The sequence below is a fragment of the Contarinia nasturtii genome, unplaced genomic scaffold, assembly GCF_009176525.2.
Source record: "Contarinia nasturtii isolate CC-2019 unplaced genomic scaffold, AAFC_CNas_1.1 Cnas_scaffold_1240, whole genome shotgun sequence".
Classification (NCBI taxonomy): Eukaryota; Metazoa; Arthropoda; class Insecta; order Diptera; family Cecidomyiidae; genus Contarinia; species Contarinia nasturtii.
The window spans coordinates 1,093,302-1,237,480 of record NW_022198581.1 but is presented as its reverse complement, the minus strand read 5'-3'; the positions used below and the strand labels follow the sequence as shown (position 1 = coordinate 1,237,480).

The 144,179-nt window shown below is 33.6% G+C and overlaps 5 protein-coding genes across 7 annotated transcripts in view; 1 reads left to right on the top strand and 4 right to left on the bottom strand.

The window, feature by feature from the left end:
- LOC116345151 (AAC-rich mRNA clone AAC11 protein-like) overlaps positions 1 to 841 on the bottom strand; it is a 1,488-nt gene extending 647 nt beyond the window's left edge. The window contains exons 1-2 of the mRNA XM_031774270.1: positions 667 to 841; positions 88 to 491 (exon numbers count right to left, since the gene is read on the bottom strand). Of these exons, the coding sequence (XP_031630130.1) occupies positions 88 to 491; positions 667 to 820 (558 nt within the window). The 5' untranslated portion in view covers positions 821 to 841. The remainder of the gene's footprint in view (positions 1 to 87; positions 492 to 666) is intronic.
- On the bottom strand, positions 821 to 17,313 carry LOC116345059 (protein bric-a-brac 1-like; the record flags this gene model as incomplete). Its single annotated transcript, XM_031774106.1, has 8 exons — positions 17,231 to 17,313; positions 15,370 to 17,100; positions 14,510 to 15,157; positions 13,909 to 14,147; positions 1,613 to 1,673; positions 1,194 to 1,529; positions 983 to 1,089; positions 821 to 880 (listed from the first exon to the last, which is right to left on the bottom strand). Coding segments are annotated over exons 2-8 (1,659 nt in total), but the record flags the coding sequence as incomplete, so codon positions are not given.
- A 42,056-nt stretch (positions 17,314 to 59,369) lies between these two features.
- Positions 59,370 to 61,281, bottom strand: LOC116345352 (farnesyl pyrophosphate synthase-like). Its single transcript, XM_031774631.1, has 7 exons — positions 61,061 to 61,281; positions 60,915 to 61,003; positions 60,760 to 60,830; positions 60,562 to 60,702; positions 60,122 to 60,489; positions 59,842 to 60,059; positions 59,370 to 59,751 (listed from the first exon to the last, which is right to left on the bottom strand). Exons 1-7 carry the CDS (start codon positions 61,207 to 61,209, stop codon positions 59,555 to 59,557), a joined length of 1,233 nt encoding a protein of 410 aa, XP_031630491.1. The 5' UTR covers positions 61,210 to 61,281; the 3' UTR covers positions 59,370 to 59,554.
- Positions 61,282 to 78,114: 16,833 nt separating this feature from the next.
- LOC116345237 (protein bric-a-brac 1-like) lies at positions 78,115 to 128,824 on the top strand. Of its 3 annotated transcripts, none has more exons than XM_031774445.1 (6): positions 78,115 to 79,812; positions 79,985 to 80,273; positions 80,420 to 80,561; positions 116,120 to 116,189; positions 125,493 to 125,914; positions 126,054 to 128,824. In XM_031774445.1, exons 1-6 carry the CDS (start codon positions 79,125 to 79,127, stop codon positions 126,246 to 126,248), a joined length of 1,806 nt encoding a protein of 601 aa, XP_031630305.1. In that variant the 5' UTR covers positions 78,115 to 79,124; the 3' UTR covers positions 126,249 to 128,824. The 3 variants fall into 3 exon arrangements, with proteins under 3 accessions (XP_031630305.1, XP_031630306.1, XP_031630307.1); XM_031774446.1 differs by having other exon boundaries at positions 78,116 to 79,812; positions 80,423 to 80,561; positions 126,054 to 128,823; XM_031774447.1 differs by having other exon boundaries at positions 78,117 to 79,812; positions 116,120 to 116,180; positions 126,054 to 128,823.
- An 8,479-nt stretch (positions 128,825 to 137,303) lies between these two features.
- Positions 137,304 to 139,572, bottom strand: LOC116345058. Its single transcript, XM_031774104.1, has 3 exons — positions 138,553 to 139,572; positions 137,562 to 138,456; positions 137,304 to 137,491 (listed from the first exon to the last, which is right to left on the bottom strand). The coding sequence occupies exons 1-3, from the start codon at positions 139,570 to 139,572 to the stop codon at positions 137,412 to 137,414; spliced, it is 1,995 nt and encodes a 664-aa protein (XP_031629964.1). The 3' UTR covers positions 137,304 to 137,411.
- Between the last annotated feature and the right edge of the window lie 4,607 nt (positions 139,573 to 144,179).

The following is a 144,179-nucleotide window of genomic DNA, read 5'->3' as shown; positions in this document are numbered from 1 at the left end:
AATTTCAGCTTCTTTTATTTTACAGTTTTACAGTACAAATTAAAAAAAAAATATATGAAACATATTTGATTTTCTTTGTTATCTTACCGATGTTTCCTTGGTGTTGTTGTTGTTATTATTATTATTGTTACTGCTTGAGCTCGTTTTATTCAAATGTTTGAGTTGTTGTTCAATAATATTTGAATTTCGTGATGTTTTTTCATTTCGGTTCATAGATTCGGTGTGACAATGTTTTGATGTTTCTGTATGCGGTGGCGTTCTCGAATCGTTGCTACGATTGCGAGTGCGATTTGATATGAGATCACCGTTGCCGCTCAAATTATGTTGTTGCATCAAATGTAAGCTCGACAAGCCGCTTATGCTATGGATATTTGGTATAGCTGGTGATGCTAATCGCGGCATTGGAAAATTCATTTCATGACTGTTCGGCTGACTAGATGTGGCGGGTGATCCCAATTTCGGTTGCTTTAAACAACCTACACCACCGCTATCTAATTGGATTTGAAAAATGTCACATTTTCATTCAAATGATTTTTAAAACATTGAACTCGAAATTTAATCGAAAGAAGAAATCGTTATGATTTATCATAAAAAAAGAAGAAAACAAGGTGAGGCCGCCAAAACAAAATATTTAAATATACCATTCGTCTACAGTGGTGGTAGTACCTGAACGAAGATTAAAGTTTGACAAATCGGATTCGGAATGGTGTTGATTAGCGACGGCAGCATTTAAGTGTTGTTGCCGAAGTCCCATAACAGCGGCCATTGCAACAGCCGCTTCAGAAGGAATTGAATCATTTGCACCGCTACTGGATGACATTAAACCATTTGGAGATGAATGAAAACCAGGAATCGCACCGTCATGAAACGGATAAACCGGCTACAAAACAACCACAATTGAAACACACACACACACATAAAACAATAAACTAAATGAAAACCAAAAATATATATGTGAAAGCAAACATTTGAAAATACTTACGGAATGTCGGCCATATGCGGCGGCTGCAGCAGCTGCGGCTGCCAAATGAATACTCGGATCATCCTTTAAATCTTTTGCATCACGAAACACAACGGCTTTAATGACACCTTTTAACAAAAAATATTAAAATGAAATAAATGCACAGTGACATTGGCTCGAATGGAGTAATCAAAATGTGTTAATTTTGAATTAACTAATGGCCATATTATACCTTTTATATGATCATCTGGCCAGATGCCAAGTAGAATGCGTTGCGGTCGTCCTCTTCCCTTTGGTCGTAGATCTAAGCCTGAGTCCATTGATGGACCAAGCATATTGTGAACACGATTTGCATACAGAACAAATGTCGGATATGGAATGTCATATTTTCGTGCCGCTTGCGACAATGACAAACCATCTTTTAAAACGCTAAAAATCGCCTCGGCCATCGTTTCGGGACGCCATGATTTCAGCGGGCCACGTTCACGAAATCGCAAATTATGCACAAGATTTTGATTAGTACTCCAACATTTTTGCCACATCGATTGCAATTGATATTGATAACTTTCTGCCGATAAAAAACACATTTCGACCGTTTTTGTTTTGTTGTTGTTACCGAATTTCGCATTCAATATTTTTCAATTAACTTACCAGCCAAAGTATTTGTTGATGGAACTCCCGGCCATGTCTGTGCTGTTTCCATGACTTTTGCCTAAAAAATGGCCATATAAAATATACAAGTGTGAAAAAAGTTGGATTGCTTATGTGCGATAAACGTATATATATTCTTTTTGTATTCGTAGAAAATATTTGACTGGATTAAATTTTGATCAAAGCAGATATTATGCGTGTTTAATTGATAATACAAAATCAGGCGTCGAAGGTTTTTTCATCGAAATGAAATGATAATTAAGAATTGTAACGAATAAATAAACATTAAAGAGCTATCCAACTGCGTGAAATATGAATAAAAATTTGACGAAAACAACAACCGACGAGGGTGAGTTGCTGTCAGCCGGTTAGTTATCCTTACGAAAAGGGTTAAACGTTCTATTTCTCACTGTGTCTTTCGATAAATATTCTATTAAATATAAAATAACATAAAAGAATATGAAAATTACTTTCTACACCAATGACAGCACTCCGTTCGGTTCATGTTCAAAATTCATAAGCCGTACCATATGATGAATGGAAGACGGCCGAATCGAAATTTATTTGTGACATAAATAAAATTAAATATTGAACAACAAAAGTAAACTCACACCAATGGCGAGGACGACAACGATGAGGACGGCAAACAGCTAACGACTCTAATGTCGAACTCGACACATCAGACAAACATATTAATTAAGTTAAAACCAAATATTTCCAAGCCCATAAATATTTTCTATTTGTATTGTGGATCTTCACACAAATGTGTTTTTTTTTGTTGCCAACATATACAATATAAAACCAGCCCATGTTTATGGCGCGGTTTGTATAATACAACAATGGGCATTTTTTGAAAATGACAAAAAATTTAATCAATTCATAATTTGACATTGTCGAAAGGAGAGATATATTCTAAAAATAGATTTTGCAATACGTCGTCATTAATTACAGGCAAGTCCTAGGACAAATCTGTACAAATCGTTTTAATATATTGACAAATTTGTGAATTTCTTAATCCATATGCATGCACGGTTTATACTTAAAAAACGATAATGAAGGAAATATGGCAAAAAATATGCGATAAACATTAGCCAGACAAACCACTGAACAACTGCTGACCATAAAATTCCCAAACAAAGCAGTGACTGAGCAAAAAAAACGATACTTGCAAAAAAAAATCGACGCTTACAAAAAAATCTATTCATAATAATATTATTAAATAAGAATATAAGATATGGCAATGGCAACACTACCGGCTTTCATGATAGGAATGGTCATTAAATTGTGTAATATTTATGAAAATGCCGAAAGATAGATAAATACGGTTGAGCTAACGATAGGGTGAGACGAAGCGATAAGAAGAAAGGGCAAGAAGAAATGAGACAAAAAATGCTAAACCATTAACCAGGTACAACAATATAGTAAGTGGAAAAAATCGACGTCGGAATATTACCGATGTTACAACACATCGAAGGCAGAAAAAAAAATCGGAACCGGTTTTATGGTCGTCATGTACTCATATTTATATGTATATATTATCATTGTTAGCTACCACTCATCTCTCATTAAAGTCTGGGCTCGCGTCTGTGTCTGTGAGGTGGCTGGTGGTGAGAGGTCAGAGGTGTACATTTGCCAATGTATATGAAGAATAACATTAATGTGATGGTGGCCGAAAGCAATATCGGAACGAAAAAAATCACCTCCATGCACTAAAACCGCCACCAAAACCATTTTCTTTTGTTTCAGGCAATTTATTTTAGCAGCGGTGCCTTTTTTTATGGATGCCTTTTGCTTCTCATCTATCGTACTTATTCTTCTCTTATTTTGTTTGTAATACACTTTTTTCTATATCAACTTTTACTCTTTTTTTATTCTTATCAGACTGACGTTAAATGACTTTTCTCTGACTGGTTGGTGTGTGGTGTGCCGTTGCTGCTGTTGCCTTTCATTTAATTTATTTCATTCATAACACATTTAATATTTTATTAATACGAACGAAACATTTAAATATGCGAGCGAGAAAAAAACACAGGACGAACAAAGCAAGAACGTTTATCGAAAAAAAAGTGAAAGGGTTGAAGCTTGGACATTGGCTTTTGTTGAACATTGTATATATCAATGTTTTTTTCCCTATGTTCTTTTAGGTTTTTTTTCACTCTTTCTCTGTGATGAACTCTTTTTTTTTTGTGTTTTTATTTATTACAATATTTTTGGTATGTGTGAGTGTCCAGTGTGTTTTACGTGTCCAGCATTTCTTCGACGCTACCTTGGTATCTCTTTCCCTCATTCTTTCCCTTTTTTAACTCTGTCTCTTTCTCGGTGTATATTTGCGTTTTTTCTTTGTTTTTTTTTTGTTGGGTGTCCTATTTGTTCATCGACGGTGCGTCTTCATTCATTTAGCGCGCATTTATTAAATACAATATAATAGATTTGGTTATGTGATGTTCGTACAAAATTTAAATATGAAATACACAATGAATGGTAAAATATAGACTTTTATAAATATTTTAACAGAAGGTTGTCGAATTTTTTTATTCTGTTATGTTCGTACATTCTGTTTGTTTCGGTTCGTGTCCTTTTTGGTTTCACTCTCACTTGTCGGTCGATGAGTTGCTGACTCTGCGAGAGAGGGGGATTCTGGTTCACGTTTTTTTTCTTCTCTAATTGTGCACATCCATTGCCGCTGTGTATTTGCGTTATGTACATTTTAAAAATTTCTTTGATAGACAGCAATGGCCAATAGAGTAATCGGATATTTGGTGGCGACGAGTGCTGAACGTAAACGTATAAAATATCATAATTAAATTCACAATACAAAGAGAGAGAGCGAGAAAAAAGGGAGAACAAAAAATCAAATTAAAACAAAAATCTATATAAAAAGTGACGCAGACCGTGTTTGAATGCACAGACGCTCACATACATATATCCACACACAACAATCAAAATATAACAGCAACAGAAACAATGAAATCATAATCGTTAAAAACATCGAAGAAGAAAATTGTTGGACGTCCAACGCGCAAATATTAGAAAAATGAAGACATCTAAACCATTTGATGATGATAATAACAACAATAATAATGAATATAATTCCTTTTGTCGGTGTGATATTCTATGTTGTAGTAACGAATTAGTATTAATATCAATTTTCCATTGTTCGTCGTCATTTCGGATTCGAGCATTTGTTTCTTTGGATGCGTTTCAGTGTTGTTGTAACTTTTTTTTTTATTTTTCATTTTCAGGGGGTGGATTTTAATTTTCTAAATTTATTTATTATATGTACAATTTACATCGAAAAGCGTGCTATAGTCGTTTTTCGTTATCGCCACCATTGCCTCTATAGACCAAAAAGCAAAGCGATGAAATACATAAGATTTATTTTAATAGATATATATACACTTTCAACGTTCTAAAAACAGTTATTATTCACATGCAACGAAAAATGAGCGCATATTCCATTCGGTTGAAAGGGCTTTCTTTCTCTCACTTTTTCTCTGTCTATCTCAAAATAAATTGTATATTATGTTTTCCTTGTCTGCACGGCAATTTCAAAAGGTCAAACTAAATTTTTGATTAAAAATTTATCGCATGTTCTTCTTCATATATTTTTTGTTCTCTCTCTTTATGTCTCTCTTTCCGTTGTATCAGGCGTGAATTGTTAAATAATCTGTTTGCTTTCTTTTCGGTTTTTAGTTGCTGTTGTTGATTCGTTGTATTCTTTTTGTATCATGAACGAATGTGAAGAGAATAAGAAAGCAAGTGAAAAATACATTTTAATCCAATGAGCACCACCTCCGTGAGCAATTATTTGAATTTAAAGCGCCAATAGGAGCATACAAATAATGAATATATTATTTGTGAAAGAAAAAAAAAACGAAGCAAGAACGAAAAGATATTTCATAGTGATTTGATTGTTCAATGTGTGCTGTCGATATACACACAGACTCAATGCTTGTTCGTTCTCTCCCTTTTCTTTCATTCACACACAATTTGTGAATTTCATAATGCATGTTTTTCATCATTTTTATTTATATTTTATTATTTATTTTACTAGCGAAGACCACTCGATTTATTGAGACATTTTCGATAATTTTCACATTGAAGTTATTACACAATTAGAATAATTTTGATAAATAGCTTTTGTTACATTAAAACCGTATGAAATGAAAGTAGCGTGTCGAAAATGATACTTGACTATAATTGGTTCATGTATTCAGCACTTATATTCATCAAAATATGAATATTTTAAGTAAAATGATTTCATCGGAAATAAACAATGTTCATTAAGAAAATGAAGAAGAAAACGTCTTCATTTTCGGAAAGGCTTAAACAATTTGAAGACATGTACCAATTAAAGTAAATACTATCGATTTATTCTCTTGGTCATTTTTCTCTTCTTCTTCTTGAATTTTGAATTTGATACGGTTTGATGCAATACTGCTAAATTAGAGACAATTTATTTGATCGGAAATTATGATGGAATGTCTCGTTTTGTCAGAAATGGCACAAATAAAAATGAATGACAAAAAATTAAAAAAATACATAAGATCTATTCGAGAAAAAAAATATAACGCAACATACATTGCATTCAATTTTCATTGAATACATGCATATCAATTATCAATTATGAGACATAAATGATTTGCTTGATTGTGTTAAAAAGTCAATCATCAACTACGATGAAAATCATAAGAAAACCGATTGTGCACTTAATACCAATGTGACTCATTCACAACAAGACAATTAGTACATATTGATTGATTCATTAGTCACAAAGCATAAATTTTAATTGGATTCAGATCAAGCAAATAACTTTATTGCTTCCAATCAAGAGAGAACGAGAGCACACAAATATTGTGAAATTCACTCATGCAGCCGGAACCCGAGATCAATTTCTATTACCTAATTGAAAATGTTGCCTGTTATGTATGTATTAGATGAAATTAAAGGCGATATCATGTGTGTGTATGTGTGTGTGCACTTGCATTAGCCAAAGAATAAAGATCAATGAAATTCATTGAATGAATAAATATCAAATCATTAAAAAAAGCACACAAAACAATATAAATATACCTATGAACTGCAAGACAGAAAAGCGAACGATGTAATATAAATAAATTATCAATCGTATTTCTCTCTCTCTCTCTTTCTCGCACTCTTCTTTCTGCTGAATTATTTCAAAATGTTAAATAAGTGCAATTTATTTGTGTGAATGAGACAGTTTGCTTTTAATTAGTGAATTATTGCAAAATTGCATTGAAATACATACAACAGGTAGTGTGTAGCCAATCCCATTTTCAATTTGATATATATGATTTGGCATTGTCATCATTTAAACTTAATGTGAGTCAATGTGTTTGATATCTAAAAGCAGAAAAAAAGCACGCAAGACTCCCTCCTCATGCCGTGTCATACACACACACACAAAGGAAAACTCTGACCATTTTCAACATTTTCGAAACACTCATGGACACATCGAAAAGTAGTTTTATTACGATTACTTTGTTATTTCAACTCTCTTTTTTTCATCGTTTACAGATCCATTTTAATTAAACACAATTTATGCACTTTATTTATTCATTAACATCGATTTTGTTACTCTCGATTCGAAGTGAGTTCAATCTATATGTATGAATATATTTATGCATTGTCACTTTTCTTCTTCAACTGGCCATACAAACAATTAATTGATTTATTCGAAAAGCTCATTTGAATCGACCAAAAAACATCGAGGAAAAATCGCTTAAAATGTGATAAAACCGCGAAATAAAAAAAAAACATTTGCATTTTCGCAGTGTATGATTGTATGATATTTTTGTTTTTCGTTCGTAATTGAAGTTCAATTGGTCTGTCTGTCTCAGTTGAAAATGATCTCAGACAATGAATTTCATTTAATGAACAAAAAAGAATACTTTTCTCTTTTTTTTTTAAATGAATTCAAATTTTGTTTGTCAAAATATGAGGAGACATTTACGATATTACAACCATACAAACTAATTTCAATTCAGTCCAAAACTAAAGACATAAATTAGAAATTAATAATAGAACTTATTGTCAATAATGAAAGATACGTTTGGGAAACAAAGAATTTCATTAAAGTCTACTGGCAAATTATTACAATTTTCTCTAAATGATATGTTCTAAATTATAAATTTTTTTACGAAATGAAATGAAACGGCATAAATTACACGAAATACATAAAAGAAACGAAATAATTTACTAGAAAAAAATAAACTTGTATTAATACACTTAACATGGTTTCCAACCCCTAGATTTGACCTCGATCAAAATTCGATTATTATAGATCTTATAAAGTTTTCTATATAAATGGATTTTAATTGAATATATGCAAATTCTAACTGACGAATATACGTTAATGGGAGAAAAGATAATAATAAAATTTACGGATAATATTGACATCATCTTTATTTCAATATTCGCATATTTAATGCGGTGGTCATCTATTAATTGCATCAATTATCCATTGATAAACGAATATATTCAACGAATACATGAAATGCTAAGAATAACTAGAACATTTTAATGTTTTGATAAAAGAATAATTGCATAAATTTCGTTCAATAACAGCAATATGCTTGCAAATTGGTGCGCCAACTTTTTAATTAAAGGCATGCAGTTGATGGAATTTTTTATTTATATTTCGTGTATAGATATTTATATATTTCATATATTGCCGTACATTTTCCGCCAATTCTCTGGACTGCTGGTGTTTTGTGTTATTGAAATGGAATAGGGTAAACAAATGCATACGTTTCAGCAATACAATATAAGAATAGATTTGTTTGGTGAATGACTTGGGGCATATTGGATCAGTGATTTAAAATCGGGGTAAATAAATTTTCGTGCACATCAACAATTTAATAAAGGATATTTTTAGAATTCGACTTTTCGAATTAGCCGATGAATACTTTTGTGGAGGCGGTCGTGGTCGATATTTTTGTCAGCTGTTGCAAGTTGAGTCAATTTTGCCTCGTTTTATTGCAACTTTTAATACCTTTTGATTTCTGTGCCTTCCTTAAGGTATTACACAACATCTAATATTCAAGAAAAGTTCAGAAAATGAAATCGCCTCTTCTGATCGCTTTTGCCTTTCCTCGTGCTTTGCTTTCTTCCATATATTTTTTTTAAATAAAGCTAAATTGTTTTATGCAAATCAAGTACGGAAGTACGCAAGCAAAATAAACGCTTATTTGCTCCTCCGATTTTCTCTTTTTTTCATATTCACATTTTTTTCTTCTTCAATCTTTTGATTTCTGGTGTGCAATTTACCATAATTTAGATATTGGTTTTTCCTAGGGGAAAATGACTCGTTGTAAGTTCATAAGTATCTGTAAGTTTCACAAGTTCGCGTAAGTTCTCTTGAGTTCTATATACATTTTTGTAAGTTCGTCCAAGTTTTACGTAAGTTTCTATAGATTACTAGTAAGTTTTTCAACGTCAATTGAAAATCGCAGAATGTTGTAAATGGTAATAAATGTTAGTCATGTCTGATTCAATAGAAAATAATTTGTATAAATAAGTCGAGCAGGTTTTCGGTGAAAAAATACCAAGAAATATAAATTCGTCTAATTAGACGTCATTTTTGAAAGAGTCTGTTTTGATAGTGAATAATCAGTATTAAGTATGAGTGTTGAGAGCGATGCTTCAATATCAAAATCAGGTCTTTTAAGGATGATGTCCAATTTACTAATTGGATTGGTAATTTTTATTTTAAAATACGTTCTATTTTTTTGTCCAAATTATTTGCAGCGTGAGATGTAATTAAGAAAAGTTGACCAGCGTTGTGTCATTTGACTACTACATGTGCGACTGTTTCGGCATGTTGACGCATATCGAACTTACAGCAGTGTGTTAATGTATATGGACAAAGCGTAAGTTCGTAAAAATTCTCATAAGTAGCGTGCGATTTCATAAGTTCGTCTAAGTTTTTGTAAGTTTTTCGTACAATTCTATAGGTTTCGTCGAACTTATAAGTAGTCATTTGCCCCTAGGGGTTTTCATTTAGTTCACGCGAGATTTCGATTGCTTTATTCGTTGGCACTTATGTCATATGTACATGTATGCATTCTGCATATTCTAATAATTTTTCTAACATAGTACCATCCAAAGAGAAGCTTGTAAACATGCTGCCATTTTCAATGAAAATGAAACCAAATGACGATGAAAATTATGCGAAAAACAACAATGACGACGACGACGACAACGCGCGACGACGGCAACCACCAAATAAAATAAAAACTCGAAAGGCAAACGAGGTGAATTTGTGCGCCCATAAAAGAATGGATAAAATATTCATAAGGGTGAAAATGCACAAAATATATTTTATTCGAATTAAAAATAAACTAATATTTGAGCGAAGCATGGATTCGGAGTACAATGTTGTTTCAATAGTCAGTCGTAAGTGCACACATATTCATACTCGCGGTTCGGGAGAAAAAAAAACTTCAAATATGAATGAAGTATGTGAATTTCCGCTATTTCAACTCGAAGAAGGCGATGAACAAATGTACGAAAAATAATTGAAAAAAATAGAAGAAGAAGCAAAAAAATAATACAGAACAATTGCTTGCAAAGAATGAGTGAAGAAGTGCCGGAAATTAAGAATGCATAGCCTCGTTTGTGTACAACTTTATATCACAGATTGTATGTGTGTATATGTTGTATGTCCCCGATTTTTCAAATGCTCGGCATTCGGAACGCGCGCTTTTCTTCATGCATTTTCTTTATTTTCATTTATTTTACGATAAATATTAATAGTGCTAAGAAAACCACACCTTCAAGCATGTGTGGAAGACATCAGTGGCTGCTTCAAATGGTGCTTGCTTTGTGTAAATCTTATTCATTCGGCGCTGACACGACCAACGCTCAAGTGTATTGCATATATGTGCACGAATAATGTTATTGTGCCAGCGAAGGTGATATAAATGCACTTTTGGCTTTTGGTAAATTCAATGTCTTATAGATGTGCATATTAAAACGTCACACAGAAAAGCCACACACTTTACTTTCATTACACGATATCTCGATTTATTCTTCTTCTTCGCCTCTATTCTTATTCTATTCTTATTCGTTATTTTTGATCTTTGTGGAAATTAGTTGTGATTGTAAATTTAAAAAAAAAACATACGACGGCATGGTATGGTTTGCTTGTACAATACAGCGTGGATTAAATAAATCGGGCCAACATCGTGATTTAAGAGAATAATTTTCGTTATATAATTCGCATATTTTCCACAACGGTGTAGTATGGTTAAAGTATGCGACCGTTAAAAGTACGCAACGTCTTATAAAAATTTATTGCTAATATTATTGGATATTATAAACCATACGTTTCATTGGAAAAAAATGAACATAAAGTTTTTACAAAAAAAAATTGTCTGCAATACTTTTTCAATATATTATATAATATAAATACAGCAAGGAACTTTCAAATACGGCAAGTTGTAAATATTGCTGAATATATAAATATAAGAAAATTTGTGAATGTGTGTCGAACGATAGACAAGGATAAAAGAACATCAACATTTCAATCTATAAAATTCTCACGTTTAAAATACGAATTCAAATAAAAAAAATAACACCTTATGCCATCGAAAAACTAGCTCACATTTGTTGCGAACTTACACAACAACAAAAAGTCCTTCTTTGCTTACATCACTTTCTTAATGAAACGACCGAAACGAGTTGAAAACAATTGAATGAAATATTGCAGTGGCAATCCAACATGAAAAACGAAAAGTAAATGAACAAAAGAAATATATATATTGCAGAAATGCACCGATATAGAATGGTACGTGTGAAATTTCCGAAATAGAAATTCTTGGCGGTGCAAATGGCAATGAAATCATAACATATACACAATACATTTACAGAATATGGTCTCTTTGCATAAGAGGGACAACGACTAACGACCACTATATATACTGCCAATATCGCATTTTCTAACTTTAATGCAAACATCAATAAAATAACATAAAATGTAAATGTAATTAATGTTATATTAACAAACAGTCGAAATGACCTTTGTTTTGTGTGTTCGGACAGGAAACGCACCTGAATTTATTACATGATGCATACCACATTTGAATTTTACTTTTCAAGTATATTTTCCTACTTTCACACACACACACACACACCATGCATTTTAATGTTGAATTTACACTTTAATGTTCTTTAAATTGTTTCGTGGGTTTTTTCCCTGTTTTAAATTAATGTTTCAATGCTATCAGTGCTTTGAAAACGAAGAAAATTTGAGAATTGGCTGGAACATTTTTGAGTCTCTTTTAATTAGTTAAAATTGAAGCTCAGCATTTTGGGTAGTGTTCCTGTGTTCTTGTTTTTTTGACGGTGTTAAAATTTATTAATGTATTTCGTACGTTAGAAAGAAGGGGTTCTCGTTCCAAGTAATGTTTTTCACAAACAATTTTTTTTCGAAAGACGCTTTATTTCAAAGAATATGCTCATTAAACAAACATTAACAAGAAACATTTCCACTCCTTGTACATGATGTGACCGAGTCTTTATCGTGGTTATTATTTCATAATTCATTTGGATTTTTTTTATGAGTTCCATGTGGTGATGACGCCTTCATTAAAATGAATTTATGTGGAAAAAAATTAAGCTATTGAACCGAATTTGAACAGTGATCGATTGAAAATGACCAAAAAGTTATGGTACACTTTTTTGGACTTTGGGATACACTTTTTTTACAATCAGAAGTGAGAAAAATATTGGAATATGTATTTTTTTTTTGAAAATTCAAACATGACCAGTCAACGCAGACATCATTCGTGATGAATATTGGATGACAAAAGAGAAAAAGTTCATGAAAAACATAATCAAAGGTGTATAAGTGTGCTTGTGTGAATATAAAAAAAAGGACGACACACGGGCAGGACATCTTGCATTTCCTCATCGGCCATGCATGTATCAAACAACGTGGATAGAGACAAAAACAAAGTTTTTTCTTCTTTAAAACATAATACATTTAAATCGGTGTATTTTTTCGTTACTTATTTGTATTTAAAACATGTCATCATCCTTCTTCATCATATAGCAATAGATTTTTCATGAATACTTAATCCCTTGTTTTTTGTTTTTTTTTCTTCCTTCTTTTGTTTTAAATATGTTTAACTCGAATCACGACATCGTGAGAAATGTTTGAAACCGATTTTGATTGGACAAAATGAAAACTCACAAATATTATAACTTTTTGTATATAAAATGTAATAATAGATGTCAAAAATGAATAAATAGAATACATACATATTCAATATATTGAATTATGGCGCATGAAAGTAAAGGCGAGCGCATACCACATTTGCTAGACAACAAATACATTGTACTTGTGTGTATGAGCAACCCCAATTAGATAATGGTATGGTAAAATAATTGACTTATTATATGTGTAACATGAATGAGTTCAATAGAGAGAGAAAAAAGAAATATGTATCCTCCAACTCTGCACTATATGAATTGGACGTGGGTGAATATGGTAGAACGCACTATGATATTTGCGTGTATTTTTATAAATTCGAAAATGCAGCTACACTAATTCTAGAGAAGAAAAAAAAAACACATAAAACTAATTCCATGATATGAAATCGTCGAAAATATAATAGTCGACGTTACGTTTTAATTCCAACCATTTTACTAAATGGCTATTGGTGTCTTTTCTATTCCTCGTCCGATTTACGCTTACACCAAGTCTAAAACTGTTTATTCAAATCACAATTTCGATCACCAATTGATGAATTTTATTTTAATGATATTAAAATTGAACTAATTTAAAATTTAAAAGATAGTTTCGATTGTTTTTATCGGAAAGACTAACATTGCCGTCGTCATTTTGGTTGTTGAAAAGTTTAAGTTTTTTTTTAAGCTGTAATTAGATCGATAGTTCACATAGCAATTTTCTTCATTAGTAAAATATCCTATGTAGGGGAAAAAAATCATTGTTTGGCTTTCTTATATTGAAGTACTGTTGTTAACAAACATTTAATTCTTGTTTTTTTTTCGTTTTCTCAATGTAAATCTCTTGATTCTGTCCAATGGAAAGAGAACTATAATTACGATTTTATCGGAATATTTAACTAAAATGAATTACTCTTCAAATAAATGCCGGTTAAGTGGTATTTTAACTGATTTTTCTTCTAAATCAATACTTTTGACGATTCATTTACCAGAGGGTTCTTTTCATTTCCAAATGATTTGAATTAATTGTTCAACGGCAATCTTTTTTATTTTAAATTGAACGAACAAGAGTTAAAACTTACCCGTTCTTCTTCGCGAATCATTTCAGCAATTCCGGGCTTGATTTCCATATCTTCGGTAGTTGTGAGCGATACTAATGGATCAACGGATGACTGTGAAGTTATTGGAAATAGTGTTGTACTGATGTTAGTTGCGTGACGTCCAGCAGAAGACGGTGATATATTGTTCCGGCCTTTTTGCGTTACCGATGTTGATTGGGCGGCATTTGTATTTATTGCAAATTCACTTGCCGTCGCTGTATCTGAAGTATGGTACCATTTCACGTATTAATTTTTTTCGAAGAAAGCATTCAATTATATTGCGAGAGTGTATCAAAGTTTTGCAAAAAAAAAAAAATGTTTCCCTTACAAACATGTAAATCTTAAACTCGAAAAAATAATAGTAATGTTTTTGAGCTGTGAAAAACTTTTTTCGGAAAAGTTTTTTTTTAATCATTTATTCTGATATATTAAAATTTAATATAAAATTTTAACTCCGAATATATATAAAATATTCGAAATTTTGAATGAGAAACATTTTCGGGTAATTTGATTTTTCGCCGCAATTTGCTTTTACGTTTGGAAAAAAATTATTTGTTTAATTTGTTTGTGTGTGTTTTTTTACCGATTCTTGGACTGTCTGTTGAATGTCGATCGAATGTAGGCGATGTCCGTTTTGTTCGTCGATGTTTTTCCAATGGCGGTGAAGTGTTGCTTCGATTTTCATCCCATTCAACCGATAGCCGTTTATGTGGTCGCGATTTTTTAATTGATGGCGTTTCAGCTCGACTATGTTCGGACGGTTGTTGTGGACTATCTGAACGGGATTTTTTCGATTCCGTATTGAATTCATGTTCGCCATTTACTTCAGTTAGGCCACGTATTTTTAACATTTCAGCGACACGTAATAATGGACCAATTTCGGCTTGGCTCACCTTGATTTCACCTTTGTACATAAATTCAACGATTGCTTTCAATTCAGTCCATTTGACATCGCGCATTATAATTATTGGATGTTGACACGGATTGTCAAAAAATAAGCTTTGAAAATACGGTGAACATGCCGATAGTACCATTTTATGGGCTTTTATGGATTGGCCATCACATGCCAGTGTTACATCAACAAATGATTCATTTTGTAGCAATTGATCGAATACATTTGTTAAATTTCGTCCATAATTATTCCAACGAAGACAAAATTGTTGGTGGGCCGAATTCACAGTGATTTTATCGCAAATATTATCAGCATCAATGTCAATGGTAGGTGTTGATACTAAAAAGTAGCAAAACATGCATTTTGTTTACATTCAGCCAAAGGTCAAAATGTGTAACAGTCAATGATCAATTGAGCCAGAATAGCAAAAAACAAAATAAACCAACACACAGTTTATGGTTATTTGGTTTTTTTTTTATTTGGCCAAATAGATCATGCACATTCATTAAACAAATTGTCTTTTATTTTGCTAAACACAATTGGATCCTTACGATTTGCAGAAAATGGTTCATCATCTTGATAGACATCGGTTGATTTAGCGGCAAGTGATTGAAAATCGGTTGGTGAATCGCAGACAAGCTCAGACGATTTGCGATGAATTGATGAGTCCGATGAGTTGTGCTTGATTTGTGGTGACTGATGTCGACTCGTTGATCGCAACGGCGGCGATGGTGAAGCGACCGGTGTCGTTTTTGACATAATTCTATTGTGTGTATTAAATCCGCTCCTATATTATTTTATCTGAATTGTTATTCTGTGGGTGGGAAAATGTGCTTCTTATTTGCGATCAAACTTGGCATCACCTGAAATTTCGTGATATTATTCACCGATACGTATATGCGTTCAATTTTTCGCTGATGTTTTTTTTTCTGTTTATCTTTTTATATTTTAGCTATCTCGACCAAGTGGTATGTTAAAGCGGATCATAAAATTTGCGAAGTAAAACGGTGTCATTCAATTTGAAGTTGATGGTTAATTTGGTTCGATGCAGAGAATGAATGGCAGCCTGAGTGGCTAAAAGAAAGTAAAATTTTTTATCTGGTCGTGTTATATTGGTGTTGGGTAACTTTTAACAAGAGCACAATGTGGTTCATGAATCCTGGCATGAAAAGTCAGTCGGCTTATATTTTTTTCTTGCACTCTCTCTCTTCCTTCCTCACACTCAGCTCTGTTTTAACAAGTGTGGAGTGGCTATTGTTGTTGTTATTCAAGCGATTGCATTCAATGGGCCCGAAATGCACTTGTTATGCGCGTATATTTGGGTGACGTTGGGTTATATCTAAAAACGGCTGAAATGCACCATCACACACAATGTATATGTCGAAAGTGAACGGGAACGCATCGAGCTTAAGCAGCGAATATATCAAATGGCATCGATTACAGAGAGAAATATCACCCTTTTTGAAATTTTATGTATTTTAGTAGGTGCATTAAGTTGCACACTGTGCACTTTTCTTCCTGTTAGCCCGTGTCGTATGTGTGAATATGTGTGTGCACATGTGTGTGTGCACAATCTATGCTCGGTTTGGTTGCTTGTTTGCTTTGTATGTTTTATCGCGTTTTCAGCATGCACAGGAATCTATCGCTCTCTTCAATCACTAATACAAGCAACAACACATCAACTGAAAACAGCTATAAATGTTTTTATCGCTTTTTCGTCGGTTTTTGCATTCTTGCCGCGGTCTTTTTTTTTTCTCTCGATTCTCTGCCTGTTGTTGATATTTTTTGTTTGTAATTTGGGCTTCGAGTATCCACTCGATAACCTGATGGAGTTCGTATTTTGCCTATTCTAAAATCAATAACGCACAATCATCCATAAAACACAAAACACCACAGGCATGTGATAAAGGATCGTTATATATACCAAAAAATATGTGTTTGTACGCACATTACAATGCACTTGCACACACTGTTGGTTTGTTGCCGAAATAATTTTTTTTAAATAACTCTATTCAAACTTGCTCGTACGTACAACTTTTCGTTTTTTTTTATCCACTTTTTTACTTTTACCACCATTGGCTATCACACGACAGGATGCGTGCTGCAGTTGCAGTTGCAGCGGTTGATTTGGCGATTGTCTATTGATATGAAAACTGACGGAATCTGCTTTTGTAATAGGTTTAAAAATGTGTCCTGTTCATTCAGATACTTAGTGTGCGTGTGTATTAAATAACAAACGAAGAAAGAACCGCTTCACGACACTCGAACGAATTTTTCTTAATCTTTTTTTTTTTGAAAGATAAGATTTGAAAAATAAAAAGAAAGTCCAAGTTAAGCCTCGAAAAAAAATATTTTTTTTTTAAATTGTTACCGAATAGAAAAGAAAACAAAAAACTGAACGACAAACCGAACCGATGTGTATATGATTGAAAACACAAAAACCGTTACGACGGACGATGAAAATAAATATTTCTACACTTTTACACAACACGACGTCTCGATTTAAACTGATATTAGATTTCTTTCCATTAGAGCTCTCAACCATTTAAAAAGCACACAAACACCGAATAATATATACACATATACATTTAAGTCTCTCACACTCTTCTTAGGCGCTCTCACCAAACAAAACGACTACGAGCAGCCAACAACAAATATCCATTTTAGAATAATTCCGAAACGATATAAAGCAGCAGCAGCAGCAACGGCAATACAACGACGGCAAAAGTAACAAAAACAACAACGTTCGTCGTGCATGAAGCCCCGAGAACCAGAGCATTGGTAGAGACAACGAATGAATGATTGAACGGAAAAAATGCACACCGTTTCTCTATTGTGAATAGAACAGAGCCGAATCGAACGGAGGAGCACATAGCATGTATATCAGAGATGGAAAGTGTGGATCAGTGTTTTTTTATCAATTTTGTTCATTTGCAATCACCGTTTTTTTACTCTCTCTCTCTCTCTCAATAGAATTTAATGTATTTTCTTAAATATTTTCGATTTTGAATGCTAAATGTATGTGGAATTTGAATTTTGTTTGATTTTCTCGGAATTGGCGCCCACCTCTGGTGCATACGATATGTGTTAGTGTGCAAAAACATGAGCAAGAGTAAAAAGCGATTGACGTTCAACGTATAAGCAAGCAATATCGTATCGCCAGCAGAAAATAGCAAAAACAAAAAGTATTACTTCTCTAGACTAATGTCTCTCCTCATTCTTTCGTTGTCTCTTTCGCTCGTTTTGCATTCGGCGAAAGTATACGGACTCATTGCTGACGGTTAAGCATCGAATAAGCCTCGGTCTATGTGCATACATATGTGTGTATACACGTCGTGGTCGCCACCACCGCTGTCGTCGTCGCTGTCGCCGCCACCATCATCGTCGTCGTTTTCGACGTCGTCATCGTCAACATCGTCCTCATCGTCGTAGTCATTCCTGTATGTTTCTATCACTTTTCCATCGTATGCTCGCTATCCCGTGCTACACAGGCACACTCAACTCGTTTGCCATTAAATATTCGCATTCCGTACAAAAATATCTCCAGCAAAACGACCATATGAGCGCCGAACCGTCCGACAAAGATCCACACTGCCATTGTATAGAAAATGTGGAAAAGCGAATTGACTAGAAAATGTGAATGTGAATGCAACAACAACAGCAGCATAAGCAGCAGCAATAGATGCAGAAGCATCATCATTGTGGCTAATAGCAGTAGCAGTAGTCGAGATGTATTGAATTGGGAAAATCATATTGAAAGGGTCCGGCCAAGTCGCATGAACTCAGCAAGTTTATGATTACTGTTATTATTGCCGCCACCTCATCATCCGTCTAAAGTTCTACTATTCAGCAGAAAAATCCCTATCCTATGCTCTCGATCTTCATTCGTATGAACTCGTGCAAGGCACAAATAAAACCAATCCAACGCACTTCACATGTGTTTTTCTCGCAAATGCACACACACACACACACCAACACATTCATCATTGTTCGTTGCATCTCACTCATTCAAAAGTATATAAACATAGAACATGCATAGGCCAACGTATACAGTATGCCAAAATGTGGTGTGCTTTTACTAATGGAGAAGCTCAACGGAAGAAAAGAAGGTTGAAAACAATCGCAAAAACGCATTGAGACGGTGTTAAATATCACATTAGCATTTGTTTGGTTGATACGGCTTTTGCAGTACACATTGATGCCATACACACAATCACACGCATCACACACAGCATGTATAACTTTTTCCATCATTGATGATAAAAAAAAAAATGAACTGGAAAAGTGCTCGCCTGCCCATCCACCTCCATTTCTCTTTCGCTCGTTCAGTTTTATATCATTTCGGGATATATATTTGAGTCTCGTTCTTTAACAATTCTGAATACACCGAATACCTAAGTACACACAGCACATCGTATGCACAAAATGATTATCCCGTTTATTTTCCAACATTTTCGTTTGAATTCATTTGCAGAGGTTGCAGCATTCGAAGGCTTTTTCGTATATGGTTCGTGGCACCTCAACTCAGTTAAGTTTGTGTTGCATTAACTATTCGGCCAGCACTCAGCTGCACACATTGCTTCTTCTTCTTTTTTCGGTTGGATATTTCGGCTTTGCTTACGCATAAACATTTCATGTATTCATTCTCACTCTTTCACTCTCCGAGCTCTCTCTCTCTCTCTCTCTCTGCATCTCTCCTATTTCAAATGCGTTCTTCAATTTTTCACTAGCAACAGTTCGATGCTGAACGTACTTATTTGATATGTCCCTTCGGGTTACTGTATTTTATAGGCTTTTTGGAAAATGTTTATTGATTTCCGACTTAATGTTTTCATCAACAGAAAAAAAAGTGAACGATGGCTTTTAGATTATCTTTCGAAGCATTTGAAATTCACTTGTGCAATCCTTTAGATTTATGTTTCGGCTTGCTCCTGCAACACATCCTGCATAAAATGTGATGGCAAATTGCAATTTCATGAGAGCTTCATCGAAGTCAACATTAGAAAGATGAGACTTGATGGTTTTATTTTTCTTCTTTCTCTTCTATATGATACATACCTGGTTGTTTGTTATCCGACCCAGTTTTATTGATGAACATCATTAGTTCATGAAGAAAACGGAGTCATTTTTCCACGTGTAAATCATACAATTTCTTTCACAATTCCGAATTCACGAATGCAAGTTGATAGGTAAGTTCTGTTGAATGAGAAATCAGATCTCTTTCTGTCATTAGCAGAAGTGGTGAGCAAAGTATCAAAGGCTTTAGATTGGAATGTTTCATGTGAAATATGAGAGGAAGGAGTCACACAGACACAGACACACACACACACACAGAGAGAGAGAGAGTGAACAAAAAAAATTGAGCATCGAATGCAATGTTAAACTGCAGCGTTATATGCATTTGAGATGCTGGTTACTATCTTCCTCATGCATTCATAATGTGATTTTGTATCCGGACTATTAATATGCGGTGGATCTCTTATTTCCATTAAGTTGAGAAAAAAATCATTCAGAAACATGTATCGTTTATAGTGAGTGAGCGCGCGAACGTATCAATATCCAAATATTTCAGATTTCGTTGTATTCGGCTCTTTTCATTTCTCATTGTTTAGTATGTTGTTGTTGTTGTTGTTGTTGATGTGGGAGGATGGTGGTGAGGGTGGTGGTTCTGCTACAGCTTTATTTGGCTATCCTTTCGTTATGATTTATTTTGTTTTTCTTGTGTTTTACATATCGTTTACCTCCTCTAATTTTAATGTCCATCGCAGGCGTGACATTGAATGAGCAAGTAAAAGAGCGAGAAAAATGTTGTACGGCTGTGCTATCAGTAAGAATTAACTTGAATGCATCAGACGCACGATGAACAAGAAAACACATCCGTTTTTCTATTGTTACCAATGTGTATCTGACTCTCCTAAACAGATATATGATTATACCGAGCGCATTGAACGGAGAGATATTCTTTAGCAGTGTATTTGGCTGTCTTTGTCTATGCACCGTAGAACGTTTGAAGGGGACCAATTTATGTTGGTCGATTTTTTTTCACGGGAACGAAATCTGTGTGTATTTTTGCTCATGTCGCGTTATCGTTTGCTTGCTTTTGACGTTTTGTTGTTTTTCCCATTTACATTGAGGGCTGCTGTTGTTGGTTTTCTCGGCCGTTAAAACTTTCGTTTTTTTTTTTTGCTCCATCTCTCTCTCTCTCTGATTTGAATCCCAACACACATGTACACATTCAGTACGAATAAAACGAGAAACGAAAAAAAAGATCATCGACACAACAAACGTGGCCAGCAGTGGCTGAAGTAAAATGTAAATACGATATAAACCGTTCCACCAACCTCAATTTATTCAACACGCTTGAGTTAAACCGTCATTGAAAGAAAGAGAGAGAGGGAGGTGGGAGTGAAACGAGAGAAAAATTAAAAAAGGGTACCAAAAAATTGTTTACGCGCTCACCATTCAAATGATTTATTATTAAGTTTTCATCTTTTCAAAATCGCGTTCGCGCCATTCATTTTGTCTTTGTACCAAACTCTTCCATACATGCCAAGTAATTAATAACAGAGAAACGAAAAAAAATGAATTATAAAGCAAAATGGAGAAATTACGTCGTTTTTTTTGTTCATTCCAACCAAAATACAGATATGGTATTAAATTAGAAACAGACACTCGCATTTACCATTCCACCCGACATGGGAATCAAATCAGTGGCGAATTTTATATTTAAATCAATTTTTTATGCATATATTTTTTTTTTAGAAAAGTGGATTTTCAGTGTATGGGTAATGGAACAAATTATTCGAATATGGCTAGAGTTACTTTTAAATGGATGCGCTTAAAACTTATGAGTAGTGCGTCGTCGTATTCGGTAAAGGTGTCTATTTTTTGCAGCACAAGTAAGCGTAATGAGAAAAAAGGTGATTGAAATCGTTTCCACCTCATCGCCGTCACATCACAACTGAAACACCATCACACCGAATGCAATAAATTTTGTGGTGTACTTTAATTTATAGAAAAGTCAGTTTGTAAAAAGATTTGTCATTTTAAGAAGTAGACTCTGTAGAGACGGTCATTAATCTCCCAACCTTTTCGATGCGAATTTCTATGATTTGTTCTTTCTCATTTTTTTGCTGCTATTGTTGTTTGAAACGAGACAGAGAGAACGAATACAACATACGTTTGGTACAATTGTGCGCAAATCAGGGAGAAGGAAAAAAAAGAATGTTGAACAAGAGAGAAAATATCAAAACATATAAATACGCTCACGAAAAAAAGAGCACGCTTAAATAGAATTGCGTCTGAATAATTCATGTGTTATGAGTCTGGTATTGTTGCTGCTGATGTTGTTGCCTGCGTATGGACGATGCAGTTAGGTGTGGATATCAAATTCACATTCACGCATCCATTGTAATATGCAAATAAAGTCGAAATGTACGCGGCCACACCAAAACCCACTTTGCATCGTCTTTTTTGCTTTAATTCAGGTGTTTTTCATACATGAAAAGCAGACAACGTTTGCTCTTTCTCTATCTCTTTCATTTTTGCTTCTTGTTTTTCTGACTTTGTTTTTTGCATCGTTTTCACGTTGCTCAGATTTTCATTTTCATTCGTGCTCACGCTCAGTCTGCCAAATTACACATATCTCTAAGCATATAAAATATTTAATTATTAATCATAAAATCGTCTGCAGCGTCGCATACACACACACGGATCATGTAGATTTTTGCGCGCGTTAGAACATCTCACATTTGGACGGGAGAATAAATATTGCTTCATATCAAGTCACGCTGTTCGGCTGTTGCTTATGTTTTTTCTTCTCTACATTCATGAATCACCTCACGCAAAGATACAGAAAAAGAAACTGCACTGCCGACCGAACTGAGTGACTGGACATACAGCAATATTTATTCACTGGTTGTGGCCATAAAATTTACAATATTTAAGACGTTTATATTCATATAAATAGAAATGAATTGTCGGACGCTGTGATACATTGTATAAATGCATTTCACCATCAACATGGTAACATTTCTTTTTCATTCACTGTCTGTCAAGTAAAAAATATCATACTCATTCACATTGTGGTGATTCGGTTCAATCGTTTTCGGTCACATTTTCTGCATTTCAAAAGAATACAAGAAAGTGAATCTTTTCTTTTTATACACGTTTTCGGGAAATTTCAAGGACGAATGAAACGTTGGGAGAGAAAAAAAAACGATCGTCGAAAAAAATGTTTTGAAAGGAAATCAATCGATTGCGGCAAATTAACAGGGAGTAACAGAAAAACGTCTGATGTGAATTCTGAAATGCGGGCTTTTTAGTTTTTACTTTGCTGTGGCATGTCTTATCATTTTATATACGAGTGAATTGATAATTTGCTGGTTTTTTTTCTCATTTGATTTTAGCTACTGTCGTTTTATAGCTTGTTTAGCATTTGCATCGTCGTCATTGGCGTCTTTCTCTCTTTTTCACTCACACTTCTAATATGTTATTTTGCTGTGTGTGTGTGTGTTGTTTTCAGTTTTCTTACATTTTAATAATAATTACTTGTTAACATCTATTTATATTTAATTTGTTTCATCCGGTCTAATCTGCGCGTATGGAAATATTATTCCATAAAAATATTTTTTTCTTAAGTAGTTGCATACCATACGTCTTTGCATATACATTTATCATATATATATATATATTCCGCCCGATTTCTATGTGGATACACTGAATATGGACCAATTAAATGCAAATTAGATTCATTTTCTTGTTCGTTTGTTGTTTCATTTACGAAACTCTCGTATGTGTGTGTGTTTTTTTGTGTTTTCGTAAGTTTTGGATTTGTTGTTGTTATTATTATGATGTACTTACTTTCTGTTGCATAAATTCATGCTGCTCCATTCTCTCATCAAATGAGAACGAACAATGTTATAAATGTGTGCATTGAATATATGGCCAGTACGAATAGTTTCGGTAATGTTTTTCACATACAAATTTATGATGTATTTCACATGTTTTTGGATACGTACTGTATCCGATACTCACAGTTCGAATAGTTACAATATGTCACGACGACAATGACGCTATTCGTTTCGTATGCAAAGATTATTATTATTATTTTTAAATGTAAGACAGACAAGTGTATCATTTCTTTAACATTTATTCAGATTTTGTACGTTATAAATTCCAAATGCGGAAGAGGAATTATGCAAATAGTAATGAGTCAGAGAGAAGAAAAGAATGATAATATTTCGAGTGAACGCTGTGATATCTTATGAAACGCTCATATCTCGATTTTATATAGCGGAATCGGGCCGCATGTTGAAGATCGCGATAAATGCGACATTAACACAGCCTTTGTATCTCTATCTCTCGTACGGTCGCACGTTTATGATGTGTTTGAAATCAGGGATTTTTTTCCTTCTTTCTCCTCTATTTCGTTTGCACTATGAAAAATTTACGGTGTGAATCGAATAATATTTGATTACGCACTTTGGCTTAAGCGCATCAATGTTATATAGTCTAGGTAATAGTTCAGTGTAATATCAGATGTTGAATTCTTTTGCCGAATGCCGAACATGCCTTTGTTTTGTCTTATTATTATTTCCACTTTTTTATTTACTTTTCCACGTTTTTTTTTTAAAGAAATATTAAAGTTATTTTTGTGTGTTTTATTGAGTGAGAAAGCGAACGCGCGTTTTGCTTGTTTTTCTTTTAATTGCACGCGCTTTTTTTATATGCGCTTAGTGTAGGTCTATATTATTTTTTTTATAGTCGTTTCCCTTTGAAGTTCTTTCATATTTACTAAATAATTTTAGTTGTTGTTATACGATCAAATGTAAACAAGAGCATGTGAGTGCCAACAAAAAACAGCGATAAACTGCGTATATACTGCATATGCTTAGCGATAGGAAATTTGAAAAAAAAAGAAGAAGTGTAATTAACATTTGTTAACAACAACGAACTATGTCTTCATCGCTTTGTTTTTATCACATATACGAAAAAAAATAACAAACTTTTCCTATTCATTCCCGATTGTGTTTCACGCCATTTCCATACTGATGCGATGTGTAGATTGTGTGTGTACTTTATTGGGATGTTCGATGGATGTATAGTTTCAATAAATTTTAAAAGAAACTCATCAAAACGGAAACAAATAACTTTAGAATGTAGGGCATGGGCTAGAGAGAAATTGCAAAGCAAAAACAAAAAAAAATAAATAAAACAAATCGTCTATCTTTGTCTCTAAACGCCACTCGGAATAAAAAAAATTCAAATAAACAAATGGAATTTTAAACGTTTCGAAAGCGAATAAAAAATACTGAAGTAGTAATCATAATCATAACATACATTTTTTCTAATGATCTAAAGTCGAAACAACAGCAAAAGAAAAAAAATACATTGTTACAATTGGGTAAATGCGCCTCCGACGTACTACGTCATCCATCGTTTGTCAGGCGCACACCGTGGCACATAGCACATGGATATTGTATCCACTTGGCACATTTATCAAACAATCGAATTTAATTTCAATAATTAAAAATACAAAAGAAAGCCTCATAAAGAAAAACAAATGTGTGTAGGAGAGAAAAGAACGAGAGCGACAATTGATAGAGCAAGACCAACACACTGAGAAGAAGTGAAGCAATGTAGTGAAACACATTGAACTTAATCAGAAATCAAATAGTAACTTAAAGCCGTCTCTCTTATGTAAAGTATTCTAAAGTGGTGCATGTGTGTACACCAAAAAGAAGTCGTATATTTGACTCAATACGTTTGAATACGGCGAAAAATGATTTTATAATTTGTATTTGCATATTTGAAATTATTCGGTGTGTGTTGCTTTTTTTTTGCCTTCCTTCTCCTCTTTTAGTTCATTTTACCATTATGCTGGTGATTTTTTTTTTTGCCTCTATTTCCTTCAGTTTCTGCGTGAAATGGGAAGCCAAACTATAGGTTGGATAAATCAAAGCAAAACAAACGAGAGCGACCCATAAAACAGTAACATATCAACTACAATGGGAATTTAAAGAATAACGATACACAACGGACAAGTATTCTTGATTCTTTATTGCAGTTTTCTTCGATTTTTTTCCCACTATTTCTAATGTAATTCCATCGAGCAAGTTTTTCATGCTTGTACGCTCGCTCACTCGCTCGCTCTTTCGCACTGTGAAATGTTCAAAGAATTTTCGATATGATTTTGTTTTTCGCATTTTTAATGTAATTCGAATGTGTTTCATTTTTTTTTTTTCCTTCGCTGTCTTGCGTTCTGCTTTTATTCGTTTTTGATATGTGTGTTTGTGTGTGTGTGGATGTGTTCTGCTTTCGACGATCGACAACGAGTCAACTTTATGCATATAAGTTCATGTATGAGAGTATGTTTTCGTTTACCATTTTTCCTAATGACTTCGATGGCATGAAGACCGAATTGAATTAATGCCACAAACCATTTTACCAGATAGAAAACATATATCTTAACACTTTGCATATTAAACATCGTGTATATCAAAATAGGAGAGTGTGTATGTGTGTGGTGGAATAATTTTAAGTAAGTGCCATGCATAAAATATTGTGTTATAAACGAGAGTTGTTTAAAAAAAAATTGCGATTTGAATATGTGCAATTTACAATTGCTTTCGATGTAGTATATGTTACTATAGTCGTTAGACACTTTTGTTATCGGTCGCGCACTGTTAGCAACACTGTATGTATGTATCTACCGTTATTGTTTCATTTCTCCATTGCATATTGAATTTTTGCATCAAACTCTTTTCAGTCAAGAGACAGAAAAAAACAATAAAAAAAATCTGCATAGAAGTATTACAATTTACATAAAAAAACAAATCACAAATCACGACTACACACACACATGTGAAAGGAATGTAAATGACAAAAATAACACAGAATAAAAAATATATGGAAAAATTGCAATACAACGAAAAACAACAAATTCATGTATTTTATATATAGAAAAAAAAATGTAAATTTTCGACACATCATACATTATAGAAACGCATATTTTGATGAGGAGCCCATTAACTGAGAGAAAGAGAGAGAGAGATTTGATTACAATATACATACAAAAACGATCAACTAATATGTACCGTATTTACAATCAATATTCTTTGCATTTGAATTTCAATTAACAAATCTATACCGGATTTTATGTCTACTTTTAATGATTTATACATCTCGCTCACTCTCTCCCATACGCTCTCTTTCGCTGAACTGAAAAATGAGAAAAAATCCCTTTTTCACCATAAATAAATAAATCAACAGAGAAAGAGATATGTAACATGAGCGAGAATATTCGCGAAATGGAAATTGACACAATAAACCGAAAACTAAAAAAATGACCACGAAAGAAAAAAGAACGACAGAGGGAAAAATAACTTTAAATAAAAACAAATGGAAAACATTGTGAATTCGTACTCTCGAGCACAACGCGATGACTTTGACATGTATGACATTTTTCATAGGTGTAAATCTGTTCTTGTCATTTCAAACGGCCAAAGTCAAACGTAACTGTTTTGTTCATCACGTTACAATAATGACATATCATGATTTGTTAAAATCAATGGACGCTATCCACCATTATTTTTTTTTCTCAACAGGTGAATGTTCGATCGCTTCGATCGTGCTATTATAAGCTTTTATTATTTGCTTTTTTTTCGTCTCACTTGTTCAATGCTGAATTCGAAATAGTTTGACATTTTTCACTGAACATCATCACTTTTCAAAATGTATATTACGAAATAAGAAAAAAAAATGGGAAAAATCTCAGGTTGAGTGCTGTGGCCATAAAAAAAAATTGCAATTTGTTATTAATTTGCTACTTGAAAGTGTGCTCTAGGAAGAGAAACAACTTCAAAGTTCTTGTACGTGAAATTTGTTCAACGACTTTATCAATTGTCAAAAGTAAACTCATTATTTTCGTCTATTCTATTTGTTTACTTCATTTATTTTGTTTTTTTTTTTTTCTCTCTCTCTCTCTAATTTTATGTTTTCTTTTTCGCCAATCAACAACTGCAACACTTGGCATAATTTTTGTTGATATCAAACAACTATGCAAAAAAAAACACACGCCCACAAATGAAAGAAAGACATTAAATAACGATAAGAATCGCAATTATCCCATTTGAGTGCGATCCATCGTTTGTGATGATGCATGCAAATGAATTTAAATACTTTGTTTGATAGAGCGCTGCAATGCCAACACTGAAAAAAGTTCCTTAGTAAAATGAGCGCATACAAACAGCAAAAAATGTTCAAACAGAGTTTAAAGAGACATAGCGAGAGAGAGAGAGAGAGAGAAAGAAATTAAATGCAAATTGGTACTAGATGTTTATAATGGACAATCGGAATATATTCAAAACGACTGAAATGGTATCAAATAAAAAACCGTGGAATTTATATGAAGAGGCGCTAATGGCCGAGAACCGCAGACAAAATGCAAGAAATATAATAATAATAATAAGAATAAAAAAGGTATAAATCGACTGTGCGGTGTGCGTACAGTTTTAATGCTAATTCGACGAGCTTCAATTTAAGTGTGGTTATTTTTGTGCATGCAGCATTGAATCGAAATCAAAAGAATTTTTATTAAAATACTATTTAAAATTTCAAAAGCAATTAACTCAAGTGAGCTTGATGATGAGAGTCAAGACGCAAAATATAAACAAGTTGTATCGTGCTACAATATACAAGTCGACATGGTAGAAAGCATCCCATGAGCATGTCCCAGTTGTTGGCTTATGCCTTCATATATTCAACAACTGAGACGTTTATTTTTGTCATTCATTTCGGCTCAATGAATATATACATACATAAAATTGCGTTAGAGTTATCCGTGGCGGATGGGATAGACTATTCGATAGGATATCATATTATTGCAATTAGAAAAAAATCGAAAATTCGAATGAAACTTTCAACATATTGGCACATTTTGTAAGCAATATAAGCCGAAGAATTTTCCACGTAAAACCACTTTACTTCGAGTATGTGAAGTGATGCACACACTTATATGTCTACAAACTCGTAGTGTGCTTTCACTCACCTACCACAATACTCATTGCATGCTATTCGGTTGTGAAAGGTGTTTTCCACTTCACAATGCAACCAATTTGTCGCTACTTTTAGCCAGAGTTTCGCTCTCGTTCTTTTTTATACATGTACGATTGTGTTTGTGTCGTGATAAATTTTTTGAATCATTTTTTATTTATTTATATTATATTCGAAATTCGTATTCGCTATCGCATTTTTCTCTACTTTTCTCTCTATCTCTCTTATGTTCACCACTGAATGCCCGCCTGTGCAAACATGTATGCAATGCATAAATAAATAAAAGTTGTTTTTACAAACAGAGAAATAACGAAAAATAACACAGCCAACGAATCGCATCAAATATTTAGAGATTTCCTTCTTGTTTCCACTCGCACTAGATCGTCTTTTTCCTCCTTTTTTTCTCTATCTCTGTACTTGTTGTCTCACCTTTTTGCAGTTCAGTCAACGTCATTCATTCGCTACATTAACAATTTGCTCTTTCCGCTCTGTATTGCGTTAACTCTTTTTTTTTTAATTTAAAAAAATACACACACACAAACACATAAAAATCGGTAGATTGATACATATGCGGCAATGACTGAGAGTGACCAAACTTACATGTGCATTGTAAAGCCTATCCAATTCACATGCACCACCTCGCGCACTTCATCCATATGTTTGGGCTAGAGAAGCCAAAGGGACAACGAATATAATAAATATAAAGTGTATCTTGTATAATTTAAAATGAGTCTCGAGGCAGTCAATGTTTTCGTTTTATTCCTCTTTTTGGTACATATACAGAAACATTGAACAAACGAGAGAACAGTAGCAATAGCAGCGACGACAATGACAACAACAATAACATTTAATATGGCTGCGACCGGTGTTGTTGTTTTTGTCGAATTTTCCCTGTTTTATGTCTGTGTATGCACTCAGTTTTCACAACTCTTTTTTTTTTCCTTCGCCACGAACACGATGCACATACGACAGAAGTAAAATACGGCGCTAAAAAAATCGTCGCCGTCGTATATGATTCCAAACACACAAATGTGCTGGAAGTGAAAGATCCATTCGCGAAAAAATGCAACGAACGAGCAAAAAAAAAAGAAATAAAATAAATAAAAAAAAATTACAAACAAACCAAACATATCGCGCGCGCGAGAGAAAGAGTAAAGCAAAAATGGGGTCCAAAGTGCGAGCTCCTATGCACACATATAGGGATGAAAACAACAACAACAACATGCTCGTATATCGCAACATACCATTCATGATGATGATTATGATGATGGCAAAAAAGACACCGAAACTGTCTACCATGTTCCAAGATGGGGAATATCTATGTGCAGCATTAAAACGAACTCGAAAAAATGCCAGAGGAAAATGACAAATGAAAAAAAAAATCGAATTTTTTTAGTCTTTTTGGAAATAAAACAAAAATTACTGGACGAAAAAAAAGAGTCGATGGCAAATCTCAAAATTGGGCCCATGCGAAAAGGAACGGCACACTACGTTGTCCCTTTCATTTTACAAGATCAAACAATTAGGATTCGGGGTTTTTTATGTGTGATCCAATGATTGTCGCAACATACTTATATGTTTATAGGCAAATTGAAAGAAACACAATCGACAAAAACACGATTCGTGTACGACATACACTGTATGCTCCGAAAGAAATCAGTCGTATGTACTCTGTGCACATTTACTGGCTGAATGAATGGATCCGGAAAATGTCATGTGATTTGTCAAATGAATAAAAATGCACACACATATATATACACGTCGGGGAAATGATATTGTACAATATCTAGCCGTTCAATTTTTTTCAGTCACCTATCTTCTACTTGCTGTTGTGATTTTATTTCTTCTCTTTTCATCCTTCAGCATTTTTTTCCCTGCTAATTCGACTGCCGTGTGTGTGTGCGCTGTCTCCGCGGCGTGTTCGCTTAGATTAAATGTAAAAAAAATCTTTAGTTTTGCAGAAATGCTATTTGTACTATTCTCATTGAAAACATACAAAACGCTAAACGATGATACAACACTTTAGCAAGGCACTCACAACAATTTACGCTATACTCACTCGTTTCCTTTCCCACAAAAACACACACATACATACTCCTTCTATATCTCATCCACATTTTTGCTCGACTGACGGCATCATCATTGCCGTGCTCTGTACGAATTTTATTTTCTTCTGATGTTCTAGTTCTGATTTTCTGTCTCGCTCGCATATCACAGAGAATTGCATTTGAATCCGTTTAATTTCTGAGTTTCGCTCATTTTCTTTATTTTTCTATTTTAACGTACAATTTATTTTATGAATGCGATTGTTGCTTGAGCCCAGGGGTTGTACATTACAAATATATTCATATTCAGATCGGTTTTTTTCTTTATTTGGCGAATTTTAATGATTTTTGTCATTCCGGATGCGAATGAAGTGATGTTCTATATTTAAAAAAAAAAAAGTAAATGTCGGCCATTAGGCTGATGTAGTTTCGCTTCTTGATCACAGAAAAAGAGTTTTTTTCTGTTCGTTCGAATGTGTGAAAAAGCTTGAAGCTGTCACACTGAGAACAATTTGAGAAGAAGTTCAACGCTACATGCATTCACATCAAAAAAAAATTCAGGAAATTACGACCCAGGATATTTGTACTTCGATACGATTTCCGTCATATAAATGTGACGTATATCTTTTTTAATATGATATTTTGTTTGATACCTTCCCAAGTAGCATTTGTTGGGTCAAATACATCCATGCCAGGCATATGTTCACAGTCGAATTTGGGGTCGTATTTGTGTGTAGTTTCAGTTAAATACAACGTCACAATGGAATGAGAAAAAAAGAAAAACATTCCAATTAGATTGATACGAAAAAATTGATTTGATTTATATATGCAATGAACTTCACTTACCTACGGCCAATTGGAACCGTACTATGACTAGGCCACATTACAAACATTGGTTTGAGTTTCGAAGCCTAGCGAACTAACAAATAATTGCTATAAACTAATTTCTAAATTAAGAGTTGATTGTATTGAATGCTGTTGAACGTTGAATCTGGGCTGCTACTATGGCTGATTTCCGTAGAATGGCAGAGGCACGTTGTTGATATTGCGCCGAGGTCTCACCAGATTTGGATGAATTGGCTTGTTAGTCAGCTTACAATGACCTGTAATCGATTGATAGAAACATTACATAGAACATACATGTATGCATTTGTGTCGAATTTCATTTATATCTTTTCAATATTCGCTTACCTTTGTACAAGATCAACTTCGCTGCTACGACATCACGATGCCAAACAACGGTGATCGGTACTGGTACCGGTGCTTGTGCAGCTTCCTCGATTCCAACGTTTACTGCATTTGGTTGCCATGTTTTTAAGAAGCACTGCTTCTTTGACACCAAACGGCGTGTATTCGGTGCATTTCGGAATGCTGCTACGATAGCATCGCCCATTTCTCGCATCAGACGCCACGTTCGTTCAATTTCTCGCCGCATTTGTAGTGCTCGTTTGCTCACATTTGTCACGATCATTGTTGGTAATCGAACGGCTGGATTTGGTATACAATCAACACACTTCTTGTACCGATCTTTCCGTGTTGCGATTGGAAAACGTCGGAAGCAGCGAGCACAATGCTGGGACGTCATATATTCATCGACCATTCGAATCACGCAGTTGCCTCGCTTGAAGAAGGCTGCAAGCAACTTCCGTGTACCTGGACACCGAACGTGTTTTTTTATTTTAATGGGTGAATTCGGTGCTGTTGATCCGCTCGCGCCCATATAAATAATAGCTGGCTGATTGAGAACCATTTTACAAGCGGTTTTGTCAATAGCACGAACCGACTCGATATGTTTGTCCAGTTGTAAGCGTGCATATTTTGCCGTTGAATATGTGTCGATGCCGTTGTTCATCATACGAAGTCGATGTTCTATGTATGAATGCCATGATGCACCACGTGGCGATGGAATTTCACCCAATGTTCGTGCCATTTGTTTGAGATCGCTTTGTTCTTCAAACGTGAACAATCGGGTCATTAGTTCAGCTTTTGCATTGCGACGATTTTGTTTCGCATCCCAGTGATAGCGTTTGCTCGAAATCCGCATGTTCACCTAACAAATAAATTGAGAACAAAAACAACATTGTTATACATCACAATATACACAAATTCAATCACTTTCATTCATTTACCTCTTCTTTTGTTTCCAAATCCCGACGCACTGAAGCATGCCAAGTGCGTTCGCCCGGGTCATTTCCGAATTCATATTTGAACTTTTTGGCTCGATACGCTGCGAGAAGTTGTTCGTCGCTTAACACTAGTGGCTCCACTTTTGGCTTATCGTAGATGACAGACACCGATACACCATCCGAATGAATCATGTTATGGAAGTCTTTCTTGAAGTTGACCCATTTTCCGATTGTGTTCAAGTCGAAGAACAAATTCCAACTTTTCATTTGAATTTCTTTCTTCTCCTCCTTGCTTTTCTCTTTGTCTGCACCGGTGAACTCATTTTTCGTTATGTTGATCATATTGTTCGATCCATTTTTGCCTTTTCTGACACCGCACTTTAATGGCACTAGTTTGGCACTGGCTAAAATGGCGTACAATGCTTGCACGTCAATACAAATGTGTCGGCGTTGAAAATAACATTTCGGGACAACGGTGAAGTTCGAAATTTTCGGTTTATCGTGACGATCGCTGTACGCGAGATGAAACATTCGGATATCACGTTGGATTTCTATCCACATGCGCATTGACTCAAACCAGTTGTCACCTTTGCAGAAATCTCGAATGTTGCAGTCATCTGGTGCTCCCATTGCACGTAACTCGTCCAACAATTCACCTAGTCGTAATTCTCGCTCAGCATCGCCGTTGGTGGTGTCTCTGCGAGCATAGGTGTAATTAACAGCGTTTTTAACGTCGACATCATCGTAGTTCGGCGCTGCATCGGCATGACCAAATAAATCGTTGAAATAGTTGTATCGGTTCGCGTAATCATTCAATTCAAACACTCTCATTTTGAAAAAAATTCTGAGTCGATTCTCACAATGAGTCTTCAGGTTCGTCTTGACATTGGTTTCATATTGTTCCCAAAGATAAGTGAATGAGCTTCCAAAACCATTACTTGTCGGCCATACGATGTTAGCTTCGTTCACCATACGATAAAATTCGGGTAGAATGTGCTGCCAATGGCCGACCACCGCCATAAAACAATCATGAATCACTTTTTTTCCACTTGTGGCGAAGAAATTAATACCATCAATACCATCATCTACCGCTTCATTCACCTATTCATCAAACGAACGAACGAACAATCAAAACAATTCATGAATGAACAAATTTTTCCAATTCCGAAATTCGCGAAAAAAAATCACGAAAAAATGACAAAAGTTGAACATTAGTCACATTGAAAATGCAAAAGAATTTTCAAATAATATGAAAATTTTATAAAATGCCATCTGTCAACAATGTAAACTGACTTACCTTCATTAAAAGAAGCAACGATGCCAAACATGCGATTTTCGTGGCCTTTATTGATAGTAGCGAAATTATTGCGGCAATTTGCTCATAATACATTGGTCGAACAATTGTCCGAAGTGCACATTTAATCGATCTCAAATCGGAGTCTGCATCGTCCTTTTTATGGCGACCCATTTTGCAATCTATTTCGATTCAAATAAAAAAAGCAAAAAAATGCATTAATACACATATTTGTTTAAACAAATTAATTGCGTTAAATCAAAATTTCAATTGAATCTCAACTACGTTACACAATACATTTTACACTATATACAAATAAAAAAAATACTGTGTTTAAACAGTTTGTCAAATTAACTTGCCTCCTTGAAATCTTCTGCCAAACTAAATTCACTAAAACATCGAATGGAATAAATCTCACATCAATCGATCTAAATACGAACACACAATTTTATTTCGTGAAATATTGTTGTAACTTCGATTTTTTTTGGCCACTTTGGAAATGTTCTGTTATTTAAAAATCAAAACAGAAGCAGTTCAAAAATTCACCGTAAATAAATCTATTGTTTTCAAATCACATAAAATGTTCCAATAGAGAAAACTATTGTATGAACCCAAAACAACAAATGCACTGTATTCGACAAAACTCATTTTTTTCAATATAAACAAATACATTTTAGCTCCGATCCGTTAATATACACACAACTGCCAATCGATAAATGTTAAGGAACGAAGGAATGAGTTTTTTTGACACCACATTATTCGCAACAAGAGAATGTAATCGAAAGTGAATAAGATGTGACAATTTTCGGCTTTCGTTCGATTTTTTTGCTGATCATACACAAACACATCCAGAATATTCGAGCATACACAACGTGATCAAAAGGAAATTAGTAGAATTGCAAGAACAATAAATACGTTTGTTACAGTGTAAATAAATCCATTCTTTGCGAAGAATACTTTTGTTACTACACATACTGTTGTGTGAACTAAAAACACTGGCACGATGTTAAGGCACATTTTAAAATGTAAACAAATGATGATATTCGCATTTCTCTGAATCGTTCCAATGTGACGGTGGTTGAACGTCCAGTGTCAAACTCATTTCAAATGACATTCGAAAATCGAAACTGGAAAGTATCCGCTCTGTCGTGGAAATGCAATTTCGTATTCTTTTAGCTGAAACTGAAATGCTATTATTTATACAAAAAATGAAACAAGTGGATTCATTCCACTGTAATTTGTATTTGTCAAATATACATTTTTAATGTAAAAATATTCTGAAATAATTGTTAGCTGAAGTGGATATATCATTTGATATATTTGATCAAATTTGAATTTTTAACGGCTGAGAAACTCATCATACATGCGGACGTTTACAATATACGATTCATTTATTCAATTTCTGTCGTTTAAATTTTTTTGTTTTATGAAATGGGATAACTTTTAATATTTCCAGTAATAAAACTGTCTGATATATATGTTTTAAATTTTTATTTTTTTTTCTCAATAAGTCCTGTCTCAAATAATTCAAGAAAGAAATCTATTTAAAATGTGACCGATTGATATATACATGTTGTAAGGCAACACAGTAAACTGAAAATTATCACCTGAATTTTACCATACATTCAGGTTAAATCGACCCATATTGATACCTAAATACACGTGAAATCGTTACATCTATTTGTAGGGAAATCGTTACTAAAATTCTACTTGGGTTATTATATATACTGAAATAATCGGCTTGTATTTTTTTCCATGAAATTACAGATTCGGCTGTGGTTACAAAAGGTTTTGGAATATTTTTTATTCTACATAAATATATCGATCTATCTTAATACGTATCGTCATTTTCATTTGCAGCATTTTGTAAAATTTGCAAACCATGACAAAAATGGCCAAAATCGACTAATTGCAAGAATGCATAATAACAGAATTGGATTGTTTTTTTTTTTTGGTTGTTGTTGGAATATTTTTCATGTAAATTAGATTTAAAAGTCCCATTTGAATAACTATGAAAAGTCTTGTGAAACTATTGAAACTCAATAGACCTACTTTATGTGCTCAACTGAGAGCTCATTAAGTGTAGTTACTTGGAAAATTGTGTTTATGACTGTGTTGTTGATGTCGTCGTCACCATCGTTGTTGCATAATTTTATGGTGTGTCTTTGTGTCATGCCATTTGGTCGTTGGATATTGTTGGTACATTATGAAGTGGTATAATTGCCATAAATACCTATTGGCATGAGAGCGAAATTTGCAAACAAAATTAAGCTTTCATTTTAGTTATGTGTGTGTGTATGTGTGATGGTGCAAGTGCGCCCCTTTCGTCAATTGTTTAATAAGAATGCAACAACATTTGCAACAAAAACAACATTCAAAAAAGTGTATATGAAACCGAGGACCAAATGTTTATTTGCATTGAAAAAAAATATGAGGGGAGAAGTGGTGGGTGCGGTGCGTATGTGCAAATGATGCAAATGTCGAGAATTAGAGAAATGTCGTCTATCATAAAAATGTTAATGTTTATGATGAATGCAGCATAACCACCAACCAGGGATAAAATATGCAAAGAAACAACGATAAAAGATTTAAATTTTGTGAGTTAACGCCAGTGCACAGCTCTTTCACAAAACGACCAAAAGAAAAGCCATATTTAATTTATGCACTCGGGACCATTTGCCTCTCTTGGTTTCTTCTGCTCGCCAGTCTATTTTACAGACGCCTGTTCTCCATTTTTTTGTGCACTCTTTCGCATGTACATCCAAAATGTCACTGAATCCATTTACATCCACAAAAAGTTATACATTTTTCATAATTCTTCTTCTTCTTTTTTTTTACTCGCGACGCATTTTCTATGCATTCCATTGATGATGAAATGCACACTATGTACTTATTCTGTGTCTTTATATGGAGTTCATACATCCCCTTCTCTCAGTCTCTTTATTGCAAAATTGCTGTTCAAGTGATATATATATATATGTATCTCTGTGTATGTCAAATGTATGGTACGTACACACATTTCACAGTTCCGTCAATATTTTTTGGATTGTGTGTGCTTTGTTTTTGTAGTTTGTGCCCTTTCATGCCCGTTCCATACTTTGTCATTTTGACACGGCTTCGTTTTTCATGCACGCACAGACGATGCAAAACGCTACTGCTGTTGTGGCTTCTTCTCATCGCTTGACAAATGAATTTCAGTCAAAGATGATTTGTCGTGTGACTGTGGCAGCAGTTGGATGATTTTGGTATGGGATTCTGCGTATGCTGCGTTTCACATAAAACTCCTTTCATCACATTCAACAACAATAAAAAAAGGTACTGCATTCAAAAACGCGAATTTTTGTAAATCTATTCGAATGATAAGTGAATTTTAGTTGGAGATGAAGTTGAATTACCTCACTTAACTAACACTCTTCGACCGTTTTACTTCCGATCGATCATTCAGCATTGTTTTTCTTTTTCATATCATCTTTCTACTGTACAAAAAAAAAACATCATTGATTTGCTTTCGGAAACTTTTTATGAGAAGAGTCAAAGCATAGCACTTCTATGCTATTTATGCAAAATGTATTCATGTCAAATGCAGTGAAACAAAGTGATCGAATGTTCTTTTCCAAATGGAAATTCGTAACATATTCTCACTGTTCTATCTTTTTAGGGAGTTGATTACTGAAAAAAAAAATACTATGATTATAACTACTTCCATGTGTGCATAATTCAAATTACGATATAACTACGAAGTTTATGCTTTTCCAAATTATTTAAGTATATATTCGGCAAAAATCCCTCCAAAATTGACAAGCTTTGCATATACTTGTAGTATTGATGTGGGTGAAAAAAAAACTGTCAATAGCAATTTTTGTGTTTCGTCTGATCACCCACTTGCTTGCCAACACCCATTGTCATTCTCTCACGTACACACGCATAAATGCTCAAGCATCAAACACAATGAAACACAAACAAAACAAAACATCGAGTATGACTCAACAGAGAAAAAAAACAGCAACCAGCCCATAATAAAAGGAAGAAGTGAAAGATCAATCTGAATAACAAAATCTACACAATGAATTAATACAACACATAATTCTTTAGTATTTTTATTTATATTTGCTGATTCTCTTTTTTACTCTCTTACTCTCCTTCTCCCTCTTTCTTTCCCCCGCCCCCCAACTTTCGCCTTTTTTTCTCTATCGTATTTGATCGTCTGCATCCTCTGTATTGGTTCATTGTTCGCGCGCATAGATATACACAGTGAGTATTTATAGTAGTTGCATAAAATTGAGCTTCGTATTGTTCAAGCGAAGTAATAAAACTTGTAGAAAATAAAGCGAAAAAATACAACGCTGGTATCGGTTGCTGTTAGTCCTGCTTTTTGCAAATGCACACACATACACACACCATAGACATATAAGCACAACGAAAAAGAATGAAATAAAAATTTAAAAAAAATCACAGAACCAATCGAGAGAAAAAAACAGAGAAATAAAATATTATAAACGGTATGATGTGAAGCATCGGCGCTCGCGCACACAAATCCATTTTTATTGTTGTCGATATCGTCAACATAGTCCTTGTTGTTGCTGAATTCCGAATTATATGCCGGTATATCGGCACAAAAATGGTATTGCTCATGCCGTTAACTGCTATTCTACGAGATCACATTGGCTCGGCGGCTCTTTCTCTCAATATATTTATATATATAGATGTATGTTGGTGTGTGTGTGTGTGCATTTTTGTATATGCATAAGTGAGTGTTCGTGTGTACGTGTGTATCTGTGTTTGCACTTGTTTGCTCCGTGGAGTTTCGTTTCCAATAATTTATTGTAGCTTTGTAATTAAAAAATTTTCTGAAGTGTGCAAATAATAAAGCAAAAAATGGAATTGTATGTACAACATACAGATAGGTGGAACACGAAGGAAATTGGGTGAGCGAAAGAGAAAGAGTGGCCCGTAGCAGTAGCAGCAGCAGTAGAAATATCCAAAAGGAATGAAACACAAATGCAGCGGTAACATTAGCTGTAGCAAATACACGCAACCAAAACGAATCAGAGAGAAATACATATATAGGGTGAAGAAAAAAGAATCTATCGAACAAAGTGTATGTATGTATGAGAATCGAAACAGAAAAATGAGAAAGAGCGTACAAATAAATGGCATGGTGTTTTCAGTTTTTCCATTTCCATTCCACATCGAATTTAGTATTATTGTTTTTTTTTCTCTACTTGGTCGTTCTGAGTCTGCGAGTCTCGGCGCGCGTAATACTTCGTACTTGTTATGCCATTTTTTTACGCGCTCATTCACCATTACCACACTTACATGCGAACACCATTTCCCATTTCACATCGGTCGCAGCAATGGTGAAAAAAATGCGCGGCAACAACACCACCACCGCCACCATCGCATCATCATTCAATGCACACATACAATTCACAGAGAGCCCCAGTAGCTGCTGACATTGGGATGCGGGATCCATTCTTCATCGTTGTACGCGTATTGTGGATGTGCTTCGTCCGCGTTTACGGTGAAACTTTTTACTTGTAAAACATATTTATATTCGATTTGAAGGAATAAAAAAAAAATAGGTAAAATGTCTGCATCGTTTCTCATACTGCTGCCGATCTTTTTCTGGATTTTTGCTATTGAAAAATGCCAAATGCGTGTGCATGTGTGGATGAACGCGCGGCGTAAATTTTCATTTGTCTGTGCGCGCGATAGTGGCCATATCCACAACTCCTGGAGATTGATATTGAGACAGAGAGGCACAGAGAAGTGGCGAGAAATAAATTCGGGGTGGGGGTATTCGGTAATACTACATATATATTTTTTTCTCTTTTTCTATTACTTTTTGCCATTTATATCGCATATACCGTATATGCTCACGACACAATGAACGTCGAACAAACAAGATCTCGTCGGGCAGCTACGAACTTTATGTGTGGCATTGTATGAAATTATTCCATGTTATTGCCATATTTGACTTTGTTCTTAAATTTTCCGCGAAAAATGTGAAATGTATGAAACGAAAAGGAAAAAAAAATACACCAAATCGCGCATTGGCGGAATGAGCTTGAGGATTCCATGTATGTATGTGCATTGTACAAATGTATACAATGTTTAGTGTGAGACAATAATCCACATTATTTAAATAGGTTCTTTTCGCGGCACCATTTTAGACCTCAGACGCATATCATTCCATGCAAACATATTATACGCTAGAATTCACATAGTATTATTGGCCAAACAGTCTCACATTACACATGCTTCATCAAACAATTCACATTTTCAGAAAACAAAGCAATGTTTTAACTTTTAATAATTGAATGCGAAATAGAGAGGAAAAGATGAGATTGAGAGCTGAACGAATGAAAGAAAAAATAATTATAAATATAAAATTAAATTGCACATAAAATCAAGTAAAATACATTTCAAGCGCCAAGTGTTTAAAACACCATGCCATGACACGACCAACAAAAACTGCACTCTCTATTTTAACACGTATTTGTATGAGATTCGACGAGGCAAAATGGTTAAACGTTCAAGAATTATAAGTTTTGCAATTTAGGTACGTTAAATGTTTAATAAAACTAATAGAAAAAAGCTCATGCACACAATTCATAAAGTGCACCCAATGACGATCAAACATGATTACAGTAAGTGAAAAGAAAACGAAGCAAAATGAACAAGAACAACAACAATCCCAATGAAATGGGTATGATGGAGGGGTGAGGGGGTTGTTTGGAGTGAGGTTGGAAAAATTAAAGAAATTGCTAACATTCGCAGTAATCCAGAGAAATGAACCAATTCATTTGCTGGTAACTGAGCGCGGTAATTTTGATATTTCGAGTTTTTCGTATTGCTGTTTTGTTTGCACATAACGAGCTTAAAATAAAACAAAAGTTATGGCATAAAACATGGGCACTAAGTGAAGGGCAACCATTTCTGCAAAAACTACAAAACGAACCGAACCATATAAGAAGAAGAGTTAGAGAGGGTGGGAAAAAGCAAGCAAGTGGGAAAAAACACAACGATTCAGAAAAATTAACGACAAATTCACAACAGCACATTGGCTGATTATGTGTACAGCGTGCAAGATTGCAACTGTTAACTTTTGTCTTGGTCGCTTTTTCAATTCTGTTCCCGATGTTTTTTCTTCTTCTTCTCCTTTCCATCCCCCATCTATCGATTTTCGGCGGCTGGGTGATCCTGCGTTCTTTATGATAATGTGACTGCAAGAAATGCACCTTTACCGCACACGGATGAAACAAAAACGAAAAACTTGTTAGTGCTCCTTGTACGCGCGCTTACTGCATGTGTATAGTTGTGCACACCAGTTTTCAATAAGTTTTTATTTTGCTGCTGTTGCTGATTTTCAACATCGACCCCACCATTGTTGTCGTTCTTTTCTTCATCGTAGAATCACTTATTTTATTCTGAATTTTCGGTTTTGTTTTCATTTTCATTTGAATCACTCAGAATGTTCAGGACGTTGTGTGGAATTTTGCGAAAATAACACTTTATCGAAGCAAATCGACCGTGTTGCCCATCTGTTGTTACTGTTCGCCTACCATTTTCATATAAATGTTCAAGAATTGTTTTTCAGTACATTCCACAACTCATCTAACCGATTCATTTTGCACGTTTCGTTGTTTTTCATCATTTTCTTTTCTCTTCCTCTCTTTTGCACTATTAATTTGTTGCGTTGTATGTTGCTGCCCATATCGCATTGGGTAAGCTTTTCTCGCGAACTTATTCTTCATTCGCCGTTGCACAATTTACTAAATACAATTTCAGGATTTTTACGTTGTTCGTTGTACAAAGTACAAGCTAGAGAAGAATCGAAAAAGTATTTGGTATTGCGAATAGCAAAAGAGTGCCAAGGCTCAAGTAGCTGCGGCTCAAATGATTGCGGCCCATTGTTGTTGTTTTCTTTTTCTCTCTCTTTTTCTCTTGTTCTGTTTTGTTATTCATGTCCGCGTCGTGCACAATTGCTTGTGCACACATTTTCGTCGCATGTAAGTGTGGAAATAGCAATAGCAATAACTGTAGCATTAGTTCAATTTTTTAATGGTTTTCGCCATTTCTTTTTTTTTTGCTTTTGTATGTTAGTTCTCAAATCGCATCGGGTGATCCATTTCAACTCTCCCAAACTCATACACTCTTGTACACGCATTTATACATCGACTGAAGCTGACGGACATATTACAATTCTTTGTGTTTTTTTTTTCTTTCCGTTCTCGGTATTTGAGCCTTTGCCATGGGTGCAAGCATGTAGTGTAGTGATAGAGAGAGAGATACACTATTTTATATGTATAGCGAGAGGAACGCATCAAGAATACGTGTAAAACATTTCCAATATAAAGTATAACTTGTATATAGAATTGATACGCGTTTATGTATATGAAGCTTCTGTTTATGCGCTATTACCTTTTTTTCTACTCTTACTTACACTCATTCCGTTTAATTAAAATGAAATTGTGCTTTGCTATCGGAATGAGCGTGTAATAATTTCACGTTTTTCTTCTTCATTTGGTTTTTCTGCTATATTGTTTTTTTTTCTTGTTTGTTTGCCATACGTTGCGCGGCTTCATTTTTTGCTGGAGCTTCTTTCAATTTTAGCGTTTGAATAAAAAAAAATACAAAAAAGGAATACAAGAATAAAAATAGAATACAAATTACTTGGTATAGATTCGTAAAATATACATGTTTTAGAATTTTGATGTATAAATTTCTGGATATTAAGGTTACGCTAAAGTTTTATTACAAACAATACGTCTGATTTGCCAAATGTGTTGGACTGCATTCTCGTACACATCTAGCATTCGTGAATATTTTCTTGCTATGGGGTCGTCATAGAAGAGGTTTCCACGTTAAATCCAACGAGGGCACCGACAAAGTCCATTATATCTAATGTAAAGAATTGACAATGGCTATTTGCTTCCACTTAGATCGAAATTAATACTTGGGTAGGAGATTTTTCGTCAAGAATCCCAGAAAAATCTTAAGAAATTCTACTTAATATTGCGAAAATTGGGAAACCAAACAAGGTCCTTAAACCCCTTAACATTTCTTAGAGGATTGGACGGGGTAATCGGTACCCTTTAAAGCTAGGTACACAGTATGTCCACACGAAGATGTGATCAACGAAGTTAAAATATGCGTACAACCACAATGAACAAAAATGGTGAAAAACATTATACTTTTTTGACGATTCAAAAATTGCTCATTTCAATAAGTTACTTGAGATAAACGACTAAAGTAGACGTTTCGAAAAATGAATTGAAGATTCGTTTTGTAAAAAAAATATAAACTATAAAAATTACTACACAACCAAATGATAAATTGTCGGATTAATATACGCCAAGCAATTGTTGGGCCATTTGAATGCCTAACTATGTCCATATGAACAGTTCCATATAGTTTTCTGTTTTAAAATAAAATTAATAATTCATTTCTTCAGCGACTCTTGGGTCAACTGAGACAACTAATTATGCATAGTCATGATAATTTTTTTCAATTTTTGAATAAAACGAGACTTTTTTTTTATATACACATACAAAATCAACAGTACTTATCAAGTGAGTTCATTTCATGGTTAAAAATTCAAGTAATTTGTTGGAATTGCAACAATGAAAAGACTACAACAGGCCTACCTTTTGTTATCCAGATAAACATGCACAATATATTCATTATTCACTGGATTAATTCAATTAATATAATACATTATGAACACATTTAAAATGTCGTCTGGTGTCAACCACCGCCGCCACTACCACTGCCACAACCAAAATTAATTGAATGTTAAATAATTGATTTAAATGGCCACTTTTAAATTTTTCCTATATTAATTTTTAAAACACTTTAAATCACAATAAAAATGCAATGCGGGAAAAACAAATAAACATTCAACATTCCGAATATCCATTTAAATAAAAAAAAATCATTTTAAATAAATTATATAATTGATGTGACCATGTGAATAGCATTCGTCATACATGGGAAAACATATGTTTCTCATTTTTTCTGTACAGATCGGTCGGTTTTTTGTTTTTGTTTTCGAATGTATGTGCATCATATATTGATTTCACGAAAACAATTATGAGTGTACTTGAAACATTCAAATATTCACATCCATGCTATTTTATATATGAATGTCAAAAGGTACAACTCAATGGCATAATTGAATAATAAGTGTTAACAACTTTAACGTTCGTGATAACTTGTTTTCACTTTAAATTAGAAAGTTTTGCACATTTCTGTCAAAAACGATCGAAAGTGGGATCTCTTAAGAAACTTTCAACTATTGTCCGATTGAAAAATCTTCTCTCAAAAAAAAAAAAAAAAAAAAAAAAAAACAAATAAAATTCCAATTTCACGCCAATTTTTTCCACGTCGGAATACAAAAATTTATCAAAATAAATAAAAAAAAACTTCGAATTAAAATTGCCTGAATATACTGGTTGTGGTTTAATAAATTATTTTTCACGCGCATTTCTCAACCAATTTGCTTATTCATTGATGTATATAATATGCGCTCATTCATTCAGTCGTTTTGTTTGCCAACAAAAATGCATTCATTTTTCGACTGAATTTTTTGTATTCAGGCGCGAATTGTTTTCAACTATTCCAATTTTTAACAATTTTTCAATTGAATCCAGATCCAGAGTTACTATTAGAAACATCTATGAAATGAATATATATTTTTCGACTTGTTCTTTTTTTTTCTCGAATCATTCATACGAGAGAAAAAAAATATATGCTATCTCAAAGATAAATTAAATATGTGGCGATTGTCACTGATGTGCAACGTATCTCTGGCGTGTTGAATTTGAAAATTGAATATGTGGTTGTTGTCGTTTTTTCGTTGCAGCGTGTTGCATTGATTGATATCATTGTTTCCGAATGTTTCAGTCATTGCACATATTCAATCGTTTTCGCGTTCGGTTTGTTGACAGCAATATGAATATGTTATTTCAAAAACCATATCACTAATAATTTTATTATAGCTACACATTTTTTTTAAATCCAAATATAGTATTTATTAGAGTGGTGCTGACTCGCGGTTTTTGTGTAGACCTCTATTTGGGCATATAGGAAACGCTTTTTTTGTTCGCTGTAAGAGTTTATTTTTGATTTATCGTTTATGGACCAGATAATTTATAAAATATATGAATAGTCAAGTGCTTTGTTGAACATTTTGGAACCACTCAAATTGTAAAATATGCGCAAATTTGACAGGATGCTAGCTGAAAATTGGTCTATTGTTTTCCTTTACCAAATTATACCATATGAATGATTGATGATTTCCAAGTATTTTTTGTGGCCAGATATTTGTTCTTCCCTAAAAGCCCCTCCTTCTGGGGCTATGATAAATCTTTAATTGAGTGCATTTCAACGGTGTAATGATGACAAAATTTCTGAGACTGTGAAGGGTGATATGAGATTTAAAAAAAATTAATTTAAAATCTTAAGTTATATTATTTCGAATCTTTAAAAGTATTTTTAAAGTTAAAATAAACTTGTAAAGTCAATATGTTAGTCAGTCCAAATTATTTATTTAAAATAATCACAAAAAATGTAAAAAATTACGAAATCTGAATATTCTGATTGTATAAAAAAAGCGAAATACATGCGATGACGCTAAGAATGCGATCGAAATCTCTCTATGTGCAATGGTCAACATAGAGGTTAAATGATTTATTCAAATGAACGTGATGTTCACCGATGAGCCACCAAATTGAAAGCGTAATTGAGCCAGCCGCATTGATTTGTCATTTGAATGGGTAAAAGTTCAAGTTCAACGATTGGCGGATTGAAGTTTTTTTTTGCTCCTGTTCAAATCAACCGACAAACGATGGTAATTTTTCCACGGAAAATTTTCAGCCTCACAAAAATTGCCCTGTCATATTGTGTTTCATTTTCAAAAAAAAAAAATGCGGCGCGAGTATGTATTCTAAAAACCCACTTAAATGCGATGATAACAATGACCTTTGATGCACTAACAACTGCTAACACAATGGAACACACATCGCAATCGAAATGGCAAATCAGATATTCAGTGGGTAAAAATACACCAATTCCGCTCGATTGTCATATGTTTGTTGGCTGGCTTATTTCCTAGCTGGCTGATTGGTTGGCTTGTTTGGCTGGTGCAAGAGAAATAGAGAAAGTGCGACAGAAAAGCTGCATGTATGTGTGTGTGAGAGAGTGTCTATGTGCTCGGCTCAACGACATCCAGACAAAGTAGTGAAAACGTTTTGCACGAAAACATAATGCATTCTATGCATTTATCGGTCATGTTGTTATGTAGATTGCAACCAATTGATTGTATGTGCATTATACCGTCGGTCATGTGTGTATTTTTTTTTTGTTTTGTTTTGTAGCCGCATTTTTCCCTAGCCTCTGTTTAAATGCTTTCTCATACTCTGGTTTTGCGATTTTTTTTCATTTACTATTTTATTCTTCCACCGAATGCCATTATCGTAGCGGTTGCTGTTTCCTACACAATTTCTTTGCCGCTATCTCTTTTTCGCATTGAAAATTTACTATTAGACAATTGTGTGCCAGTTGATTTGCTTCGATTGGTGGTATTTGGCGCAAAGTTGAGTTTGAGCTTTGCTGTTCATGCCATTAGGACATTTATATCATTTTGATTTGCCCTTTCAAGTTCCATTGTGCAACATCATGATTGTAGTACAACATGCACAGTGTGTCACTTGTGCATGTTGCTTGAGTCCATTGGGAATTTCATTTGAAGCATTCCAGATAAATTTCAATGAAATAAGAATAAGAAATGCAAGATTTCAATGGATAATTGGTAAGTGGTTTCGTTTTAGATATTTAAAAATGAATTAATTTCCGTTCTTTTCTTATTTTTAGACATATTTATTGTCCAATGGTCATGATTGGTCAATGGTTGATGTTGTTCTTTAAAAAAAATTGTTTTATTCACCACATTGTCGGTGCAAAACATCAGTCGCTTCCCCTATTCAATATGCAGCATGCAATAAGTGTTGCAATGTGCATATGCACTCTCATACCACTTGAGCGGGGTGGATTTGCATGCTATATGCTGCAATTTTTTTTTGTATATTGAAATCATTGTCGAACGTAAAAAACAATTATTTGAGTTTAGTAACCGATGTTGATTGTTCATGACCTTCTCGCCGGCACAATCATTTTCAAGTGAATTTTAACGCATCATTTACTTTTACATTTGTGTTGTTAAACACACAATCGCTTGTAACATACGTGCCAAAATGCATCAGTTGTGAGAGAGTCTAAAAAATGTCACGACCAACGATAATCAGAGCATAACCCGAAATAAACATATCAATTAACATTTAACATGCGTGCGCTAGCGCGCTTGTCATATGGAAATGGCCACTTTTTGACTGGACAACGTGTTATATATACCAAATGATTGTGATCATTAGTCAGAGTGAGAGTTACAGTTAAAAAATGGTGACGAGTGAGAGGGAGAGAGCGAGAGAGAACGTCACAGAAAATGATTGAGAATGAGAGAAAGCCAACAATTCTACAAACTGTGAAAATGCCAAAATACATTTACGTTTTTGGTCACGAATTGAGCTATATGCGAAGCAATTGGATTGCATTGTCGTTCATTGCACATTGAGTCGATCGAATTGGTCGATTAACGAAAAACCCATTTGAATCTGATATTCGCATAAATAATCCATTATGGCAAACGGTCGCGTTTTGTATGTGCGCGAGTTCGCTTCACAACGATCACGAATAACAAATTTACATTTTTGTGTAATATTTTCGAGCTTTACACCAAAATGCATTTTGTTTGTGTTTGGATTGGTGTGATTAACTTTCGCTTGCACGCGTTTTTTTACGCGCCCCATCTCCCATACTATATATGGCAAATGCATTTTCTTCCCTCTGGCTGCAACCAAAATTTTCATAGATACGTGCGGTTGCATATGCAGTACAAATGAAAATTAGACTAAATGCATTTACAAACGCATCAGCATCAACAGCAAGAACAACAACAACAACAATAAAAAAGAACGAATTGAATGGGGCTGGTGTCGTCATGATGCAGGTGCTACACATGATTTTCGTGGGATGCACAAATGAAATCGTGGTGGGCCACTTTGGTGTGTAACAAATTTTCACTTTCCAACAAACATGACTCACTCAATCGCTGACACAATTTTGTCCCCAAAAACACAAAGTCATATTCTATGAACGTATATCGCAAAAATTGTATGCACTTTTTCCTATTTTAATCTCACATGTTTGCGAAATGCATGCACATATGCGTGCTTGTATTATATATTCTCTTTTTTTTTGTTACGAGAATGTTTTTGGTTTTTCCACTCAGCCTCTCTCTCTGTGTTTATTTTTTGCAATGCACACACATAGATTGCATGAAAATTCAGTGAAAATTGTATTTTTCACACCATTTTCATATATATGAATGGTGCAATAACGCGTGTTGATGCATTTACACGCACAATCAATGCAATTTATTGGCGCCACGGAATAAACACAGACGCACACACACACATTCATACAACTAGGGTGCATCGATTTCCATTCAATCAGCCAATATACCTAATACAATTTAAAACTGTGATTTATATGTAGCTGCACATTTTTGGTCATTAGAACAAAAAAAAAAACATGTTTTAAAATGAGTTTATTGAGTCAATGGCAAGCGGACAATAAAAAAACCGAACGGTTGCCCGTGAAAATGAAGAGTGCATGCGTTGCTACCACCACCCCAATGAATTGAACTGCATTTTAAAGTGGTGTTGTGCCATGCATACGATGTGCAATGTGCATCAAATGACGCGCCACTCAAACTGAACCGTTTGATGTGTTATCATGATATGGTTACACTTTTTTCCATTATCAATTGACTGCAAGAGGCTTTTTATTGCTGATGAATAATTGTGGCCACGAACGGATCTACACGTGATGAGAAACTCTTTCAATTTATCGCCCCATCCTTTCGCGTCATATTAATAAACTCGATCGCATTCTCATGACATTGCACAATGTACTGCTCGTAATTTGTCGCATACACTTTAATATTTTCAATTAAATTAACGCGACGCATTGTTCGCACTTGAAATATTTACCATGATATTCGACAGATAATCTATGCAAATTTGACCTCATCCACTTTACCAGCTGGACAGTGTATGTACATCACTTGCATTGAAATATTTACGGATATGCAATTTTATAGAACAAAGAAAAAAGATTACACAAAAAATGGGTTTATTGGAAAAAAAATTTAATTTTTATTTTCATCCGCATATTTTTATAAAATATTTACTTATGGAACTTGGGTTTAAACGGTACGAAGTGGATGATTGATTGTTACCCGGTTGTTTGCCTAGAAATTAAATTTTAACACTACAAAATTCATGTTCTTCTTTGTTGAATAAAATGATTAAATTATACATTTAATTTTTCTGCTTTATTGCTTTTCTTCAATATATTTTCTTCTTCTATTTTTGATCAGATTTAAATTTATTCAATTTTTTCTGGAGTAATTAATTTACGAATATGCATTTTATATCATCAGCAATCGTGAACATATCGAGACACATCGGACCGAGTCTCTACCATAGAGAGTGTTACCAGCATATTTAAATGTTTAATTGAATTTTTCTCTTATGTAAAATTTATGTTTGATTTCTCGGTGTGGTCACATTTATTTTTCATTTAGATATTGCAAATGTATGCATTTTCTTTTGTCGTATCTCTTTCTAAATGCTCTTATGTGGTGGCTAGAATTACGTTTTTCAACAAGTTACATCGCGTCGAAAAAAAAAAATCACTATAAAAATGTCGAACAAGGCGGTTGACGAACATGGATTGCTACCTCAGCAGCAGATAATGGAAATAAAAATCTAATCAAAAACATTTCGCGCAATCAATAGTTTATGCATAATTTAAATGTATATGAAATTAGATTATTCCCTTTGAGTCATATCCTATCTCCCTCGTCGACGCCACTGCCACCATTGTCATCAGCATCGTCGTCGTTTTTTATTGTCGATACTTGGTTTTTTCCATTGTTTTTTTTTTATAAAAGGCTATACATATAAATATGCGCAGGGAGAGCACTAAATGAGAAGAATGATGTAGATGCTAATGGAATGAAATTCGATAAAAACCAGGATTTCGTTGGCACATATTAAAATATAATTTTTTTAAAGCTATAGTTACCGTGAACTGTTTTTACCGTGAATACAGCACAACGAAGTCATGTACATTACATTTGTATGTGTTGTTTCAAAAACAAAATAATTCAGATAAATTGCCGTTTGAGAAATGAGAATATTATTTTCAATGTGTGTGACTCAAACCCTTAAAAAAAAAGAAACAAAAGAATTAATGAAAAATACGAAAGGGAAGGAACGAAGAAGAAAAAAATAATGGTAGAAAAAGTCGCCCTGACATTACAGCAAAATGTGAACAAGTCTCGTGTCCTGTTGTATCTATTAATATTTATAAATTTAACAATTCTATATTGTTCAATGGAAAATTGCCGTTGTCGAATATGCGCACACACTGAGTGGGTGTGAGAGCGAGACCGAGCCACACACACATACACAAATAGAGAGAGAGAGAGAGAGAGAGAGAGAGAGAGAGAGAGAAATCACATTCCAAATGAAGTAAGGAGGATGTCACAGTGTATATATGTATACATATAGTATGGATATAAAAAAAACGAAGACTTTTTTTACGAATAAGTATACCATACTACGTACTTTTATAATATAAAACAAAAAAAAGTCGGTGAAAATCAAGAATTGAGGAGAGGGAAAGACGTTTAAAAAAACAATGGGTGCTCTTCGGAAAAAAAGAAAAGTACCAAATGACGAAGAAAACGAATATAGAAGTAGACCATAAGACAGAAATTTCCACTGTTTTACTATACTCGCCGAAAAAAAAAGAATCAAGTCAACGAAACAGTATGAAAGAAAATTATGTGCTGTGCTGTGTCCACAATGTGACAGGGCGAGTGTGTCTCTGTGTGTGTTGGCGATGAAAAGAAAAATGTCTACTTACAACGAAACTGATGATGATGAAAACGATAAAAGAATTATGGCAATGAAAAACTATAGAAACACAATATGCACGACGATTCGATGCGATTGCACACAACCAAAGTTCAAAGACCCTTTTACAACATATCGAACAGCTCATATATAAGTACTCGCTGAGATTGTGTGTTTTTGTTTCGTTTATTCTGCGACGTTTCAATATCCTGAGCGTATATAATTGTTTCGTAAACCTTTGCACATTGAATAATATATGTATTGCTCAGTATCGGTTTCTCACATTTGTAATTATGAATTTATTTTTAAAAAAATGAAGCTCTTATTAAACTTTTTTTTTATTAAAAAAAATGTACAAATGTCATTAAAGTGTTTTTTGGATTTGAATTACGTCACCATGAATCCCACTCTTTATAGCAAACAATTAATGAGATGCGATAGAAATTACATGCCTATGTAGCAAATTATGTTTTTTTTACGATATCATAAACAATAAAGTAAAAAAAAACTGTTTCAATAACAGACCATTTTCAACATTTTCGTGCATTGGATACAGAGTGAATAGCATTTTACTTTGATAGAAATAATATTATTTTATGCTTTTCATGGCAGCTGCTTTTGCAGCTATGATGCTTATCTGTATTTTCCGCATCTGGTTTTATCTAGCTGCTGTTATAAGCAATATTCAGATTCAATAATCCAATTATCTCAAATGTAAAGAAAATTTGGTAGCTGCATATCTTGCTGATGTTTGTCAGTTGATTGAAACTACCATAGTATAGAATACATCAATACTTCATTTAATGAATTTTATTTAGCTTTCATCCATTCAACTGGAAACACTTTCACTCTCGCTACCCTGCATTTCAGACTTTCAATTAAATATTCGATCGTGATGTTGATTAAATTGTGTTCGTGTAAAATATTAAATAATGTTCAACGCCTCCCTGATAATATCTAACCACTTGGCATCAACAATATTTCATTTACTTGAGAAAAAAACGAATCAATCGTCACAAAGAAATATATATGATTGAATAAAAATGCATGACGCCCCTAAAAAATGAAATATTCTTTGCTTTCATTAATCAAATGTCGAGTGTGTCATTTGTTCATAAATTTGCTGCATGTTTCAAAAGTATTAATTAAGCGATTTTTAATTGGGTCATATTGTACTGATATGATACCGGTGTGTGCATGTGTCAATTAATTCATTGAAAACTCATAAATTTCATGCATCAATTGATTAACGTACGATGTTTTTCTATGTCAGAATGTTACTCAGGATGAGTGGTACAGATAATAACTTATTCTTGCGCAAATTAAGCGAATTAATTATCAACTGTTTGAAATGTTAGTGAAATGTGAAAAAGGTTGAACTTTATATATCTTGCCATCCATGCTACCACGTACCACAACACCTCATTGCCATAATTTAAATAAACGACTGTCTTTTTTTACATTTGCAAAGTAGCTATTCAATTGGTTGCATGTTTCAACTACTCCTTTATAAAAATTCATTCATATATTTATTTATGTATTAAAATCAACTTTTACAACGCAACAAAGCAAACAAAAAATTAATCATTTGGAAGTTCGTTGGAGCGATTATGTGTGCCGTCATGTGTGTGTGTGTGTCGACAATAAGTGTGAAAACAATTAAAAGGTTACACAACATCACACTTTCCTGGCATTTCGTTTTTCCGAATGTTACGTATGCATGCAAAGTTAACCGACAAAAACCCAAATTATATGCCAAAAGAATATGGTTAAAGGGACGATAAAATATAATATAAAATACTATGGGAACATTTGGAATGAGAGATATATGGTATGATTTTAAAGCAGTTGTTGAAAGTAACAATTGAAAGCAAGGGATGCGTGCCACCGTGTATGCATGAATGTCCAAGATAAAAAGGTTACCGAATAAGATGAGTAAATTAAAGGAATATAGTGGCTGCCAACTGGTCCAATTATCCCAAATAAATATATATAAATTCGATATCACGATGGTTAAGCCATGGTGAGAGCACAAATACAAAACGAATCAAAAAACAAAAGAGAAGAGAGAAAAACGATGAAACAAACCACCAATTTACACTTGTTGACTTGAAAATAATCCGATGGTAAATCCGATGGCAAAAAAAAGATCCAAACAAAACCATATATATATAAATATATAGATTTAAATTGCATTCACTAAACAGTGCTTTACCAAAAGGAATCGCCAAAGCAACGGCACTTTTTCACTTCTGTATTTGTTGCAAGTACATCCAACAACGACCATCGACAATAAAAACCACAGGAGGAAAAAAACAGCAGGAGAACGAGAACGGAAAATCTGAGAATAAAATAAACCTCTTTCTGAAAATCGACGAAGCATTATACCATGAAATCCACTTGACCCGTAGTCTCATGCCAACATTTTTCTCAAATGTGTATTCAAAATGTGAAGTAATCTGATGATGACGTTACGCAAACGGCGACATTCACGACATCAACAAAATAATCAAGTATGTGGTATGTATGCATAAAACTCTGTATCATGGGAATATCATGAATGACTTGATCTCGGCATGCAAGCAGGCAAGCAACCAAACAAGAGAATCCAAGCGAAACCCTATTGCCATTGACTTATGCCGTTTGCGAATGTGTGAAATGTTATCTTTTTATCCTACTAGCAAAGGGTTTTGCCGTCTTGTGTCATCACATCGCATTTGAGTATTTTAGTTGCGCATATTTATATATACAGGGTGCACCATAATTCTATACACAATTAAACATTCCCTTTGGCACATTTATCAGCTCAAGAGGCATAATTTTAGAAGTTGAAGATTTAAACGGGGATCTTTGTAAAAAAGAATGATATGGATAAGCAAAAAAATCATTTTTATGTAAACTGCATCGCCGAAAAATTGTAAAGGGATTTTTTATTGTATTCAGATCAAAATCGATAATGAGGGTTACAATGTCAGGTCGATATTATGGACTCTCTGGTCAAATATGTCAAAAAAACTAACAAATTGTTCGGACAATTAGAAATTAGAGCACAGACAAAGAACTCCAAGCTGGGATTTTCAATCGAAATACGTTGTTCCTTGCTCAATGAACAGATCCGAACGTCATCTTGTATATTCCGTAAGTAAAAAATATGGGAAATGTCTGATGCTGAAACCCTTCCAAAAATGTGGAAACTTCCTAAAAACTGAAATCGAAAGAATGTAAGATATTTCAGCCGAAAAATCTTAAATTATACGAAATTATGTGGCACACTGTACACGCTAGAGATACCCTCTCGTAACAATCCTTTGGCCTTCGTTGGTTTGTTTATTTGTCGTGCGGTGTGCCGTCTGTGTGCTACAATAGTAAACATTATTGCTGTGTAGTGATATTATGCGAATCACTTTCGCTGTTTTGGGGAGCAAATGAAAACATCGCTTCATACCACACAATTGCTATATTAAGTGAACGCAGTATACTATATGATTTATTGATATGCATGTATAAGCCAAGACATTATGTCACACATCCGGAGACATTTTATAACTTTAGTGCAGCGGATGTTTATTCACTTTTGATTTACTTGACGAAAATGACGAAAATAGCAGATCAAACAAGAGAGAGAGAGAGAGAGAGAGCGCGCGTGTTCAAAATCAACTAACCAAATTAATTGGCTATCAATGTGAAATTATTCAAATGTCTTGTTTCACAAAGTGATTTGTCATCGTATTGATGTTGTAAACTTACAAAAACCACATTTCATGGTAAAATTTAACTTCATTTAATTGAATGGAAAGCATTTTCTATATAAAATCTATTTTCCACTTTCATTTGGTTCGACTAAATGTCGGTGGCCGGTGGTTGAGCACGACCATGCTATTTTATATGGGTGTGCATTCATTTTCTGAAACAATGTATCCAACAATTTAACATCTTCAAAGGCATTTGGCACTGACTATTAACTTTGCCACCACACTCACCAAATCTCGGTTTGAGTCAATTTTTGCTTTGTTTATTTGTCGGTTCGTCTGTTTTCTCCGATCCTTCGTAACATAAATGCACACACACACACATACACACTCTTGATTTCTCTTCGCCAACCAATTCCCGAACGAAGCACAAAAGAAGTAATAATAATATGTGGTCCGGTGGCAGTTTGGAAGCCGATCTCCGCTGTGCTCCTTTCAAAAAAAGAACACAAAATATATCGTTAGAAGGCAATCGTTGTCTCTCATCTTTTTTTTCTATATTACCTATAATAATAAAGTGGCAGTTTTCTATTTGCCGAAATTCCAATTCGTAGGTGTTTTTTGTGAATTGCTTCGTATCTTTCGTATGCGAAAGTGTTGCAATGTTTTGATCCGACGACAACGGCATTTACATTTATGTGTTGATTGGACTAATTTGCGGTTAACCGTTTTCTGGCAAAGGATCCAAATAATTGCTTTGCTTTTTTTTTTATATAAATACAAAAAAAGTATGCAAATCGTTCCTCGCCGACCATTTGGTCATCGCAACATTCTTTTTTCCATGTCGTCGAGATTCTTTCAATCAATTCCATTTCATTGCATCAAAATGATACTAATCAAATGATTATGTTTAGATTGACTGCGCATTTAATTACGCCATATATAATCTTATACCAATTTTTTTTTCGACCGAAAAGAAAGAAAGCAGAGATAACAGTATATTTTTTCCGTTTCTGTTAAAAACAGTTTTTTTTTGTTAGAAAAAAAGGTGGCCAATGGTAGGAATTATTATCAACAAGAATTTTACGCTTTCGAGCTTTGAACTGCATCTTTGAATTGCACATAAACTGTTGTTGCTTTCCTTAGACGGGCATTTCTAAAATGAACATAAACCACATCGAAGAGAGTGTTATGCCTCAAATATCCTTTGAGCACACTGGATGTATTTCTCATTTTGTTATTTCCTCACCTCTCACTCTCTGTCTGTCTGTCTTTCACTCTCCCTCTCCCTCACGCACACATTCCTTCCGTCTTTGGTATCGGTGTTTCAATGAATGTCGTTGCACTGTGAATGGGTCAACTGTAACGCTCTAGTAAATCGAATGACGTAGGTTGATCTTCAAAGCAAAAACTGTAATAAATCAGTTGAACCGCTCTAGCAATGCCAAAGTGTCATGTCAAGAAAGTGAAGATAAAAAAACAACATAAACCGAATGAATTTTGTTTCACACAGAAAGTGAAAGTGAAATTGTGAAATTGTTGGCATTTCTCTATGTAGTACATAGAAAGCATAGTGTAAATAGCAAGAACAGCTGCCAAGCCAAACAATATCTCAATGAACAAAATGTTGGCGTCAATGGGAGAAATACTTTGCATGCAAGCCAAGATCAAGAACGTCTTGAAGCAAATACAAACGCATACCATGTGGCATACCAAACCAATTTAAACCAGTCAAACAAGTAAACGCATACTACGTTGCCAAAAAAGGAAGAAATATTGATTCTCACATCATCAGAAAGCAGTAGCATCATCACCACCAACAATAACAGCATTGTAAAACGATAAACGACAATGGATGAATATTCGCATGTATACATTTGGTTGATACTGATGAGAATACATAATATGGAAATGAAATCAGCACTCCTATATAAAGAGACGTTTAAGCGTACAAACTACGAAAACCATCTCAATATCGTAAGAGAGCTATTGTTGTTATTGGTGTTGTTGTTCTTGTTGAATATTACTCTTATTAAGGTTGTTGTTGTTGTTGTTGTTGCTGCTGGTAGTTAAATTGTTAGCGTCGTGGCGACGTCGATAAAGCATCCACTTTTCGAATGAAGCTGCTGTATGGTACCGGCTAGACGTTTTGCCAGACAAATTTTATGTACACCAAGTACTTGCTTTAGATACATTCTCTTTCTTATAGCACAAATTCCTAAAGTGTTTACAATTGTGTTGGGCTCTTGCCTTGACTCTATCCAACTCGACTCGACTCTCTCATTCTCGCTCTCATTCGGCATTTTCCCCGTTTTCTCTCTATACGTCTCTTTATTTCTTCACTTGCAAAACATGATATTTTCTGAATGGGTGAAATGGTGCTAAATGCATACAATTTATGTTATGCCGTTTGTTGGTCTCACCACTTCTTTTTGCTTAGCGAAAATTGCATATAGCCTTCTTCCGTGTTTGGTATGTTGATATGTTGCATGACTTGTGACCATGTGTTTGTGTGCTTTCATGAATATGTGGAACAGATTTTCGTTATATTATGTAAATAATTTTGCTATGATTTGAATGCTACACGAGAATGTCGAAATTATTATCTTAAGAGATGATTGCTTCTCCATTCAACGCATTCTATCTATATCTTAAGCATTTTCGTCAATAAACTATGCAAATAATTGGTTCTATACGCGAAACTTCACACCTGAATGGAAACAATTGAAGGTGACCCATTATCATGTTCGAAAATTGCATACCATCGATGAACTCGTTTGACTTTGTGTTATTAGTCAAATATTATGTCTCGTGCACAACCAACCGAATTTCAATAAATGTTTCAGCTTTCGGTATGGGTTCAAGGTCAGTCAATTCTGTTTCCCATTCATTACACCAATTTCGATATCGATTTTGATTTAAACCGTCTTTTCATATATACCTTGAATCTGCAAGGAACATAAGAACTTTTTTTCTCGACGAAAAGTAATTTCAGTTGAGGCTCAAATTAATAACAATCATTGTGTTTCAATGAAAATTAATTTTTTTTTATTTGCTTCAACAATGTTAATTCATTCTAATTCAAAACTACTTTCATTCGTCTGACGCAAACGAAACGAAAATTGACGAGCAAAAGAAAAAAAAAAGTAAGCTGCCAAATTAAAATAAAAATATCGAAAAATATTCATCAAAAAGTCTGCCATATCAGGCGGTACAAAAAATGCAATGATACCACCGTATTGCTTGACGACTCAACGAAGTAAAATTATATATAATTAAAGTATAATATTTGCAAAGTATTACTACATGCCGCGTGAAGCGAGAAGAATGTAAGAAGTCAGCGTGTACATCATTAACATCGAATAAATATATATATATAGAAAAGTGGAGAATTCGCATGAGAGATTTTTTTATTATTATTTGGTTTTATTCGAAAACGAAAAATAATATATACACCAATACAAACGTATGCAAACATGTAATTTTCTTCTAAATATGGATACATAAAAATATAAAAAGAACTGCTTTTCATCTGATCTCATTCGGTTGTTTTAGCTATGACCCCATTTTTATTCTCTTCTGTCCGTTTTTTGCGTCTGTTCGTCCATCGGTCCGAATGGTTTTCTCAATGAATGGGCCTGAAATGACGTTTTCCTTATTTTAATGAAAATTTTATAAATATACTGAACACTTATGACATTCGGAAAACATTCTTATTGAGTGGAGAACACAAGGGCAATACCTGTTTTCAACTATATTATTAACTCTGCGCTATTCATTTTGATTAGCACACTTTTTGATATTGTTCTGTTTTTGCTCTACACGTACGATGATAATATTGATTCGACATCATTTCTGTTTTATTTTAATTTCTTAATTATACAAAATTATCTTTCCATCGAAATAATGGATTCTTGTGGCGAATGTTCGATAACATATAAATAGACGTCAAATGAATTTATACAATTTGTATTGATGAAATTTGATCCAGTTGTTTTCGGTCACGGTTTTTTTCTCTCGCAACCATATTTGAAAGTGACAATAATATAATTCGCGAAGTAAAAAAAATCAAAAGTCAAAAGTTATTCAAATATTCATGGATTGACGGAAAATATAAAGCGATGTTTTGTATTTAATCCAATTACCATGTTTTTGGTTGGTTCTCATTGGCATCGAAAAATGTTATAACAACTTTTTATTTGTCAAAAATGCAAGAAACAAATTACAATTAAATGCATAATATTTTTTTTATTTGTCAAAATGCTCATGAAATTATTGATATTCCCATGTCCCAAGTGTCAAAGTAACAATGAAAAAACATTGATACAAACCGCATCAATCAGAAGAACACATGTTAAACAATCATCATATATAAATTGAATAAAAATTGAGCAAAATTTCACCCAGAAAAAAAAGCACACACACACACTACAGTTTATAAATGTCACCCTGTCAATTGTACCAAGTCAAATGTTATATTTAATTTGATTTAACCATTGAACGATGAAATAGCAAATCGAGTATATTGTATAGTACATTTTTTACTGGTTCATCACATTCGGCAGCCACAATTAATGCCCGAATTGAATCATATTTTTCATATGCAAATTCTCTGTACAATTCAAGCATACTCATATCAATAAAAAGTTGTTTGACACGTTCACTACATTTTGGATCTATAACAACAAAAAAATTACATCAAATATAAATAAAACATTTTTTTTTTTTTGATTCATTTAAAACGAACAACAATGGAATTATTTCACCTTTTTTTCCATAGTTTTCAATCATAATTCGTTTTTGTTCGTCGTTACCGCGTTGCATACATGTTGTAGCCAACCAAGAGCATTCACCATTTTCGATATCGTTAGTTGTTTTCTGAAGTACGCCGCTAATATCGAAAATATCCAATACATCATTTTGGCATTGATGATAATAACCCATTTCAGCACAAATGTGTTTGATAAATTCGCGATTGTTATGGCTTGAGTGGGAATTTTATAACATTTTCATAATGAATTTAGAAAATACATTCAAATATCATACCCAGTGAGAGCCATTAGCATCGACATTGGTGTATAGAATAAGAAATGTCCGGTTTTTGTTAAATGCACTTGTCGCATATTTTTCAAAGAATTATCCACATCTGCCATTGCATCGAATCTAATAAATTTGTTCATAGTTTGACCCATATGTGTGAAAAATACTCCTTCGCTTATGTACTCAAATAAACGCGAATAGCAGGCCAAATCTTTGCAATGATTCTTCAAAAGAAAGTATCCACTATGAAGAACAAGTATATAATCACTCACAGCATGCATTCCCACATCGTCGAGTGTGTGCCAACATCGACTATTTCGACGTACTAAACCTCCATCAATCATATCGTCATGAATTACCACAATTGTATTCACCTATATTAATTAAATGGATTTATGTTTTAATTATCTTCAAATCGGATTTGTGTCATCTTTTAATTCACTCACTATTTCAAGTGCCCAGCAAATCATGTACAGCTGACGCATTTTTTCTGGAGTCTGCTGATCTTTGTCGGCTATATCCTTATAACCCAAAATGATTTGCATGGGACGAAATTGCTTTCCATTTGGCACATTATATTGGAGACACTTTACCAAAAAAAAAAATCTGGTCTATTTAAAATCTTCACTAAATCAAATACTTACTTTGTCAATGTATTCAGCAGTTTCTTTATTTGTACATCTCTCAATATATGTAACTATTTCACGTTTCACATCTACAAAAAATCCATACAAAAATGATGTGCCGCAGAGCCCAAGGGTGGGAGAATTTTTTATTTTTATTTTAAAACATTCCTTACCTGGAAATAATGCATTAAATTTGATGCTTTCTTCCATCAAATCGGGTCTTAATTTGGCCGTGAAAGTTCTAAAAATATTTAAATCTTTCCTGAAAAAGAAAGCGAATATTAATTCCAGCTTAAGACAAATTTTAATCTAATTATACCTTAAGTCGACGTTGTGCTCGTCCATATTAACATTTTTCATTGTGCAGCCAATTGAAAACGATTTAAAAGAATTGAATGACTTTTGCTTAGTTTTAAGAAAATTCCGAATAAAATTTCCGACACAATTTTGTTTCGCAATTGAGAACATTGTTTATTTAAAATCAAAACACTTCTGTCTACTTCAAAAGACCATCCGGGAAAAACCGCTATTGACTTATATTCAAACTCGGGCGAATGAAATTAGAAAGCCGACAAAAAGTCAAATCGCACTTAAATATATCGACCCAATTCAATCAATGCAATTCACAAACGTTTTATCAATTAATGGTTAATATCGCCAAAAAAAAATCACTCGTGCTCAGTCGGCGGCTCTTTTGTTGTACGTCCTTGTGCTACACATTATTCGTCATTTGTTTATTTGTTTCTCGATTGCACAACAATTTGCAATACACAAATGAAAATAAACAATTAGCTGTTGGTAAATAGCCAAATATTGAGAACATTGCCGTAAATAACGTCATCAATAATATACTTGGGCGCTCTGAAAAAATAAAACTTTCTTTCAGGGGAATATTTCTTATTATAGCGAGCTTTATATAATGCCCATGGTATTTTGTTCTTTTTCGAGAAAGAAAACAACAACAAAACAAATGAAGGGAATGTTTTAAAATAAGAAGATTGATTTTTTTCTTAGTTATCAACAATTTTATTCTTCTTCTTTTGTTTCCCAACAAACATACAAATATAAATAATTCACATATTTCAGATAAAAGGTAGTAGTGTATTACATTTTAAATCAACTTAAAGACTCTCCCTACCTCTAGGTTGATAATTGGTTATCAGCCACAAATTCACGCTATTCACGATTAAAATTATCATGAGCACTTAAAAAACGCGGAAAAGTACAATCAAGTATGGTGCGAATGAATCTTTTAAATCACATTAGATCATTCATTTCTTTTGTTTTAATCCATGCCAGTTTTTTAGTTATTATCGGACCAATTATTCAATTATTTTAAACATTATGTGATATAATTTATATCTACAATGACTCACAAGACTCAAATACATGTAAAAAATCAATTCAAAATCTTGAAAACTTTTTCAATCAATGATAATCTGGATTTAGGACTAAAAAAATGTTTTTACATCATTTCTTCTTTCATGAAGGAAATAGAAAAAATTTCTCCAAACACTTCGTATTCAAGGAAATTCTTGCATCACTCTTCGTTTAACTGGGCATTTCTATGCAGTACTATAGTAATTCTCAGTTTTTGTTGCTATACAAAGAAAATATTTGAAAAAAAAAAAACCAACGATAAATACCAACTGACATTTAATATAAATCGAATGAATATATAGAGAGTAAGTACACGTGTATTCAGCAATGTTGCATGCAAAAAATGTGCATCAATACAATATGATGATAATTTAATGATGCATAATAATTACGGACACATAATTACAACAATATAAGTTGTCAGTGTTCAATGTACACTTGTCATTTCTCTGTTGACGATACAATTATTATCGTTGTTTTTCGTGTCTTTTTTTCTCTAAAATGTACCACTGTACGTGTAGATTCTTCATTTATTTATTCAACTGTTTCAGTATTTCTCCGTTTATGTTTATGTTTATGTATAACAAAAATGATTTTAAAAATCACATAAAAATCGTTGATTAGTCCAACATAAGAAATCGATATTATGCTTTATGTAATAAAAAAACATTCCTATCAACATAACTATTATAAATTTGGGAAATTGAAAAACTATTTTTGTATCAAATACGAATAGCATTGTTGTGTAACAGCTTAGAATTATTTTTGGAAATGAATCATGAAATGAGAGAGGCGAGAGCGAGAGAGAACAGGGAAATAGAATAAAACTTGTAGAAAATTCAAAACGGCATGTCATAAAACTGAAATTCGTATCTGGCCGAATGGCGTGTTTTAACATCCGGAATTTAATTTGGAAATAGATTGCTGCTGTTTATATTATTTCGATCATAAAAATGGCCATATTAGGCAAAGTTAGAATAAAACAATGACTGTGGAAAAATACAACATTTCAACAAACAAACTGTCAATAAAATTTCTACATGTATTTGTGTTTTATTTTCTTTTGAACATCCGTTGGGAATGTTTATTAATTACGTTATTAAATACATACCAATTTTCCGGCGGCAATTAATTCCACAAATAAGAAAATAAGTGACCCCTCTATGTGTGCTTTTTCAAAATTTATGTTACGTCACATGTTTATCAATCATTATTTTTCAATATTGTTTTGATAAATAAAAAAATGTGATTTTTTTTTTCATAGGGCGTCACCATGATTCGGCGTCATACTCCAGAATTGCCCCCGGCAATCGTCTGAATTGAAATTGAATGTAGTTTTTGTTCTTTTTTGATAAAAGGAGAATACTTCCATCAACAGAGAGTAACCGAGGTGAAATTTAAAAACAAAAACAACAATGCGATGATTGAATATCATTCGGTGTTCTAAAATATAAAGAATGAGATGAATATGTGAGCATAAATAATATTTCAAACGAACGCAATCATTGAATTATCTCGTTATATTATGTAGCATGTATGCATGAGTCCTGGTTAATGCATTCAATCAGATCTTTCATCAAATAAAATGCCATCTAAAAACAAGGATGATCACCAAGGCTCGTCTCAACACAGAAAAACAATGATTTCTAGTCTTAACACGCAAATTTGCAGAATATAAAGGAATGTGCAAATATTTCTGAATAAATAACGACCGGATGTTTGATTATTTGAATGCATTAATACCAAAAATTTCTTGCAAAACTCATCGTTTTTAATTCAGTTATCGACAGAGTTCATGAAATTGCATTATCGACGTCGTCAATGTTGACATTATTATCATTGCAATCAATATAGTCTTGTTTTTTTTTTTATTTCTCCTTACTGTCTCATTGCCAGCCAAACTGTATTTTATTGTATATGAATGCAAGCGTGTTTGTGTGGAGATTTTATTCAGAGTTTTGATGATCCAGTATAATGAGATATGTGCAGAGATATTTTCATGGTATTCAACGAATTCAAAACGAAAAGTTTTCTCGCCCCGAAAATGAATACAATAATACGCATATAATCATCGGAAATTTTCGTTTTCAACGGCAACGCCAAACAAATAACGGTGTTGTATCGTTACCAGTGGCAAAAAGGTAAAGAATGGATGCGTTGCATGAATTTTGATCCATTCTTTTCGCATTGTATGTATCACGTTGATTGTGCTCATTTGTTTCTGAATGCCATCATATCCATTTCATCTCGAAGCGAATGCATTCGCGCGACACAAACGAGAACAAATGTACGCGCGTACCAATAACCGTCAGCCAAGCATCCCAATATTTAATATCTCTACACTGATAATTTATAATATTTATAAATTACGGTTTTGGATTTAACTCCTGTAACATTAAATGGGTAACGGATCGAAGAAGCAAATTATTCGATTTGTGCCTCGTGGGTCGTCATCGTCGGATTTTTGAATCCAAAAACAACTTGAATTGTATGTGTGTCGACCGTGTGTGTATGTATTTATGTGAATATGGATGTACGTGCATTGGATTTCACTGTACAAATTCGTATAATAAAATTTATATATGTACGTATTTGTTTGAGAGATTGCACCATGGCAATGCAATGGAGATAAAATAAAACATAGAGTGAGTGAGTGAGCCGTACGATTGAAATATGTATGTTTTGTATGCAACCGTTGCCGAATTAAACAATTCACTTTACATCGTTGCCAATCCAAAATGTTAACCAAAAAGTGCTCAGTTCTCAGGGAGTTTTTCTCTCTTTCTCTTTTCCTCTGAAAATCCCTATTATTAAATCGGTAACACGGTATAAATGTGAAAATACATGCAACTTATAATTGTCGAAGACTGTGCACGACGGCTACCTCTTTTCTGGGATTCTATTGCTATTGATGTTGCTGTTGTTGTTGTGCAAATGTCTATGTGTGTGTGTGTGTGTTTCGCATATCGAAAATCATCGAATCACGGAATACCAATTGCCAACGTGCAACGCAACTAGAGACAAAACCTGCATTTGAAGATAAATAAATTGTGGTTTTGCTATATACATTATTGTGGTGTTTGCTTGGGATGTATACGCCGATGGTGTATGCAATGCACAGTAACCTACGTTCGCCTATATGGTTTTACGAATAACCAAAATCGAAAAATTCACAACAGAGAATATGGAATACACGGAGCACCATTACTTTTCGTTTCATCGAACTATGTTTCACATCGTATAAATATCGAAGAGCGTAGAAAACTGACCAAAAGAGCTCGACTCCAACAATCGCAACACCACCACCACCCCCTTTCCCTCAATGCTTACACAAAAATAACAACATTATTTGAAAATATATTACTAAATGTGAAGGAAATGGAGAAAAGAGAGCCAAAATACCAAAACTACACTGTTTACTCAATCACCATATTTGATTTTCGATTTTTGCACATTCTTTGCTGTCGCCGTCGCCGTCACTGCCGCCTTTCCTCATTCGATACAATGTATATATTTATGATCTTCTGCATGTGTTTGAGTGCGTTTGTGTTTGTGTGTGTGTATGCAAAAGAGAGAAAGAGAAGGTGCTTTGAACATTTGAAACAGCTCCATTTGCATATATATTTTATAATTCAATCATCGAAGTTTTCTAATACATATTTTATTCACTCACAAACGTAACGGGTTGATTTTTAAGTAAGATTGCACAATTTCCGTCAATACATGTACACATAGTTCAAAACCGAAAATTGTTCAGTTTATGCTTTCATATTCTCGTTTGCCATTGGGAGCATTGTCATTGTAATTCTATGTATACCAATGTCTGTGTGTATGTGTGCGCTTGCATACACAATAGGGCTTTTCCGAAAATGTTGGTGACTTCAGAATAAATACGCAGCAAAACACACGTAATATTGAAAACTTTTGTGAAATGTGCATGCAAACCGTAAAATGTAAACCGAAACATTAAATTCAGCATCATTAGTAAATACCCGATCTATCTGTCACTGAGACCGTTCACCATTCTAATCTACTCGCTTTGGTTCGTTCGATTTCTGTTCTATTTCCAACCGATTCAGGTGTACGATGATGATGGTTTTTTTCGCATATATTTACAGGTGTACACGTATGTATCGCATATGCTAATACATATATAAATTACGAAGCTACAAAATTATGTATGAATTGTCTGAATGAACACATGCATTAGAATGTATTTGATGCACGGGTCTACGATACACGAACTGTCCCACTCTCTACACGCCGCTCTACAAAATATATTTTTAACCAATGTCAATTGACAATTCCATAATAATATCAAGAAATTCGCAATCTATTCGTAATTACCTAGAAATGTTTAATTTAATTCATGTAATTCATGCATGAAAAACTAATAAAGCAACTTGTTAATATTTCGATACGGCAAAAAAATATTTTATGTGGAATTGGCTCGTTTCCATTACAGCTTATATTGAATCGCATCAAAAAATGGCATCGCATTGAATAATTTGACTGCCTTATGTCGGTTTGGCTTGCATAACGGTGCAATACACAAAGGAAAAAGAGCAAAGACGACATTTTTGAAGCGGGAAAAAGCATCCAAAAGTCGACGCTGCACAGATGAGGATCATATTTGTGCATTCGAATGCATTTCCGTTGTTTTCCAAATATTGCTTGTTTTCCTCTTATCGATCTATCTGCATACATATCTGCCTACCTATTTATCTATCCATCAATTTAACCATGTATCCAATGGGAAAGTGTAAAAACCATTGTGCATTTGTCGATAAAAGAACCAGAACCATAGAAAATTGTTTGCTGTTTACATGAGTTTCAATATAGTTGCACACACTCATTCAGCCAAGCAGCCACATAGATCGAATTGTACAAGCAGAAGGGATGAGTTGCACTAATGAAATTGCATAACTAAGAAGGAGAAATAAATTGTGTTTGTTAGCTTGTTTGTCTGTAAGATTAATTCATTTGTTGTTATGTCCAATGGTGTCCATCGTGCATTTTAATTTGCATTGTGAAGCATTATTTTTGGTTCATCCTTCCGGCCTGTGATGAATCTATCAGAAATGTTTTGTATGTACATTTGTCTGCGCTCGTTGCTCCCATTTTTCCAATGAATAGATTAAATTGATTTTGTCGAGAAGAAGAAGAAATCTATTAAATAACAATATACACAGCAGGGAAATGAAAAATAATTTTACAAACATTTTATGGCCAAAAAAAGTAAGATCTCAATCAAATCATCGTGATTCATGAGAATCCATTTAAAAAAACATATATTTTGATAAAATCCATACATTTAATGCAAGATTCGTAAGATAAGCAATAAAGAAATGAAATCTATGCGCTGTCATATTCATAAGTGTTGACTCAGCTTCCAAGAGTGAACCTCCTCAAAAAAATGAGAACGAGACCCCTAAAATGTTTCAAGAGTTCGAGTTTTTTTGATCGATATTCTCCAATCCGATTGCACTAGATGAAATTGACTTTTGCCGACACTTTCTCTGGATTTTTTCTGAAATTTTGAGAATAATTATGCATTTACTAGTATTCTGAGAATATTTTCCTGAACATGTCGAATAATAATGTCTCCAAAAATGTCGAATAATATCTTTTACCGATTCATTTTCCTCTGTGTACCAAATGAATTACTTACATAGACATTTTTGTGCTTCTCATCTCGATTATTCTCTGTGCTCAACTATAGTCTCTCAATTTGATCGAATTTATGATAAATTAACACATGTTTGGATATTGTCATTTTTGAAATGTGGTTCATTTCACCAATACGATCAATATGATACCAAATTTTTCATTATTCACTGTCATCGAAGAATTTATTGCCAAAATTCTTGAAATTTTTCGCTTAACAATTCGGTTTTTTTTTCTTCAAATATTCGTTCATTTTCGATATAGTTCAATTTGACTCAAACCAAACTTTAAGCACAAAAAATGAGGTCATATAATGGTCTCATATTGTCCAAAGCATTGTAGCCCTTGACAATAAGTATGAATTTGGAAAATTAAACGTTTAATAATATTCATCGAGTTTCTATCTTGTTGTATTATTTGATTGAAATTGAGATTCTTTGGTGCTTGAATTTTACACGATGACGCTGTTGTACATCAATCATTGTACTTTGTGAGACATTCTAATCGTTAGCTGTAAATAATAAGATTTTAAGTGCACTCAACATATTATATAAACATAGAAACAACGCGACGGTCAGTAAAATCATTTAACATTGATGAATACGTATTGATTTTACTTATAATTCGATCCAAACTATGTTTAAAGAGCATAAGAATGAGAGCAGGCCAATACATTGAGTGTATACTCATTTTCAACGTTCAATTCGCCAGTTTGGTAGCCAAGGTTTGTCCACACTTGATGGTATTGCATTTCATTTAAAATGCATTTGCGAATAAACTACATCTTATTGAAAATGTGTATACATCTGATGCGTTATTGTTATTTACAAGCGATATAGACTTATATTTTATAAACTCAATCGAAATTCTATTTAAATTAAGTGAGCTTTTAATCTATGGGATGATAAAACAATTAGACTTGATATCACTCTATACTGTCATGATGTAAAGGAATATCTCGTACGTAATGTGCTTGCCATTCGATTCGATTCATCATCCATCTTGCATGGAATCGTCGTCGTTGTCGTCATTTATGTTCGATTTGTGCAATGGCATGACAATTTTTATGGTGCTACTTGAGAGTGGCATCGTTTCTGTTGATCTATTTGAATGGTTCTAATGGAACTTTACTGCAGAATTTTCGTTTGGAAACACGATGCCATTGGATATTTAATCAATCAATGATATGTTGTAGGTGCTTGTACTTTGGAACTTGTGTGGCTTTCTCTCTGTCTGTCTCTAATATCTCTCTATCTTTCTCTCTTTCTCTCTTCTTTTTAAAATGAACTCAATTTTACCTTGATGTCTTCATTCATTTTTCAACTCTAGACACATGAACCGACCAAACCCCAAATGTCGTCGCAGAAACACGTGGGCGCTTGCACAAAACCAATTCAATGCATTGAATGGCATGTCCATACGGACACATAATAAAATCCACTTTGACGAATAATTAAATATCATTAATTATATGTATAATTTAAAATGAAACATGCATTTACGTATAGAGGCATTCATATAAAGTGCAACACAACGCAAAATTGGTAACGAATCCAACGACTTGAGTATTCAATAACGAACAATGCTGAATTTTTAAACAGTCAGTCACCAATGAAAACTTTATTAAGAAAACTACAACTGATCACCAATTTCGAGCATCGATGCCATACACGATGCCATTGTATATGGTTGAAATGATGAAGACTGAAAAATGTTGGCCAATCAGTTTGTTTGGGTGGCTCGGGCGCTTGTTTTTGGAAATGAGTTGGACATTTCTATTTCTATATGGTAAATGGATCGTTTGATAAATTTCCATTTATCATTGGATAGTCTCGATGCTTTTGTATTTTCGGTTACAACATATTTATGTCAGCATAAACCTCGTTAAACGCCTATATTTTCAGTCGGATGACAGTAAAGAAAATGCCGAACATTCGAGCACATTTATTATGGTTTATTCGGAGCGCTATAGAATGAGGAATAGTTTTGAACTTCAACATATCATGTGGATGCAGATATATTCGATGCACTTGGGTATGCGTACATTTCAAACGCAGCACAATTTTCAGTATTCGTCCAAACGTCTAATACAATATTAACTAACAATTTTTCTCTGATGCACATTGTTTAATTTACATATAACATTGATATATTCCACTTGGATGCGTCTATATGGTTTTTGTTTTGAATGTTCGTCATCGATGCGATATTGTCAATGTTATTTCCCATTTTTCTCTTTCTTTTATTGCATTTTTGGTTACTTTTTCGGAAATTTGTAGCCAAATGCATTCTGGTTCGATTTCACTCTTTCTATTTTGAAAACTTGCATAACCTTTTTCTCCTCCTCTAATCTCTCTTCAAAGAGTGCAAAGAGTTGCATTATTTCTGCTGGGTGAATTTATGAAATGTTGATGCATTTTTCGATATGTATATGTACATGGTGCATGTGTGTTTGCTTCAGAAAAACAACCAACTATACCAAAATTGAAGCCATCCACCTGAAAATTAGTTAAAATTCCCGAAAAATGGATTTTGATATGGTAATAGTGTGGATATATGTGTTGAATGTATGGTTAAAGACTTGGGAGTGTACACCTTTTCGTCCAAAACTTTGCATTTGACGATTGAGATTTAATTGATTTTCGGCTCCTTAATTTTATTCGTTCGGCCCGCGTGCGGCAACAAAAATGCATTCAACTGCCCATTGGACGTGCAATATGCACAGAACCATATCAGAGAAAAGAAGGAACACCGACAACAACAACAACAACAAAAAATGAGACCTGATTTTATGTACGATAAACAATTCATCATTCTTATGCGATGCATCGTCGCCATGCCATGCACATCAGTTGCCCGCCAGCGTGCCTCAATATATAACAAGTTTTCATTGACGAAACCATATTCATCTCCGAAATGTTCTCTCGTTTTCGTGTTGTCGATGAGATGCACAAATAAAATGCAAAATGCATATCACATTTCGTTTGTATGTATATATTCGACATAATGGTTTCTTTCTCATTCTCTCACATTCGATTGATGGAAATGGTGTATGTGAGCATTGAATGATACGTGTCTCGTTCATTCTCGCGCTCTCAATTGCATATACTTTTTAGGGCTCGGTCCGTTTTATGTATTTAGCAGTCCGTTAAGTTTGCGTGATGCGTATGCAACAGAAGCATCATTGTGTGTATGAAGACATCTCTCCTCGATCCTCACCCTTTGACGAACAAAAAAAAAAACATTTTCGCACATACAAATAACGTGGCATTTTTAATTCGCCAAATTTAGTGCTGTTGTTGGGCATCTGTGTGTCGTTCTTGTTCTCATTCTCATTTCTCATGTCGTCTCCTTTTCTCCATTCGCCCATCGACTTTTGTGTGTGCACTCAAATATAAAAGCATGAACTTCAAATAAGCGGACAAGCGCTCATATTAGCCGCGCACATTTCTCATCCATGCACACATATAGATTCACTCTGACAGGCATTTGTTTGTGATGTGATGTGTTGTGTTGGTTTGATGGGGATCGCATGCTCGTTTCTCGAAAACGAGACGAAATGAAAACCGAATAATGTGATGATTGAACATTATTTAGGTTTTTTGCGCCGTTGCTACTGTTTTACGTTGCCAAGTTGAATATATATAGGCTTCAACTCTAAATACCTCGACCGGTTGGACCGATGATGTCTAATATTTCTCTTTGCGTTCGGCTACTTCAGTTGCACCTGCATGCAACATTTAAGCGGCCCAACGACAGAGAGAATAGTAATGTGCACTGAAAGTAGAGCGAACAAATCATATCAGCCTTCTTACTCCCTCTGAACACTGTATGTGATTTCTTTTTTCATCTTCCATGTCATTGTTTTATTTACAGCTAAAAGACAACGTAACCGAGTGAGACAACAAATGATGCAAAAACCATCGCCCAAAAATCGTTTCCTCGATATTATAAATTACACAAATGTGCATATATGCTGTTTTACTGTTAGCCGACTTGATTCTTCTTCTTCTTCTTCTTTTTCTCGCTCTATCTTTTCTTTGGTGATTATTTATAACTTCACGATTCGTCCATTTATAATTGCATGTGTAGTCTCGATCGTTGGCCACGAATTTGTTTTTGATTTGGTTGGATGTTGTTATTTTCTGTGTTCAATTCTTTGGTTTTAAGTGTTCTGCTTCGATTCGCATTTGTTGCATCCACCACCGTCGATTGCTTGACGAATTGATGTGAGCCCATCAAAAATTTGATTTTAAACCATCACCGCCGTTGCTTATCTTCGCAAGCACTTTTTTCCCACATTAATTCATTCATTCACTCACTCACTTCGGTATGTATTGTGTGCCATGGGTGTCGTTAAATCCTTTTTTATCCTCTATGTATTTTTGGATTGGTTTTTTATTTGCACACAATTTTTGACAAAAGCGCCCATTTTTCTCTCTTTACATGCATCTTTCTGTTTTCTCTATTTGAAAGCGAAATGTTTCGCATGTGTGCGAATGCACACACGCATTATCAAACCAAAGCTCGCACACACAAGTATATTGTGGCCGATGTAAAGAATTCCGATAGTGCAATAATCGACGAACCGCTCCGAGAGATCGAAAGCAGTGTGTGGTTTCTATTTTTTTGTTGTTGTTCCATCCATTCCTCTTTTTGTCACAATGAGATTCGTTGATTCTCTCGCGTTCGCATTTATTTTTTTTCTTCTTCCGTTCATTGTGTCTCATGTGTGAGAAACATTCATTTCGCGCCCGCACATATATTACATTGAAAACCAAAGTCTATCAACGAAACAAACCGTTTATGCATTTTACAGAAAGCGCGTATATACAATGCATGTGCGACAAGAGCAATTGCATGGAGGAGGGAGAGAGAGAGAGAGCAGAATAGAGCGGGGAGAAAGAAAGAGAGACAAATCGAGAATGATAGACGTTGTGGTTGGCATTCTTTTTGTCGAAACCATGTCGAAACGAACCAATGCTGCCGGTATGGTTGGCAAGCGCTTTTGATGCTTGCCAATACCATTACAATATATTTACATAGCCTCCCCAAAAATGCAATGGACATTTGTGTAGCACATTTCATCTGATCTCAGCTTTTCTATGATTGATTTTGCTCAGTTGGTGCATAATGAACGATTGAAGAAGAGATGGATCGAGACGGTATTCCGCGTTCGATTTGTTGCGCCGAATGACCGATGGCTTGTTGGATGGATGCGAAAACGATGGATACGTGTATAATAAATGGATTGAAATTGTTGCGTTCGAACGCGCACATTGTACAGAACAACAATTAAAATGCCAAAAATGGAAATAGAAAAAGGAGAATAAAAACGAATGCAAACGGAGAGAAAGGAACAAAAACAACAACGTTCACAACATCAAAAAAGGAACACCAACAAACTATGGAACACATAAAAGGAAAAACTTACGAAACGGGCAAGGACGAAAGCGGCTTCGAGTGAAAAATAACGCAACCGAATAGATTTCAATCATGGATGACGAGGAAAAAAAAATTTATTCAGAGAAAACTCAAATTGCATACTGCACACGTACCGCATTGGTATTGGCATCTGAGCATGTGGTTATACATGATTCGTGTAGTGGGCTCCATTCATCCCCAATGTGTATCGCGAGAAACGAAAATGCAAAACAACATTTATGTCGTTTGCAAATAAAAAAAGAAGAAGAAGAAGAAGAATAAATACAGAAGCAAGAGCCGAATGAAGTGCATATATGTACATATATATGGTGTAGAAAAACAACGTTCATCGATGGTAGAGAAAATGCGCTGGCCAGCGAAAAGAAAGTTTTTTTTCTGAAAAAAGAGTGCAGCATGCATATAGGGAGTTCGTATTGAACGTTGGTGTCCATTTTGCATAGAAATCCTCCAATAGGTCGTTTGGTATTTTCTTTTTTCCAGAGGATTTTTTCGGGCATTTCTTCCTGTTCAATTAGATTCGAAATATTTTTTGTTTGTTCGCTTTGGAGGCATTGAAAACAGCATACCGAAATCGAAGTAAAAATTTGCGTAAGTGGATCGTTGGATCAAACGACGACGTTGGCAGCGACGGTGACGGTGGTGGCGACGACAGCGGCAACGGTCTTTCAGAGTAGTGCACATATCACATATGACTCATGTATGTACCCAAATAAATAAATAGAGAATGGTCGAGAGATTTCTCGTGTTACTTTACTCTCGGACATGATGACGGCGACGACGACTACACGGAGGCGGAGTTTCCATAAATATATTATATCGATGTGTTGTATACCGCATATTCCGTTCTGTTATTCATTCACGCAAATTCACTAATAACTTATCGTGTGCATGGTTTTAACGTTTATTTTTATTCGATTGCTGATTTTGCCTCACATTTTCTAGCTCGTTTCTTCTCATGCTCGTTTCGGTTCAGCCTTTTCTACATAATTTGCTGTGTGTATTATTTTTTTCTACTCAATCTCTCTCTCCCTCTCTCTCACTCTCTCGCTTTTTTCTTTTGCCTTTTCTTTTTCAAGTTCTCTTTTTTTTGCACTCTCTCTCTCATCCGTTATGAACTGAAGCGTATACCATTCAAAAGTTACGTAAATGATTTGTTGCAAAAAGAAAATGAAATAAAAGCATTTATAAACAGAATGATGAGAAATTGATCAGCGCCATCATGTTATAAAAATTGCATCCAATTTTCTTCCATCTTAATAATTCAAAAGATACCATTTCATTGCATTAATTGATCCTTGACTTTATCCTATGGATGCATGTTATGCAATAAAAACGATCAACAACGCAAAATATGCAATAAATTTGGACACAATTCACTTTAACTTGAGACATACACAAATATCAAAAGCGAGAGCAAAAATTTTGTCGAAAATTGAATTGTTGCACATTATAAAATACTTGAAAATCGTTTAATCTCTAGCTTTAAGAGGAAACGTAAAAGACGAAGAAAAAATCGGGACACCAACCATAAAATAAATACACTTTCGGTAATTTTGGGCATGTGCGACACGTGTTGTTTATTATTTTGCACATGTATACTTGAAAATATACTCTTGTTTAATTTCTATAGCATTTACATTTTGCCTCTTATCATTTGATTGTTGAAGAGAGAAAAAAAAAGTTCATCAACAATTATTATTTGTTCAGTTTATTTTATGGCCAACATTAAACAAAATTACGAACGCACCTCTTTTGAAATACATATGAATGTAATGCATATACTGCTTGTGTAATGGCTTTTATCAAGATGCGCAATGGAATTCATGGCAAATATAGGCGCCAAAAACTCGTTCATATCTATCTGTAGAATTTTTCACGCGATATCAATGACTAATCCATTATAATATTCGGTACATTTGATTAACATCAGTTGAATTCAGATATTCACAAAAAACCAGCATTGTTGTCGATTAAATTTAAATTTACCCACCAATTCTCATATGTCGATCTCATCTCGATTCAGCTAGGCAAAAAAAAAATTCTTATTTTTTTCTCAAAAATTCTTTTAATGTACACACATTTTTGTTTATTGTCTGCCTCTTTTCTCATTAATTGTTATTTTATCATTGGAAAAAGAATATGGCACATGTAAGTAAATTATTAATGACACAAAAATGTGACATGAAAACAGTGTGTACCTGTAACGTGAGATATAACGTTTTATCTGCATAGCAACAGTTGCGACTATATATATTTCTAACAATTTAGTGGCAATATTTCCGGAATATATGCTATTTGAAGTTGTTGGTGACAACTTTTTTTGACTTTCTTCAATTCGAGAGAATAAAGCGTTTCATCTATTTCAATGCATCGACAATTAATTTTTATTTACGTATGAAATAAATTTCTTTAAATTGATTGATACGGTGAAATAAAAAAAAAATTGTTGAAAAATTGAGCAATATACCGAATGTAAATATTCAAAAGAACCGCCTCCTCCATTGTTACAATTTAGGGAAAAAAAGAATAACACAGTTTCTTCCAGTCTTTTGCTACTTCAGTCAGTTCATTTTTCTCACGATAAACGAACAAATAACAAATTCGGAGACTTTTTTCAATCGCATAATATTTGATAGGAAATTGTTGCACAACTCAAATAGGTTGATTTGAAAATTAACAAAGACATTTATTCCATATTTTTTTCTAGTCTGGTTCCTAGATAATAATTTCTTAATCGGACACACATTTTATTCCTACGGATTTGCATCGAAAAATGCATTATAGATTTGGTCAAATTGCGAGTTCATTTTTCTTAAAATTTTACATCATCTAGTATAAAGTAACATGCATTTACATCGTCAAAAATCGACCGAAAAAAAAGAAGAGCCAGAACGGGAGCAGCAGCAACAGTAACAACAAATACAACACATGAAAAAAAAAGCAACGTACACGAGAATCGCTTGCCCCTACCAGAGGTTGGGCCATTTCGATGTAAACTTAATCGCCACAGATACAGATACGTGTACATATGCATATATTGATATATTTTGTAGGAAGAAGAAATAACATTTCGCGCTTCATCGTAACAAGCGACAAAATATGCTGAGTATGTGATGATCTTTTCAATAAAAACGAAACACTCAATTCGATTCTGTTCGCCAACTAAAACAATGCATACACTGTTATGCTTTCTCGCTCTTTAAATGTTTCTCTCTCTCTGTTTTTCGTTTGATTTTTGCAACAATCGTACATGAGATAGCCAACAACCGAGAACGGCCGACTCCTCAAAAATGTGCATCTCGAATTTTAACGAACGCCAGAGAGGAATATACATCCACCTCGATACTCTTTCAGGCTGCTGTTGCTGCTGTTGCTGATGTTGTTGCTGCTAATACGGTAATCTCATTCACACGACGGCGGCTTTTCGACGGTGAATGAGCGTACGCGAACAAGCAACGAGTTAAGCGGCCAAGTAATCAATACGAGACGAATAATTGTTTTTTTTTTCTTTCTCTCCCTCGGAAAGTTGATCATGCCAAAAATACAGCGATAGAGTTTTTCGAAGGCAACCAGCGCCAACAGCTCAGTATGACATGAAAACATTACCTTACGGTGTAAGCGCTTCGATTGAGAAGAGAAATGAACAAAAAAAAAGCACACATCAACAACACTACCATAACAACACATTTATATTCAAACGAAAGAAATTGGAAAAAAAGTGGGGAAAACTTATACTTATGCCACATGTATGCATTGTGATACTTGCTTATCATATCAGAAATAGCCTATACTATCGGATCGTTTTGCCCTCCCAATTCAATACATGCACATCCAATGCGAAACGTGTGATATAACACACAAAACTTACAAGAGAATGGGATAGAAAGAGCACGAGAAACAGAGTCGAGGCAATGGATTTTGTCGATGTTTTTATACGTCCCGCTAGTACATCGCAGCCTTTTCACGCGACAAAGACAATTCTAATTACTTAGCCATACAAATTGCATTTTCGTTGATCAACACTGATTGTTTTTTTTTCTTTGGTTTTTTCTTTTCAAAAATGCAAAAGATATTGTTTTTTTTTTTTGTCAAAATGTAATATGTAGGTGACCTTTGTTCGACGATGATTAATAAATTTCACTTCCGAAATAAATGCACATCCGTGTTTCAGATGCATCTTCTTCGAGTGCATCGTTATTCTGCCGATCAAATGCAACATCAAACGACGTTTGATGCTCCGGAACCATTCCCCTATGATAAAATCTATGTTTATTTCCTTCTGTGTGTCGCTTCTTTTTTTTACTTTTTATAGTAAAACATATTCGGATACATAATCAAAAACATAGCAATGCAATTGCACCGTACACCGTGCTATAGACTTTGTACTCTCGTGTACACAACACGGTGTACATGAGTAAAACCGAGTAAAACTCTCAGTCAGTTTTAATCGACCGGCTCTTTGCATTTTTGTTTTGTATACAACATCTATATTTACATGCGGAGCGGTGTTGATGTATGTAATGTCAGTTGCACGTTGGATATACATTTATTCTCTCTCTTGTTCGTGAGAATCGCGTGCGGTTCGGTTTTATTCGCCTCTTCGATCGCTCGTTTCTCCGTTTACACATTCGGTTTCTATACATTGAATGAACGCAACGTACGTTCGTTCACTCTCCTCGATTTGCTCTCTGTCTTTCTTTATTTCGCTGCCGCAGCTGATATATTCAAACATGCTGAACGGCAGCACACTTGAATCGGTGCATGTGGATGTGAAACAGTGTGTGCTATTCATGCGGCGCTACTATATTACTACCACCAATACCATTGTGTTTTGCTTTATTTGGAGTTTGTGGAAAAAATAAAAAGAACCGAGTGTTCAGTGTGCATCTGAACGTCGTGTTGTTTTAGTGTGAATTTACAAATAATTGAAAACACGCTACAATATTATATGCTTTGAGTTTCAGACGAATCGTTATCGATATTTTGAGTAACACATTTTCATTGAAACGAAAACGATTTTTCTGTTTTAAATAAATTGAATTCAATTAGTGTGCATTTGCAGATTGTGTGTATTCATTTTTTATTTTGTGCGGGAACTTCAGTTTTAATTTCAGACCATTTGTTCATTTGCAAATAATGTCATTTGAACTATAAACAAATCGAAGATTCGTGCTATTGTGAACATTTGAACTTGAAATTAATGAATAAAAAGTGACGATTTTTGATAAATCAAAACCGACAAATGACATAATATTCTTTGAAGCTGTAAAAAAAAGTGAATTGATTCAAGGAAAAAAAGAGAGTATAAATTGAGACATAAACAAGAATAAACTTGATATATTATAACGTGTGAACTGTGTCAAAATTGGCAAACATTTACTGTCGTTTGATGTTATTTTAATCTAAAAAAAGGCCACTGTATAAAATAGTGTTCAATGAACGGGTTGGCATATCTATACTTGTGCATACATAATAGTCTCCTTTGATTGCCGATCTTGAAGTACACTGAATATATTCAACGCTGTATATTCAAATAACGTGAAAAACTTTTTACGAGTTCAAAGAACAAGAAAATGGAAAAGTTGCGTCGTAAAAGTGTGTAGTAACAAAATTCAAGAGGCATAATTCAACGTATGAAACTCATGTGCATATCAATATCTAAAGAAAATTAAAAGATCCAAATACACGATTACGACATACAACATACAACAACAACAGTGCACTAACGTAAATTGTGTGTTTTTAGTTGTTTGGTTATTGTTTCAAATAGCATTTGAAGTGTATTCCGAAAATTTCGATTGCAAGAAAAACGGTAACGGCTTTGTGTTTGCAACGACGACAGAGAAAAGCAATTGAAATAACAAAATAAAAGAGGGGGATTTGACGAGAAAATGTCGAAAACGCCAACCTCGCCCGACTTGTCACCACGTGCTTCGTTGACACCACCGGCACCGTCAGCAATGGCTCAAATACCAGCAAATCTATCATCGATTGACGGTGAACGAGACGAAGTGGCACCATCGCCATCGCCGATCAAAGACGAACATTTGCAAAATCGTTCACCTTCACCGCATACACCGCCACTAACAAAGGCACCCATTAAACCAATCATTGATAACAACAAGAATCCGCAACAGTTTTGCTTACGTTGGAACAATTATCAATCGAATTTAACAAATGTATTCGATCAATTGCTACAAAATGAATCATTTGTTGATGTCACATTGGCCTGTGATGGCAATTCAATAAAAGCCCATAAAATGGTATTATCCGCATGTTCGCCATACTTTCAAAGTTTATTCTTTGATAATCCGTGTCAACATCCGATCGTTATAATGCGTGATGTTAAATGGCCCGAATTGACGGCGGTCGTTGAATTCATGTACAAAGGCGAGATCAATGTGCGTCAAGAGCAAATTGCACCATTGCTTCGTGTCGCTGAAATGCTGAAAATTCGCGGTTTGGCCGATGTTAAAAGTGATCTTGATTTGAATTCGGAATCGGAAAAATCGACCACCAATGACGATGCAACCGATGTTACACCATCAACCGTTACAACTAAAAACAATACCAACATTGGTAAGTTTCTTTCTTTTTTCTCTCTCTCGCAAAATCAATAATAAATATTTGATGATAAATCTTTTCATGTGAAAACATTTCAATCACATTTTCCTTTTGGTCACAATTTGAAAAGTTTAAATGGTTGAATATAAATTTGAAATGGCATTAATTGCAAATGAATTTTAAACAGATTCGATTCCAGCTACAAAAAAACGAATAACGGCACGAACTGAATGGCAAATCAATAATATGGATTTATCAGAGCATCTTTCAATGCAACAGCATAAGCAACGTGAACAATCCACACCATCATCATCGTCATCATCACAACAAGCATCGCTTGCATCATCATCACGTCATTTCACAAATCGTAAAAGACGATGTCCATCGGCTGAAATAAAACGAACCACATCGAGCCCATTGTCCTTGGATCAGCGCAGCGATGTAAGCGCATCACCAGCACCACAATCCGAATCTGCGTAAGTAGTCAATTATTTTTTTAGCCAAAATTGACCACATTTTATTTTCATTTTATGCACTTTTCATCAAAACCAAAAATGTATGTATTTGTATTGTCAATTTTCTTAAAACAAATATTCTTCGTCTATTTTCAAACTCGATAAAGTAGCTCGAAATGTATGCCGCCATTCCTTTCAGCGGCCGGTTCGATTGATCCATTGACCATGGCCTCTCTTTTACCAAATACCAATTCGGATGACTGTGAGATTAAACCAGGCATAGCCGAAATGATACGTGAAGAAGAACGAGTAAGTAGAGACAAAAAAAACCTCATTTGACTATAATTTAAAAGAAGAAGAAATAAATGTATAATTTTAAGTTTGATTTGAATTGGTTTGAGGAGGTCATATACTTAATTTCTTAATTTATTTCATGAAAGAGGAATAAAAATGTTGCTCCTCATACAAAACATATATCAAATCATTCACTACAGCATTGAACGAAGAGAAAAATAAACTTAATTCAAATGAAACTGATGAAATGAATATATCGTTGATTCGAGTTAGTTTGATGAATATCTATATATATATATATATACCGTCAAGTACGATTTCAATGCATTGTAATACAAGTAAACCGAATCGAAAAATATAAAAGATAGAACGAAGGGAACTAACGTTAAGTATTAAATTTATTGTAAATAAGTCTATCGAAATTATTAACAACAAGAATTCGTTTTATGTTTTATTTCTTCAATGTGCTTTCATTGAATTGCTCGTTTCGTATAAGTTAGTTGCTTTTCAGCATTTCAAATGCTCAGCGTTCTGCTTTTTTTTTTTGATCGTTTTAGTTTTCTCCTTGGCGTTGTTAGTTTTTCATCTGAGTTTTGAATGTTATGAATGAAGAATGATGCATATCTATGTAATAATAATAATTGATCTATTCACATACGATGTACTATATAACTGTGTATGTTTATGTTTATGTATACATATAAATACATGCTCAAAGACAATTTCAACTGATTCGTGTTCATTGTGTTCAGTATCTTTTTTAAAGATTGTTTTTTTTCTCTCTCTCCCTTTTTTACAATTCTCAACAACATTCAATACATCAGTAATGATCTGAAAAAAAAAAACAACGAAAGAATTATTATCAATATTTGATTCATTGTATGGGCCAAATGATGGTCGCACTTGATTGCTATTAGTATCGAATTGGCGATTAGTTACTTTTTATATTCTCCAGCTCGATATTTCGTATATTGGTTGATTTGTGCGACTGTTAATGGGCACGTTTCTTCATACGAATAGAATATTTCGCTTAATTTCATACGGAGTTATGTGTGGCTATAATAAGAAAGATGAAGATGAAAAAACATCCGATTTTTTTTCGCGCTTATACACTATTTTTTTTTTCTTCAATAAAGTAACAAATTTAATGCGCAAGTATCATCAAAACAACACGTATTTCGAAAAGCTTAACGTTTAAAATGACTTAATTGAAAGAAGAGACACATATGTGCACTCTTTGTATGAAGAATTTTATATTAAAACCAAATCATACATTGAGAAACAGTGATCGCAATAAACTACGCGTTAATATGAACCATATGACGATTGATTGAAAAAATAATAAACTAAAATCAAAAATAAAATAACAAATAACAAAAAAATTAAATTAAATGAAATATTTACATATATGAGGAAATCGATGTTAGAAATTTTTATCTGACCCTGAAACATTCGGATTGAGAATGGAGTCAGCGAAAGAGAAGGAAATAAGCAAGTGAGTGAGCAACAGAGAGACAGACAGACAGACATAAAGATAGACAGACAGAGAGAAAAACTAGAAATAAAAAGTAAAGAATAAAGTTTACAATTGGATCGGATTGCGGACTGAAGCAAACAACGAATGAGAAAACGGAAAATCATAAATATGTATATGCTTTATAACTATATGCTTAATAAATTTTGATGTATACGATCGGACTGATGATCGGTCTCGAGACTTAAATTGCACAGATGAATAAAACGAGATGAAAAAAAAAGAGAATGAATCAAATTCAGGGCACATTTGTGTCCGGCAATCGTGTCTGTGTACGATATTGAACCAGACACACACATATATTTTATTTTAACACGATCAAATGAGCTCAGAATGATCACGCACATTCTCACAATTCAGACTCGCTCAATTTTTAATACAATCAATTCCAGTTTATTTTAAATTATATTGAGATTTATAGAATTTCGTCTGTGTACCGTATGCAAATGGTGCTCTTTCCGTGTAGTAAACATTTAGTATTCTTACACATATTATACATTTACTTATGCGCTTAAATGTTATACTATCACCATCAATAGTTGAGAACAATAGTCGAATTTCACATATTCAACAGCACACAATGAAAGGCAATTCAATCAGCACCGAAAACGTTAAGAAATCTTCTGTCAAATAAATGCAGAAGTTACAACCAAAGAAATGGCTTAACGAAGAACCTGAATATTATGAAAAAGAGAAAATATATATATATAATTCATTCAAACCCAAAGTCAAATTGCTCATTGTTCAAGAGTGTACGGCGGCTTTGGTCTTTTTTTCGCATTTCATTTCGAATAAACGTGCCATACAGTCATCCAAAAAATGAATTAACTTCAGGTTGTTCCTTAACTTATAGTTTGACATTGAAAGGGGGAGAGAAAGGGAGAAGGAACGAAAGAAAAGAGAGAAGATTTGCCTCTTTTTTTTCATTTGATTCTTTATTACGGATATACGCATCTGTTTTTTGAATTTTGTCGAGGGAATGAAAACACATTGCACTCCACAAAAGCCAATGTGTCTCAAACATGTTCCATAGCATTGAATACAAACTATTTTACGTCACAAATACATTTTCTCTGTCTCACTCACTAATGCCGGCGAATAAATTTCGAGAAAATGTGATTTTAATTAAAATTCAATTCATAAAGTCGATTCCGGCGAATGAAAGGATGAGCCAAATACAATTAAATATTGAAATATGCAAACGGAAATGATCTGGTAATGTGCAAAAGCATGTTTTTCATTTATTCATTCATTTTATTCTCTCTATCAGTGTATATGCCTATATTCCCTCTACTTTTTTTTACGGTCTCTCGTTAACTTACCCCAGCAAATACATTTCGGAAATGCTTCTCATTGCTCATGATGCACGATTGACTTTTCGTTATGAAATAACACGAAAACTGTTCGAAGCTCTTAAAGCTAGTCATTTTCATATAAAATAAAGCCTTCGTTTTCTGAAACACACACAAAAAAGCGAACGGAAAACACAAACCAAGACCTGTGCTCCTCTGAGTGGAATCGAAAATGTGCACATTTTTCCCGTTTTTTTTACACATTCATCCACACAGCGAGCGAGTTGTTTGTCCATTCATACCGGTTGCCTTTAAAATATAGTATATTTCTATGAATTTATTTTGGTCGAATTGAAATATATGTGCAAAATTCCAGTGTATGTGATAAAAGGCAGGCAAGTGAACATGATGCGCACTTCACTCTCGATTATGTGTAAAGTTCAACAGTTGTCTGAATTGTGCCGGTGGTGAATTTTTATTGTTATTGTTTTCGTGTTTGTCGTCCACATTGTCACTTTCACTGTTCTTTGTTTTGTTTGTGTTTTTCCCTCCTTTATCGAAACATCAAAACATTCAGCATGAGTTTTTCGTAAATAGTTTTGTTTTGAAATTAAATTTTCGGCTTATTCACTACAAGATGATTTCCTCATACAATTCTCCTCTGAAACTTTCTCTCTTTAGCGCTTTATGTTTCACAGGTCGAAACAATTCTATAGCCGATACATTGCATGCCACATTAAGCAAACATCATTGTCTTAAATTATTATGTGCCGGTTGATTGTGCAAAAGGGAACAAGATTCTTTTTTTATGACATTCTTATTTGACATAAATGGAAATTTCCACAAAATGTAAGCGGAAAAGACTGAGAGAGAAGGAGAGAAACAAAATACACAATATAATACACAAGACACATCATTTAACAATACTACGTAATGTACTAGCAATGCAATATGCAAAAGGATGTGCGTTTTTGTGCGCTCGAAAAATGTGTAATACTCCACTGAATTCACAAGCTAAGGCAAACAAGCATTTCACTCTTCACAGTCCTTTTACTTTTGGTGTATGTATCGCATTACAATGGGCATGAAAGAAGAGAACGTTTTCAATGATGCAGAGATATATAATATGAGTATATTGTTTATGTTGAGTTTTTGTAGATTGACTGAAAGCTGTTTCGGTCCATACCGTTTCCGAATGACGATTGAATGTATGCGTATGTTTCTTATAGCAAATTCTTAGTTTTGACAACAAAAATTAACACATCATGAACAATATACTTTACCAATGTATTCAAATTGAGTGAAAAATGAGCACCACATTGTCGAATTGTTACATCTGTGTATCGAACACCTAGCATTTTTTATGACCTTTGATCGTGAATTACATGCGCCCTTTTTCTCTCCTCTCTCTCTCTCTCTCACTCTATCTCTCTCCCCCACTCACTTGCGCTCGCTCAATGCCAAATGACATGTTGTGCCCCGTGTTTCAGATATATTCAATACAATGTTCCCACCCAAAAAAGCCACAATAAAATTAAATGACAATGTTACAAATGAATTTCGAACGAATAATTTTGGCATGGCACGGCACACGATCCGAGTTATCAATGTTTATCTTAAATGAAAAACAAAAAAAGTAAATGATTGAAATATTCGGTTTGCTTTTTTTTCTTTTCTGCGATCGATATGGCGATACATTATGACGATACACGAGTGGAATTTGTATAAAAACTTAATGAAAATGTAATGCCATTTTTCCTTTTTTTTTAAATTGAGCTGCTATTTCAATGAAATTTTGATTAATTCTGAGACAAAAGTTAGAAACAACGACAATGTTGATCTCGAATACGATCAGGAAACTGCAAAGAAAAAAAAAATACTAACAACCACGAACACTTTTCTATATCATATAGAATCTACACATCGGTTTTCCATTGAATTTTTCGTTTTCTCACCTCGCCTGATTGCGGTTCGAATATTCCAGCGATGATTTAATACAATATAAATTATAATTTTGCATTCATCTTGTATATTGCGGCATAGCCTTCACAAAATGATCTATGAGACGTTGTTGTTGGTTTTTTTTCTCTCTAAAATCATATAAATGCTATTATTTATTTGTTATGTTTATTTTTTTTTTGTTCGTTCGTTTGTCTTTCTTTTTCTCTCTCACGGAGCTCTTCACCAACCAGCGAATATGTGTTTAATTCTTTGCTATCTTCAATTATAAATTATTATCTAAAAACTTTGTTAGGTTCAATTTTAGTGCGGTTAGTCTTGGGTGTATATTTCTTCCATCGCAATTGCTTAAATGATTTTTTTTCTATCTCACCGTTTCTATTTTATTCGTATGGAACTGTGAAGTGTTTGTATTTGCACTTAGCTCCTGTCTGTATGTCTCAACTTCGACTTTTCATTCTTCGTTTTATACTTCATCTAATTGCTTTTGGATTTCGTCTCTGGGTAATATTTTATTTCGATTTTTTTTTAAATATATATATAAGTGAAGTGAGAAACAAAAGAAAACGAAAGAGATGAACGAACAATAACAATAATAACAAATACATAAAATTGTTATTGTGTAAATATGAATATATGAATTGTAAAAGCAACAGCGGCAAAAAGATAATAATAATAAGAACAAAATACAAAATTTCAAATGAAATATTAAAATATGAATGCGCACAACGAGCAAACGCTTATGCCCGGCAGTGAGAGAGACAGATCGAAAAAAAAGCAAAAGATGATTACGTCATACTCCTTTGTGTATTGCACACACACACATACACACTCATACACTTTTGGAAACGCGGCAAAAACCATTCGCCTTATATTTCTAAATTTAATATTATATTCTGATGATAGATATATAATATATATATAATTTTTTATTCTTTTCCATTATTCATTGCTGTTTCTGGATGGTTCTTTTTAAATGGGCTTCCTATTATAAATGTGCACTGCGAGATCAATTCAACTCTGCTATGCTCTGCCGTATTTCGAGTGTGTTGCGATTTGTTTTAATGTGAATATATTTATGAGATGTTTTGTGTGTTTTTTTTTCGCATTTCCTTTGTTACTCTTTAATAATAATAATTTTGGATGGTGATGGTGGTGCTGGTATAAGGGTGACTTGAATTTTCTTCAAGTATATACTCAACGATGACGATTTGACATTGACCAGGAGAATGAAACACATTTTTTTTCTTCGTCTTCTTCTTCTCATATTTTCGATGAATGATTGTCGGAGGCGAAAGAGGATTTCATTATCCTTGTTTTAAAATTTATCCACTCTGTGCATCGGGTACGTGATATTTAAAGTGAATTCAAGTCGCGCATCAAATCAGATGAATTAAAGATATAACGGGGTAGAATAAAAAAAAAACAAACATTAATTTCAATCCGATGGAAACTTTTATATTTTTCTAAATGAAATTTATCACAACCTTTTGAAAAACGTCGCAATGTTTGCATCTCACACTGTCCCATCTGACTTTCTCTTTTGCTCCGGCTTTCGGAATCAGTCGTTGTCATATATCTTCTTAGAAACCAAATCTCTCACACCCCCAAAGAGAATAACCGAACTCAAAATATAGCACACTTTGCGCTCGAATTCAGAACTTACATAAATAACCTTCATCGGAAAATTCGGCAACCGAAGACAAAAAAAACACACCAAATAAATTATTATTGTTATATTTTATATATACAACACACCAAAAATACAAAGTGTATTTCTCATTCGTTATCTAAAAATATAATTAATTTTATTCCCCTACATTCATAATTACATTTTTGATGTAACAGCAGCGGCGGTGGCGGCAACAGCAGAACCAAATTTTTTTTTTCGTTGATGAGAAAAAAAATACACATAGAAATCGTACGCATTTATTTACACAAATCGAGAGCCCAAAAATAATATGCTAAATGTGTTCCAAATGCAAAATGAAGAGAGAGAGAGAAAAAATACGGAATCGAGAGGTACGCAAAAGACACACACACACTCTTGACGCGCCGAAACAAAACAGAAACAGCAACAATGAACAAAAAAACTGTATCCTAATGTTTCAATATTTCTCTCTCTTCGTTTCGCTCGCATTTTTCATCGGCTATGTATGTGTCTCTGTCTTTTTTCCACCATACGCATGTTATAATATATTCTAAAAATGATTTTTTAATTTGTTCCATCGCATTCTTTGTAATATTAAAAAAAAAAACACCAAAAATATTTAATACAAGATTGCCGATTGAATATGAATCGCTGTGATGTTTTTATGTGTTTGTGTGTTTATTAATGTAATACATTGTATAAATACGCACATTTTTCTTTATTTATTTAATGATCGTCAAGAGTAAAGAAACAGTCAGAACATATACCAGTCGAAATTAGAGATACAGAGCTCGTAAGCGCGAGACGAAAAAGGAAGATAAAATGAGGCTCCGTTGCCTCTGTGAACGGGAGTGTGAACGAGATGGTGGCTTTACCAAAGCCAAATGAACACAATCAAGAAATGAAGGCAGCCGAAAAAAAAATTAAATAAAATAATATACAAATATATAGCCGAAAAAAGAACATCGAAAATCATGAATCATGTTGGTTGGCATTGATTCTCTAAAAGCTAGCATACAATTGAGGCGTGTGTGAGCGCATTCGCGCGCGCTCTCTCTCTTTATATTCCTCATTCTTTTCAGTCTTGTTTTCTAATTATTATTATTTTTTTTTTCAACATTTATTTCGTTATACATTTATATTGGGTTTTGTTGTTGATGGTTTTGTTTTTTGCCCTGTATTTGCTCTGGCCATTCGTTTAATTTTCGTTTCTTTGTTTGAAAGGGGCGAATACTTGCGTATCTATCGAAGAATTAAAGAAACAAGCAAATCGAGTGAACTAAATAAGATAGAGAGAGGATAAACAGAGAAAAACCACTCTTACATTTTCGAATATTAATAACAACATTTTATCCGAAAATAACAACAACAACATCAATATTTTTAACTGCTAGCAAATATAGACGAACTAACGAAAAATGACGAAGACGTTAACGACCGATTCCAACCCAAATACACGTGTAATACACGACGAAGCCAACAATCCAAAATAATTTTTATAATACAATTATATAATTTATGGCTGCATATAATAAACTTCATAAGGAATAAAGAAGTTTTTCTTGTATATATAAAAAATATAATACATAGGTTTAGAGTGTGCGCTAGAGAGAGAGAGAGCGAGAGAGAGAGAGAAGTGTCTAAATTCGGCCATCGAAATTTTGCGTATTCAGTTGTTCAGTGTGTGTGTGTTTTTTTAATGTTGTTTTATAATGCCCTTTTCCTGTTTTCAACCAAAAAGCAAAATGAATGGAAACTTCATATCGACAAAAATAAAACAAATCATCACACAGACAGATTCTCGTTAGTTTCATGTACTATATATATACAGTGTTTTTTTTTTCCTCCTTGTTGTTCTGGAACACATTTCCAATAAGAGAGCTGATTTTGTAAATTGATATTGATTTAATTGCTTTGTGGAAACCAAGCTCTGAATTGCCATAATGTATATTTATTTAATGTATTGAAAAGTTGCTTCAATACAACCAAAAACAAAATAAAAAATGTTCAAAAATCATTTTATTGAATTGAATGAAAAATTCAACATTAAGTTGAAAATGCGGCCTGACTAATTTCGTTTATGGTTTTCATGTTTGTATTGAGTAAAATTGGTAATTTATCATAAAATGTAGCAACTAGTCCATTAGTCATCAACCGGATTGTATAAATGCATACATGTATTTTATTTCCCTCGAGAGGCACACACTGAGAAACCAGGCATTAATAACAGAAAACACTTAAATTCCAACCAACTACGCATATATTTTTAGAAATAATTTCCTTAAACAGTATTTTTTTTTTCGTTGGTGCTGCTGGTGTCTTCGTTCGATACGCGTCGAATGCATCAAAGCATCGTAATAGACCAAATGCAGAGAGACACAGAAAATATACACAGGGACACATACACATAAACGGTATATGTAATAGCATAGTCTGCAATCAATGTGTGTTTGTAGTGCATTGAAAAGAAATTAAGAAAAAGCAGCAGCAACAACAATAATAGTCATAATTCAGAGACGCACATATGCAAACGCGTGTGTGTGTACTATGAAATCTATACAAAATGCATTAAATTACATATATTATTATTACTATTATTATTATTATTTTATCGTGGCATATACTTTTGAACAACGAAACGAAAAAATTGTATACACACACATGGTTGAAATGCCGAAAACGAAGACGAAAATACAACAACAACGACACTGAAAAATAGTAATAATAATATATATCACGGCAATATTGTTGTTCAGCAAAAGAATTGCTCCGAGCTAAAAGTATATTATAATTTATTTAAAAAAAAAAAGAGTAAAAAAGCCGAACAACCATAACAAAGTATTGTAGAGAGGAAGAAGACGATGAAAAAATCGCAATACACTCATCAACGACATCGGCAAACGACATTGCAAGAATGAAAAATATGTAACATGAAAAATTTAAATGAAATAATAATACGAAGAGAGGGAGCGAATGAGAGGGAGAGAGAGTGAGACAGAGTGAGAACCAATAACATTGAATGGGTTACGGCGTAATACGTATGAATTGCGTACATGTGTATATGTAAACGCATTGAAGCTGGTATAACCAAAAACAAATACAAAAACACACCGAATACTCTCTATACAAAACATTTACTATAATATACTTTACCGATCGTATTTTATTCTCTCCTCTCATTCCATAACAACAATCTGCACCAACGAAGAAAAAAAAATATGAGAGAAAAATTATTATTGCTATTATATCTTATTATATTATTTTATTCGTGCGCAAATTTTTTATGAGCAAAACTCTCTCTCTCTCTCTTTTTCTCTCTGTGTGTATTTCGCTCGCTCACACCGTTCGATTTATGTATGTACTATGAAATCGTTATGTGTAAGCTAAAAGAATCAACGCGTGGTGCGCATAGCATAAAGATAATAAACCAAGAACAAAGAATAAGTCATTGGTCTTCAAAAGAATTCAGTTCCTTTTTTTCGTATATAATGTATGAATTCTGTTCAGATTAATAAATAATGTATAAAACGAAATTGCTATAGCTATTTTGATTGTAATTGCATTGATTGTTACCAAAAAAATAATATGGGACTGCAAACGAAAGCGAATTTGAACGTATTCCCGGTCAATATATATAGATAAAATGTACACTCACACTTGTGTGAAAACTCTGGGGAACGAAGAAAAAAAAAAATGCTTGAAAACCATGCAGAAAAAAAAAACGCCACCGTAATAATAAAATCTATATCGTAAACCATTCGCTTTCTGTAGCAAGCGTATTTTGGTTCGACTTTTCGAGCAATTTTTTCGATTTGTAAATCCTCGAACTTATTCGAGCAAATGACACAGTCTTTCGTTTTCTTTTTTTTTTTCGTTGGTTTTTTGTTTTTTTGCTTCGTTCCACCACCCGAAATTAAATAAGAACGCACAAAGCGACATCCAAATGTGAAATAATACGGTGACGGGGCAAAGGGAAACAAACGAAATGTGCAAAGAACGACACAGACGGAGAATGAAATACAGCAACAAAATACACACTGAAAACAAAATCAAACCAAATTCAACTTCTGATTTTAGTAGGGAACACCAAACGACAACAAGCGGTGCACTAAGCATTAATTTTAATTACAATATTTTCATATCGAAATATTTTCAAACGAATGAACGCAAAACAAAAGCAAAGTAAAATAATGCAAAACTTTATTTGAGCAAAAAAAAATTGTATAAAAATTTGTTCTTAATATTTTTTTTTTTGAAATTTATTTAAATATTAAAATTGAGTCAATGAAACTTAAACATGCGACGATGATGAAATTTCACGCTGATTGACGGTGCTATTCGCTGAGATATTGTTAACATTTTCAACTGATAAATGAATATAAATTCATCATTTGCATTTAAAGAAGAAGACGATCTAGTGACTAGGAACTACTAATTTAGACTAGTTGAAAGACTATTGAAGTGAGTCGAGAGTCAGGAGTGGGTCGGTTAATAAAGTAACCTCTTAACAGCCATACTCAAAGTTTCTGTGCATGGGTAGAAAAAGTGTGAGGGGTCCAATTACCCTCTTGAAATGGCATTTCTTTGATGTTACTTGGGTGAAACCAAGGTGATCAACTTCGTTACATACGCAGACCTTTGTATATGTATTTTATTTTGGCACGCACGTTACATATTTTCTTCACTTTTTATTCTATCAACAAATGTTGCAACATTGAATTTTTCATTGGAACATTCATTTATTGAATATCTTCTGATTTTTCGTCAGATGCAATTTTGATACGCCCATACTGAATACCATGTTATTCGACTTACTATCACCAAACCTATAATTCTAAATCATTTTTGTCTCTATTCCAGTCAATAACCTTTATCGTCTGAACAGTTTGTTTCTCTTATATATATATATAGATTCTTTTTTTACATTCGAAATGATGTCCGTTGAAACCTGAATAAACTTTAATTCACAATCTATCGTTAAAATGCACCATCGTTCAGTTTGGATATGTTGTGTTCATAAGAAATAACGAAAAGAAAGTGAAAACAATCTGGTTCTTGCGATAAAGAATGAAATGATCAGCATTGTAATATATATATATTACATTGAAGCACATGCTGCAGACATGCAGACAGACAGATTTGGTGTAAAGTTTTAAACGAACAATTTGCTCTTTTACATTCAAAATCTGGCATTTAAAATGGTAGTCATTTGGATCCGTTCCATGGGATAAGTTTTAATCTCTTCGAACAAACAAATAAACAAACAAAAACGCATCATTACAAAAACGAAAGAAATGTTTGGAAGTTCACCGAAAATAATAAAAGTTATCGTAATCGTCATGAACGGGTTGTAGAAATTACTTTGATGTCAATTCCATATCTTATCATTTGCCTGGGTCTCTCTTTCTCTCTCACTCTCTCTTTCGTTATGGGTTACAATGCAACATTGCGTTGATTATGATTGTATTTGTTCGCCTGTCTTTATTTCTAAATATTATTTTTTTATCATTTATATATATATTGTATTCATTTTTATTATTGAATGTGATCCATAAAGCGATAGCGGTCTTAAAATGAATGCCATTTTTTTTGCTTTCATTTTATAGTGATGATGACGGCAATTTTTTGTTGTTGCCATTCGATTATTTCAATTTCATTTTCATTGTCTTTGACATTTTAATATTTTATTATTTATTTCCTTCATGTATCGACTGATGGAAATTGTCGAATGGCAAACGCTCTATTGTGCGATATTGCTGCTGCTGCTGCTGCTGCTTATGTATGTGTGCTTCAGCTTTCTTCATTTGTATTTATCTCTTTCACTTTATTTTAGTCATATTATACACATAATAATAATGATAAAACTTGTCGACTATATCAAATGAACGAATGAATGCGACAGCAACAACGTTGTTGACAATCAACGAAAACAATCCAATAAATACATTGTATGGTGCGAAATACACGACACTATACTATAATTCTGTGTGCAAGTAACTCAACTCGAATTCGTTGTCGGGCACAAAATACATATAACACAACGACGATGAGGCGCACAAAAGAACGAAGGAAACCACCGTTGTTCACAAAAATCCACCACCGCGACAAGCCAACACAGACGGGAAAAAATGACATGAACGATAGAGAGACGGAGAAAGAGAGAGAAAGAAAGAAAGGAGAAGAGAACATGCATGTACTAGATAGTATAAAGACACAATCATAAACACAAACATATCAAAATATGTAATAAAATCAACGGAAAGCGAAATAACGAAGAAAAATAAATTTAATTTAATGTAATAAAATGAACAGTCAAACAGTAATAATAAAAATTGTTGAAGACCTCCGAGCGAAACTGGGAAAAAATAACTATTGCTAAAGACACAAACAGAGAGATAGAGAGAGAGTGAGAGAGACACCGTGCTCAAACTGTCGAGACGTAAGGAGCGTACAAAAAACTTATAGAAAATTAGTCGCGCAAGTTGAGTGCAAAAGACGAAACAAAAAAAAAACAAATTCGCCAAGTTAAACGTTTAAATGCTTTTCGCACACATTACGCGATTATAATTGTCTTTTCTGGTTTATTTTATTCAGTATTTTGGCGATTTGCGTTTTGATTCGTTTTTTCTTCATTTTAATTTTGATTTTCTCATATATTATTTTTTTTCCTTTCTTGCGAAATGAGTTTTTATTTGAAATGTTTATTCATGTTTAGTTTTGTCTGTTTTTCCAATAAATATGAAATCAAACCAGGGCTGTACGAAAGACAGAGCTGCAAATACACAAAATAAAATGAAATAGTAAACCAAAAACCAGAAATATGTTCAAATGTTTTGTTTTCGCGCGCGCATAATGTATTTTATTTTCATTTATTTTTCTTTCAAGATTATTGTTATTATAATTTCTTTCATTTTTTCTTCTTCTTTCGTTTCGCTCTTTTGGGCCGTTGTTGTGTTGAAACGTTTGTTTCGGGGAGCTTTTTATAATTTTTTTTTTGTTTGTGTGTGTGTGTTTTTATCATGAAGCAAGAAAACAAGTCATCGCATGTGTGAATAATATGCGTACAGTACACGTTCACATGTGCCACAGTTATAAAAACAAATTTCTCTCTCTCTCTCTCTTCATCGACAATTTTCCCAAAGTGTAAAATCTACACACGTGCGCCCAAGACATGACTCGATCAAAGCGAAATTTAATTGTTTAGCAAAAAAGCTACTACATCACCATACTAATCGTCTAATAAAATTCGTAGCGATTGAATTAACACATTTCAAAAATTGCGCGACTGGTTCACATTTTTCATCTTCTCTTGCTTGGCAATCGATCTGTCATCTGCATCAACAGATATGTGCCACTGAAGCGTAACAGTCATAAAGCGATTGGAATGTTTTCTGGTTTTCCATTGCAAATTTTGTTTACATGTGTACCAGTCGGTGTTTCCGAAATGATAGAAGAACCGTGGTTAGATAAAATTTATTGTTCACGTGAATGCTTAGCAAATGATGCAGCTGCCAAATCGTATACACATTGAAATTTTTTGAATTTTACCAGAAGACACGATGAGAAATTATCGTCAATTCTATGCGTTTTTGTCGCCGATGCCGTCATCGTCAATGATGTTGTTGCCGGTCGGTGCCTGTTGGATTGTCTCTTACTATCTTATTTATCGTTCGTGTACTTTTCTTTTTATCTTCATACACGGAAAGCATTCCAGAGCACACAATGGAATGCATCTCTTTTTTAAAAATATAACATAATAACGAATGTTGTAATTTAAGTAACATTTCATTACAATTTGTCTGTTTGTCGTGTCGCATTTGTCTCATCTCTACCACACAGTGTGTTTATGTCTCTGTCTTTCGCTGGGTCTCTCTCTCTCTCTGTGTTTATGTTCATACATCCACAATCGAATGCGGTGCTGCTGGTACAAAAGACGCACACACACATACCCGATATAAATATATATATGCATTTGTTAATATTTTATTATTTTTGACTCTCAAATAAAACATATTATATGTGCAATGTAATGTTAAGAGAATGCGTGAATGCTCGCGCACATCACAACTTACTTATTTCATTCATGTTCACACAATAAACACAGATTAAAACAATGAAGCGCATACAACACACACACAGAGTCACGGGGAAGCACGAGAGATAGCAAACGCAACAACGAGCGTTCTGCAGTCGGTTATAGTGTGTGGAAAACAGATATCCAAGAAGCGCGCTTAAAAGAATTCGAAATGTGAAATACAAACAATCAAAATTGAAAAATGGAAAGGAAAAAAAAGAACGAAGCCAAAGATATGAATAGAAGAGAAAAACGAAATAAAAAAAAACACTCAAATTTATACAAAAGCCGAAACGAAAAACAACCGTACGAACAACAACATTGAATGCCATTAGTTTTATTATTATATGATTACAACATTTGCTGTGGCATCTCTCTTTCGCTCCTGCGATGACCGTGTGTATTTGCTTTCGTTATTACAATGTAAAACGCATATTTATTTGATACAGTACGCTTTTCTCGTTTTTTTCTTTCTTCTTCTTCTTCTTCTTCTACTACTATTTCAGTATAAAATCACTCAAACACACAGTGAGCGTACGCTCTTTCTCTCTTTCTCTTTATCTTCTTGTATCACACTGAAAATCAGATGTTCAAAGCAATGCTATTAGCAAACGACATTCGTGTTAGAATCATTGAATGATGAATTTTTACACTCGAATTTATAAATATGTATTAAATTATTCAGTTCATTTGATCAAAAAAAAGATCGTTTCGTTTGTATATTTGTGTTGTATTGCGTGAGGTATGTTACTTCTCTGTTTTGTTTCAATCATGATTACATATAACGGTGCGGTTATATGATATCGAATTATTATTGCCTAGGAACCGGATACAGAGTGCTCCAAAAACTACATTGATCTCACATTGCGCACTTATTTCCGCCCTCTCTTTCGTACCACATTGGATGGTTTTTTCGTTTTTTTTTGTGCTGTCAACGCGCTTTTCTCAAATTATTCGATTTGATTCCATAAGTTTTTAACATTACATTTTGTTTGCTCATTACTTAACAATATTTCTTCTCGCTGTAAGGGAGCGAACGAGCGAGCGAGCGAACAAACGCGCACTTTGTAACTTTTCTTTCATATTTTTTTTCTTCTTCTTCTTCTTCTCCTCTCTCTGGTTTTATCTAAAACAATTATTTTTATTGCTTTTGAAAAATCATTATTTCGTTACATTGTATAACTAGTTGATTGTGAGTGTGTATAATATTTAAGTCTTAAATACATATTTGAATTTGTATAAATATAATGGCAATCGAGGCAGTAACACAACATCAGCAGAATCCCGTATTAAAACATACAATATAATTTCATTTCTGATGTGCTGCTATTTTGTGTGTGTGTTTTTTTTCGTTGTTATTCTGTCTTCGCCGTTGTGCGCTGTTCAATGTTCATTTCATTTAATTCAGCTTATATAGCTATTTCGTTTGCTCTTCGCTCTCGCTCGTTCATTATTGCTGCGTTTTTAATGCTTGTTCCCAAAGTACTTAATAGTTGGCCGGAGAAGAAACAACGAAACAAACACAAAAAATTATTAACTAACCGATTTAATGACGTCAACAAATTTTTTTTTTCCTTTCTTCTCTCTTTCTCTCTCTCTCACTTCGTTCGTTTTGTTTCTTGCCTTCTGCATTTACATCTACATCATTTTCATTTATATTCATTAATTTTATGTAGATAAAATACGTTACAATTCGCATAAAAATAAATATGTAATTCATTGCGAATCATTTTTCGTTGTTGCAGTTTTGCCATTGTGTCTTGTGTGTTGTATCTGTTGGAAAAATCGAACAGCAAAAATCGTTCATATATTTAAGCATTATATTGTTTGATCGAGATGTGATGTAAATGAACAGCATTTGGTGCCCGATATATATATATAATATATAAAATACATTGTATGCTGGTTCCAGACTCAATATCTTGAGTTTTTATGTGGCCACTTTTTTTTTCCGTAGTCAACGGCATCATCGTATTGTTAATGGTCGATAAAAACTTGATTATTCTCGTGTATTCGGGTATGAAATGCAATGAGTTAGATGAAGAAGTGCACGGTGTGTTTGGTACGTCGATTCCTTTCCACTGCAAATGGAAACAATTTCTGGGTTATAATTCCTGTTTCGACTACCACTATTTTCACTCGATCAAATGCGATGACAAAACCATTTGCAAAGTTGATGAAGTCACACTGGAAATATAGTTGACCTTTCAGCCAATATTTATATATTATTACATATATATGTGTGTGTGTGTGCTGTGGTGGTATATGAATATGAACTAGGATGAGACGGTCACATCAGTTTAATGGGCGAATAAAAACTTTTAACATACGGAATTTAACAATCGATTGAAAAATAAAAGCCATACTCATAGTATCTTTATTCCGTTTTTAAATGCGACACGAATGGTGTGGCGGAAAAGTTCCGGACGCCACACCGGAAAACAGAGATGAGTATCTCTGGTCACGAGCTGGTTTATATATATATTGAAAATGAATGGATTTGAATTTGTTTGTCAAATAATTTGTTGCAAAAACCTTGCGCTTTTTATTACATTTTGGTGTGCGATGTGCGCTATGATGTGTGCGTGTGTGAAAATCCACAATTTTCGCTGTGAATGCGGCTGTTGTTGTTGTCATTTGCCGCCACCGCCACCGCTGCTACTCTCTCAGCCAATCAAGCAGAAATAAAATGAATCGACAACAAACATCTCGCTTCGCATTGTGGAAACAAGTTAAGAAATAAAGCGCGCTAACATATTTTTTTTTATTATATTCTCTTAATTTTATGCGTCCAGAGTCTTCGGTCGTTCAAATAAAAATGCATACACGATGTGTGCCAATGTGTATGCATACACAACATTGTACTGATGAAAAGGCACTACGATTCTCACACACTTATTCGCTTCACCATGCTATGTGTAATCATTTTTTTTTTATTTTTTTTTTAAAATAACTTGCAACTTTGTACACTAACTGTATAGATTTGTTTTATAAATTATAATGGTTTATTTTTAATGTTTATTTTAGCCGCTTTCAATGTGGCGTGCTGTTGCTGTTGTTGTTACTGCCTGTTATTGGCATTAGTTCGTTACATTTGTTTTTGCTCTGCATTCGCATTCAAAAACTTATCGTCATCGTTACTTGTGCATATTTCTGTTTTTTTTTTCTTCTCTGTTTCATTCGTATATTTCAGTTGCCTGAACATAGTGTACATGCAAAAGCACACACAAACATTTTATTTCATTTTCATTCTCATTTTGGCGGCGTTGTTTTGGCTTTTGCGATTTAATATTTTGTATTTTGCTGTTATAATTATTCAATTTAATTCGAACAATATTTGTGACTTGTCATAAAATTTATAGACTTTGTATTATATGATACGAGTGTACATGGTGTGTACACTCATACACGGCGTTGTTTGTCGATCTAATGCATTCAATATTTCCTGATAAGTTAGATAACAAAAGGTTTTCGGAATTCAAAATGAGAATATGCATAGCTCGCTTTTGTGAGTCGATCGGCCGAAAGCTTGTACACCATTTGTACATATTCACATACAATGTATATACATAGACATATTATACAAATACACACATACTTGATTGCATTAATTTTATCGCGGCTTTATACAAATAAAACTGAAAAATACATATCATAATTCGAACAAAACGAAAAAAAAAGAAGAAATATTTTAAACCGCATTTTGATCTATTTGTTGAGCAACGAAACATCGGCAGCGCAAGCATTTTATGAATCCCAACGTGAACGGAATGAAATAAAATAAAAAAAATATATATGAGAAAGAAGAAGAAGAGGAAAAATAAAATAAAATATAATGTTTACATTTAAAACATATTTTCAAAGCCAAGCTTGTATTTTATAATTACAAGACTTTTGTCGGGGCTCTCATTCTTCCATCTACTCACCTAATGATTTCATGGCGAACGCCGACAATAACGATAATTCAAAACAAAAATTTATATGAATTTAATTTTTGTGACACACACATAAAGCGAGCACGAGAGAGAAAGAGAGGGACGAAGAGAATAAGTAATAACAAAGTAACAACTTTGTTTTATTGACTATGAAACAAAATAATAATAATCATACTCATGCAATACTATCGACTACAAAACTCACGGTTTGTTAAATTGTCTATACACACTCACAATTTTACCGTGATTTGAATTTATTTTTATGGCATATCTATTCAATGTATCTAAAATGTACGCATTCAATTGTAATTCTCTATTATTCTTTACGTGGTTGAATTTTATTTTTAGTTTTTTTTTATGTTTGATGTTCTCACATATTTCGGGCATTATGAGTGTTGGTGTTGCCACGTCATGGTCTTTTGAATCATTAAATATAATTATTTACAGCTGAAACTGGAAAGAAGAAGAAAAATGAATTAGACAAGAAAAAAAGGGAAGAAAATACATGAAATTTATATGATCCTTATGAAATAGCGAGGAAAATCATTGTAAAAATTAAAAGTAATTTAGCATCCAAAAAGTATAACGTCTTTTTTTTCCATATGATTCTGAATCTTATTGTCGAAGTTTTATTTTGATTCAATTCGTTTTACCATGAACTTCCATAATCACGGTCAAATCATTTGCCTCTTTTTATACCAGTTCGAATATAGCTCGACAGCAATCGAATCAATTTTTTTCATCTTGTTTCGTCAATTTTTATAACTTTTTCGCCAAATTAATTAAAATCAATAAATAATCGATCGTAAAAGGCATTAAGTCTATGTGTTGCGCATCGATCATTTCATTTGACTATGCCTACAGCGCAACTCTATAGATACCCATCGATGTTAGGCTTAAATTATGGCATAATTTTGTCGAATAGGGCTTCTGTTAAATCTTCCCCACATCTGATGGATTTCACTCATTTTGTTTCACTTGCGTGCCTTTCTTCGACTGTCATGTGTGCATGTATCTGTATGCATGACTACGAGTGTGCACGCTTAATTCAAATTCAATGAAATTTATAATGTACAAATACCCATACAATTCATGAAAGAACGAATATAAATATTAATATTAATAAATTTAATGGATTTTGAAAAATGGAATAGTAATAAAAAAAGCAGAGATTCATAAAACAAGCCACATACAAAAAAATGCATTTGAGAGTGTTTCAATACAAACGAATTCGCTATCTCAAGACATATAGAAACTTGAAACGAAACAAAAAAAATCTTTTACAATAACAAATTTATTGCTTGCAACAATTTTCAAATGTATATATAATGTATAAGAAAAGTGATTATAGAAACGAGCAAGACAGAGATAGCAAATGATAGAAACGAGCGTATACAAAATGAATTATTTCTCGGTTTTTTTTTTCGTTAAATAACATTTAATAGAATTTCTACAGTAAAATCTGTGTAATTGGACCATTTGCATTGCATTTCAACTTGCATACAAAATATGGAACTGATTCATATAGATTGTTTGTACATTCAATATTTAAGTGGCTTACAATCAAAATGGTTTTAATGGAACTTTCAATCGTTGGATTTTGAATCGATTCTCCGATTGGTATCCGACGTTGATGGTTTTGTCGAAAATTTTGGATTATTCTCATGACAATTTCGATGACAAATAACCGGAATGATGATTTCCCATCATTCCTTTTGATCAATTGTTCGTATAAAGCGTTTAAAATTCTACCTATACGAGAACATACAGAGGAAATATTCTGTGGTAATCACATAGCGATTAGGCAACAATTTCTTTAAAATATGTTTGGCTTTTTCTATTACTTTTAGTGGTTGATTATACTTTATTTGTGAGATATTTCTTTTAATGCATTCACCGATTAATTAATAATCGCTCTTTCTATATACATAAATGCAATGTGCTGATGTATATAAAACTAACATACACAGAGAGACAGACAGAGCGAGATAGAAAGAGATACAAAAACTTTGATCTGCTAAGATGATTCAAGCAACAAATTCAATCACAAAACGCAAACGAATATCTCTCAACGAGATCGGCATATCTTTCTTCAAATAAAATAATAACAAAATGAAATGAAAAATAAAGAGAATATATATATATAAAATAGAGATCTTTTATTCGAATTAAAGTTATAGTAATATTATTGTTTTTGTGATGATGGAATTTTTTCATTGTTGCGCTTGCTCGTTTTATTTTATATATATTTTTTCTTCGTCTTCTTTTTCTATGTTTCTTTTAAACAATTACTGTTTAAGCGGCTCCAATGCTGATACAAATATACCAAAAACCGCGTGCGCGCACGCTCATCAAAATCCATGAGATGGATAATGTAATACATCTCATATTGAATGATACGTGCACACAAATTCCACCGCATATTTAATAATCAAACAGCAATAACAATAATAAAATATTGTGCTGCCATTAAATAAATATTAAATATTATAATTTTATAATAAATTAGAGTTTTTTTCGCTGTTGATCCCGGTGTATGTGTGTTGAAAACATATTTTTTTTTGTTTTACATTGTCGATCATATTGTATACAGTGTGTATATCATAATGTTCACCAAAAATGTGACTGGCATCATTCTTCATCAAGGAAAGTTCTGTTGATCAACATATTGATACACACTGTATTGTGGCTGTCTAGTGTTTGCCGTTTGCCACAATGGAATCTGATAATTATGTATGTCTGTGCTCTTTACAATGCATGGTTTTTCTTTATCTTTGTTCGTTCGTCAATTTGTGCACGCTTCTATCTTTCTCTCTTTCACTTGCAATGGCGTTCATATTTCATTTGATTTCTTGTCTAAAATTACCACAGCTTGCACATATTTTCTACTTTATCGTTTTACTTCTCTTCGTTTCTCTCGGCACATGCAAAACCAAAAAGAAGTAAACAATGTGTCACAATTAAGAAATGAACTTCGTTTCAAAAAACGAACATTTCAAATTAACGAAATTTCAATATAATAATAATAAAAAAATTAAACACACACACACAAAAACTATCAAGCAACAAACAAAAAATCTAAACAACAGTAACAGCATTCATCAAACATAACAAAAGCTCAAATAATGAAAATTGGCTAGACAACAATTTTAAATTGTACAGGAGAATGCACATACATATATATATGTTTGAATAAGTTTTAAAAAAAAACTGTAATAACAATCATCATCGTAACGGTTATAAAATAAAGAGCTCATGTTATTGAACTACTTAATTCGGTACGGTTGATCATTATTATGGCATAACATATACATAGATTGTATTGTATCAATTCAATTTTTGTCTCCTGCTGCTTTTCTCACTCCCTCTTTCTCTCTGGTACTCCATTACACACATTTATATTGCAGCGCTTGGATGGAGCGCGCACATGCGAAAACGAAAACAACCAACAAATTCGTTAATTTCAAACTGTGTCACAAACTCCGTGTTACTTAAAATATGAGCGCAATTAAGTGAAATTACTTTTTTTAAATATATATTTTCCATTCATTGGTTGAATGACAAAATAAAACCGATTTAGATATTTTGTTTATTTAACCGAGAAGAAATTATCTGATGAAACTCTGCAATTGATTTGTTGAAATCCAATTGGAATTGCAAAATAATTGTGTAATGAAAATTGATTTTTCGTAAATTAATTAATCCATCCAATGGGATTAAATTTTTTTTGTTTTATCAAAAGATCACTTGGTATATGAGTTTTTGAAGCTCAAACCCCCATTTTATTTTGGATATTTTATGAATTGGCGCCAGTGAACTAATGTTTCTTTAATGCAGCAACATTTCAATTTACTTGTAAATGTCGATGGTGTTTGACATTAAAAAAAAAAAATGGAAGAAAGAAGGAGAATGAAACTACCTGCAGGACGAAAAACACATAAAATAGCCGTTGGCGCGTCTGTTTATGTTATTTCACATTGAGATCATCGTCCCAACGAAATGACAAAATATGACTTCAACTTTTTTAATAGTATTTTCATAATTTGCCGCAATTTCGGGCGAAATGGCAATAACAAAACTTTTGAGAGAATATAAAAAAAAGAAGTCTGCGTCGAACGTATATACAACACGGATAAAATGAGATGACGATGAAAAGAGAGAAATAAAACAGAGCGAGAAGAAAAAAACAATATTTTTAATTAAAAACAATGTAATGGTTCCAGAGCATCGTAAAAAATGTGATATTTTGTTTCAGTTTTAAGTAGTGGAGCAGAAAGAATTGAAGAAGCGAAAAGTGAAAATGCGACAATTGAAGAACAACAAACATAATAAAAAAAAAAACTTTCGAGTCTGAGAGGATTTTTTTACGATTGCATACACATAAAAACAATCGGAAGACAAGCGCATACTGGTACCACTGGAATGATTATGCAGATGCAGAAGCGATATAAAAAAGGATTTTATTTCATTTCGCATTTGTTTGCGTTATTATTATTATCATTACAAAAAAAAATCGTATAAAGATTTATTCGGTTCGCATATCGCTTCGGTGACAAATATTCTGACTTTGTCGAGTTATATTTTTACGGGCTGCTGATTTATTATTCTCCCCTCTCTCTTTCTCGCTCACTCTAATTCTTATGTTGATGGTTGATGGGAAGAGAAATGAAAGAGCAAAATATTTGAGATAAATACATAACATGATGAAATTAGTGAGTACAAGAGTAAAAATGAGCGTTCACTTGCACCTGAGGGATTTTTTTTTTTTTTTTTTTTTAAACCAGATACTTTTGAATCTGTCTTGTGCACAGCTCAAATTCATATTTATCATTTTAATTGAGCAATAAAATTCTGACTTAATTTTAATGCGCAATCAAAATGAAGCAAGTGTGAGAAGGACAAGTGAACTAAGTAAGAAAGACAAAGCAAAAGCGATTTGCTTTGATGAACATGGCCAATAAAATTAATTTTAAGAATATGCACACGGGCGCACGAAACGTGGGCAGCGCGTCAACTAAATGTATATTTGTCATCACTTGAGGCATTTACAAACAAATGAATTCATTTGAAATAACGGAAGACAAAGCATTTATTCTATTAGAAAAAAACACACACACACACACACAACAACCACCACTATTATTAACAATTTTCGTTATTTATTTTGTTTGTGTTTAGTTGTGTTGTTTATAGCGATTTTAAAATGCATTAAATCATCACGTGCCACTTGAACGCGTTCACCATTTGTGCAGACAATATACAAACTAATATGACCATTTAATGTTTGTTTTTATTTTGCACATCAAAACCAAAAATTAATACACAAATTATTTGCCATGTAAATGATTGGGACGTGTTTCGTCGGCTACAGCGACAAATATCAACAGAGCCGTGCCTATACGATCTCTCCATCTCACTGTCGTCGATGCTGTCTATGTATGTACTTGAGCCGATATAGTATATTTTATTCGACGAAATAAACATACGGTTGACAGTTATCAATTTAGTTATCGTTTGTTGTTCTGCATTTTCGCTTGTTGTTTCCAAACAATTTAAAAAATGCACATCGGCTCGATTTCGATGTCAATTGTAAGCAAGAGAAACAGCCTTTGGATTTGTATGTTTCGGTGTATTGATTTACTTGCATAAAGCATAATAGCTCTCACACTATCTTTCTCTCATTGCATTTTATTCCATTCAATCGGTGCGGCATGCATTAGGAACGTAGCAAAATTGCAAATTCTAGCAATATTTATGAATTACAGTGCATTTTATATAAAACATTTTCGAGTACGTAAACAATGTCAAAAGACAAGCTCTTCACACTGTTTACGAATCACACACTAACTAATGATCGCGTGCGCGCACAAACTACATGTACAAACATGCAAAACAGGAAGTCTTTTATTTATATGCTGAATGAAATGAATAATTATTTGCATATATATATAAAAAAAAAGAGAGACAACAGAAAGTGGTGGAGTGTTGAAGAAGAACGCGACGCTTCCTAAATGAGAATGTGTTCCGTTTGAGTAAGATAAATGCACGAACGAAACCATGGTGGGATGTTGACGTGTGCGAAAGCGTGAGCGTAAACTGAGATATATTTTTTCTTTGAAATGTGCTGAATACAGCACATACAATGCACGGATTTGGATAATAATAATGAAAATTACAAAGCACCAAAGTATTTTTACAAATGAATGGACGATTTTTATTTCTTTCGTGTGTGTGCTCACACACTCTGCCTATAAATTGTTTCTAGTTTTTTTAAGGTCAATAAAGAGTGCACTTGTGCAAAGAGTGCATGGTTTTTGGAGTGAAATTGATGTTAAGTTGTCTACAGCGGAAAAAGTCATGCTTGTTTGATGATTTAAATGAAGAGTCCAACACAAATATAAACAAAACGAAATATCCATTTGTATGGACCATTTCAGTCTGCACCAAACCGTTTCAGTCGTATATGCAAGAATAAAAATACTGGTTATAATGCATAAAATGATGAGGAAAGTTATTTGTAACCACCAAAATTCATATTTTATCGTTTATTCTAAAGTTAATATAGCACCACTATTGTTCTATTTCCATATTGAATTCGAGCCGATTTTTGTTTCTTCTTCGAAGAGTTAAAGCCGTTAAATGGTCCATTTATAAGATGAATATGTGAATAATGATAACACACGTGCTAGTGCATGAAATATGCGACAATTGCGGTTAAATTGACTGGAAAATGTTCATCGGTAGAAAGAGTTAGAGAAAAAAAGACAAAAGCAAAACAAGAGATGCATGAGTAAAATTTGAAGAGCGACTGACAAATAATTAGGAGACAAACAGATAAATCTCTCGCTAAAGTGACATGTATTTTCAAGCGATGCAAAACGAAAAATAGGTTTTGCCAATCCATGCTCACTCGACGTTCAAATTGAGCATATCAAATGTATATTGCAGCAAAGAAAAGGACCACAGAGAAAGAAACATAGATCGAGAGTGATATAGAGAAGTAATGATCACGAGACGCGCCAACCAAATTTATGATTCGATTTCATTGCAACTGATTTTACAATCTGCCAACTAATCGTCCACTTATTTAGCTCATAATTTAAAGTTTTTGGTACTGATATATTTAAGTAATAAATTCGCATCAGCATCAGAAAAGTGTGGTGACACTAAATTTATGGTGATATTCATTTTGCGACTATTCAATTTTCCAAGTATTTGACGTTTCATAGAACATGATCGATTGAATGTGAATGCGAAATGCAAAATAAATTTTTAAATATAACGAAACTTTTGGTATGACTTTTGTGCGGGTTTTTCGCTCCCTTTTTGATGTGATTTTCCAATTTGCACATCCATGAAATAACCACCGAAACTTTTAATGGCCATTTGATGGGAGGCCACTGACTTATACGTGCTATACATTTTAATAAATTTTCCGTTAAAAACGCTTTTCTTCACTTATGGTTTGACATACATATTACTATGGCTTGGATGGTTTTTTTTTGTCTTTCTTACCGAGAGGCACAGTTGTGCAATATGAAGACCATCTTATATGCAGAAACAAAGTTTTGGTGTCTTTTGTCCAGAAAATATAGAAAATGAGAGTGAATGCATTTTCAGATGATTTGCCATCGGAATGCGCTGTGTGTGTGTTACATGAATAATAGAAGAGAGAGCAAACAAAATAAGAAAAATATATAACATAGCGGAGTGTGTTGAACACACCAACACCATTAAGTGAAAACCGCTTTCCTCAAACCGTCTCTCTGGAGTCCAAGTTGCATCGCAGCCAATTCCATTTACTCGGAAATATTTATGAAATGATGTAGCCGTTGTTGTTATTATTCGTTCCACATTATATTTTTTTTTTAGCTTTTTTTCTCTTCCTCTCTCTTTCTTTCTCTTTTCCGTTGTTGTCGGTGTTGTTCTTGTTGTTTGTTCTATTGTGAGAATGCATACTTAAATATTGCCTAGTCGGTTCTGGCACAAGCTCTTTTTTTGCATACACACACTCTCTCTCTTTCTGACACGTATATAGGGTGCCAACAAACACCTAATATTTTCATACAATTTCCACAAATGATGAATAATGCTCATGATCAAACATAACCAAAATGCTCTACTATACCCTGTATAGATGCTATCAACTGAACAGCATTACAAAATTCTATAAGTACTTCAACACATTTTACTCTCTATCTTTCTCTCTCCGTCTCCCTTTCTCATGTGCACTTCTTGTTCATGCACTTTATTCATTTTTTTTATTATATGTAGATGTGCTCACATAATTTTTTTCCTGCTGCCGTTACTGCTACTGTGTATCTCTTGAAAGTGAACGAAGGGAAATTGCGACGTAACACAATGTGTCAGAGTGTATACTGTTTTTTTTCTTCTTCTTTCATGCCCGTTTTCTTTTTTGTTGCAGCCGACAAGACAGTGCCACATATACATGTTTTACATGGGAAACAGTATGATTGGACTTATTTTTGTTGTTGTTGTTGTCGTGTTTGTTAAAACTTCATAAATATTAAATCGTGAAAAAATAGTAGTCACAAGTTATTGTGTGAGAAATGCAGAATATATGTGTATATGTATGAGTATGTGCTTACGCGAATCTCTATACATGATTTGCCGACATCGAAATAGATGTGCTTGTTGTTAGATGGCTTTATTTCGATGTTTTTATACATAAATAAAATAATATAGGCATGAAGATGAGTTGGCGTGCTTGATGATTGTTGCTTATTCACTGGTAAAAATTCACGAGCGCAATGCTTTTGTGCGCAACTTATCATAAAAACACTCAATTCTCTTCTCTCTTTTTTTTTCTCTCTCGTCATCTTGTTGTTGTTGCCGCTCTTTCAGTGGCACACGGCGGTCGTGCGACTGTTTGTACGTACGCTTGACACTCACCGAAATTGTTTGAATAAAAAAAGCAGGAATTTCGTCAAAACATTCCAATTGCAAAAGCAACAAAATAAATCACACAACAAAGCATACCTAAAAATAAACACTTAAATTGGTATCTTCACTTATCTGAACAAATAACACTTGACGTTGTACGCAAATATAGGCATAAGTGTTATAAGAGGTAAAAATAATGATTTTTTATATGTTTATTATGAAATTTATTTATTCTCTAAAATCGATCACATGATTTGCTAAAGGTCAACCAAAATATGTCCATTAAGTCCTTTTTCCTTGAAATGGCGCTCATGCATTTCTATAAACCCGAATGTGAGGTTAAAAGAACAAAAAAAAAAAACGAAATCACACACCATTCCTAATCCTTGTCACCGCACCGTGTGTTTGTATATATTTATATGTGAGTGTGTGTGATTTATTCTCGGCAAAGACCTTTTACAACTATTTTTAAATGTTGGTTGTGCTCGTTAGTTTTTTTTGTTCCCCTTCTTAACCGAAGTCGACAATCATAAACCTTAAAGTGCTTGCAAATTATGCTGCATGTGATGAAGCGCATATATGCATCAAAACTCAAGTGTAAATTGCTCACACCAATAGAAGATCACACCTTAGTACAGGCACATATTTTCATTAGAAACTTTTCATGGCTTATATTCATTTCTCACTCACTTCATTATTTCCGGCAAATGGGATGGACTCCATGACTATGTGTGCATTAGTTTCAACATGAGTTATTGTAATTTTTTTTGTTGTTGTCATGAATACACGAGAAATGTGATAAAAAAAGCAACACACACACACAACTCAAAAGTGAGCTAAATGAAGGTTGTTTTTTCAATGCGTGGCAATTTCTTTGATCTTCAACTTTTGTCTTTTTTTCTCTCCTCTACTGTCGATTTGAACATGTATTATTATTTTTTTATGCCATATTTTTTTCTTCTTTGCATCGATGTCAAATGTTCATGACATAGACAAAAAAAAACTGAAAAAAAAAAATCAAATCCAGGCGAGTATTAATAATAATGTAACGATGGCAAAAAAACACACACATATCTAAAAGACAACAAACATATTTTCTATTCGAATATACATAACAAACCATTAGGCCACATATATTATTCATTGTCAATGTTTTTGTATGGTTTTTCATGTGGAAAATGATGAACACTGTTGATATATGACATGTGTGTGAGCAAGAATCGCGATTAAGAAGAGGAAGACGAGGAACACACACACCCACTATATAATAAAGAAAAGAAGTGATATTCATGAGATACGGGTATTATCCTGGTTAACATTTCTTAAACTAACAGATTCTTGTAATTTGTCGACGCGCATTTGAACAATGCACAATTCGGATTTAGTTATTGTTATTATGATGGTGACACAAGTGTTCAAAACGTCGTGAACCATGTTGTGAATGCTTAAGATGTGCACCAGAGTTAGTCGCAAGTGTCAACCGCATTACCAATCCAATGTTCCATAAAACTTTGATGATGACGAAAAAGGACACAAAGAAGAAGAAGAAGAAGTGCAAAAAAAAGAACAAAGTAGTCAAAGCTGTAGCCGAGAATGAATGTGAGCTTTGGTGTAATTTTCTCGTACAATGTGTTGTATCTCTCTCTCTCTCTCTCTCTCTCTCTCTCTCTCTCTGTGTGTGTGTGTGTGTGTGCATACACAATGCCATGTAGACCTTGCGAAGATGATTAAAATAAAGAATGGAACGAGAAAGAGAAAAACAAGTGTAAGAAATAAGAATCGCGAACGAGAAAATCAGCATTCGATGTGGCAAATACAATGTGTGTGCAATGCGAATCATTTTCTCATCCCCATTTTGTGCATGTGATGCAATAAATACATGTGTTAAACATCAAACGAAACAGTAATTTCTTCTTCTTCTTCTCTCTTTTCACAATAATGGTTACATCCTTCATCATTGTGTTGATGTGGAGATTTTGAGTAGGTGGGATGCTTAATACGTTATTAAAAAACCTTCGATATAAGTCAATTCTTCATCTTACCAGCTCTGAGTTCGTGTTTTTTTTTCTTCATCTCTCATTGTTTGCATATCCCATATATTCATGTTCCATGGTCGTCCAGAGATGTATGTGCTCAACATTTTGTTTCAGTTGTGCTGCTTTAATTATTATGGATCTTATCACGCCAACATGGATTATTGATTTTAGCCACTGTTTTTCATCTTTGCAAATGCTAGTGCCATTGAAATACAGCCGTAACTCTTGTAGAATTTTTTTAATGAATAAAGCACACACACCGAGTAACAGAGACAAAGAACGAAATAGAAATATTGGAAAGAGAAAGAGGGTTACATGTTCGAAATAAAGAAGAAAATAAATCCTTTTAAATGTTTCCATTTGCTATTGTTATATTTTGAAGACTTCAATCGAGACTTGTTCATTTTACCAGTCGATGTCGTTGTTAAATATAAAAAAATACACAACGTACATGCTTATGCTGCGCTGAAACACTACATTGTATTTTCTATTTAAAATGCAATATTTCCCAAGAAATTGAATGGAATTTTGTGGCAAAATAAAACCAAAAAAAGTACCAACAAATTTTATGTCCTTAGCCACTTCATATATAATTTAAGAAAATGGAAAAAGGTACAAACAATTTTTAATACTTACATTTACCGTATGCATTAAATAGATCGATGGAAACAAATTATCAACAACCACTAATTATTTATATCGTACGTTGAAAGTTTTATAAAGGCAACATTTTCATATTTTGTTTCAATTCTGGTATTATTATTACAGAAAACAAGCAACCAAAAAAAACATGCACACACACAAAATATGAAACAATTTATTTTTTTATGTGAAATAAATGGAAATAAAAATGAGAGTGTTTGGACAAATGAAAGGGGTTTTAAAAAAAAAGTCATTCCAAATGCAAGCCCATCAAAATCGTGTTGGTTCCTTTTTTTTGTCTACAACATATCGACACCATGCAATTACCAGTGATTGATTGTTTTCTCCTGTTGGTAATTTCTATTTTCTTAATTAAACATTCAAATTAAATATTTTTGATTCCCTCCCTCTTGTTCTGCTTTGTCATTTTACATCAATGAGTCATGCTGACCCGGTCAGTAACAGCTGAATGTCAATGAGAGTTGGTCAATGTTTCATAGTTCGTTCAATTTCTGTAACGGAAACCGACCAATATCTTGTTTGCTATTCAATTGGAAAACTTGCCATTTCTCAATATTTTCATCCAAAAAAATATCGATTTCAATCAAAAATTGATGACATTTTATCAAATTCCATATTTTGACGATTTTATATGTTTACATGAAAACTTGTTATTAGACTTGTTTTTTTTTGCTATTTGCAGGTTTTCCACTGGTGTTGGGAGTTTTCATATAAACAAAAAGAAACTCAGTTGATATCATATTAAATATTGTTTAGTGTTTTCGAACACCAATCTATTTATAAAGCACATTGTTAATGCTAATTAAATTTCTATTGTTTCTTGCTAGGTGATCATGTGACTTCGTTGTTGTTCATTTATCTACTTGACAAACGCATTGTTTCACAGTTGACTTGCACAAGTCACAAAAGTTCAAAAAACTCATTTACTCATCCCTATGAATTTGGTGGTTTTAAGATAAAGTTCGTATTTTGAACTGAATAAAAAGTGCATTTATCGAAAATGAATCTTGTGTGTTCCATTCTTTGGTGTTCATTTTGTCTCTTGTTAATGGTGTCGCCATGTTATGTCGGGCATAATTCTCTTTTTTTATCGTTTCACCAAAAGGAAAATTAGATTTAAAAGACGGTAAAATTGAATTATACAGATTGTAGTTCTTGCATTATTCACGCTTTAGACGATAGTTATCTATTTTAAAATGAAGGATGAATACTTTCTTTTTTGTATTTGACTAATTTTTCAAATTGAAAGACAATATTCAATGAATATTTCATAAAGTTGAGAAAAAAATCCGAAGTTGATTTGATTTTTGGCTTCTTTCTAGTAAGTAGTAAAAATCGAAGAATATTTAATTAAATTTAAATTCAAGTTTTTTTTTTGCTAAATGGACTATAGTCCAAATTGGTCATTTTTGAAGATTGTAAGGCCAAAATGACTTGATCTAGAAAAACGGCTAATGGTCGTATATATCAAACGTGTATATACTGATAATTTTTTCTCAATGTGCTATCAAAGAATGGTGTCATGCATCTAGTATATGAGAATTTCAAATCAAAATTATAAAATATATATGACGGCCATAATATAACAGCAGCAGCCGAACCCCAACTCTCACAAAGACCATTGTTATTTAAAAAAAAATATTGATAAGAAAGAAATATCAAATCAGAAAAAAGAAAATCTTGAGAATCGTCCCTTTAAGCACGACCATTTCTTCTCTTTCTTTCTCTCAATCCGTATTCGACCAATCCAAATAATTTTTAATTATAATTGGTATTGGGTGTGTATCAACCGGTAATTTTGTGTTATTGTGCCCCAATAGCTGGTTCCGTAGCATTTTTCTTGCATTAAAAATGCATGACATCGTTTTGATGAAAGAGACAATGAAATATATTCCTTAAAAAACCACTTAATAATTACTTTGGTCAATTACTTTGTAATTCGACAAGTGAATTAAAAAAAAAGTGGCCACTGTCCTAAATGTAAGTATTGTTGCTTTTGATCGATTGGAAAAGAGTTTCAATTGAATCTGTAAATGATATTTGAAACAACATGAATTTAAAATCAATGTAACATATGCTACTGGCAATTCGTTGAATATTTATCACATACAAAATCATTATCATGCCCAGATATCAAATGTTTCAAACGAAAAAACGAAACGGTATAATGAAGCTAAATGCTAAAGACTATAAATTGTTTTGATCTATAGTTAATTTTTGTTTATTGATTTTTTTGCAAATGTCAATGTAGTGGAACAATATAAATAATAACTGTCATGCCAATTAGGCGCGACAAAAACAGCATAGTCTGTTATTAAGATTATTGACTTTGCAATGGCGATAATTACCTTAAATTTATCGCATTTATTATATTTAAATTTACCATCCCACACAAATTCATGAGCATATACTTTCACTTGGTGCATATTCGATTAAAGCGATTGGACGCTGTTTTGATCGAAACAAAAATCTATTCAACTTATATTTCCGAGCCACATAGATCGTATTTACACATTTTTTTAGCAAACCCTTTTTTGTTTCAGATCTCAAAACCGATATTTTATAGTTATTTTTAAAATCTGAAGGGAAAAAGTGTTCAAATCAAATACACACGCGGTCTTTAATATCACGCTTCAAACGAAAATCGCATCTCAACAAATTTTTAATGGCATTTCAATAATAATGAGGGCAATGCAAAATATTTATATATTTTTTTATTTGTCGCGGATAATTTGCCAATTGGAAATAATTGTATAAATATATTGAATAAATTTGTTTACCTTGCCCTGGTCATCTACAATGTAGATTCTACATGTTGTAAAACAAATGATTACAACGATTAAAATGTAAAACAATTTGTTAAAAAAAAGGTAAATAAATATGTGTAAACGGGGGAACGTCAATGTCCGCATAATTTGTTATTGTTTTATGTTTATTTTAAGTGACGGCGAAAAATTAAAGTTATAAAAAGTTCAAAGAGAAAGAGAGCAAATGAAAAGCGTGAACAAATGTGATTAGCACAAGAAAAAGAGACGAAAACAAAAGCGAGATAGGTAGATGCGAAGGAGAACGTGTGTAGAAAAGTCCATGTTCGTGTTTGCATTCATTTATTTTATATGCATGTATCGAGCAATTAAATTATAGCAATTAAAAAAGTAGAAAAACTATAAAAACTTCAATAACTAAATGCAAATAATCACCTTGTACGGTGAGTATCGCAACGGAGAACAGCCATCACTAGCCATAATCATGCGCTAAGAACGAATACCAACCATTTCATTTCTTTCTCTCTCTCTCTCTCTCTCTCTCTTCTTCTTATTTCTCTTTGGGCTGTTTGTTTAACATGTTGTTGTTGATCGGCTTTCCGCGCTCCAAATGTAATTTTTCATAGAAATCAATCATGGACTTGTGTTTACATGGATCCCACTAAAAGTTCAATATCCATCTATAAGACAGGCAAACAATCAATTACTAATAAGCGATTTTACAAAATTTTCTAAGCCAATCAAACTTTTAGGCAATCATTTTATTTTTAACATAAAAAAATATTATTTTGTTTTGTTCTGTTCAACTTCGTTGCATGTATTCATTTTTTTCTAGTTTTGTTTTAATTTGATCATGACTTCCTCACCTTCGATTTATTTACAATAGTTCGAATGTTGAATTATCGCATGAAAAGATAAAACCATAAGTTTTACGAATATGAATAGATATGTAAATAATGAAGAGTTTTTTTCCCCAACCATTGTTGAAATGAATTTCGTATTTTTGTGCATTGAAACATACATTACTAGTGCAGTTCGTTTGGGCCAGGTTCATCAGATGGTTTCACTTTCTGCGCAGTAATTTGTAACGAGTTTGTTTACAGTTTTCTGACGCTTTTCTGATGTCGAATAGTCATATTTTTCATTTTCGCATTTGCAATTAATCGATTTGTTACAACACAGAAAAGCTAATTACGAAACCGTTTTTCTATAATTGAACCAAATTGGACAATTTATCACGCATACAAATAGAAACATAATATTATATATTCTTTATGCTTGTTTATTATATGGTTTGGCCAAGTGTTGGTAACGACCATGTTGCGGATGCACTCGACACCGTGCTGTTTCGTTTTACCGAAAATGAATGACGATAAATTGGTTTTGCAACTTGAAAAAGAAAAAAATAACTCCCTCGAAATAGTCTTTCGATAATTAATACGTAAACATATTGATTAAAATCGATATAACTCGAACGATTCACCGTCACCAGTGTCGTTTTTGTCTTACTTCACTCAATGAATTTTCCATTTTTCATTAGAACTTCGCTTAAACACTTAATTACTCGGCAAACACATCAAATTACACATTCACAAGGTACAACAACAAGAGACACACATATTTTACAGTGCACTGTGCACATCATTCACATAAAAATGAATTATAATTAATTTTTGCTGCCGTATTTATGTATACAGAATCAAATTGACAACACTCAATCTATATAAGCGCTCACCACACACATTTCACTGCAAGCGGTGTAGGCGCACTCATCAATTCATTCACTCAATCATTAATGGTCAACTTTTCAATTCACATTTTTTGTTTGTACTTTTCAATTCGATTAAATAATTCAATGATTTACATAAATATATTCCGTATGCCAGAACATTGTACAAATCAAGCCAAATACTATGCACACCTCCAGTCAACATTTGAGAGGATTTTTTTAAGTTTGTGTAGCGAAAAATTGGTAAAATGTACAAGTACGTGATGCGTTTCCCAATTTTCATTGTGCACGTTTCACTTTTGAAGCAAAGTAACAATAGCCACCGTGCATTTTTTTTATATTTATATAAATAAAATTGTACTTCAAAAAGGTAACTTGAAAAAAATGAATACTTTGTAGCATCTTCATGATCCGTGCACATTTTAAGTGTAAATAAAAAAAGCGGTCGGTACGTGGCATAAAACACATGATATATATATATATTTGAATTTTAGTGCATTTTTCATGTCATTCTCATTCTCAGATGTAGATATTATTTAATTAGATATATAAAAAATAGTAATAGATTCCGATGATACAAAACAAAATTGATTTTTGCCAATTCCGAGTTTTTATTAACGAAATTGGGTTTTTGTTTTTAAAACAATTGTTCGGTTGCTATTTTGTGAATGTTTTTGTTTTCAAATAGTTTCACGGCATTTAGTTGCAATTGCAAAATGTCAGGTGTTAGGCCAAATCAATCATCAAAATTCAAGATAATTAACAATAAGTCACCCGATTGATATTGATTTTGACGTGTGAGAATTGCGTAAATGTGACACACTAAACATATTTTCCACTTTAAATACATTTTGACTGACATTCTGGTGACAAACTGACATTGAATTGAGGCATACAGATTCACGATTCGGTTCGTTTCAATTCAAAATGAGGTTCATTGAGATTAATGGATTCTTTATAAGCAAAAATAAGTGAAATCTGTCATTGAGATCACACACATTAATTAATTAACTGTTCTCTTCTAATTTCAGGCAAAGCTACTACAAAATTCACAGGCTTGGCTGAATGCAGCACCATCCAGTTCATTAAATAGTATGTCAGGTATATTTATTATTAAGCCCAAAACATAGATTGTGATTATTTTTCTGCTAAAAATGTTCACAAATTAAAAATAGGATTATTGGTGGTTTAAAATCCTTTATTTTCTTTCGATTGCATTTATATTTGTGAAATTGAGTGAATCATCATCACCCATATGAGATTCAAGCCAAAACCAAAAAAAAAAAATGCATTCGATCCAACTGCTTCAAATAAATAATTTGCCGATTTTTATTTTGATTTGCATTTTAACGGATGAAAATAAGATTTTTACGAAATAGCAACACGAAATTGTGTTGAAAATTTTGTTACAAGCTCAATTAGCCACAAACTATGTGATTAACGGTCTAAACAAATTGTGTTGTAGGTTTTTTGTTTCGGCTTAATCGATGCAAATGATTGTGAGTTGTATGATCGCCCATTGCACATGGGTAAAAAAACAATCTCGCCGACATTTTTATTTAAAAAAGGAAAATAAGCTGGCTGCTCGAGTGGCGGGTGGGTTGGCATTTGTAAAATCCTCTCAGCTACAAAGAGAAATTCAATGAGAGAAGAAAAGGAAAAACAAAACCAGTAAACGGCATGAATGACCGAAAGAGACAATATGAGAGATGCAAGGACTTGAACAACTTTGGATATACAGAGAGAGAAAAAGAGAGAATTTTTTTTAGATGGCTACATCATTAAAACAAAAACTCGAATGAAAAAAAAGAAACACTTTGCATATTTTGTTTCACATAAATATATACATATTTTTTCTGCATTAATTGCACAGCGATGCAGTCGATCGATCGTTGTGTGAAGTGAGCAAGCAAGAGATGCCAAATAAAAATATAAATATTTACGAGCCACAACAACAACAGCAGCAACAACAACATTAACAACAAAAAAATTAACAATTAAATGAGAAAAATGTGATCGAGTGAATGAGTGCAAGCGAGATCGATTATAAAATCGAAAGAAAGACGAAAAACCACTAATAAGATATTATTTTACAAATTATCTTGAGTCAGACTGATGATATTGCGGTCTAAGCACACGCGAATAAACCCAACCACAGGCATTCAAATTCGATTACATTAAAATACATACACGCATAGTGAGTGTGAAAAGGAAGGGAAAAGAAAACCAATGGTGCTAAATGTGCGAACGTGAGCAACGTACGCTTAAGTTTGATTGTTTGTTAGTCCCATACACATTTGTTGATGTTGGAGCCCAATGAGGCTAATCAATGTGTACGTAGACATGAAGTTGCTGCTGTTGCTGATGTTGTTGTTATTATTAATATTATTATTGCAAAAAACACTCAAGAATGCGTATGTATTTGGGAAATCATTGCAAATGTCACGATTATGAATTTTAAAAGTGCATCTCGCAAATGCAAAGAGACACTAACATCTCTCACATAGACAAAGATTATTGCAAAAGTGAACCATGAACGAAGACACACAGTGAGAAACAATGTTGCACACGATGCGCAACTCTCTCATCACATCCGCAATTAAAATATAGAATTAATTTATGAATTTTGTTTGCACAACTTTGGCACATCTTACAGCATTGAATTTTATATATACAATATTTCGAAAACGAGAAGTGGAATGAATACACACGCTTCGTATCTCTCTCTCTTGCTGCCAGTTTTCGTTTTTATTAATTTTTTCTTTTTTTTTTTGTTCTTGCCATACATTATTGTGTGTGTCTTTCTCTCCTTGTTTTCCTTTCATTTTCAAAATTCATTAATTCACCTTCATGAACTTCTGTCGGTTGGTATAGATATTCTCCTATATCTCACGCTAATGTGCCATGCACACAAACAACTGAACGAAAAATATGACTATTAAATATAGAAATCAAGCGGAATGCCAATTTTTTAGCACATTAATACCTTACGCATAACACTCATTAGTTTCTCATTGGACTTCCCAACTGCTGCTGCTGCTGCATTGTATCTCTCATGTGCTTTTGCCACTCTTCCTACTGTTTGCTCGTAACTTGAGGTAATCATTCAATTATGACGATTATTACTCATTCTTCTTAAATTGGATTGCAAAACGAGCAATAAAGCAATGCGTAAATAGAATTGCACATAGAAAGAGAGTCATAATGGCCAATGTTCTTCGTCTGACATGGTCTTATTTAGCATCCGAATGTGTTCTATGGTCTGGCTGCCGTTATCCATCTCGTCTCTATTGGAATGAGCACTCAGATGAAAATAGAAGAAACATTCCAATATTCCGTCACAAGAAAACAAGTGAAATGCAATAAAATAGCAAAAAAACGCACTTAGAAAGAATTGAAAACGATAAAATTAATTAAACACGACTAACAATAAAAATAAATTGGAAAAAGTATCGATTTAGTTGAAAAATAAACACACAAGTGTGTTGTGTGCGCGCACCCCGCTTTAAACGAATCATAACCGGTGCCTACATTACGCTGTACTATATCTAAGTAAATGCAGTTTAGTCAGCAAGTTTCTCTCGATCCGCAACTATGCGTGCACTCATCATACGATCGTTCAAATCGCAATCTAAAATGAGATTTAATGCGTTTAGCCGGTTGATCGGTTTGTTTAGTTACTTTGTTTGATTTCCATGCCAATGGATCGATGATTTTATTTTCTATCTTCATTTGATCGCTTTGGTGCCGGTTCTTGCATCTCAACTCAATGCATTTTTACAATTAAATATTTTGTTGAATAATAATCATTTCTATGCAAAGCGATGCAAAGTGCTACACGAATTCAGGCGAACGCATTCGCTAAGTGATGCGTTGGCAAATTGAAAAATACATTCGATTCACACAACGAAGGATCACACACAACGAAAACGTTCCAATGTTCTTGGGCAAAAGTTTTTACGGACTTTTGTTCTTGACGCGCGATGCTTCCAATACAAAGAATGCATTCCAGTACTGCAAATCGCACATAATATCACTTATTTATTTCAGAAAACGTTTATTTAAGTTTTGATCAATCTTTGTTTTGTTTGTGTTAGATTATTTGTTGTTGTTGGTTACTTGGTGGCTACCATTTTCTCTTCTTTTTGGTATTTAAAACACATTTATCATCGGCAAATTTTCTATATATAATTAAATGCTCATGAATAAATGATGATTGCATCGATTCGCATTTGGACTGCAATTGTAATGTATTGTTTTGTTTTGAAATATCATTTGTTTTGTGTGCACATTTTCGAGATTTGTTTATACTCAAAACGAAGAGTTTGTTTTTGTTTAGCTGGAAAATGTATCAGAAAACGGAGATTAATGCAATAAATCGAAACGAAAAATGAAACATTAACGTAGCTGTAGCGAAAACGATGGCGTTCCACATACACATTTAATTCGACTAGTATTTTTGTATTGGGTTATTATTTTCTTTGAATTATCCATTCGAACCTCACAGTTTACGCATAGAAAAACGTTGATTATACAGTTTCAATGGTAAGGATTTCAGTTGCTGGCCAGCTTACAACAAAAAACCATACATTGAAATGCATCGCCAATTTATCTGTGTCTCATTTATGTACAATAGGAGAGAGTGTGTGTGTTTCTGTGTGCTTGCAAAAGAGTGAGTACGAATGAGAAAGGGAAATCGAAGCAAAATGTTGTCGAAAATATTTATCGGTTTATTTACGTTCGGAGATATTACATTCGGGGATATACTATTGCGCTAAAATTATATTTCTCTTGAATTTTTCGTATGGTAACGCGCATAAATTGCATGTTATTATATTTTGCGCACAACCAATCTGCCACTGTTGCTATTTTTTTCTTTCTCTTCAATTTCAGCGCTGATCTCTTTCTCGTGTTCACTCTTTCTTTCATGAAAAGCCAAAGGTATACACACAGAAAGCAATTCAAAATGTGTTTTTATTCCTTTGTTGCATATTCAATTCGACCTCGTGCATTTCTTTTATAAAATCGGCGAGAAAAAAAAAGAAGACATTGTATCACATGCATTTTGGCTTGATTGTTTTCTCTCCTTTTTCTCTTGAAAATTAATATTGTATCGCTTGATTCATTTTCGGTTGGAAAATTTGTTGTTTGGTATTTGATTACCGTAAATAAAATGCCGATTCGATTGATTCCGGGAACATATGCATTTAAATACATGTTATTTTCGGAAAATCATTTCATTCCCATCAATTGAGTCTTTAATTTTCATTTGATTTGAACGAAAATCAACCATAATCTGAGTGCCGCTAATTTTCGTACACTTACGCACATAATATTGAAACAAATCAATCAATATTTCAACGGAATCGAAATCAATTTGAAACATCGCACATAAAATATTCTTTGAAATCGAATAAAACTAAGTTAAATAAATCAAAATCGAAAAAGGAAAATGAAAATAAAAGTCAGCACCAGCACTGATAACAGATTAAGTTTGAAAAATTACTGTAGTACCAATAAAAAAAGAGCCATACTGCGGCAGCAAGTCAACAAAAACAGCAATACCTACATGTCCATCTGATAAAAGTGCTCGGCAAATATTTCATAGTAATTCATCATCAGCGATGGCATTTATATTGTCCGCGCAATGGTGTACATACATATGAACAATACACACACACACCGCATGCATGCGAATTGCACGCACGATGTATTTCATAATTCATTCGACGGGGGAAAAAATGAAGTAGCAAGTTATTGAATTAAATTTGTACTCTGTAATATATTTAATAATATTTGACGATGAAGCGGATTGATGTAGCCACCATAATCGGTGTGCATAATCACGTAATGGGTCAAACAGGTAATAATTTTTTCAACACATACACAAATGCGATGAATATAAGTTTTTCGATGCCACCGTAGAAATGGTTTGTTAAAGGTATTTGTGTCGACGTCGATATATTTTACACACTTGTGCTCACCATGATGTGAGCAGCAAAGTGACACCAACTGGAATGACATCGAAAGAGAGATAGAGAGAGATAAAGAGTGAAAACGACAACGAGTTGAACAATTTTTCGTCATTGTTGCCGCTCATTTCCACTTTGCTACTGTTTTCATTTTATTCGTCCGTTCGTTCGTTTGGTTTGAGGCCTTAATTCATTCATTCGTTCGCCTGTACGTGTTTTTGTGTGAATGCCGTCATGAAATAAGTGTGATTTCACACTTGCATTGTAATCGAGTATTTCTTATGCATTTTTATCGCCCATGTCCTCACTTGCACTTATACTTTTCACTCAGCAAATGACTAATTAAAGACGAAAATAGTATAGAGACTGCTGAAGTTTGATTGTTGGTATTAATTAAAATTGAAACATATTGTAGTGTTTGTCTTTTTTCTTCTTTTCTCTCTCCATTCTCTTTTTTTCACTTTTCTGTTATTATTATTATTATTATTATCTGTTTCTTGATACGTGTACGCTCTCACGACACAAGTGAATATTCTTACCCGGGATGGAATTAAAATAAAGAAGAAGTCCTTGCCAAGCGCGTTGTTAGCAGCGTAAATCGGTTGCTAACGAAATATGCGTGCATACACTTGTGGCATGTCATTTAGCAGACGAGTCTGACGATCATTTTCTTCTTTCCACTTGCATTACACTCAATAATGTGCATTCCGTTAATACATAGTGGCTGGGCATAAACACCATACCGTTGCTTATTTTCTGTTCGGTGAAAGTGATTCTATCTGTGCCAAGCGAATCAAATTTATAATTGAGAGATTAATGGACATTTATTTATGTTTCAAACTGTCGAAATATGTTTCATTTTCCGACGAAAGGTTGCAAATTACAACTGCTTAGAATGAAGTTTTGATAATATAATGAATAAGCGCATCTGGTATGTTTAGATCTTTCTTTGTCTTCCTCTCTCTCTCTTTCCGTGTGTCGATTGCATAAATGAAATTACATTTATTCTCGGTGACGGTGCGATTTAATTTGATTGTGATGCTCTTGTGTTGCATTCGGCTCAACTATTTATAAATGTTCTGGCATTTTGTCACATAATGAAATACTTTTATTTGATTATTTTATTTCAAAAGAGAACATGAGAGAAAAGTTACTTGAAATGACATGATGCTGTCTGTCAGACTATGTCTATGGAGCACTGACAAGAAGTGATGCATTATTATTATCTCACACTCACTGTTCTGTCCACTGTCTCTTTCACAAAAATAGACAAACTGATTAATTCGTGCCGTTTTGTGGAATAAAAACACATTGTGATGCATTAAATCGATCCATCCGTTTTAATTGTGCCGGTAATATCGAAAAGTTTGCTCAATTTTCTCTCTGTGTGTGTACGTGTAAGTGAGTGTGTGTCAGTTTTGCTGCCTGCTTCATCTCACTTTTAGTTGATGGCATTTTGTCATTACCGCCAACATATTTTATTATTTTAGCTTAATTAATAATCATAAAACCGTTTAAGCAATGAAATAACAAAAGCAGCACGACAGCCTCTTCATTGCAATCAAATACTATATATGTATTTTGTTTGTCATTATTTAATACATTGTTGCTATATATTCGGATCTAAGTTTGACTGTAGTGTGTGTGCGTGCTTCATTTTTATATACAATATAAATTTTTTCGTATGATGAATTGGGTATGTGTGTGTGTGGTTGTGAGTGTACTTCTGGGCCATTACAGTCGGGTCAATTTGTAGAAATTAAATTAAACTAAACCAATTTGGTAATGGTTTAATGGCATTAATGATGTGTCAAGAATGCACTGAACACACAATAGCATTTCACACCGATGATGTTGTTGTTTTTTTTTACTTTGAAAGAAGTATCATCAAAGGAATGAAAATCGTCAATACAAAAAACATGTTTATAAATATGAAACAATTTTGTTTAATTTCCATTTTGGTTGATTAACACCCCTCCCACTCACATTTGGAAATATTTCTTTTTGTTGTTGAGCGTGTTGAAATAATAATCGAATATTTAAAATTATTATTGAACAGCCATTATAATTACTAATCAATCGATTTGCTATTATATTATCCACACTCTTACTTGCACTTATTTGCTCCTTTTCTCTTAGTTTTCTCTCAGACTCAAGTTTGATCGACAGACATACAGCCAGAGAATTATGTGGCATAGGGATGGCCAAGCCAGACCTTTCTGCGCGAATAAATTGGTCCAATGCCATAATTCAAAACTATAAAGTATGAAGTTTAACCAGCCCTAATGTGACATACGTGACGATATTATGTTTTAGTTATTCATTTATTATTCATTGAAATGAATATTTAATGATATTTCATATTTCATCTACGATTTGCTTTTGAATTCAATCATTTTCGATTTTTATGTTTATTTTAAAAAGAGTTATATTTATTATTAGTCTTGCGGTTTACTAAGCGTATTTTCTTCTCAACATTTGTTGTTAATTTATGTACGAAAGCATTTGGGGTTCGTTTATGAATACAATTCCATTATAATTAATTATTTAAAATAAAATGAAAAAGGGGTTTAAAAAAACAAACAAATATATTTACTTACGATATATTTATCACATGCAACATAGTGCATTATCGCCAAATCAAACGACGCAGTCGTTAAAATCCATTTCGAATATTTGTGATAATGAAAGAAACATACATTAAATCTACCACATATATTCAACACAACTGTTATTATTTATTATTATTAATTGAATAACGACTATAAAAATGGACCTGACCACAACTTCGATTCAATCTACCCAGAAAGACAAAATTAAATTAAACTGTTATTCGTTGAAATAGAATAAATGATGAATGAAGGAATTATAAAAATCGGATTGAGATCGGAAACAAGATGAAAAATGGAAAATTGGCTATTTTTTGGATGTCAATTTCACCAAATTCAATCGGCTTTGTCAAAAACTTTTAATTGAAATACAAAATGTACATGAAAAAAAATGCCGACAAACTGCATACAAATTTAAAAACAGTATGCCTACAGCATTAGTAGTTTTGAAGCTTTGAAGTAAATTTAATGAAAGACCTGTCAAATTGAATCAAAATCTATACCCAATTTCAGTGGCATATAATCAAAATAATGCAGACCAGACACATGGATGACATTTAGTTTATTGTGTCTCCTTTGTATATTGAACTTTCAATATCAAAAGAAACGTGTACAAACACTGACAAATAAATGGTGCGCGCACATGCATGCACACAAATGCAATGGCCAAACGGACCACAAAAAATAAAATAAAACAATAGTTTACAATATAATAAAAAGTTAGTATGCATTAAATATTTATTATTTAAAATTTAATATACGTGTCTTTGTCATTGTGACTGGTTGAAAGCGCGTTCGATTCAGTTGGGTTTTTTTTTTGTTTCTTTTCGATAAAAATTCATAAATACTTTATTTTAATGACATTTATTAGTCACACAACCATTGTGCACACTTTGTCTAAATTTATATATGTATATATACTATACTAGATTCAAAATACCACATACATACATGAGTCCCTCGATTTCTGTCGCCGTTCTCTCTTTTCCTTAATCTTTCACATTCATAGCACAATGTTCATGAGTTCAAAACTGCTGACGATCAGAAAAATTATTAAATTGTTATTAACATTCGTATAAAATTAACAACGAGCAACAAACACAGTGTGCACACGAACGAAATGAGAATATCAAAACTACATCACATTCATAATGCATAGAATATTCAAGTGCTCTCGACTTTTGTATCGGTCTTTATAGTAAAGTTTATGGTGTCTGGTTTAATGTTATTTTTTTTCATTTAGTTGATATATTATTACTATTTTTTTCTGTTTCTAATTCTAAATTCATTTTATAAACTTCTATACTGTACAATGTATGTCAAACCTCTCTTTCTCTCTCACATTCACAAATATTTTCAGCTTATGCATCCATAATTAATGTCTTGTCGATTAAATTTTTAATAAAGAGGCCAGCTTTTTTTTTTTTCAAAATTGTTGCCGTATTTTGCAATAAATTCACAAACTCTAATAATGTATAAACACACCGATATTACATTAGGCAATGTAAATGTTCCCCATCGTTTTTTCGTATCGGTACCATGTGCCTATAATTTATAAATTGATTAAAAAGCAGAGGAAAATGCCGTCTGACGTTCATATCGTTACTGCCCACCATATCACAATCAATACGAAAATTAAATAATGAACTTAATTTTACTTTAAATATCAATTTATTAACGGACTAATTGCAGTTTTATTAGACGCATATAAGCGATGTTGTTCTTCATGTTTTCGGTTGTTTATCAGTTCTCGTTCATTTCGTTCAAACAATTTTTGAATGTGCAAAAGTTTTTAATTGAATTTTCTCTGTTCAATTTTCCAGAGAGTTATCAGTATCAATTGCAATCGATGTGGCAAAAATGCTGGAGCACCAACCAAAATCTAATACATCATTTACGTTTTCGTGAACGTGGACCGTTGAAATCGTGGCGACCAGAAACAATGGCCGAAGCTATAATGAGCGTCCTTAAAGATGGTTTGTCATTGTCGCAAGCGGCACGAAAATATGACATTCCGTATCCAACGTTTGTGCTATATGCAAATCGTGTACACAATATGCTTGGACCATCAATCGACGGTGGTTCTGATTTACGGCCCAAAGGACGTGGACGACCGCAACGAATATTGTTAGGCGTTTGGCCCGAAGATCACATTAAAGGTGTCGTTAAAACCGTTGTATTTCGTGATGACAAAGAACTCCGTGAAGATACTACCATTCCGTTACCAGAATTCGATGCAAATACGGTAAGTGGTTTTCATTTTCATAATCCATTTCAAATACATTGTTAAACAATAGACAAAAAAAAAAATGTTTAGAAAATGCAACGAAAACACATTATTTTGTTTAATTTCTTCTTCTTTTCTTTTCTATTTTCTAATCTAGCCGATTTTCCCATTCCCAAATGCACAACTTGATTTTTCGGCAGGACCCTCCAGCAATGGTGGACTTGGTATGCAATTAAATGAACTAGATTCAGACGCATTATCGCCGATCAATATAAGTAGAAACAATTTAAATTGGACGTCATTAGTGAATCCAAGTGGTAGTCGATCTACCTCGTCCCGGTGCAGCAGTTAATCCAAATTGTTGCAACTTTCCACATTCAAAGCGTAAGCGGTATTTTATCTTCGTTTGAATTGTGCACGCGCCATTGTGCCAAACCACTAAACCCTGTCCCTCTCTCAAAATAAATAAATTACAACAGAAAGAAAAAAACATGAAATGAATGAAATTGCAAACGTGTTGTTGGACACCACATTACTTGCGAATTCATAATTCATTCTCTAAATTCTTGGCACTTTATTTTTTCAACATTTTTTCTAAATAATTTTGATTTCTAATTTCTTTCATCAAAATCCTTCGGTTTAAGCCTTTCATTTTTTGAGAGTTGATTATTTAGAAAAGTTATTATTGAAAAAAAAGGAGAAAATAAACAACAAAATAAATTTAAACTGTTTAGGAGAAATTTTAGGCAAAATAAAATATTTAAATGAAATGATAAATTTTTTTATGAAATTAAGAGTTTAAAAGATGTAACAAAATTTATGAAGAAAATAAATAAGATGAAACTAAAAACAAAAACAAATGATGAAAGAAGAAACATTTTATAAGAAAAACCATGAAAGAAAAACTGAACATTTTTAAGCACATGAACTCTCAGGTAGCTTATTGTTGTATTATGTTACTTTTTATTGATTAAATTTTACTAATTTTTTTTTTCTTGCGTTTGAATAAATTTAAGTGGTTGAGCATTTTTAAAATCATTCTTCTTTACCGTTAAGATCATTTTCACTAATCTTGTTCGGTATCTTTTTTTTCTTTTGTATGGAATGCATACATTTTGTAATCACATGTAATTAATTTTATTAGAATATTTAAACAAAAAGAGAACTCTTTTGTGTTTCATTAAGTTTTACGTTTGGAATGTGTAGATTATTTGTTTTTTTTTTTTAAATATGAAAAAAATATGGAAATCGAAAAACAAAACAAGATGAGATGCATGGAAATTCTCACAAAGGCCATAAATAGTTGTTGAGATATGGTGATACAGGATTATACAATAACAAATACAAAAACAAAGTCTCTTTTTAATTCAAAAAGTGCCACAGTTGCCGTTGTTAAGCAACTGAATTTGAACTAAAAACGCAAAGAGATGATAAATAAATAAACATGATGTGAAAGAAAATAGATTGAGAGCGAGGACATTGTTTTCCAATGAAATAAATATACTCCATTTCGATTGCAACAATATTCTACTCTATCGTAAAATGATTCATAAATATAAACTGCAGATACACCCACTCACTCTCTCACACACACACCCTGACATAACAATGGTTAGGCATTCACACATCCCTACATATATACATATATGGTTCCACAGACGATTGAAAATAAGAGAAAAATATTTATAAATAAAAAAAACACACACACTCTACACGGACCTGAAACCGTCGAGGTATTTTCAGCGGAAATGAATCCATTTTTTATATGCATCAAAACAATCCTTAAAATTTACTTTTTCTCTCTATCTCATTTTCATTTTGAAATATTTACACACATATTTAAAAATAAATCCGAAGCGAAGAACAGCCTTAAAACTCACACATCCCAAAGAGATAATGAAAAAAAATCCTATCCGATTTCAAGTTTTTTTCGAGGCATGGCATTTTTTTTTTCCTCTGAATTTTTCAAAGAACAAACAGAAAATGAACGAATGTTCCAATGGAGTATCCAAACTTAAAATTAATGAGATAATACACGGACATAAAAAAAATGTGAAAGTATAGGCCTTCAATTTAAGAGTTACGATTATAAAAAAAGAAGAAAATGAAACCCATGTATAGATTTCAAATAACATATAGCGATCGAGTTAAGCTTATACACACACACATTTAGAATTTTAGGCTTTAAGTCTAGCGGGGACAAAAAACAACACATTGATTGATCCACAAGGGTAAGAAGATTTCAATGAATTCGAAAATTATTTGTAAAGAACGAAAATTCCATGTTTACTTTCACAATATTAAATGAGAAGTTCGCAGGACCACACACATATAAATGTCAACGGTTTTTTTTTTTCTAAATCGATTTTGTCCGTAACGAGACAACAATTCGTTATAATTAACGTTTTTAGAGCAAAAAATATATTGTTTAACTATCAGGTGTGCGAGAAATCGTCAAATTTATCGGAAAAAATTGTACAACAAGAGTTCATTAATTATAGAGAAAAGAAAGAAACTCGAACCGACATCAAACCAATTGGAATGAAAATTAATGATGAAGTTAAAGAATGTACCAAGAAATATTCGAACAAAAATGCATTTGCAAATAAAACAACCGAAGTATTACACGCAAAGAACGATACAAAAAAACAATGCACACACTGTCAAAAGCGAAAAAATAATATTGGTGAACAAGGAGAAAGAATGAAAATTGAAAAAAAAAAAAAAAAACAGAAATGCATATGTGCATGGTTATAAATTAGATTATCGATAAGTATAAATTATTTTACAGTGAATAGGCATATATATATATAAAGAATCAGTTCAGTTTAAACAATATATGTAGCATTCAAAGGCAGAAATTATTGAAAACAGCCGTAAGAGAAAGAACAGTAACAAAAACCAACTGAAACAACAAAAAAAAATAAATAAACAAATATAAATAGCAATAACAAGAATGTTGCAGTTTAATTCTTTTTTATTTTGTGCAATAAAATATTATTCCCATTCAATGCTTCCGTTTTGGAAGGAGTAGTTTGTTCTCTCTCTCTCTCTCTGCTTTCGTTCTTATTGTATCCCAAGTGGCCGCATTTTTACCGACACTTAAAATCCGTTGCAACACATCATTTAAATTGTGCAACAATTTCGGCATGACGAATTGGTGAGTATAACAGCGGGGAAAAACATCATGAATCAATGTCATTTCGGTTATTAGACAGCGTTCTCATTGGGGTTATTGCTGATTTGGGTTTTCTTTTCACTAACTGTATGGTGAAACGAGAAGCCAAAGAGAATAGATTTTTATCACCGCACTCTTTTTTGCCTCTGCTGTGTGTATTTGCGCTGGCGAATAAAAAAAAAACAAAACCCTTGGAGAGAGCTTGTCGTTGTTGGTAAAATAAGCTGTTGTTGTAATTCTCCAACAAATTTTGTTTTTTTTTATTATGTTGTGTACTTTTTTTCTTCTCATGCGATCTCTCTCTTTTTCCCGTTTTGTACTACTGCTAGAAATTTGATTGCATTACCGACCAAAGCCATATTTATTATTGCATTCATTTCATATGTATTTGAACATACATTATTAAATTTTTTTATATTTATTTGCTTTTGGTAAATGCGAACATTCAAATGTGTCGGACTGAGTCTGGTTTTTTTTTCTCGCTTTCTCACTCTTACTTGATAGCGCGAGTTTCTCTGTTCGTTTTTCTATTGCAACTGTCGTATAAATACAAATTATATTTTCATCAGCAAAATCGAAAAGGGTCATGTGCCTTTTGGAACGAGAATGTAACAACAACAACAACGAAGAAAAAAAAACAACAAAGCAACCAATGTATGGATATTATTTTTTATGTTTTTTTTTTCTGTTTCATATTTTAATATCGTAGAGAATTGTTGAAACAAATGTTAACTTGTGCGTAGATTTTTGCATTCATGCGACACGACAAGGGGATGTCGATAATTCGTAAAAGTCGTACGCAAACGTACACATTTGAGGTGAACATTCATTCAGAGTTGATTGTCTCCATTTGTGTGATAATGAATGGGGTATGATAAGGTGTAAAATATGATTTACGCAATGTATATCATCTAGCTCGCAATTTTCAACAATTCCAAACTTTTTTCATTCCGCTTAAACTTTATATCGTTTAACCAAAACAAAAAGGGAACTAACACTTTTTTTCTCTCTGCTTTCGTTGCAACATGCTTAATTGAATGCATACGTGACAAAGAAAAAAGAATTTAATGAATTTTTTTTTTTTTTTTATTACGATTTTCATATTTTTGTCTGTTATTTTCTCACTTCACGTATTTTAGGTTAATTTCATTTTCGATTCATATGCAAGTACTAACCAAATTGAGTTTTTTATTAAATAGAAACCGTCAATGTCTCCTTATTACATATGATACATAATTATTTGATATCGCAAATGAGCGCACAGTGCACTTGACACATAAAGAGTTATGCATTCAGTATTAGTTGTTATTGGGGTTTGCTTTTCGGTCCAATTTCCACCTCCAATGAAAGACAGAGAAGTTGATATTATACCATCGCCAAAAGTCCGATTTGACATAAATTAAATTCTCGAGTGGAGATTGTCTTTTCCTTCAGTAAAATATTGAATGTTCCATGCACGAATGTCTCTTCAAAAAAAAAGGAGAGAAAGAGAAACTGATCTCGTGCAAATTTGTACAAATTTTGTTGGATATTTCCTTTTAGGTGCACTAACACTAATATGCGAAATTTAACGAAACCAAAATGAACTAAACTAAAATGACAGAAGCGAAATACAAAAAATTTTGTAATTTTTTCAACGATCGACGAAAGTATGGGAGAAAGAGAAAGAAGAGCGGAAAAAAAGATTCCGCGTGGAAAGGGTGTAACAGCATTGGTAATGACAATGCTCGATTCTGCCGTCAGAATGATAGACGAAGAGCAACAACATAACGTATGCAACGAGAAAATTTATTAAAAAAATACCAAAGAAAAAGAATAGGACATCAACGACGAGTTTTTTTTTGCGTTCGGGTAACATCACAGCAGCACAATCGAAACGTCTGATTTTGAGCTGGTTCTCTCCTAGCTTCGTTACTGTACATAATGTAGCAATGTGCACGTGAATGAAAATTGTATAAAATATATCAAATGGCACAATGAAATGCGCGAATGAACGAACGACCAACTAGAAAAAACAACAAAACATCGACACCAAAAAAGACGAAAAAAGACGTTGCCGAAATAGAAAAAAAACCCTCATACGCTGTTTGAAATGCGCTCTTGATGTGTGTATGCACATATCGATGGTACTACAAAAACCAAAATCGGAGAATGAGACTGAATTTGGTGGAAAAAATGGTAAATAGCACGCACTCGTCGAACACACAAACATATACGAACGATTCGCGATTTGGCACAAAACAAAAAAAAAATCATTCGAGTGCGGGATATTCTTTGACGGAAAACTGCATTGAAAAAAGTGTGCAAAAGTGTATGGCTGCTGGTCTTCGTGAAGGGTGTAAGCCGTCACCATGGCATCCTCACAATGACTCACTCAGAAAGCATTATGTTCATGTAACAAATACCTGATAACAGGTGATGAATCGCGAGTTTTGAAAGAGTTCTACCGAAAATGTGAAGCAAAACCGGTTCGGTTATAGTGACACATACGTACGATGACTACTAAAACAGCGCAACAGTAACAGCAACAATGACGACGATGACGCTGAAAAACACACGCATACGTCTAACACAAAGCTTTTTCGCTTCGAATTAAAAAAAACCATGTCTATGCGAGTTGCCAATTTTTCTTTCTTTTTCCAGAAATGGTCTCCAAAGCGATTGCATTTGCCTAACGCTCGTTCTTTTTTTTTTCTCTTCTGTAACAAAATGCGTGTGCATACATTGATGCCTTCTGTATATACAGTTTCGCCAAACGAAAAAAGAAGTACGCAACGAATTGTCGTCGTCACATGACATCGCCATCATTGCAACTCCAGATATGCTTGAAAAAATTGCACGATTCTTTTTGCTTATATTTTAATTTCATTCGATGTCGTTTTTGTTTGCATTTCTCTATTTTCCGTCGCACTTTTCCTTTTGCCCAGTCAACGATGAGCCGCTATGTTTTCGATACCTCCATCCTTTTGCTATATTGCGGCCACATATACAAACTCTCCTATCCACTGCTCATATTTTGCGATAGACTACAAATTTTCGTTTGCTTTATTTTTCTTGCTTTTTTAGATATTTCTTTTTTTTTTCTCGTGTGCAATGTGAAGGCTAAAATGAGTTCGTGGTGTTTGTTGTTCATTTCAGCAGTAAAATGATTGTAGTTTTTTGTTGTTGTTATTGCTTCTGCTGCTGCCAGTTGTTATATAATCTGTGATTTTTTGTAGTTGTTACTTTTTCTTTTTCCTTCGCTGGTGCCGTACCGAATTTAACGATAAATTTTGAATTTATTTATGAACAACATGTTTTATGCGTTTTTAGCTTAATGAAAATTCTTTGTACATAAATATATAAATTGAAAAGACTTCGATTTTAAAACAGTTATTGATTTCAGTTGTTTGAAAAACGAGAAATTCAATCTAGAAATTCGCTTGAATTCGTCTCTTAATTTTCGTTACTGGTATTTTTTAAGTTCACCAAAACCAGAGACTGTTTCTCAGAGCAATATATGTGCCGGAGTTGCGAAATATTAAAAGTAAAAAAAAGATCTAAAATCATAACATTCTCAATTCTAATTGTTCCAACAGCACCTCGAAGCGCTCTTCCTCACATTTATTGCTCTCGGAAACAGTCTCTGTTCAAAATGTTAATGGTCGATAGGCAATGGGATGATGTAGAGAGTTCAAGTCTCTTTGAGTCGACGGCGGCGCCCCCCCCATTTCGAAGGTAACGTCAATGTATTTCAACTCAAATCGAAAGTAAACAGCGCGCTAACTTTGAAATTTTTTGATACATCCTCCCATTAGTCGATAGGCCTTAAAAGATTTTTTTTATCTATTGTAATAAAAATTTAGATTGGAAGTTTAATACTTATGGTCAATAAGATTTTGAAATTTATAAGATGTTCTGATCGAAAAACGTCAAAATGAATTCGATCAGTCAATGTGCAATTTTGTATGATGACAAAAAAACGCATTGTTTCTATGATTGTTGCAAACTAGATAGATAATTCCGCCCCCAGTATATTTGTAATGAACATAATAGAGTGAGGGAGACAGGTAAAAAACATACAAGAGGAAAAAAATTAAAACTTTACTCGATATTTATTCGAAATACAAAACGACGACGACGATGTTAACGACGACGATGAGATGGCGGCGGCTATTGCATCAAACCGAAAAAAATATTGATTTATTATTTCGTATTTCTTGTTTATTTCATTAGATATGTGTCTGTGACGATGATGATACGTGCATCTATGTATGTTGTTTGCAATTCTTTCAACAAAAACCAAACGGGAAAAAAATTGTTCATCGGCAAAATTGGGAGAAGGGACATGTTATGGAAATCGTACATTATTTGTGCATGGCATTTGGCGTACAATAAAATTCTCAATGTGTGTACATCGTTCTACTCCCGGGTCCTGGTTTTATGCAATACCACGTTTTTCGGCTTTCGTCCGTTGATTACGAATAAAAAAAATATACCAGCCACGGATTAGTAGTGTATTATGTATGCATTCACTCTGTTCAAAATGCTTGCAAACGCGATGGCATGATGATGCAAATGGTGACGATGACGATGACGACAATGGCCGGTGACGGTGATGTGAATCACAGAGCCTTCTATTCAATATAAATACAAAATAATTCCATTGTGAAATGTGTCCATGACTTTCACATGAACTTTTTCGCGTGCTAGGTGTGATTTTTGAAATCACTTTTAACTGAAGTAACTCTTAGAATCTCAATTATATTCAAACAATTGAAAATCTGAAAAATCGAACAAAACTTCAAATAATTATTGGCTAAATTGGAATTGTATTTTTTTCCAAATAGTTATCTTCGGGCCTGTATAAAAAAATAACTTCAAACAGTTTTTTTTATACAGAGTGAAGAAGTCTACTGAAAAATTGTTAATGTAAAATAAAGTTTTGCATAATTCCTTTTATCTTAAAGATTCTATCAATAATTTGAATAAATTCGATTCAAACTTGAATAAAAGAAGCTTTCATTAGCCAAAGAATATAAAAAAATGGGTACTACTTTCAGTCAATTATGCATGAATTTCAAATGTGATAGAACACTTTCATTTTTCATTTCGTGAGCTTTTAAAAATATTAATTTTCTAAATCAATCGCCAAACGAGTGTGAATAGATTAAATGGTTTTTGGTTCAAAACAGTAGTACGTATCACGTTAAAAAAATATTGCAATCAGACGCTATTTTTTCGTTATATATCACTATAAATTGATTGCAATTGTTTGGTTGGCAAGAAGTTGTTGTCACGAGTACAATACTAACCAAACTGGTTTCCGCGATCACGCTTGCATTGTTCGGCGTTTTTTTTTCTTCACTCTCTCTATCTCTCATCCGAGTACACCAATTTGTAATTTGGTTCAATTATTATTGTATAGAATTTCAATATATTCATTGACATTGAATTGGTTGGCGAGTGGATGGTTTTTTTTTTTGCCTCGTGTGTGTACTTTTCGAGTGTATATTGGTTGCATTGCTATGAATAAATTGGTGCAGTAGAGTGCATACAAGTGGAAATTCAGAAGAAATATGCCGTTTACACCAAAAACAACGAGACCGAAAGGATGTGTGGAAAAAAAGTGCAACAGCCGCTGCTCCCGCTATGTAGGAAAAAAAAGGTGCATACATCAAAATAGCACAACCAAAATCACACGCTCGAATTCTGTGGCCACAGAATTGTGGCATTTAACTAGTTGTTATTCGATGTGTTTTATCGATTAACGTGGTGGCGCGGGGTTCTTTCATCTTCTATTTTAATGTAAATTGTTTAACTGTAATCACAACGAGACCGATCGAAAACCGACTACGTTCCGGGACTTTCATCGTCAATCTGATTTTGAGGAAATTTCTCATTTAAATGATTTCATATAATGGCATCAGCTTTGATGAAATTGGTAGAAAATTCATTTAAATCGGAAGAGAGAAGGACTCGGTTGGACGGGATCGTTTAACTCGTTCTGAACAAGTAACACTTCATCGTTTCCCTTTTTTCCAACCGTTGCTGTGTTGTTTTTCGTGTTTTTTTGTTGTTGGTGGTGTTCGTGCGGTATTCTCATTGAAAGCCATTACTGGCAGTGAGAGTGCATCATGTACGCGTTTATTTTTCGGTATGCCTACTTGAATTGAATGCATGTGCAACGAGTGTGTGTATGCATTGTATCTGTGTCATCAGCCAACTCTTGATGCAGTTCTCCCAATATGCATTTTTCAATGATATTGACATTTATTATTGTTTTCATTGTTGTTGCCACGATTTTGTGACACCTTTTTTTTGTTTTCAAACTTTCCGTTTTTCTCTGAATTTTTTTTCTCCATTTATTACGTCAAACATTGCGTGCTGCATGAGTATTTTGTGTATTTGAGTTTATCGATGATTGAGCTAATAAATAAACCCCATATGACGTAAAATGAACGAACCAAATCCTATTTCGATGTTCATTCGTTGAATTACTCACATTTTCATTCTGTACGGCTCTTTCGCAATTCGATTGTGTCGCTAAAACCTAAATCGGTCGAATAAAAGAGAGCCAAATTCACCCATGTTACGCACTATTTATTTGACCACTTTGACATCTCTATATGATGCGATGACTCACGCGCATTTTATCCTTTATGCTCGATTCTTTTCAACGCATTATGTGTTGGTTATTATCCCATCATTATTAACGCTTTTAATGTAGTCGAACTATTCGCAAAACATTCATGTAATTTTTGTGAGAGGAGCGAATGGTTTTCGCCATCGAATATTATTTTGAGGATACCGTGGACTGTGGATGCAATGAAGTCTGATATTCTTAGTTCATCATAAATTATTGGCCCCACGTAATCAGACTTGAATAGCATGATTTAAAATCACTTCAAACAATATACACAAATAATATGAGCACCTTTTGAAATGGCTCCACTTCATGGTGAATTGATGGATTGTGCTGAGATTCAAGTCACTACGACGCATAAATGAGAATCAATGTCTCTGTATACTCATTAGATGACCAATATATGTCATACGTATCGTGTCTCCCTCCTCCTTTCACAGGCACACACACCCACAAGCTCATTTGCAAACTAACTCAATTGCTCGCTGTCTAGATCCTAATTATTTTCAAATGAAAATCAAAAATTGTTTTCATCGAATATCGATGTGATATCAATGACAAAATAATAATCTTGTATATCTTTACCTAAACAAAAACCGCCTCCGCGCCAAACTCGAAATATTATTTCAATGAGTTTCAAATTGTGTTGCAATGCATTTGATGACATCGAATCGAAATGATTTTGCTGCTAATGCTTGCCGAGGGTATTTTTCATTGATTTTGAAAGATACGTTGTGCGAAAAATGGGCGCACAAAATGAGAGAAACTCGATATACATGAAGTGCCATCGTTTTCATTTTGGTACGTTACACATCCATATTTCGTAGTGGCACCCATGTCTAATATGTGAGAGAGCGCTGATATTTATGTTATGGTTTCCTTTTTAATATCTCGAACCAATCGATGTATATTGTTCGTTAGTTTCGCGTCACAATCCATGGTGAGCACACTTCATGAAAGTGGGTGTAAGAGAATGAGACAGTAGAGACAAAACGAAAGTCTCGATTTGGAAAATGCATTCCGATATAGTCATCAGATGAGTTCAATATTCGAAGAGCAAACGTAAATAAAATGTTCACATGAACTCAACACATTCACACACACAGAGAGAGAGACACACATTTACAATTTACATACAGTGATGCATGCGCTGTTATAACTGGAGGACAAGCTATTGCAAAACAAAAAGAATATATATATGCGGCAATGGCATCATCAACAGCAGTTTTGCCAAAGAATAGACAAACAAGGAATTGTGTTCCTATACACCATCAAATAAGCCATCTATCTAAGCCTGGATGGAGATATAGCACGTTCCGGCGTTTGTATACATTTCAATCAATAAATTGGAATAAATTCAAAACCAATATGCCCACTAGGGTGTTTCCCATACCTGCAAATAAAAAAATGGGTGTTCTCAATTAAAAGAGCGTAAAATTCTGTGCTAAGTGATAGCATTCACAGAACGTATCGATTGCTATTACGACTTCCCGAAGCAAAAGAAAAACCATATATATGGTTCAAATAGCAATCGCTCCGTGTACTGTAACTATCATCGAAACTGTTGATATCAGATAGTTACAATGGAAAAACACCACTTAATAGGTGCGTCAGGCAAAGCCTACTATACCACAGCTTCAGGCATAGCGGAAAGTAACAAAGTGTTACCGTATAAATTTTTAAATTAATTTTATTAAATGGCTAGCTGATGCTTAATACTGATTGTTTTGAGCTGCAGGCGCTGGTCTCTGTAATGTCTTGGGTATCTCCAGGTCAAACAGCCAAAAATGCCCTGAAAAATCACAAAAAGAGATAAGTAAACGACTAATGTAATTGTTTCACATCTTCCATTTCAAACTCACCCTTGATGGGGATGCATTTCGCAGCGGCAATGTCGCGATGCCAAACTGTCTTGCGTTTGATTCGCCCCTCAAAATCGATAAATTCCACCTCAATTGCAGCTACAAGCGCGTTAAGTTGTTCAGCAGCACTCAGTTGTTGTTGAGCAGCATCAGTATCAGCGTATTCCAAAACACCACTATCAGGGTTTACTAGCCAGATTTTGCGGTATACTACCACCTTTGAGAGTAAAGGTCCTGCATTTTGATGATTTGCTTCTGCTTCTGCATTTGCTATTCGATCTATTTTCCGAAATGTCTGCAATTTTCGTGTGCCCATCTGTGTTACGATCATGGATGGCAACATAGCAGCTGGATGGGGCTTACAGTCTTGACAGACTTTGAACCGATGACTTTTTGTGCGGGGATCAAATCTTTCCAAACACTTTGGACAAGTTTGAGACGTATAATATTCATCCGTCGGCACAATGACACAATCACCACGCTTTTTGAAGGCATTCTTCATTTTGGGGCATCTCACATGCTTCTTGATATGGAACGGTAGATTTGGTGATATTTCAGCCGCTCCAAAATACACCACTGCTGCTTCATAATTCACCAACATGCCGGCAATTTGATCGATTGCACTGTTTGATTCGACGTATTTGTCGAAACACAGCCGCGTATATTTGTCCGATGCATACGCCTCCATTCCTTTGTCCAACATTTTCAATCGATGATGCACATAACACAACCAATGTTTTCCCATGGGAGACGGCATCACGGGATACAGTGCCCGATTATTTCGATCATTTTGTTCCTCTTGAGTGAATGACTTCGTATAACGTTTTGCCTTCTTGTTTCGTACCTTTTGTTTGGCGATCCAATGATAATGTTTTGAGCTTATCTTGATGTTAACCTACGAAATAAAAGAAAAGAAATAATTAAAATAAAGCATTGTATTCTATTATGAATTTTAAATACACTTTATCAAATGAAATACATGAACAATCACCTCTTTGCCCGTTTCTACATCACGTTGCACTGTCGCATTCAACGTTTTTTCATTCGGATCAATGCCCAACAATTTCTTAATTTTGTCAGGTCCATTTTCAACGAATCGTTTTCGGATCGCCGCTTTGTCAATTGGTTTGAACGGCTCTCGTTCAATATCATATAGCAACGAAACTCCTTCGCCATCTGACATTATTCGATAATGGAACATTTTCTTTCGTTTGCCAAGCCGTTTGATTTTCGGCATATCAAAAATTTTGTCCCAATACCACTCTTTGTCGCGCTGAAATTCTTTCGATGTCAGCTGTATTTCATTATCGTTCTTTGGCATGAGCTTCAAACCGCATAATATTTTATACAGCGTGAAAGTATCGATGGGAAAATACTTGCGCTTGAATTGACAAATTGGAATAACCGTCAAATTTTTGATTTTCGGTACGTTGTTCTTTGCATTATCCTCAGACGAATTCGATTGTTGTTGGCCATCTTGTTTTCGTTTTTGACGACGTTGCTTTCGTTGCTCTTGTCTTTGTTCTTTGCGTTCTTCTCGTAGCTCTTGATCAATGTTGAATTCATCAATCTCGCGCTGCATAGTAAGCCAGATTTGCAACGATTTGAACCATTGTTTTTTCGTGAATAAACCCAAATTATTGTTTGGAATATCCCACCAGCAAATTCGGCGAATGTAATCCATCAGCCATTGGACTCTCTCACGTTTGGCGACATCATCCATTCCACGAATGACTACATCATTTCCATAAATAGCCAAACGGATACACGCACTAACATCCTTTTCTTGAAATTTGAAAACCGAATACGGATTCGAATTAATCTTGTACACCTTCATGTTGAGATATTCGCGTAATCGTTTCCCTGGGTGCGTGTTCAAATTTGTAATCAAATTGTTTTCGTAGATATCAATGATATCGCCCATGGCATTACCAAAATGTTTGTTATTTGGCCATTCAAAGCGATGATCATCGTCCAAATTTTGTGCAAATTGCCGAAATTCGGGTTCCATGGTGCAATTTTCGATATTTTTCCCCAAAACCGCGTCCAAGGTCCATTTTCCAAGGCGGCGATTACAATCGTGTACGATTTCAAATCGTTGGCCAAAATCGTTAACGATTGAGATCAATGGTTTTTTTGACGCCAAAATCGTGAACGATTTATTATTTGTGGTTTTTTTGACGCCCGATTTGAAAAAAAATCGTGGACGATTGCAATCGTCGCCTTGGAAAATGCACCTTAAAAGCACTTGCGAATTAACTTCTCACCATTTTGTTCAAAGAAACCGAAGTTGTTGTAGTCCATTGCACTTTGAACTTTAAACAAAAAAAATTGCGAAGCCAATACAGTTATCTTTGTCGCCTCTAAACTTTTTTCGGTGATTGCACTGTAAATTACATCGCGGTATTCTTTTCGAATAATTGATTTGAATTTGCATTTGATCGTAGCCAATCCGACATTTTTTTCCTCTTTTTCCGGTTGCTGACACCGAAATCGACTTCGGTTTTCCAGACTTATTATTTTTTAATTTCTTGTACTTTCTGTTCGCCATTTTTCCGATCAATCTATTGTGTATGCAAGTAATAAAAGTAAAAAATTTAATTAAATTCTCTGTCAAAATCACGTCAATTTCAAATGTTTATTTTATAAACTATCACAAAACTATATGCATTGCACATTGATAAAAAAAATGACAAATTTATATTATATTGATCAGCTATACTTACATCTGACCACTTCGAAAGTCGCTCCTGTTCTGATTTGATTCGTTTCGATACGGTGTAAGTATCGTTTTAAAATCTAAGCCGACCGTATTTCAACTTCTGATGAAATTCAATTTTGTATCCGTTAGCGAAACAAAAATCAATGCTGTTTTTTTAAATAAATGACTGCCTGTTTTCAAAAATATCAGGCAACCAATTGTTGAACAAAAGCAGCAAATTGATTGGGTTGCAAAAATTGAATTCTAGTCTTTGATCGCATTTTTCTCCATGCCATCTCGAATAATCAACAACGCAAACACCATATGAAACTACTTTTTCAGCACATTTGTCTGTTCGTTAAAAAGAAAATTTGATAAAACATTTATAACAAAAATATTGCACACGCCACAAACTGCAACTGAAGCACAATGAAATACAAACGAGAGTATTGTTGTACATTTGGTGAAAGCAAAACCGAAATTTCAAATTTCAAGTCACACACACTTACATTCTATACAGAAAAAATGTAACATTACCGCTGTGTTCGATATTCAAACAAACGGCAACACATTGATTGCCTTTTTGACGATGCCAAACAATACAAATAAACTAATAATCAAAACAGAAAGAGCGTGTGCTGTGTGTGCATCGTCAGATGAAATGAAAACGAACATAATGTCGTCTGTTCTAAGAACAGGCAAATGTTGAAACAATCACAATGCTGTTTATTTATTATAAACAATTTTGCTCTCATCTCATTTGCACAAGAGAAAAAAACACCACAGTTGTGAGCCTTGTTGTGAGTGTATCATAATGGAATGTTTTGTACGATTTACATGTTTGAAATTTCTCATATTCTATTTAAATGAATAGCGTTCCGATTTTATAATAACAATAATCAACGCAAAATATTGTTTACATCGGAGAGTTTTTCGTTTCGGGAAGTCGTAATAGCAATCGATACAATCTGTTAGTGTTATCACTTAGCACAGAATTTTGCGCTCTTTTTATTGAAAATACCCATTTTTTTATTTTGCATATGCGGGAAACACCCTAATGCCCACATTATATTCCAAACACAATGTTCAATGTTCGACATGGCACAACTACACCCGTACGCATTATTTTACGCCGAATTTTCCGCAATTGATCGCGATATTCTATTGTCTTTTATTAGTTGAAGTAGATTTTGTAGCAGAACAATGAATTGAAATGCGGTTGCATGCAATACGGTATCGATGCCATCGTCAACGTACATTATGAAAACTCTTGCAGCGATATGGTGTGACAAAGTCACCAGACCGATCATGGTGGTAAATCTAACCAAACATTACCGATGAATACCATGGAATTGTATCGGAAAAATTGTGTATACCGTTAAAGCGATGCTGGTAAAATACAATTAAAAATCAAACGAAGAAAAGAAGAATAATTTGATTTTTTTTTTATTAAATCGTGTGGTATATATCGAAAGAATGAACATTTCACCGTTTTGAGTGAAACATTGATAGAAATCTAGTTTTGTGAAAATCTCTTTGCTGCGAATTATGTAAAAATTGACTTTGGTGTACTCTACCAATAGTCGTAGATCCATCAATTTAATTTACTCTTGGCACATGAGTTTTTTTTTCTTCAAAAAGTAACGATTCGCTGTGAACTGTACTCTTAATAACCGAACGAATATTTTGAGAATTCGATGTAAATTACATTTGATGTAACATCAAAGGAATCAATAATGAGTATTTGTACGCTCGTATTCCAAAATTAGACATTAAAAAGATGCTGAATGTAACCAAATCATGTTGAATTTTCAAATCATTCCATACTTTGAATGTTTGCAATGGTAGCAAATGTTCCCAACAACATCATTCTTTGTACGGTTCGAATTAAATTCCGAATTGTTGATCGTATAAGAAATTCCAGTAGGTCGTCGATATGGTGCACAAATTAATAAATGCATTCAAAAGCAGACAAATGTGTTCGTTCGTCCTGTTTCGTTTGAAGAAAAAAGTGAATGCATATTGCGTGTATATTTTTTGGTTCTGAACTTCAGCGAAAATGGATTTTATCATATACGCAAATGACATTTAACGCTCGTATTTTCGACCGCATCATATGGATCAAGCTCGGTGAAGGAATTCAAATGAAAATAGTCTAGTGTATTCTATCTTATTTGCAATATATTGGGGATTTGAATCATCGTTAGGCTAAAAGTTGTCCATTTCATCTTGCCCACTTTTGCAATCGGCCATCGATTTGCATGCTCGCCGATGCAACAACAATGTCATTTTAAACAATGTGATACAAGTGCAAGCGAAACAGGGAAGATGTGAGGCTCGTATATAATGGTATCCGTTTTTTAGCCTTTGTGCGTGTCTGCAACAGTAAAATATATACATGTGTCTGTTTGTGTGTGTGCGTGCAAACGAACGAGTTATAGAGGAAAAGGTTAGATAGAATGGGTGAATATGCTTGTGCATGGCACGTTTTCAAAGCAAAAGATTATTCGCGCTCGAATCAGACCAATATTTACGTCAATTTAAAATGGAATGAGTTAATTTTACCGTTCTCTTCATGCTCTCGGAATAACGGAAATTTGCGCACCGAACAGTTACGACATATACGAAAAACCATACAAACATTTTACATTCAATATATGAAAATGCTTAACCGATTGGGATTTTGGGCCAAATGCAATAGACGATATTCGCCGTAGAATTTGAATTCCGTAAACTGAACGCGAAAATACGCTAGACAGTTTTCGTTATCGTTCATCAATGGTTTCAGTTTTTTTTTATTGCTATTGTGTTTTAAGCATTTAAGCATTCAGTTGCATACAATTTTTGACGATGAGATGGTCGATGCCGGAGCCGTATCCGAGCTAGATAAGAGAGAGGGAGACGGAGACGTTGTTCAGTACCATTCACGACATACATATGCATATATATCTCGATCTCTCTTTCGCTCGTGCACACACACTCACGCACTCACTCTTGCTCGAGTCCTGGTCAAACAATTTTCGGTAATGTTGTATGGAAAATCGACTACAAAACTACAAGTTATCTAAAATTCTAATGCATATTATTAATTCAATATTTTTGCTGGTATTCGTTGATGCTTTGTATTTGTGTGTATGTGTGTGCCTTCAAACTGTTGAGTTTTGGTTTTGCTTTTTGCAAATCTGCCCGCATTTTCTGTCTCGTTTTTCGAAAGCAAACCACCTTTCAATCCAAGGTACCTATGCGTGCCCGAAACGTTAGAGGATATTTCGATGAAAATGTGTGTGCGTGTGGTCGATTCAACTGAATCATTCAATTCGCATAATTCGCATTCCTTGCTGAAATACGCAATGCTTTTAGTACATATGCTCCAAACTCACAGAGAGAGAAAGACTCGCCGACTCACACTCACACTCTCGTTCTTTCCCATCCCTCCAAAGCAGTTCACGTTGCATAACATGCGTATATGTATTTATTCTGTCTCAGGTCGTTCGCTATCTATTTTGTAGAAAATATTTGGCTGGTTTTCGAATCAACAGTGAATAAAGTGTGTAACATCGTACCATTTCGTGTATTATTATATACACATACGAAAGCATCTTCATAAAAAATGTAAGAGTTGTGTTGTGAATATAAAAATAAATACATGTACAATTTATATATGTGTTCCGTGCGGATATGCAATATTAAATATATTTAATATTATTATTTATTTCTATTGTATACATACACGACCGAATCCAATCGCGGCTAATTTAATACAACACGCACTCATTCATTCCCTATCATTTGCACAACATACACCACCATCTCCATCAGCCCATTAACAAGTATAAACTCTTTTTTGCCAAGCGATTCCATCGTATATGGTGGATTTCAAATTAGTTAGATTCGTGTATTCGGTGGAAGAATGGAAT

Excerpts from the sequence above, each read along its gene's own strand:
- LOC116345237 (XM_031774445.1), top strand. The coding sequence starts at position 79,125 with ATGTCGAAAACGCCAACCTCGCCCGACTTGTCACCACGTGCTTCGTTG. Across the intron at positions 79,813-79,984 it reads TAAAAACAATACCAACATTG|ATTCGATTCCAGCTACAAAA; the intron begins GTAAGTTTCTTT and ends AATTTTAAACAG. Across the intron at positions 116,190-125,492 it reads TTCATTAAATAGTATGTCAG|AGAGTTATCAGTATCAATTG; the intron begins GTATATTTATTA and ends TCAATTTTCCAG.
- LOC116345352 (XM_031774631.1), bottom strand. The coding sequence starts at position 61,209 with ATGTTCTCAATTGCGAAACAAAATTGTGTCGGAAATTTTATTCGGAAT. Across the intron at positions 60,703-60,759 it reads CTGCTGAATACATTGACAAA|TGTCTCCAATATAATGTGCC; the intron begins GTAAGTATTTGA and ends TTTTTGGTAAAG. Across the intron at positions 60,060-60,121 it reads ATGCTAATGGCTCTCACTGG|CCATAACAATCGCGAATTTA; the intron begins GTATGATATTTG and ends TTCCCACTCAAG.
- LOC116345058 (XM_031774104.1), bottom strand. The coding sequence starts at position 139,572 with ATGGAACCCGAATTTCGGCAATTTGCACAAAATTTGGACGATGATCAT. Across the intron at positions 138,457-138,552 it reads ATGTAGAAACGGGCAAAGAG|GTTAACATCAAGATAAGCTC; the intron begins GTGATTGTTCAT and ends TTTATTTCGTAG. Across the intron at positions 137,492-137,561 it reads GAAATGCATCCCCATCAAGG|GGCATTTTTGGCTGTTTGAC; the intron begins GTGAGTTTGAAA and ends GTGATTTTTCAG.